Source organism: Haliotis rufescens, unplaced genomic scaffold, assembly GCF_023055435.1.
Source record: "Haliotis rufescens isolate VD_foot unplaced genomic scaffold, xgHalRufe1.0.p SCAF_5, whole genome shotgun sequence".
Lineage (NCBI taxonomy): Eukaryota > Metazoa > Mollusca > Gastropoda > Lepetellida > Haliotidae > Haliotis > Haliotis rufescens.
Window position 1 is genome coordinate 61,477,916 of NW_025964223.1, and position 109,237 is coordinate 61,587,152.

General features: G+C 41.8%; 2 protein-coding genes across 3 annotated transcripts; one reads left to right on the forward strand and one right to left on the reverse strand.

The window, feature by feature from the left end:
* Positions 1 to 33,069: 33,069 nt before the first annotated feature.
* Positions 33,070 to 86,834, reverse strand: LOC124143836 (guanine nucleotide exchange protein SMCR8-like). 2 transcript variants are annotated; one of them, XM_046512951.2, is made up of 27 exons: positions 86,499 to 86,834; positions 85,238 to 85,450; positions 83,684 to 83,772; positions 82,948 to 83,014; positions 82,028 to 82,110; positions 80,877 to 80,922; positions 78,720 to 78,804; positions 77,776 to 77,930; positions 75,969 to 75,986; positions 70,952 to 71,096; positions 69,992 to 70,056; positions 68,452 to 68,568; positions 67,108 to 67,165; positions 66,688 to 66,754; positions 62,836 to 62,902; positions 59,103 to 59,203; positions 56,590 to 57,653; positions 55,759 to 55,831; positions 53,756 to 53,820; positions 52,593 to 52,755; positions 50,534 to 50,663; positions 49,089 to 49,145; positions 46,138 to 46,214; positions 41,587 to 41,661; positions 40,454 to 40,553; positions 34,926 to 34,989; positions 33,070 to 34,164 (listed from the first exon to the last, which is right to left on the reverse strand). In XM_046512951.2, exons 2-27 carry the CDS (start codon positions 85,442 to 85,444, stop codon positions 34,100 to 34,102), a joined length of 3,303 nt encoding a protein of 1,100 aa, XP_046368907.2. In that variant the 5' UTR covers positions 85,445 to 85,450; positions 86,499 to 86,834; the 3' UTR covers positions 33,070 to 34,099. The 2 variants fall into 2 exon arrangements, with proteins under 2 accessions (XP_046368907.2, XP_046368908.2); XM_046512952.2 differs by lacking the exon at positions 75,969 to 75,986.
* Positions 86,835 to 87,095: 261 nt separating this feature from the next.
* LOC124143853 (putative L-cysteine desulfhydrase 1) lies at positions 87,096 to 108,140 on the forward strand. The gene is made up of 13 exons (XM_046513009.2): positions 87,096 to 87,141; positions 91,180 to 91,287; positions 91,594 to 91,701; positions 92,903 to 92,971; positions 94,767 to 94,866; positions 96,775 to 96,891; positions 98,082 to 98,176; positions 98,839 to 98,963; positions 100,153 to 100,376; positions 103,997 to 104,107; positions 105,270 to 105,326; positions 106,048 to 106,163; positions 106,669 to 108,140. Exons 2-13 carry the CDS (start codon positions 91,201 to 91,203, stop codon positions 106,792 to 106,794), a joined length of 1,335 nt encoding a protein of 444 aa, XP_046368965.2. The 5' UTR covers positions 87,096 to 87,141; positions 91,180 to 91,200; the 3' UTR covers positions 106,795 to 108,140.
* The last annotated feature ends 1,097 nt before the right edge of the window (positions 108,141 to 109,237 follow it).

Here is a 109,237-nt window from a genome sequence, read left to right on the forward strand (position 1 = left end):
ACTGTGTCTGTGCCAAAGCTGGGCATCAACTCACAATGTGTTGGACAGTCTCATTAAATTCATTACATAATCTACATTTCATATTCACATTTTGATGCAGAATCACACATTGACTGTATGGAGTTGGAAGTGACTGGTCCTGAGCAGCAAACAGAAAGCCTTCAGTTTCACTTTTCAGGCCAGACAACTTCATCTAAGTGAAGGACTCTGCAGGATTGCTGATCGTCTCAACACACTGCACATAAACTCGATACAATGGTCGTTCAAAAAGCCTCTCCTTGAAACACTGAGTCTGGGCCGATTTAATATGGCACTTCGCTTGGTTGACACTCATTTCTGTACCGTCCAGCAATACAGAACCATCAACAAAATCAACACCGACATTGATATTATGTCTCCCATCCTTGGCTCGTTGTAGAAAACTGTGGAATGCTTTCTTTTCATCATGAGTCTTGACATGCTTCACAAGAGGATCATCAGACAAATAAATGTGTGCAAAAGTGCACAAAACAGTTCTATCATGAAGAGCTTCCGCATTAATCAAACCACGCCCTCCCGTCATTATTGGTAAATATAAGCGGTTGAGGGAAGAGCGAGGGTGGTGGGATCTATTATCTGACATGATTCTTCGCGTGAGGGTGTCAATACCCTGAATTTCTTGTTTCGTCCAATCAACAACACCAAAAGAATACGGAAGGGCGGGCACAGCCTAAGTATTTGTGGCTTTTACTTTATTGCGAGCGTTTCAGCTCTGAACTCCAGATTTTCTTTAGTCTACATTTGTACTCTGCTCCTTGATGTGGGCATTCTGGAGTTTGTCCCTTTTCTGCATCCCTAAGTACGTATAGGCCTGAACTTCCACGAGATGGTCAATAACTCCTCCTCCATGTTAACTGACTGATCCTCCCTCTTCTACCTAGCCACGTTTCAACTGAAGAATGTTGCATTTGTCGAGTCCTAAGGATATGCCGATATCATTAGAAAAGGACTCGACAAGCAATCTGTCTTTTGGGTGTGGATCCTCCATTGGCAATAAGTTCAAGGTCATCAATGTCAAGGGGGTGTTGTGGGTCTGTGCTTAGGAGGTCCCGGCCGGTGATAACCTTCCTCTTTGCTGAACAAAAAGCTTAAAGGATTTAGTGACCAACAGAAAAGCAAAGGGCTAAAAGAACCGCCCTGAAATATTCCTCTTCTGATGGAAATGGGTTCCAAAGTCACCACCTGCCCCTGCAAACACGTCTCAAGTTGAGGTGACCAGCAATTCATTAAAGACTTGAGTAAAACAAGTAGTCGCTCGGGGAAGTCAATACATTCCAGTGACCTCAAAATCCTTTCGTGAGGTACAGAATCAAAAGCTTTTGCTGTAGTCTATCCAACACATTGAGAGGTTACGGTTCAGAAAATGATCATTGAAGAGGCTAACCTCTTCAAGGATCATTTTCTGAACAAGTAGTTGATCCTTACAACCCCAACATCCCTTTCTGGCTCCTTTCTGCTCCATGTAAATAATGTAATTGGATGCGCAGTATCATGACACATGTCTGTAAGACATCCTGTAAATATTTTGTATTATATATTCAGACAAGTAATAGGGCGGAAGTTTTGGGGATCAGTCAAATCACCTTTCTTTGGGAGAAGTATTGTTCGACCCTTGCACAACCAAGGTGGAACATCCCCTGTATCTACAAGAGAATTAAAACAGTGAAGTAATGGTGTTTGGACACAAGGAAACCGTTTCCAAAACCAGTGACGAATACCATCAGGTCCTGGCGCCGTATTAGATTTGGACTTTTTAATAACATTTTTCAGGCAATCAGGTGTAATGAAACACAACAATGGTGATTTTATTTTTTTCGTGTACACAATCATTATATTCCTCTACCCATGGTTCCTCGAGGTTACAGATGCCGGGTATAGACCACAACTGTTTCCAAAACCTTTCACTGGAATCCATGGTGGTTCTTTTTTCATCACTGCCATTGGATGTATTTAGTTGCCTGTAAAATTGTTTTTCATTAGATTTAAACAATTTGTTTTGTCTGATGAAATTATTTTTCTTGTCCCTCTTTCTTTTTCTTTCTGTCCAAACCTTTAATTTTGAATGTGATTAAGAATCTTCTCTTTTGTTGTCGTGTATTTTGTTTTTAAAGTTTTCCAAATTTATTTTGCCGTTTTGACATTGATTGCCCTGAGGAACGTAATTTTAGGCAAAGTTCTATCCAGGATATGTCTTTACTTGTTTCATTTAGTTTCATTTGGAAACGTTTTTTCTTGTGAAGATTTTGTTTATTACCCTTTTGTGGTTCATTGTCTTTCGAAACTGTATGGAGTTCCTCCAGTGTTCGAGTAGCAGCATACACGCAACAGTTAATGTCTTGCAGAGAACAGTCCGCATTGAGAGTGACAGTAATAATTTAATTTATCACTTTCATTCTGTGGAAATGATTTATTAAAATGTTTAATTGGCCTCCGTTTCTCAATCGGTAAATCAAAGATTTGATTATAGAATGACATAAACAAAATATACAAAGGATCATTAGTAAGATCATTGACAAAAGAGGGGTCGGAGGCGGGAGAAAACAAAATCTTCGAGGAAAATCAGGAATTTCATTTTGTGAGCCCATGTGTGGGTCATCAGTGACAATTTCATCAGGTAATTTAGGAAGAATAATGCGAACGTTCATTTGCAATTTCGGGTCTGCTACTGTTGGAACTGACGGTTCATGCAAAGACGCCTGACGAGTGTTGGCTATTAACCCACCAGGTTCACGGCGCAAGTATAATTTTAGTCGCCGAACCGGTCACGGGGGTTTTGTTCTGTGATAAGTGCATACATTGGGATGGCTTTGTCCCAATGCCGCTTCAACAATTTGCCATTTACTCGTGCTTTTTCTGGCCACCCTGCTGCTTTCGCACACTCAAAAAGTGTTGACTTCAGTTGTTGCGTCCAAGATGTTCTTGGGCGGGTTCTGTGCCTCCCCCTGGGACAAGTCCCATCTCCAGATTGGTTTGTTTGTATATCGGAGGGAGGCTGACTGTGCTGCAGAGTGGTAAATTGAATGTATTTTTTTTTTGCTTTCTGTAACCCAGTTTTGAACCAGTTTCGGTGGGTTAACCCTAACTGGGTGATGTAGGTTTAGTTCAGGGGAATAAATCCTCCCTATCTAGGCCACCAACAGAGAGGAGTTCATCATCAGGCCCTTATTATCATTATTATTATTATTATTATTTTAATTGTTAATTAATAATTCATAAACACTTCTAAGACTTAGTATAAGGATAAAATTCCCACAAAATCTAACATTAACAATCTAATTATTACACACAAAAATATGTTTTATGAATTTTTAGCATCATCCAAAAATGTGTAAAAAATGTCGCAAAAATGTCCTATGTGTGGTCACTGTTGTAAATACAAATCTATTTGTTGTCATCTGACACTGCAGACCGCCATACCAAGTCACGTAAGCTTGTGCAGTTTCTTTTGAAAGAATGCTCGGCGTGAGAACAATCAATACGTGTTCAGCTTCTAACCGTCTTCTGAATATATTTCAGTGACATGACGTCGACCTGTGGTATGCTTGAAATATAGCCTAGGGCTGCAGAGCCAGTGAACAAGTGTGGGGTCAACAAGCCGTGCCGTGGGGGTAAGATGACACACCGTTGCAACCAGGTCATGACGCCCTAACAGTCATAGCGTGCGTTAAGTAACTGTAGGGGTACAACAGATAACGCCTTGACAGATATGCCCTACTCCGGGTAACACACATACAGTCGCATCACGACAAAGTAGGTTCTAACAAATATACCCTGCTCTAGGTAATACACATGCAGTCTGGACACGAGAGTAGGCTTTTATTATATATTCGGTGTGGAAGACTGAGTTTTTCGAAGTTGAGAAAAGTAATATGTACATTGCAGTGAACGAAGATAACACTTGATATTTCACTGCAGTGAACATAACACTTGGACGGTACTGTTGTCATACAAGAGTTACCTCCCCACAAATTGTCTCCCTTTATCGTAAATATCAAGCCCTGACTTCTTTTGTAGGTTAGTTCCACATTGACAAGACAAAGTAATGACAGATGGTCATTTATGGAGTTAATGTCGCTTCTTGCCTTTTGTTATTCTCTTGAAAATGTTTCGTTATAAACTGTAAGTTTCTTATTTAACTCGTCAATCGAGACTCTTCGTTTCGCAAAGCGCCATTTTTCTTACTTGACCAGTGTGTATTCTTTCGCTTCCAACAGTTGTGTTTAGGTTGATTTTTTATGTAATCATATCAAAATGTATGATAAATATTTTTTGTTACCTTTGTTAGTATTTTGGGGGATTTTGCAGGCACGATACTACACGGAATTACAAGGAGTGGTGAAACGTCCCTGTGTGTTTGGCAGGGATAATTTATGTTACAAGGTTTTATATTTGTAATGAAATAACTACACAATAGTATATAATGAATAGGATAATCAATATCCTATATATATATATATGTCCTTACTCACGCTATAGACGGAGTCGTACCATCGTCTATGGAAAGGCTTGTATTTATATGATACTAGCTTACTTCATGTGACAAGGACCAGTGAAGATCCGAGGTAGAATAGGTTTTCAGGATCCCATGCTTGCCGTGAAAGGCGACTATGCTTGTCGTAAGAGGCGACTAACGGGATCGGGTGGTCAAGCTCGCTGACTTGGTTGATGCATGTCATCGTATCCCAATTACGTGGATCGATGCTCATGATGTCAATCACTGGATTGTCTGGTCCAGATTCGATTATTTACAGACCGCCGTCATACAGCTGGAATATTGCTGAGTGCGGCGTAAACAACAAACAAACAAAACAAAAAGCATAAAAGATCATGTATAAGATCCATTGCAGAATACACCACACATGGGTATATTATAGGACGCCGCAAAAAAATCAATCGATTTTCATAAAAAGAGTTTGTTGCCAAATGCCGCAGCCAATTCAAACAACAAACATCAACATCATGTCATAAGAGTGAACGCTATTGTTACTAATACAAGTGATTACTTTGTGTATTTGGGAACAACCTCACAGAATACAACTGCAGTTGTAGATCTGTACTGGACACAAAGACCTTACAAGGTTGGCGGCCTTCAGAGGCACAGTTTGTCGTGGGATCGCAGTGGCGCCCATGCTGATCATTGTGCCCGGAGTCTGCCCTGATAAACTGGTCCCAATTCCCAATAATTAAAAGGCTAAAGTCCTCAAGGAATAGTGTCTTCGATGGACAAGAGCACTTCAAATACTTCAGAAGCGGCGTGGGCGGTGTGTTTTTTTTTCAGCTTCAGGCTTCGTTTTTATATTACGTGGTTTAAAGTTGCGGAAATCAGATCAGATCAGATATTGGTAAAAATAATGTTTGTTATGTTTCTTACACTTGCACGTTTTGAACTTCTTTCGTGATTAAACACATTAATAATTATGGCTAAAATGAGTGAAAATCTGAGAAAGTCCGTGACTTAAGATGTTTTTCTTGTCATACATTTGAACTGTTTTTATCCACTAGGACTGTGAAAATCAGCTCATGTCAAAGATTTGCTCTTTTTTAAATTTCAGGAAACGCTTCCTGAAGACCATTTGGACATATCCTTGTCAATGCATTTTGTGCTCAAATAACCAAAGCCTTTCATATGAACATATCTGACAACTTTCATGACAGTTTGTAAATGTTTTGCTTCATTCTTAAATGATGCAAATCCCGCGAGCAGAAATGTACGCTTATCCTACCTCGTCATTAAAGAACACCTTGAATACCGTGATATTACTTTTTTATAATGAAAACAGATTAAAGGACATCAATATACTAAAGGGACTCTGATTTTTTTAGAAAATATCCAAGCAGCGCCATTGCTTCACGACATTTGCATTAATCCTAAAACATACGAGTAATTAAAACGAATTTATTTGATCATTCTGGAAGTATATCTACTAATACCTTTGATGTCAAATCAGTCACATGACTACTGATGTGGTTATATTGTTTTTATATGTATCACTGAGCATGCGCAAACATGGAGACGGCGGCATACGTTCTTTGTTTAAGTTAGTTTGAGTTAATTCGAGATTTTTTTGTATCGATGTGATACATTACAATGACAGCTGGGCCTGAAGGGGGAAATCAGCTGTATTTACAATTGCAAATGTCGATCACAACTATGGATGTAACGATTCACTCAAGGTTTCAGTTTCGCGATACTTTCTGGGTGAGTGAGTGACTCCATATTGTTTATACCCGCTTTGACAGAATTTCAGTTATATCACGGGGTTATGAGAACAAAGGTGTTACAAATTGAATCACAGGATATGGAGGAGGCAAACCTTGAAAGGTAATCAGAGAGAAGCTAGGATTCGAACCAACGATTATAGGTTTGCAAATCTGCACTGGGAGTCTCATTCGGTTGTGTCGAATATTACAATCCATATCGCCAGTCATAATCATTGATGACACTTCCAAATGCTTCTGGCCGCCTCCGTGGTCTAGTGGTAGAGCGTTCACCCGAAGAGCGGAAGGTCTGGGTTTGATACCCGACCGCGTCATAGCAAAAGGCGTTAAAAGATGGTACTTGTTGTTACTCTGCCTTGCGCTCGGCATAAGGGGGCTAAAACGAGGACTGGTCGGCTCGAAGTTAGTATATATTGTGTCTGGGTGGGGTATGTTAATCTGCCATATGGTGTCTCAGTGGGCTAGCACTATAAAATCGGCATCAGTCCGGACTAGTACAAGCAGCCACAGCATTAAGTGCAATAATTTTGGACGCGACGTTAAACCCAATTTTACCTCACCTCCAAATACTTCTATCCTTTGTAGATACCATATAAAACTGTATCTATTTAAAATTTAGAGCTTTGAAAGTAATACAATATTACCTATGGGATTATATAAATAAATATTTTGTCTAAAGGCCATTGATGTTCATTATAGGTAAGCCTCTTGAAGTTCTAGTTTCATGGTTATCCAGTGTACCAGTTTGTAGGGAATGTTATGTATTTCAATATGTACACATCATGGTGACATTTTTTTACAGAGACTCTTGTAACTACTATCCCAATAACAAGTGGCTTCATATATTCAAATACAGTAGGACCCCATTATCTCAACTTACATTACCTCGAATCTCACGATATGTCGAACCCCATTCTCCGGTCCCGACCTCCTCCCTATTTAAATACGTGTAAACTTGACCGAATCCCGAATTAAAGATGAAAATACTTTTTCGCCAACTTTTGACTTTACCATAGAACAATAATGTATATTGATGGAAAAATAGGGTCATACACTCCAACGCAACAAAACAACGTTCACTTGTGTGCTCAATGCAAAATTGTATATTTACAAAAGAAGGCGGAACTTTGCCGAATGTACGTTAGGTTCACGGGTCCAAGGCGTAGAAGGCGCCAGGATACGATGGACGAAGGTTCAAATCCATGATATGCCCTGAGTTTAATCACTTGCCTGTTAACATCATACCAATGCTCGTGTGTTTACCTGTCCAAAGCAGCGTTAAATACATCACAACATGAAGCCGTCTTCTCTTTGCTCATGTACCTCGATTTATTGCCATCAGTATATGGTAAAAATTAAAGGTCATAAATCCATTTATGTTATGAAGTTCATGACATACCTACGGGGAGTCCTATAAACTAAACGTGAGATGCCGCCAACATCAGGAGGAATGGGGAATGTTACATGTCTTAAGTAAGGTTAGGTGTCTGTGTTTGTGGGTGTGTGTTTGCGTGGGGGGTGATGAAAGGCTTAGACTGAACATTAACTATGTCGAATGGAGCCTGATGTATTTTAACGAAGTAAGTCACTGCGTGTGTGTGAGGGGGAAGGAGGGGGATGATGGTGGGGAGGGGGATGATGGCGGGAGGGGGAAAAGCTCATTTCAGCAAATGAAAGGCTTAGACTTTAAAGATTTTAATCTTTAAAAAGATGTCGAATGGAGCTTGATGTATTTTAACGAAGTAAGTCACCAAGCAGCATGTCAGCCGTCCAGAGCATGCTTCCAGGCGAGCTACTCGAAAAATCCTTATTTTGTATTAATATATAAAATTAGCATTATTACGTTTTGGACTAGGCCCAGAATTTTGATGGTGCCGAACATAAGAACAAAGATAGAATTAAGACGCGCTTTGTGTTTAGGCGATATGTGTGAAGGAATGGGAAAGGTGTTGGTGTTGGTGTGGGCGGGGATCATGGTGGTGTTGTCGGGGCTGTGGGTGCTCTATTTGCTACCAGTACTATTTCTGTGGAGCTATCTAACAAATCACGGCTTACAATTGATGACAACTGTCTTTACACAACAGTTACGCAAGTAACCACAACCGGCAGAAGGCTTAAGAAAATATACTTGTTTCCAGATGCCAACAAACATAGTAATCATGGGAGACTAGGCTCGGGAAAATTGGTCCAAGTCGTTGAAAAGACACTTTACAAAATCTGTCTCTGTTAACTCACTTATTATGTATGTATGTTCTATTACACAAGCTGCACAGTGCCAATGTCTCCGATTCAAAGAGCGCACCAAACATGATTGCTGAACGTAGTCCTGTGTTCAAAACACAGGTCACAAATCAGGTGATTTTGAACAATTTTGGTTGCGGAGAATAGTTCATTATGTAACGATATCATCGTCATCATCATCATCATCATCATCATCATCATCATCAACATCATCAACATCATCATACAAATTAAGATGAATAAATACAGCAAAGAGGGTTTGGGTGATCCTGGCACAGTCAGGCTCGTTAGGCTCATCATCAGGCCAGGGCCTTTGTCCACTCTACACGCAGCCCAGACAGCGAATGGAACTTCTCCCAGGAAGCGTTGCCTAGTCGAACTCACCCTGAACGTGAGAATGTGAAGACACCCTAACACTGACGGATTCTGCATTACCCAGAATGCCAGAAGGGCTGTATTCTTAGCAGCAAACCCGGGTACTCTCCCAATGTCACTCAACAGAAATCGTTGCCTTCAGAAAAGTCAGATTGAACAGCTTTACGTCGACGGTCGGGGATTCAAAGGTGCTTCACCATGACTCTGAAAAATATTCCAAACAGGATGTGGGCAAGCACAGAGTCCTGCTTTACACCACTGCCGATGTCGAAAGCCATCAAACTGCACGGCGCCAAGTGTGGAGTGAGAAGCCAATATTGGCACCAGTGTCTAACTTTCTTGTGAGGTGCTGCTTCTGCTACTCTCGTGGATCATTCTTTCCTGATTCCACACAGATTCGGGATGCACACTATCAGCAAATATCTGTAGTCTATCAGGACCACTCAAGCCAAGACCTTTCTTGCGATGCTAAGCAAAGAGAGGATTATTCGTCCCCCTCCTCCTACATTACTGGCAGACGCTAAATATGTATTCCATTCATCAGAGCCTCTCCATCTGCTTGCCTATGTCATTGATACTTCTGCTCATTGCAGATTTCAGGGGCACCATCTTGTTTTAAGTTGGACCGATGTCGTTCTTGTTGCTTGTTCAGCAACTGGTCATTCACTGTTATTGCTGTTTACTGTAATTTGCTTCCGTCTTTTCTGAGAGCTTGCTGGGTCTTTTGGTAGGGATAGCTTTTGAATTCTATTAGCGTTGTGCCCCTTTCCTCAGGGACAAGGATGATCCTTCAGGAGTGGGCTTTGAGCCAATCATTAGTTTTTCCCTGCTTCGAATTCTTCCCAAAGGTTTAGTGTGATGCAATGAGGAGAGTGTCTCTCAGATGGCCCAATCTTTGCTCTGCATCACCCTGTGGAGATACATACATGGAACCAGTCAAGAAGTCTATAGGTCTGTGAGGTCTTGCTGACATCCATACGAGTCATTCCCTCCAGTTTAGTGTGGTGTATCCTCTTTGGCCGCAAGCTGATCTTGCAGCAGACCAGGATTGATCGGCACTGAGGTACAAAAATGTGCTAAGCATGTTACTGAGCTGGTGCTGTCTTGTGATGATCAGATCCAGATGGTGCCAGTGCTTGGACCGTGGTGTCTCCAGGACATCTTGTGCCGATTCTTAGTCTGGAGGAAGGAATCGGTACTGCACAGGTACTGGCGTGAGCACAGCTCAAGCTGTCCATCTTCATCCATCTTGGCAATTCCATATTGTCCCTGACAGCAGGGCCATGGTGCGTGGCCAGTGCCCACTCATTGAAGTCGCCGAGCAGTAGCAGCTGTTCTTCATCATTGACAATAGTCTTGAGCTGGTCTACTCGTCCTTCGTGTTGGAAGGTTCACCCTAATGAGGCCCTTTGGATGTGACGGGTCAGAAGTCTTTTCATTCCATGTTCCCCAGGATCTACCTGAGCATGGAGTCTGTGCTAGCTGGTTTGCTCAGCTCCTGTAGCATGGTGATGGCCAATTGATGCCATCGCTGTTGATGACAGTGGTCTTGCGTACATCATTCATCTCCTGGTGGTCCACTGACAAACCGGTCGTCATGGTGCTAACATTCCAGCATCTTAACCTAAGAGCTGGATTCTTGAGTTTCTTTCTTCCTTCTTTGTTGTCTCATCTGGTGCAACATTTTCAGTTCGCGGATCAGGCTTGTCAGAGAACAATGCGGTCCCTTCCACCATCGGAAGCAGCCCCTGGTGCTAAAGTCTACGCCTATAAAGGTACACCTATCACAGGTAGACTCTTGCTTTCTGGGTTTTGCCGTCACTCTGAGGCGAAGGTGAAGTGCAGGGAGCAGACATGAGCAGCTTGATTACCATGCAACAGGTCCCCGATCTCCATGTATCACCGATAGATACAAGGGAAAGACAAAATCCAATAACACTTGGTATCAGGGGTATCAGAGACGTCGTAAGAAAGAACTGCCTGAAGGGTTTTGAAGACAACAGCATACTGCCTTAGGGACTCCCAACTCCCGAATTCCCTAAACCTTTCCCATAAATGGGAACAGCATAGCGGCGAGGGTTTGCAATGAGCGTGTTCCTTCTCGTAGAAGAACAACCAGCCGAAAATGCGAGACCCTTTTGCCCAAAGCATCTGGTTTTGAGGTGCCCGATTGCTGCTTGTGTCCAATGCCACCCCAGCTTTGACAGTCTTCGTCAGGTCACAGATTAATAAAAAGAAATTGTAACTTAAACTTTGACTTCGCAATATATGAATACGAACTGCAAGAAAAGGGTACATTATTTTTTACTAAAATGCGAAAAAATAAGGTAAAAAACAAGGGCTTAATTGTAGTTTATGAACCCAAGCCCCAACCCCTTCTGAAAATCAAATCGCCGCTCCCTAATGTTGCAAGTTATGAAGAACAATGACTGTATTTTTTGCAAGCAGGAACTGAAATAACTACAATCAAACTAATCTTACATGTGTTCACGTTCCGAGGTGAGCAGGAACAATCAATAAAGCAACAACCACAAAACGAGCAGAACTACACTTAAACCTTAGTCCATTCAGCTAAACACAGCTACACGCCATCGAAAGACATGCATGAGTATACTGGCACGAGCCTTTTCCTACGAAAACGTTATTAACATTTCCAGCATGATTCCCTCATTATACATACGGTAACTAACTCAGACAGTAACAGACTGCACACGAAACGTACACAACTATGCATGGAAGGCTAACTATCTGGCAACCACACTACATTCATCCCTTAATCCGTAATGTTTTCCAAAGTTCATTCCCCTTCTGAAGCTGCACGATGCCCCAGTTATGTCATGAGGATGCTTGTTAGTGGTTGTTTATTATCTGTGCGCCCTGATGCTGCAGTTTGTTAGATGTGACGGTTAGCCGACTGTTCGGAGCCTCGCGTTACTCAGTGTCAATTTACGAGTACCATCTCACGACGGCATGTATCGATACCAAACGCCACACATTAATGTTAGGTCCGCCTCCGTGGTCTAGTGGAAGAGCGTCCGCCCGGAGAGCGGAAGGTCCGGGGTTCGATCCCCGGCCGCGCCTTACATGGTATCTGTTGTTACCCTGCCTGGCGCTCAACATTAAGGAGCTAAAACAAGGACTGTACGGATCAGAGTCAGTATAATGTGTATGAGTGGGGTATTAGTGTTAAACTGCGGCATGGAATCTCAGTGAGCTAGCACTATATATTGGCATCAGCCCGGACTAGTACAAGCACACACACACACACACACACACACACTGTTCAGAGAGGCGTTAACCAAAGTCACTGACTTAGTGTTAGTCTGACGTGTAAAGGTGCATGAAAAGTGTCGGATTTCTGTCGGTATGTATAAAAGATCTCAAGCCGCAGTTTCTTTAATTTTACTCAACTCTTCTTAGTGTTTTGTTTCTTTTCATTCTCGGGGGCACGGCTGGCCCCGTCGTCTTAGACGCCGCGATTCGCTGTGCAGAGATGCGTCCCTTGGGCACGCCAGAAACCTATGATTGTGGGTTCGAATCCCGGTTCGCCCCGATTATGTTTCTAGGTTTGTAAGCACCATACCCCTGCTCGTGGGTTTCACCGAAGTGGTAAACGTCTGAGACCTGCATCACTTCAGGCTTTCCTCCCACATTAAGCTGACACGACGCGATATAACTGTAATACTGTTAAAAAGGGCGTTAAACCCAACTCACTCACTTTTCATTCTCAGGATTGAAAACTAGTTTATCTCCTAACATAGCATGTATCGAGTTTTCATAACGTACATTGTGTCGCGACCGTACTATGGGTATATGTTGCATATCGCGACATAGTGTACCGTACAATCCCTGCTTAAAGTAATATAGCTTATAATATTTTGCTTTGTTTTCATATGAGAAAACATTTTCCAAGAATGATTTCTATCATTCAACGCAGATATTGTTATCATCAATATGTGTTCGAGGTGTTGGAATAATTTTATTTTGATTATAATCATAAGATTGTTTGGGAGAAGTTAAGTGTTCTGCATAAAACCCGTCATGATAACACCTTGTAGAATTAAACGTCTGCAACAGATTTGTTTGAAAGACCGCTTATACGGTGTAGCTTCAAATTGGTTACAACATCGGCCTCGGTAGACACACACGACGTCAGTAAATCTGGAAGCTCTGACGTGAATAAATGTTTTGCATAATTTATAGGGTAATTAAAGGCGATAATTACAGGCAGGAATATCATGTATCACGTTTGTGATGACAATATTTCAGTTTAGAAGTTTCGCGAAATCCAATCCTCCCTTTTGTCCTATTCAGCGTAAATTAATGTCCAAATGACTTAGAATTACCTTAACATGCGGTTTATATTCACATGTGTCTCACCAGGACCATCCTACTATGTCAGAAGCCAGGCTTAAGGTTCAGCCCTTTGTATATGTCGTGTCGGGACTGCTGTTGAAATTGAATGTACCCTACTCATGCCATATGCATATCGAATAAGTATTTGCATAATACTTTGTTATCTCTGGAACCACTGCCTTTTATAAATTATTTAGTATTTAATCTCCTTTTTATGCCGACTTCATAAGAAGTTATATTCTTTTAAATTCAAATCATCAACGCAGGGGAATAATCAGTCTCGGTTATCTGCTGAAACAGGTTCCAGTGGGCGTAAAAGGCAAAACTCGGAATGGAGTTTGAATGGATCACTGAAAATCAATGAGGACACAAGGTAAAGGTAAGCATGTCCTTCTCTACCGGTAGCAACCGCCAATCACAATTAACATAGATAATTATATTTTTTTGGTCTGGATCACTGAAAATCAATGAGGACACCAGGTAAAGGTAAGCATGACCTTCTCTACCGGTAGCAACCGCCACTCATAATTAACATAAGAAATTATGTTTTTGTGGTCTATCGCCGTATCCAGCAATACTCCTTTCATACGATGGAGGCATTTACGATGTTTAAAGCATTTGAAATTTCCTTGTACAGCAGGGTTTTGGATGAATAATTCAAATTATATGTTTGCACTTGGTGGACAAAAGCTCGATTTAGAAACCTGGTTGTGAACACGTCTCGCAATCATGTAGTGCATGATCATCCAAGTTGTAATTTGTTATAGTTACTAGCATGAACAATTTACTATAAGGGCCCAGGATTTTATCGAAAAGAATAACCCCGAAAATTCTTGAAAAAAATATTATGCTTCAGACTGTTGTAAATTGAAATTGCCACCATAAAACCCCCAACCTAGAATATGACACGGCCTGCCCCCCCCCCCGAAAAAAAATTGGTTATAAATACATAATCCTTAGCCAAATTAAATATTAACCTACTAACCATTCGCCTTTCCTGATCTATTCACACATGAAACGTGAAAACAGGATGTGTGCCATAGTCTCATTGGTTGGAAAACGTTGTAAAGTGACATTCAAAGCAGGAAATTTTCCAGACTCAATGCTGCGTAAGAGTCCTTTCTGTACAAATATAACTTCCTGGATATTGCAGTTTGTTTTCATTCTATACTCCAGGTCATTAATATTTCACAACATTTCCTCAGTTGATTTTACTCAGCATTCTGTAAACCAGGCAGCTCGGTTAATATGACGTCACAGACTGTTTAATTTCCATTTCATTCCAGAGCGACATCATTTACGCATACGATAGTTGCCATGGTTATATAATTAACCCTTACAGACACATGGCGAGAGGTATAGGGCGTGGTGTGATAATAACATTACTTACAACAATAAGTACCAAAATAACAGTCAAAATATCAGTTAACTTGTTTTAAGAATAAATCTATTTTTTTATATTTTTTATCAATTCTAAATTATCCGTACATTTGCGTTGTCGCATTATGTGTATAATATCCTTGAGTTTCTTTACAAAATTATCAAAAATATATAAAATAGTAAATAAATAATAAGTAACTTTTATTACTCATGAGCGATAACTTTAGCTAATAATAATATGTAATTAAAGGTTTGAGATTGAGAAGTTTTCAGTTTGAACCCTGTGAAGACACACTGGCAATCATCCTGTATTACTAAATCTGAATAAGCATCTTTTAAAATATCAAGATATACATTCCAAAATATATTGACGTTATGACAGTAAAATAAATAGTGTTGGAGTGTAACCACTTGACCACATTCTCCACAGACTAGATCACAGACTAGATAACAGGTGACCGCCTCCGTGGTCTTGTGGTAGAGCGTCAGACCGGAGAGCGGAAGGTCCGGGTTCGATCCCGGGCCGCGTCATACAAAAAGACGTTAAAAGATTGTACTTGTTGTTACCCTGTCTGGCGCTCGGCATTAAGGGGCTAAAACAAGGACTGGTCGGCTCGGAGTCAGTATACTGTGTCTGAGTGGGGTATTCATGTTAAACTGCGGCATGGTATCTCAGTGAGCTAGCACTATAAATCGGCATCAGTCCGGACTAGTACAAGCAGCCATACACACACATACACGTGCATGCACGTCGCTATATAAGTGCAATAATCTTGGACGCGACGTTAAACCCAATTTCACCTCACCTCACCTAGATAACAGGTTGAAAGCGAATGCTGTGTATTAACAGTAGCTTATGCATTTCAAAATACCCATAAGGAATCTTCATGGTTTGTATCCCCTAAATGGTGTCAATATTTATCTTTTATGAGTTCTTCCTAAAGGCGGCACCAACCTTAGTCACTCAATCACTATCGCTAACTCTAAAGTAGTGAGAAAGCGGGCGTGACATTACTTCCAAGCTGCCATCAGTCGTTGAAGGTGAAATAGGTTTCTCTGTGACTATGGACACACGACTGCGTCAATGTGTCTAAGTGTTAAAGTGGGACCAAGCTGGCCAATTGCCTACTCCCACGCTATCCCTTATTCAGTACAGGACAGATGTGATGTGACTGGGAGATGAAAAAGGTTCATTACACTGACATGACCTTGTGGATTTTGAAAAAAAAGTTTTACGAAAACACATACATATAATGTGGGGGTCTCACATGCTCAATTATCCACTGTCATGTCTCCATTCTATTTTGATAATACCCTGGACCTATTTGTTCATATAGCTTCCTTTTTTGGCCAGATTCAGCAGCGCGACTCTTCAAATAGCCGACCAATCAAATTACTCACACGAGCGAGAGAAATGTTCTGCTAGGACCGATGGAGGTGGTGACGTCACTTCTGAAAAGAAGCCATGGGGGCGAACAGGTCACGGATATTTATCACAACTGTTTGGAGATGTAATACACTATAAAATCGAGGATATGGGTCTCAAGAAATGAGAAATATATCTTCCTTTTGAGAACAAAAATGATTGTCGACAGCGAAATGCTTAAATATTAGTTCGTATTTAACAAGAAAGTCTCGAATTGCCTCATATTTAAAGTACCGAAATGGAATATTCGTGCAAACTAATAAAGGAAGTCCCGTGAAAGGCCAGTTTAGAATTGATCTTCGGCAACACATGCTTGTCGTAAAAAGCGACTAACGGGGTCGCGTTGTCAAAGTCAAAAGTCAAAATTAGTTTATTTGTGTGTAGGCCTTTAGCCCAAATACAAGAAAATGCAGTGACAACAATACAATGTGCAGCACATTACATAGATTTTACGACTTCATGTCTTTGTTTATACGCATAATATACATAATATTGCAGACGTTTTAATAACTCATCCTGAGTCGCGTTGTCTGGCTTGTTGACTTGGTTGATGCATGTCATCGTATTCGAAATTCGTAGAACGATGCTCATGATATCAGTCACTTGATTGTCTGGTCCAGACTCGATTATTTACAGTCCGGAGCTGTATGATGCATGTTATCGTATCCGAATTGTGTGGATCGATGCTCATGATGTCAATCACTGGATTGTCTGGTCCTGACTCGATTATTTACAGACAGCCGTCATATAGCTGGAATATTGCTGAGTGCTGCGTTAAAAAACAAACAAACAAAAACATACCATAATTAAGTAAAGTTATTTGAGGTATTTTTCACCAACACTTGTTATCACCACAATTTCATGGTAATTCATAGACACATGCTTATGATATGGTCGGAATCGTGCAATGAACTCTGCTTTTAGCAGAGATGTCTTATGCTTCTGGATATAATTATTGTCACACGGAATGAAATGTTCGTTTCACTATTGTCATGAAGTTGATAATTACGTACGTCTACATTTGTATGCGACACTTTACATTTGTCACAAACGTAAAATACATAAACCATTTCTATAATAAAGTTGGGTATTAAATAGGACTAGTGTCTTCGTCTGTGATATACCTCAGATAAACTGTTTAAGTATGTTAAAAATGAACCATGTTACATAGTTTTTTCCGTTAAAATGAGTGAGTTGGGTTTAACGCCGCTTTTAACAGTTTTCCAGTTATATCGCGGCGTGTCAGCTTAATGTGGGAGGAAAGCCCGAAGGGATGCAGGTCTCAGACGTTTACCACTTCGCTGAAACCCACGAGCACGGGTATGGTGCTGACAAATCTAGAAACATAATCGGGACGAACCGGGATTCGAACCCACAATCATAGGTTTCTGGCGTTCCCAAGGGACGCAACTCTGCACAGCGAATCGCGGCGCCTTAGACAACTGGGCCACCCGTGCCCCCTTTGCCGTTAAAAAATAAATTGTGTTATTACACTGCGTATGAACCACATTCATATGACCCTTCAGTGTCAACACAAGCTATGTAGCCGTGAACGTGTGTTGCCAGGGGCTACATACATGAAATGAGAGCAGAATTATAGGGAAGGGAACCCAGCGATTCTGTGAATTGCAACATAAGTAAACGTATTCATTGAGTGTCATGATGATGGAAATTGTCTCTCTGAGTACCTGATTAAACGCTAACACTGATTGTAGGAGTCGGTGAAATTGGACCATGTGGGTACAAATTGCCCATCAGATAGTCAGTTAATCGCGTGACATTTCCCACCGCGCCAGAAGCACTACCTTGGAGGTAAAGGACGCCGTTTGAGTGGACCCTTGTCTTTCCTAGTCTACCAAATCACTAGCGTGATGGGGAACAAAACTATCCCCGATTAAGGTAGAAATGTTCAAAGCTGAGGTAAATGACAAAGTGTGTTCACTTTTTATTACAATCGATCTTTCTGTTTGAAGGTGACTGTAGGAATTGGCAGAATACAGGATGACTAACAATATGTCCATTACATGTTTATCGATTTGTAACTTAAAGTCTTTATGTTCATGTGTAGTCGTAAGCCATGCATGTCGAGCTGGTATCCGATGCTACTATTCAGTTGATTACATGGCCGTTATTGAGGCTGATAATAAAGTACAATACTCCCACACACATTTCACGATGTAGACCACATTAAAACTCTATATCCACCGCCTGACAAAAGAAACCGCCTCCGTGGTTTTCTGGTAGAGCGTCCGCCCGGAGAGGGGGGTCCGGGGTTCGATCCCCGGCTGCGTCATACCATAATACGTTAAAATATGGTACTTGTTGTTACCCTGTCTGGCCCTCGCTATTAAGGGGCTAAAACAAAGACTGGTCGACTCGGAGTCAGTATACTGTGTCTGAGTGGGGTATTCTTGTTAAACTGTGGCATTGTATCTCAGTGGGCTAGCACTATAAATCAGGGTGTGTACAGGCTGCATACGCATGGAATATAAATTATCAGAGATTTAAACTTTACAAGTTATGATGAAATAGTCTGATACTACTATTTGGGTGTTTCTGCCAAAATAATAATCATTATAATGATCGTCATCATCATCATCAAAACGAAGATTTCGTTCGTCTGTAGATGAGATATGTTTTGCTTAAAATATCGCAGATGGACAGCTCCTCATATTGAAAAGTCTCCGAATCCCTTGAGCTCTTTTTAGAGCAATACCTCGGTGTACAGGTCGCGAAGACAGTAGCCATATGTTATCGGAAATCGGATTAAAAGATTTCCCTGTTTGACAGAAACCTTTGTCAGCAGAAACCAAAAGAAGATTAACAGTTTGATTTGCTGGAGATGTGGCATATATACATTATTATCATTTTCTTCACCTCGTCTCAAATCAGATTAAAGCTCTTTTCAAAATTCAAAACGTTTTGGTGAATACAATAGCAAGTCTCTGATTCTATTTAAATGATTGGTATTAATCCCCGTGTCAAATATTTCCGTCAGGATATTAGAGGAAATTTGTTAATCAGGCTGATGCGTATTTTGTTTCAAATTACTGAATAGTGGGCAAAGGGAATTAGGTGATGAATTTAGATTTCTATCCTTGAGAGTTCGGTCAGTTGGTTCAGAAATTAATTGCCAAGAACAGACGCTGCTGATAATTGGTGTGTCATCTTCCCTGTTTCAACATTGGCTAACACTAATGCTTGATGGTCTAGAATAACCTCAGGAAGAATATGATTAATACAGAGATAAAGAAATGAACTTACAAAATGTTAATTTAAAGAATTAGAGAATACATTTACGAAAAAAACATTCTGTGAAATAAAAACGATAAAAAAATTCTATATTCATAAACAAATCTTTGCCCAAAACAGTCTATGGTACGATTCGGACTACATGTATATCATGAGCATGTGTCTATGAATCCCTATCGCACAGTGATGGTACCAGGTGTTCGCGAAAAGGTGAGCGTATCCTGCCTCACCGGTGGCACCGTCACAAACACATGCAAAGGCTAGTCAATTGTTCACCTGACACAAAACCATGGGGACATATGGTACAAGTCGATATAGAGAATTGCATTGGACATCATATTTGTTACTGATGCGTCAGATTTGGAAAGATTCTCCACATGCCAACCTTAAAACATTTTGAAAAACTTTACCGAGGCCTTGGATGGTGTAACCTTGGTGAAATTACTTCTGAGCAAGAGTTGGTAGAAAGAGCATGCTGGATTGTACCTCAAAGTTATGAAATGAAGATATCAAGGGCTGGAGATGCTGCAATATTGCTCGACATAAAGGGAAAGTTGACTATTGGAAAGTTGAAGTCATCCCATTGTCATAAGGTCTTGTGGAGAGTGTCTCGGCACTCTGACACTTTATGCACAGATCTAAATATGAAACACACGAAACAGTCTCACTGGTCTCCTTTACTTCTAGTTCAGGAAGGTAAATCGGTGGAAGGGAATTGTCTGCTTGATGGTTATTGAACGATATCAGATCATCGATATTAAGTAACAATTATTGGCCAAATTACCTTGTTTTGACTTTGCCAATCTGATGAGAAATTCTGATTCATATGTATAAGGAAAAGGATCAGAAAGAAGGGGAGCACAATTGGTGCCCATGGGGATGCCTACTTGTTCCATAAATATCCTACCTCCAAATTTTACATATACATGTATGTTATCAATGAGGAAGTCCAGCATTTCACATATTGTTTTCGCAGTTAACTTCAGATGGCATTTGCTTTCATTTTTGACAAATTGACCTGAACCTTTGAAAACAGATATGTAACTACATGTATGGTCACCACGTTTTGTAACAAAAGCCCCTTGGAACAAGGTTAGTTGGTTTGTTGTTTTACGCCGCACTCAGCAATATTCCAGCTATATGAATAATCGAGTCTGGGCCAGACAATCCAGTGATTAATATCATGAGCATCGATCCGCGCAATTGGGATCTATGACATGCATCAACCAAGTCAGCGAGCCTGACCACCCGATCCCGTTAGTCGCCTTTTACGACAAGCATAGTCGCCTTTAACGGCAAGCATGGGTTGCTGAAGAACTATTCTACCCCGGATCTTCACGGGTCCCATGGATCAAGGAATGAAGCTTTCCCTTAACATTGTCATGTGGGATAGTGGTGTACAGAGTTATCATAATATGTTTGTAATAATTCAAGCATATCCTTTAAGCTTTTGAGAATCCACATGGATTTAATTTCGCTTTTCTCAAATTCTTTCGTGAATTTAAAGATAGTCTTTCCTTGATTGCATTAAAATTATGGATAATCTTTGAGACAGGGATTTGGTGGTGCATTTGCAGGACCCAGCAGTATATCTTTCTTTGTACGGATGTTTATGGTACTGGGGAATCCAGTACAGAAGAGGAATGGACATGTCTTCAGGTTTTAGAGTCAAGTCAAACGTTGACAGTACTGATGCATGCTTTCGGCAGATTGCTAACTCATTTAACATACTTGTCTTATATGTAGCATTTATTTGATATGTCACTTGCACCAAGTTCTTTGATGAAACAATTAATGTAGCGGTGCTTACATATAAAGGAACCAGTTTCGTTGGAAGTCAGTCCATGTAAGTCATTATATCATGTGCTAGTAAGAACACAGACACATCTCGTCGCCATACGACCGATAACGTGGTCTAGTGGTAAAGCATCCGCCTGAAGAGCGGAAGGTCGGGGGTTCGATCCAAAAGACGACAACAGATGGTACTTGTTGTTACCCTGTCTGGCGCTCGGCATTAAGGGGTTAAAACAAAAACTGGTCGGCTCGGAGTCAGTATACTGTGTCTGAGTGGAGTATTCATGTTAAACTGCGGCATGGTATATCAGTGGGCTGGCACAATTAAATTGGCATTAGTCTGGACTAGTACAAGCACACACACACACACACACACACACACACACACACACACACACACACACACACACACACACACACACGTGTGTATGTCCAATCGTCTTGAACGCCAGGTTAAGCACCATGTGGCCTCGCCTCAGCCATTTAGACAATAACCTGTCTCATATTAGCAAATTTCTATAACGGAAGAACATCGTCGAGGACAAATTTAATATAACTAGATTTCGTATAACTGTGCCTATTTTTGATCACAATGGATTGATGTATTCTATTTGTGTGAAGATAAATGAATAATACTCCTCGCGCACTGATTAGTAATGTGACCACTGCTGACCTTTCATATAGATCCGAGAAATCAAACTTGTGGTGTAGTATTGCCTTGTGTGGTGCCAAGATTTAATCATGCCTAGACAACGACCTTGACATTCAATCTCAAATAATCATTCTGTATTTAGGATTTTGGAAGTAACTGTATATGATCCCAAATATGCGTAGTGAAGTGTGACAGTGAAAGGTTGTACATGCTGCAGATGTTGTTGTTTGTTGTTTAACGCCACCCTCAAAAATATTCCAGCTAAATGACGGCGGTCTGTAAATAATCGAGTCTGAACCAGACAATCCGGTGATTGACATCATGAACATCGATCCACGCATTTGGGATACGATGACATGCATCAACCAAGTCAGTGAGCCTGACCACTTGATCCTGTTAGTCGCCTCTTACGACAAGCATGTATTGTTGAAGACCACTTCTTACCCGGATCGTCATTATGGGTGCTGTTGAGGTTTAGTCAGATCATCTCTCAAACAACAACAGCATTTCCCTAAAGACAGCCCATGTCCGCAGTTGCTGATTATAAATACAAGCTTCATTAACCAGGTTTCTGCTGCGTATAAAACTTGAATTTCTGTTCCGAATGACCAAATGATGTAAATATACGTCTGAGTCGAGGTTCCCAGGGCTATTTCAAGTCTATTCACCCCGGTCATAGAGGGCAGATCCTGTTGGTTATCGCCATGCCACGACTGCGATGTTCAAGGCTAGAGCCGGTGGGCTTTATGTAACAGGTAATTGAGTGGGCGTGCAGTCTGCAGTATGATTAGCTAGTCACATGGTTCGTGGCAAGGTAATTGGGACAATTCCCACATCCAGGTTCCTAGGCTGGTCGTACGAAGAGGCCAAAGGATCCATTGTCAGTCTGTACCCCGACGACGTGGAATATTGCTCATAAAACCATTCACTGATTTGCCAGATCGACTCTGTTATTTATTGACCACTGTCATATAGCTGGTCCCAAACCAGCTGTTGGTCCCACATACTCCACAGATGGTTAGAATATGTCCCATATAGTCTGCAGTTGGTTAGAGTATGTCCCATATACTCTGCAGTTGGTTAGAGTATGTCCCATATACTCTGCAGTTGGTTAGAGTATGTCCCATATACTCTACAGTTGGTTAGAGTATGTCCCATATTCTCTACAGTTGGTTAGAGTATGTCCCATATACTCTACAGTTGGTTAGAGTATGTCCCATATACTCTGAAGTTGGTTAGAGTATGTCCCATATACTCTGCAGTTGGTTAGAGTATGTCCCATATACTCTACAGTTGGTTAGAGTATGTCCCATATACTCTACAGTTGGTTAGAGTATGTCCCATATACTCTGCAGTTGGTTAGAGTATGTCCCATATACTCTGCAGTTGGTTAGAGTATGTCCCATATACTCTACAGTTGGTTAGAGTATGTCCCATATTCTCTACAGTTGGTTAGAGTATGTCCCATATACTCTACAGTTGGTTAGAGTATGTCCCATATACTCTGAAGTTGGTAAGAGCATGTCCCATATACTCTGCAGTTGGTTAGAGTATGTCCCATATACTCTGCAGTTGGTTAGAGTATGTCCCATATTCTCTACAGTTAGTTAGAGTATGTCCCATATACTCTGCAGTTGGTTAGAGTATGTCCCATATACTCTACAGTTGGTTAGAGTATGTCCCATATTCTCTACAGTTGGTTAGAGTATGTCCCATATACTCTACAGTTGGTTAGAGTATGTCCCATATACTCTGAAGTTGGTAAGAGCATGTCCCATATTCTCTACAGTTGGTTAGAGAGGCACCTACTCATCATTCAGGGGATTGTGTTGAGGCACTCTTCTCTTCATTCAGGGGATTGTGTTGAGGCACCCTTCTCATCATTCGTGGGATTGTGTTGAGGCACTCTTCTCATCATTTAGGGGATGGTGTTGAGGCACTCTTCTCATCATTCAGGGGATTGTGTTTAGGCACTCTTCTCATCATTCGGGGGATTGTGTTGAGGCACTCTTCTCATCATTCAGGGGATTGTGTTGAGGCACTCTTCTCATCATTCGGGGGATTGTGTTGAGGCACTCTTCTCATCATTCAGGGGATTGTGTTGAGGCACGGTACTCATCATTTCAGGGGATTGTGTTAAGGCACCGTTTTCATCATTCAGGGGATTGTGTTGAGGCACTCTTCTCATCATTCAGAGGATTGTGTTGAGGCACTCTTCTCATCATTCAGGGGATTGTGTTGAGGCACTCTTCTCATCATTCAGGGGATTGTGTTAAGGCACCCGTCTCATCATTCAGGGGATTGTGTTGAGGCACTCTCTCATCATTCAGAGGATTGTGTTGAGGCACGGTAGTCATCATTTCAGGGATTGTGTTGAGGCACAGTACTCATCATTTCAGGGATTGTGTTAAGGCACCGTTCTCATCATTCAGGGGATTGTGTTGATGCACTCTTCTCATCATTCAGAGGATTGTGTTGAGGCACTCTTCTCATCAGTCGGGGGATTGTGTTGAGGCACGGTGCTCATCATTTCAGGGATTGTGTTAAGGCACCGTTTTCATCATTCAGGGGATTGTGTTAAGGCACCCCTCACGTCATTCAGGGGATTGTGTTGAGGCACCGTTCTCATCATTTCAGGGATTGTGTTGAGGCATGGTACTCATCATTCAGGGGATTGTGTTGAGGCACTCTTCTCATCATTCAGGGGATTGTGTTGAGGCACTCTTCTCATCATTCAGGGGATTGTTTTGAGGCACTCTTCTCATCATTCAGGGGATTGTGTTGAGGCACGGTACTCATCATTCAGGGGATTGTGTTGAGGCACTCTTCTCATCATTCAGGGGATTGTGTTGAGGCGCGGTACTCATCATTCAGGGGATTGTGTTAATGCACTCTTCTCATCATTCAGGGGATTGTGATGAGGCACGGTACTCATCATTCAGGGGATTGTGTTGAGGCACTCTTCTCATCATTCAGGGGATTGTGTTGAGGCATGGTACTCATCATTCGGGGGATTGTGTTGAGGAACCCTTCTCATCATTCAGGGTATTGTGTTGAGGAACCCGTTTCATCATTCAGGGGATTGTTTTGAGGCACCCTTCTCATCATTCAGGGGATTGTGTTGAGGCACGGTACTCATCATTCAGGGGATTGTGTAAAGGCACCCTTTTCATCATTCAGGGGATTGTCTTAAGGCACCCTTCTCATCATTCAGGGGATTGTGTTGAGGCACCATTCTCATCATTCAGGGGATTGTGTTGAGGCATGGTACTAATCATTTCAGGGATTGTGTTAAGGCACCGTTTTCATCATTCAGGGGATTGTGTTGAGGCACCCTTCTCATCATTCTGGGGATTGTGTTAAGGCACCCTTTTCATCATTCAGGGGAATGTGTTAAGGCACGGTACTCATCATTTGAGGGATTGTGTTAAGGCACCGTTTTCATCATTCAGGGGATTGTGTTGAGGCACCCTTCTCATCATTCAGGGGATTGTGTTGAGGCACCATTCTCATCATTCAGGGGATTGTGTTAAGGCACCCTTTTCATCATTCAGGGGATTGTGTTAAGGCACCCTTCTCATCATTCAGGGGATTGTGTTGAGGCACCCTTCTCATCATTCAGGGGATTGTGTTGAGGCACCATTCTCGTCATTCAGGGGATTGTGTTGAGGCACCCTTCTCATCATTCAGGGGATTGTGTTGAGGCACCATTCTCGTCATTCAGGGGATTGTGTTGAGGCACCCTTATCATCATTCAGGGGATTGTGTTGAGGCACCCTTCTCATCATTCAGGGGATTGTGTTGAGGCACCCTTCTCATCATTCAGGGGATTGTGTTGAGGCACCCTTCTCATCATTCAGGGGATTGTGTTGAGGCACGGTACTCATCATTCAGGGGATTGTGTTGAGGCACTCTTCTCATCATTCAGGGGATTGTGTTAAGGAACGGTACTCATCATTCAGGGGATTGTGTTGAGGCACTCTTCTCATCATTCAGGGGATTGTGTTAAGGAATGGTACTCATCATTCAGGGGATTGTGTTAAGGCACTCTTCTCTTCATTCAGGGGATTGTGTTGAGGCACTCTTCTCATCATTCAGGGGATTGTGTTAAGGCACCCTTTTCATCATTCAGGGGATTGTGTTAAGGCACCCTTCTCATCATTCAGGGGATTGTGTTGAGGCACCTTTCTCATCATTCAGGGGATTGTGTTGAGGCATGGTACTCATCATTTCAGGGATTGTGTTAAGGCACCCTTCTCATCATTCAGGGGATTGTGTTGAGGCACCCTTCTCATCATTCAGGGGATTGTGTTGAGGCATGGTACTCGTCATTTCAGGTTATGTTAAGGCACCGTTTTCATCATTCAGGGGATTGTGTTGAGGCACCCTTCTCATCATTCAGGGGATTGTGTTGAGGCACCCTTCTCATCATTCAGGGGATTGTGTTGAGGCACCCTTCTCATCATTCAGGGGATTGTGTTGAGGCATGGTACTCATCATTCAGGGGATTGTGTTAAGGCACGGTACTCATCATTTGAGGGATTGTGTTAAGGCACCCTTTTCATCATTCAGGGGATTGTGTTAAGGCACCCTTCTCATTATTTGGGTGATTGTGTTGGGGCACGCTACTCGTCATTCAGGATATTGTGTTAGTGCATCCTTGTCATCATTAGGGGATTGTGTAGGGGCACCCTAATTATCACACCCGGTTCCACCCCACAGGGGTACAGTGTGTGAAGCCCATCATCCCCTTCTGTGATGTGGCTGGCAAGTGCTAAAGCAGACGGAAAACTATTCTCACTCACTCTCTGATGGGACGTGGGGTAGCCTAGGACTTCAAGCATTGGCTCATCAGTAGAATGCTCAGTACAATATGTGGATCCTATTTCGGGCATCTCCACCATGCAATTGATGGAATATTGCTGAAGGGGGCATAAACAATACTCACTGACAGAGTGTAGAAATGTTTAAGCATGACATTATAGTGTACAATGGAGCATTTGTGGACAGAGTGAGTGAGTGAGTGAGTAAAGAAATGGCAAGTCAAATATCACTTCAAACTAATAGGTATCAACTTAAAAGATTGCAACATCCTGACAATATTGTCTGTAACTAGATATCCATATATGGCCATAAATCCCAACATCAATGCCACTCCCAATATCGTCCAGCTCATTAAATGTGATATACGATTCTATTGCTCTTTCCATATATACAATTCTATTGCTCCTTCCATAAATAAAAGCAATCTGAGGCCATGACTGATATATTTGAGAAACACAGGTCCTAGTGACCTCCTGAAGGTCGGACTTAAGGTGAGGAAATTAAGGTCAGATTGTTATGTTTTTGCTTTACAGTGTGAGTGAGTGAGTGAGTGAGTGAGTGAGTGAGTGAGTGAGTGAGTGAGTGAGTGAGTGAGTGATCGGTTTAGGTTTAAGACAGTTGTGAACATTATTTCAATTAAACACATATCACCATTTGTCAGCTTGATGTGGGAGGAAAGCCTGAAGTGATGAAAGTCACAGACATTACCACTTTGTCAAAACCCAAAGTGTAATTATGGTTCTGACAAGCCTAGCATCATCATCAGCTTAGGGCACGAGGTACCAATTCTGGTTAGGAATGGATGGATACGGGCACCTACTCATCATGCCAAAGACATGGTGGTCTCTGCTGGGATCATGTTGTATGTCCTATGAAATAAAAGTAAGAAAAACAAATGAAAATATTACATTTATTTCACGGCTGGTGATCTGCACAAATACATAACTTAACATCAAAATTGAAGATGACGAAAGTACAAAAATATTTGGCACAAAAGAAATTCAAGCAGTGAAAATTTCAAATACAATACATATTCTAGACATGTATGCTTAAACAGGATATATCAAGCATGTGAAAGAATATTAGCATGTTCAGTTGTCAATGAGTCAAATAGTTTATGAAATGCTTTGAAGTTGGTGTCGCCCTGTGAAGTTGGTGTCATCCTGTGATGCTGAGTGTTGTCCTGTGTCACTGGGTGTCATCCTGTGATATTGGGTGTCGTCCAGTGATGCTGAGTGTTGTCCTGTGTCACTGGTTGTTGTCCTGTGATATTGGGTGTTGTCCAGTGATGCTGAGTGTTGTCCTGTGTCACTGGGTGTCGTCCTGTGATATTGGGTGTCGTCCAGTGATGCTGAGTGTTGTCCTGTGTCACTGGGTGTCGTCCTGTGATATTGGGTGTCGTCCAGTGATACTGAGTGTCGTCCTGTGTCACTGGGTGTCATCCTGTGTCACTGGGTGTCATCCTGTGTCACTGGGTGTCGTCCTGTGATATTGGGTGTCGTCCAGTGATGCTAAGTGTTGTCCTGTGTCACTGGGTGTCGTCCTGTGATATTGGGTGTCGTCCAGTGATGCTGCGTGTCGTCCTGTGTCACTGGGTGTCATCCTGTGTCACTGGGTGTCATCCTGTGGTAGAGGGTGTCATAGTCCTCTGTGTGTGTGCTTGCACTAGTCAGGACTGATGACGATTTAGAGAAATTGATATTCCATGGTGATATATTGATACGGGTATCATAGTTGTGTTTTGATCTTAAGGTTGCAGTGTTTCGACGACTGTTTCCAGTCAGGTAATATTTTTTATAACATTAGTAAGTATTTGATCAAATCTGACTTTTATACGTTCTTTTGTCCGGTGAGGTCAGGTGAAATGGGGTTTAATGTCGCGTCCAAGATTATTGCACTTATAGAATTGCACTTATAGAGCTGTGTGTGTGTGTGTGTGTGTGTGTGTGTGTGTGTGTGTGTGTGTGTGTAAGCCCCTTAATGCCGAGCACCAGACAGGGTAACAACAAGTACCATCTTTTAACATATTTGGGTATGACGCTGCCGGGGATCAAACCCCGGACCTTCCACTCTCCGGACGGATGCTCTACCACGAGACCAAGTAGGCGGTCTCATCGTCCCGTGATACAATGTGACTGAACTGGATGTCAGCTTGATATGTGGGAAAGAGTGACTGCCGATCTTTGACACAACCACTTAGCTGAAGCCTATGACCACTCATGCTGATAAACATAGAAACGTATCAGTGCAAACTCTGCAACTCTGTACAGAAATTTCATTGCCTCAGGTGACTGGGCCACAATGAAAGAATAGAACAGTATGCATCTTCCTTAAATTACCTGTCGGTGTCCAATATATGATATAACAATTCAGCCATATTGAAATAAGACTATGTCACTCTACTTTCTACTTTCATAGTTTTCATTCCATATCAGTGAGTGAGTGAGTGAGTGAGTGAGTGAGTGAGTGAGTGAGTGAGTGAGTGAGTGAGTGAGTGAGTGAGTGAGTTGGGTTTAACACCGCTTTTAACAGTATTCCAGTTATATCACAGCGTGTCAGCTTAATGTGGGAGGAAAGCCCGAAGTGATGCAGGTCTCAGACGTTTACCACTTCGGTGAAACCCACGAGCATGGGTAAGGTGCTGACAAACCTAGAAACATAATCAGGGCAAACCGGGATTCGTACCCACAATCATAGGTTTCTGGCGTGCCCAAGGGACGCAACTCTGCACAGCGCCCTAGACGACTGGGCCACCCGTGCTCCTTTGTTCCAGATAACAACAGTGTCAATGATAAATTTTGAGTGAGTGAGTGTGAGTTTGTTTTGTTGCTGCTTTGAACAGTATTCCAGTTATATCACGTGTTAGCTTACTGTGGGAAGGACCAATGATTATAGGTTCCTGGACTGCCCAAGGGACACAACTCTGCACAGCAAATAGTGTCACCTTAGATGACTGTGCCATCAGTGCCCCCTGAAATATTTTGAACTGATGTTGCATCATGTTAGCTTGAATGCAATTTGTATTTTGAATTTCATAAATGGGTTTTCTACAAATGCCACATGGAGCAGATATCCTTAATACTGTCAAAGACTTGAAGAGCCATCATTTGTCATGACAGTTAAAAAATATTATGACAAAAATATTAAAATATTAATAAAAATCTGATACCCAAGTCACACAACTTACATTTATCAATTTGTAGAGTTTCTAACATCTCGCTTTCGGGTTAGTACTGGGATCTCATCGAGTATTATTTCAGATTTAGAAATGGATGATCATGAAAGAAAATAATTTAGGACCAACGTGAGCAGTTCTTCTGTGACAATCACTGTACCCTGACCCATGTAAGCTAATTAGCCCTAATTACAGTAAAAAAACATTGCTCCTTGGGAGGCTATTTGTTCTGTGGCACGAGTTACAGCTGCACCAGATCACCCCGTCATATCTTATACTTAAAACAAATAACAACCACTTTCATCCTAAGTTATTAAAGTGTCAGATAAATCAAACTGAAAAATAACCTTAATTATACAAATCTGAAAAATATGTTGAAGAAACAGACAGATTGTTGTTTTAAAAAAACCCAAAACAATCACAATTATAAAGAATTTCCTGTGACCTTTTCAAGGTTATAACAATGTCATTCTGTTGCTGTGATTGCTGCTGTAATATATATTGCAGCAGCAATATTCCTACAATATCATTATTTAGTGAGTGAGTGATAGACTAACATTTAGTCTCTGAAATCTTATATTACACAATATCCTTCTTGACACTAAAAATTCAAAAAAATTCCCTATGCTGATTGTGGAATAGAGCTAGCTTGAGCTGGCTAGACTTGCTTTTGCATGCATTTCTAGATTTATTTTTAATCATAAAATAAATATATTCCACGGTCATGGTGCAGGACTAAGTGGGTGAGTGAGTTGGGTTTAAAGCCGCTTTTAACAGTATTCCAGTTATATCACTGCATGTCAGCTTAATGTGGGAGGAAAGCCCCAAGTGATGCAGGTCTCAGTGAGTGAGTGAGTGAGTATGGTTTTACGCCGCTTTTAGCAATATTCCAGCAATATCACGGCGGGGGACACCAGAAATGGGCTTCACACATTGTACCCATGTCGGGAATCGAATGCAGGTCTCAGACGTTTACCACTTTGCATCTTCCTGATACTCTTTCATGATAGTATTTTTCTGATCGTGATCTGTCAGAAACGTTGCCTGAATGACGGTCTGATAGATTACAACTTTGGAAGTTGCCACGACTACAGCCATTGTTGTTATAAATGATTGGTATTATTGGTATATGCTGTACAATGCTTATAAACAAACTTCGGTTATAACAAACTAAACGTAGTGGTCCCTTTGAGTTCATTATAACCACAGTTTACTGTATGCAAGTATCAGAGTAAAACTTTATTGACTTATTGATAAGGATAAGAATTTATGGATGAACAACTTCTTTATTACAATTAAGAGCGACATTTCGGTGTAGGTTCTAACACCGTTATAAAGCAAGTGTTAGAACCTAACCAAAATGTTGCTCTTAATTGTAATAAAGTTGTTGTTCATCCATAAATTCTTATCCTTACTTAGTACTCCAACTTCTAAATGCCTATCAAAGAAGACTTATTGATATGTTTGATATTAAGACAGGTAAGCAAGCTTCTCGCTATATAACTTACATATACTGAACAAGAAAAGTTAGGGATCATGAATATGCTTAGGGATATCAGCGGGGGCACGGGTGGCCCATTCGTCTAAGGCGCCGCGATTCGCTGTGGAGAGTTGCGTCCCTTGGGCACGCAAGAAACCTACGATTGTGGGTTCGAATCCCTGTTCGCCCTGATTAAGTTTCTAGGTTTGTCAGCACCATACCCGTGCTCATGGGTTTCACCGAAGTGGTCAATGTCTGAGACCTGCATTACTTTGGGATTTCCTCCCATATTAAGCTGACACGTCGTGATATAACTGGAATACTGTTAAAAGCGGTGTTAAGCACAACTCACTCACTTAGGGATATCTTCTTGTAGTGAGGATTGAGCCCAAGATGATAAACATATCCCCAAAATATCCATGATCCCCAACTTTTCATGCGCAGTATATAGAAGAGAGGCCTGGCAACACTGATCAGTCATCTGAAGCATTGGGTAGAATGAGTAATTGAGTGAGTGAGTGTATATGGTTTTACGGCGCTTTTAGCAATATTCCAACAATATCACGGCGGGGGACACCAGAAATGGGTTTCACACGTTGTACCCATGTCGGGAATCAAACCCAGGACTTTGGTGTGACGAGCGAACACTTTAACCACTAGGCTACCCCACCGCTAGAGTACAGGGCTATATACGTCATAACAACTTCATAAATCTACCAGGAGGAAATATATATTTGTCTATATATTTAAGGAAACTAGGAATTTGTTCTTGAAATATGTATCGGGCTCTAAAATAATTCAATATGACAGTCCAAATTCAGTATAGCTGCAACCACAAAAAAAATCCAATCCTCAAAGACTGGTCATCAACTATGAAATAACAGGAATTGTAAATGTTGACCCAAAAATGGATCTAAAAGATTTCTTCCATGTCAGGAACTGACTGTATTTTCATGTCTGACAGAGACATGTAAGAATGCATGGTGTGTTTCACCATGTCAATATAATCCGTTATTTCACATCAGTGGCTCAGACTTTTTAGTCCATTAGCAGGGACAACGCTCTATGTGTCTATCCTGTGAAGTGTTTTTACAGAGACTACTACTAAACATGCAGCTCTTCATTTCTGCTTTTCATGAAGGCGACATGTTGGTGGGATTTTGTTCTTTCAAATTCAAGTTCCAAGGATTGCTAAATGAGGTGTCTGTTGTTGAACACTGCACTCTGCAATATTCAAGCTGTATGAAGGTGGCTTGTAAATAATCAAGCCCGAACCAGCCAATCCAGTGATCGATATTGTGAGCAACAATCCATGTCATCGGGGACAAGGACCAAGTGAGTGAGTTGGGTTTAATGCTGCTTTGAATAATATTTCATTCAATGTCAGCAAACAGCAAATGATGGAAAAAAGTGATGATGATGATGATGATGATGATGATGATGATGATGATAGCTTACACATATATATTCATCTGGTTTTACAAGTTCCCGACTGCATTATAGCAGCATGATAAAGCAGACCACACTTTGAACGGTGTCACCAATAATCAATAAATTGCAAGTGATTCCTGCCATTTGATTGCCCAGCTTAGCTTTTGGTTTTTGAACCCCCCAAATGCCTAACAGACTACTGTTTCCTGTTTGGATGATAATGAAATGGGTTCGGCTTGTGTTCCTCTCCCCCAACACCTCTATCCCTGCAGTTGTGATTTGATTCACTCTGAGAAGAAAGACCCGTTTTATTACAACATAGATCTTGATCAAGTTGATTATCGATCAGATTGTTTCACTGGGAGATGCCATATTATTTGAAGCAAATGCAATGATATGAGACATGGAATCTGATTGGTCAATAGGAAGGACATAAAAGGGACATAACTCATAATAGTCACTGGAGGCGCAACGATCGAACCCAGAAATTCCAGCCTAGTTAGGCAAGGGTGGCAACAGGACTTCCACAGTCAGTTAACTCCCTTGCCTCGTTAAGATGTCAACAGGTCAGTTCAGACTAGTGACATGTTTAACATAAGCACATTTCCATAGAAACAAAGTAGGCCTAGATTTGAACTAACCATGGTACAGACTTGATCCTGTCTAACGCTGTAAGTATATCATACTTGGCCTGAATAACCAACAAGATACAATTGCACAGAGACTTCCAGCATCTGAGATGACTGGGTCGTTATGCTTACTTCATCTGGCAGTTCATTCCTTACTGAATAATCTGTTTCTAGTGAGTCGAAAACAGGTTCTTTCTCGAGCACCTACTGAGATAGCTAGGTCTTTGCTGCTTCCACCAATCTGCATGGAACACTAATTGTGTTCATGATGTTCATGATGTTCATGATGTTCATGATGTTCACAAAAGCTGCGACACTGAAATCTCAGTACAATATTTATCACAATACTTTGTCTTTATGAGGATACGAAGGACTTTCATCCTACTTTGAACCCATGTTGGGATTCAAACCAAGACTGTGACACATTACCCACTGGGCTACTCGATGTTCAGTTAAGAGAGGAAGGATCCATTGTACACTGAGTCCATATTGCACTAAACGATGAACAAACTCCTGAGTCAGACGATGTGGCCATACTAAAGGAATCCTTCACACAAGAGTTCTCTCCCCTTCATGCATCTGAGCCTCCATTGTATGACCACAAATAAGTGCTTGTGGTCAAACTGTTGTTTGGCTATCCTCAGAATACTGTTGAGTTAGAGACTGCGTTGTATGCTGCAGTCATTGTGGAACGTATTTTTTATCTAACCCATGTGCACATATTTCTAGGCAGTGAAGGAGTAGCTCTGATGGTGGAATGGGGGATGCATCTGGAGGTTGGTGATGCATCTTGAAGTCAATGATGGACCTGATGGAGTAACCTCACTCAGAACCTCAGAGGCTGCATCTGACAAGGGAGGTAATTCAGTGTGATCGGTCTGGCAACACCACCTAAAATAAAAAGCAAATACATATTCTTTCAGAACTTTAATCTTATTGCGCCGGTTATTTCAAACATGATATTATTACTTGGGAAAAGGACTTCTATGAAGAAGCAGGATTGGACAGAAGCAGATCTGAAGTCAGCATTCTGTTACTGAATGAGATGCGTGAAATGCCCCTTCGGACAGTACTTCAGTACATCAAGGTGTGTCAGCTCACAGTGGGCGGGAAATCCTGATGCAAGCAGTACATGTTTAAAATGTCTGGTGAAATTCATGATCACAGGTAACTTACTGACAAACCAAGGATCATAACTATATAGGCATGGCCATTAATGGGATCTGGACCATCAGGATCCATCAATAATGGGATCTGGACCAACAGGATCCACCAATGGGATCTGTACTATCAGGATCCATCAATAATGGGATCTGTATTAACAGGATCCATCAAAAATGGGATTTGGACCAACAGGATCCATCAATAATGGGATCTGGACCATCAGGATCCATCAATAATGGGATCTGGATTAACAGGATCCATCAATGGGATCAGGATCCATCAATAAAGGGGTCCGGACCAACAGGATCCATCAATAATGGGATCCGGACCAACAGGATCCATCAAATAATGGGATCCGGACCAACAGGATCCATCAATAATGGGATCCGGACCAACAGGATCCATCAATAATGGGATACGGACCAAAAGGAGTCTGTGTAGTAAAACAGTTGCGGAGTAAAAATGTTTAAACTGTCTGTAGGGATTACCTCCAACTTGAGTTAGTCGTACGTGCGGCTCAATCTCTGACATCTTCACTATCTCAGCCAAATACTGCAAAGAGATCACAGTTAATGTAGTTCATCATACCCAAGCAGGAAGCAAAAGCTTCACACTTTCACCTCCATGAAAACCAGTTTGTGTTCATCTAGTCTTGAAAAACACAACAATCTCAAACATCAACAAACTGTTTGTGGCCCAATAACAGCAAGTCATTTATATCAATGCTTATCCGACCAATGCAGACAATTACGTCTTTAATGAAACTCACACCCACTCACATGACGCTAATAGGCCTGGGACCATAATCTGGGATCCAAGCCCACGATCAGTGGATACTCAACATCACAATTTTAATTATTTCATAACAACACTGCCAGATGAAATCTACTTCACATAACAGTACGTTACATCCCCACATCAGCAACTGTACTGATACAGAGAATGAGTTGTAAAATATGTACACAAGAATGGAATCAAAAGGACACAGAACTGCCTCACACATGACCATTCCAGTGACCCTGAATGAAGGTCACTCAAAATCTTACTAACTCAATACCTCACTCAAAGAAGCAGATATGCCAAATTTCAACCCACTACATAGAGGATATTTCATGTTTCATCCCCCCTCCCCCCCCCCCTTGTAATTGTGACTAAAAAAGTAATTCCGAGTTTGCAAAATCTTAAAAAATGTAAACAAAAGTAAAACAAAAATATTTGAGTTCAATAAGATTCTTTATCATAGATTTTAATATGATTATGTGAAAAATCAACTTAAACAAAAATCATTCTTGAAAGCTACAAGACCGTTGGAAGTGAAGGAATGCACGCTAGTCAAGTTGTTTGTTTATTTGTTTGTTTGATGTTTAACGCTGCACTCAGCAATATTCCAGCTATATGACGGCGGTCTGTAAATAATCGACTCTGGACCAGACAATCCAGTGATTGACATCATGAGCATTGATCCACGCAATTGGGATACGATGACATGTATCAACCAGGTCAGCGAGTCTGACCACCCGATCCCGTTAGTCTCCCATTACGACAAGCATAGTTGCCTTTTAGGGCAAGCATGGGTTGCTGAAAACCTATTCTACCCCGGATCTTCATGGCTAGTCAAGTAACAAATTTGCGATACAAAGAGTCTCAATTAATGAGTTAAATGAGAAATGTACAGTTCAGAACTAAGCATTTTCAAGAGAATGACAAACGACAAGAAGAGATATTAACTCCATAAATGACCAACTGTCTTAATTTTGCCATGTCAATGTGGAACTAACGTAAAAAGGAAGTCAACAGTTTGTGTATGGGCCAGACACTTATGATAAAGGGAGACAATTTGTGGGGAGGTAACCCTTATATGGCAATAGTTCCGTCCAAGTGTTATGTTCACTGCAGTGAAATATCAAGTGTTGTGTTCACTGCTAAAAAATATCACTTTTCTCAACTTAGTCTTTCACACTGAAGTATATAATATATTGAACACTTTGTGAGTTATCACGAACATGATACAATTTTTAATTTAGGACCCTGAAAGGGAATTTGACATTCAATATCAGTCAAGTGTAATTGAAGAACATTCCAAAGAGTTATCCACCATATAAACCAAATATCATGTCCCCTTGCGGAATTCAACGTAATACGAAAATGTTGGATATTCTTCCAACCGAAAGTAGGTAACGGTGACCAACCACTGATCAAAGATGATATCATAAGATTGTTATCAATTGTCATACATTAGTATTCAAATGATACAACATATACATACATTAGACTTTGAGGCATTTAGACAGCCGGAAAATGGATTTTAGTGAAAATAGCAAACATATTTTCTGATTGACCTTTGATGTGACCTTGACTTTGCACACTGGTCACCTTTTCAGAAATGGACCCGCCCTAAGGATGACGGATCAAGTTTTATTGACCCAAAGTACATCCTCATTGAGTTATTGTTGAAACAAACTTTTCTTCAGCTATGACCTTGACGATAACCTTGACCATTGACATGACCAGTCAACGTGTCAAAAACATTTCCAGGGCTACGAAGGAGATATACATGATAGATAGGATATCCTTGAGATGTCCAAGTGATGCATGGTTTTAAAAACGGTTTGGCCTTGGTCAAATTCAGATAAACCCTTATAGCATCGATCCCATGTACATGGTGCTTCGTAATGAATCAGATCGGTCACAAGAACCACGGTCATGGCACCACAGTATGACTACTATCAGAAATAAGGCCTGGCACCATTCAGCATATTTATCTTCACTACTTTGTAACAGTAGGGTCTGAAACCTATATTAAGGGTTGTTTCAATGGACTTATAGAGAAAGAAAATTAAAATGAAACAGAAGCCATGGACGATGCTCTACAAAGATATATTTGTCCTAGCGTGATTAAATTTTTTCAGTAACTTGAAAGGGCAGTGAATCAAAGGACATTTATAGGAAAGGGTCTTGTCACTTCATAATACTGCTGTTGACATATTCACATACAACTGCAGCAATTTGAAAGATGAACTTTGTATAAGGTATAAATAGTACCTTCTGTTTCTTGCGTTGCCCACACAATTCTGAACACTGTGCTCTGACAAATGTTATATTTGGGATAACACTTTCTCAGTAAAGCACAGATTCTAGTAAAGAACATATTCTATTGAGGCAGCACACAAAGTCAGTGTTACATGAGTTATATTTGACTGCTTTCCAAATGGCATTGTGTATTCATAGCTTTCGGCTGTGGGAGCTGTGCCAATTTATATTTGTCAGAGGGGTACACAAAGTCTTAATCTAGACTACCCCCATCCCCACCCCCACCCCAACACATCACCCCTACCCCCATCCACGCCCCTACACATCACCCCCACCAACACCCCTACACATCATCCCTACCCCCATCCACGCCCCTACACATCACCCCCACCAACACCCCTACACATCATCCCTACCCCCATCCACGCCCCTACACATCACCCCCACCAACACCCCTACACATCATCCCTACCTCCATCCACGCCCCTACACATCACCCCCACCAACACCCCTACACATCATCCCTACCTCCATCCACGCCCCTACACATCACCCCCACCAACACCCCTACACATCATCCCTACCTCCATCCACGCCCCTACACATCACCCCCACCAACACCCCTACACATCATCCCTACCCCCATCCACGCCCCTACACATCACCCCCACCAACACCCCTACACATCACCCCTACCCCCATCCATGCCCCTACACATCACCCCCACCAACACCTCTACACATCACCCCTACCCCCATCCACGCCCCTACACATCACCCCCACCAACACCCCTATACATCATCCCTACCCCCATCCACGCCCCTACACATCACCCCCACCAACACCCCTATACATCATCCCTACCCCCATCCACGCCCCTACACATCACCCCCACCAACACCCCTATACATCATCCCCATCCACACCCCCCCAACCCCCACCCACACCCCTACACATCACCCCCCTACACATCACCCCCATCCCCACCCACACCCCTACACATCACCCCCACCAACACCCCTATACATCATCCCTACCCCCATCCACGCCCCTACACATCACCCCCACCAACACCCCTATACATCATCCCCATCCACACACCCCCAACCCCCACCCACACCCCTACACATCACCCCCCTACACATCACCCCTACACATCACCCCCACCCCCATCCACACCCCTACACATCACTCCCACCCACACCCTTACCCCCATCCACACTCCTACAGATCACCCACACCCACACACATCACCCCCACCCACACCCCTACAGATCATCCACACCCACACCCCTACACATCATCCCCACCCACACCCCTACACATCACCCATATCCACACCCCTACACATCACCCCAATCCACACCCCTACACATCACCACCACCAACACCCCTACACACAACCCACACCCCTACACATCACCCCCATCCACACCCCTACACATCACCCACACCCCTACACACCACCCCCACCCACACCCCTACACACCACCCACACCCCTACACACCACCCACACCCCTAAACATCACCCCCACCCACACCCCTACACATCACCCATATCCACACCCCTACACATCACCCCAATCCACACCCCTACACATCACCGCCACCAACACCCCTACACACAACCCACACCCCTACACATCACCCCCATCCACACCCCTACACATCACCCACACCCACACCCCTACACACCACCCCCACCCACACCCCTGCACACCACCCACACCCCTAAACATCACCCCCACCCACACCGATACACATCACCCACACCAACACCCCTACACATCACCCCCACCCACACCCCTACACATCACCCCCACCACACACGCAAAAATATGCATACCGTTTATATGTACACACAGACACATATGCACACAAAGATTCAATATGACATACCGACAGAAGTAAATATTTTCCTCATTTGTACATTAACACACATTTACAAGCACTCAGATGTAAATACATATGTGATTACAAGTCATACATCATAGGTACCAGATTGTTGTCATTAAATAAAATATTCATATCAGTTGGTTTGATATGTGTTGATTTGGTTAAGTATGGTCGGTAATTCTGCAGAGTGGATGCCATCGTAAAAAAGCATAGTTGCTACGAGTGGATCCACTACACAGTCTCCAACCATTACAAAGATACATCTCACAAAAACTTTAGAACAATATATTTCTGGCAGTGAATAAATACACTTCTTGCTAAAATATGGTCCCATGTTCCAACAAGCTCCAATGACATCCACATTGCACATAAAACCATCAAATTCCAGTTGATGCATTGTGGTACATTTACCAGTACAACCTGGGTTTACACACTGACTTAACGCCTATTTTCCTCTTATGCTGTCTTGAAGTCTGTTAAATAATTAACCTAATTAATCCTAGTGTTTGGTATGATCAGTTTTCTTGTGTTACTAAACAACAATGAGAATCTACTCAGGAGATAGTGTAGTTTGTTTTATTAGTCTCTTATAACTATTTGTTGTTCTAGACCAGTTGCATTCTTTTACATCTTAATATTAATAACCGTGTCTAACTCAGTGTTAAGTAACAAAATATATCATTTTCTACTATTTATCACATTACAAAACACATCACTATTTCTGTAAAGTGACTGTAGGCAAAAGTAGATCTACCCATACTGAGCTTTAGACATGTGAGAAGAATCCAATTTTTTTTTTAATAATGACAAAAAAATTCAAGACACCACCAACTTCACATAATCTTGTTGGTGCTGAAACTCCCAGGATTGCTTCAGGTCTCATTCCCCACAACTCATGGCAAGACTTCTGCCCGTATCCCCCCTCAAAACTAAATTTTATTGAAAGGGTTAGGCGGCAATGCATACATATATAACTTTTTAAAGGGGATTACGGGCGGAAGTATTTCCCAACTCATAACCAACACGCTAAAATCACTTCTAATTATTGTCTACCATCATAAAGATTGACCCACATCTGTTGTCACCTACCTCTACTATATGAATATCATCATCAGTGACTCCCAGCTTGGCTATGAAGCTCCTCACAGTGCTCTGGTACTGTTCCTTCTGTCTCTGCAGGTTCTGGTCACTGTTGGGAGTATACAAGGGCCTTGTTATGCAAGTTGTATACATTCGTTCGTTTGTTGTTTAACGCCGCACTCAGCAATACAGCTATATGATGGCAGTCTGTAAATAAACAAGTCTCGACCAAAAATCCAATGATTGACAACATGAGCATTGATCCACACAATTGGGATACAATGACATGTATCAACCTAGTCAGCGAGACTGATGACCCGATCTTGCTAGTTGCCTCTTACAACAAGCATATTTGCCTCTTAAGACAAGCATGGTTTGCTGAAGATCTATTCTAACCCGGAACCTTCAAGAGCCACCAACAGCGTGTACCCAGGTAGGGTCGGGTAATAAGCGGTTGGGTATGTGGGTTCTAAAATTGGACCTGTCTCAGCCCCATGTCACAGTAATTTAAGATGACAGTCTGATTCATGGACATTCCGTAATTTTGTAAATTCCATGATTAAATAACGGTACGTTGCTGACAAACCAAGCATCAGAATCATGAACAACAAAACTGGAATGTGTAGCAGATAGCACAACTTCTGCCCAACTATTTGAACAGTACTTCCATCTCCGTGGTCTAGTGGTAGAGCATTCGCCCAGAGAGCGGAAGGTCCAGGGTTCGATCCCCGACTGGGTCATACCAAACGACGTTAAAAGATGGTACTTGTTGTTACCCTGTCTGGCTTTCAGCATTAAAACACACATGCTCGTAAGCATGCATGCACTCACTCACACGTCTCTATATAAGTGCATTAATCTTGGATGCGACAGTAAACCCAATTTCACCTCACCTCACCTCACCTCATTTGCATCAAGGCATGTCAGCTTCATTTGGGATCATGCCCTATGTGATTTAGGTCTGAGACATGTTCACCACTTCAGTGAAACCCACTGTCCTGACCAAACTTGACACATAATCAAATCTGGCATTTGAATCCACAATCATAGGTTCCTTGCATGCCTAGGGGATGCCACTCTGCACAGTGAGTCTTGGATGAACAGGGCCAACCGTTCCCCCTAATCATTGGAACAAGACTTACTACATGATGCCAGCAGTGCCCAGGCAGAAGGAGTGGTAGAAGATGAAGGCCTTGGACGACAACTCCATCAACCAGCTGCAGAGACAGTCAGAAACAGAGAGGATACAACGCAGTCAGACACATATATCAGGGCTGAGAGGATATAATATAGTCAGATATATATATCAGGGCTGAGAAGATACAACACAGTCAGACACATATATCAGGGCTGAGAAGATACAACAGTCAGACACATATATCAGGGCTGAGAGGATATAATACAGTCAGATATATATATCAGGGCTGAGAAGATACAACACAGTCAGACACATATATCAGGGCTGAGAGGATACAACACAGTCAGACACATATATCAGGACAGAGAGGATATAATACAGTCAGACACATATATCAGGACAAAGAGGATACAACACAGTCAGACACATATATCAGGGCTGAGAGGATATAATACAGTCAGACACATATATCAGGGCTGAGAGGATATAATACAGTCAGACACATATATCAGGGCTGAGAGGATACAACACAGTCAGACACATATATCAGGGCTGAGAGGATACAACACAGTCAGACACATATATCAGGGCTGAGAGGATATAATACAGTCAGACACATATATCAGGGCTGAGAGGATACAACACAGTCAGACACATATATCAGGGCTGAGAGGATACAACACAGTCAGAGACATATATCAGGGCTGAGAGGATACAACACAGTCAGACACATATATCAGGACAGAGAGGATATAATACAGTCAGACACATATATCAGGGCTGAGAGGATACAACACAGTCAGACACATATATCAGGGCTGAGAGGATATAATACAGTCAGACACATATATCAGGGCTGAGAGGATATAATACAGTCAGACACATATATCAGGGCTGAGAGGATACAACACAGTCAGACACATATATCAGGGCTGAGAGGATACAACACAGTCAGACACATATATCAGGGCTGAGAGGATATAATACAGTCAGACACATATATCAGGGCTGAGAGGATACAACACAGTCAGAGACATATATCAGAGCTGAGAGGATACAACACAGTCAGACACATATATCAGGGCTGAGAGGATACAACACAGTCAGACACATATATCAGGGCTGAGAGGATATAATACAGTCAGACACATATATCATGACAGAGAGGATATAATACAGTCAGACACATATATCAGGGCTGAGAGGATACAACACAGTCAGACACATATATCAGGGCTGAGAGGATATAATACAGTCAGACACATATATCAGGGCTGAGAGGATATAATACAGTCAGACACATACATCAGGGCTGAGAGGATACAACACAGTCAGACACATATATCAGGGCTGAGAGGATACAACACAGTCAGACACATATATCAGGGCTGAGAGGATATAATACAGTCAGACACATATATCAGGGCTGAGAGGATACAACACAGTCAGAGACATATATCAGGGCTGAGAGGATACAACACAGTCAGAGACATATATCAGGGCTGAGAGGATACAACACAGTTAGACACATATATCTGGGCTGAGAGGATATAATACAGTCAAACATATATCAGGACTGAGAGGATACAACACAGTCAGACACATATATCAGGACAGAGAGGATATAACACAGTCAGACACATATATCAGGGCTCAGAGGATATAACCCAGTCAGACACATATCAGGACAGAGAGGATATAACACAGTCAGACACATATATCAGGACTGAGAGGATATAATACAGTCAGACACATATATCAGGACAGAGAGGATACAACACAGTCAGACACATATATCAGGACAGAGAGGATATAATACAGTCAGACACATATATCAGGACAGAGAGGATACAACAGTCAGACACATATATCAGGACTGAGAGGATATAATACAGTCAGACACATATATCAGGACAGAGAGGATATAATACAGTCAGACACATATATCAGGACAGAGAGGATACAACACAGTCAGACACATATATCAGGACAAAGAGGATATAATACAGTCAGACACATACATCAGGACAGAGAGGATATAATACAATCAGATACATATATCAGGGCTGTGAGGATACAAGACAGTCAGACACATATATATCAGGATAGAGAGGATACAACACAGTCAGACACATATATCAGGACAGAGAGGATACAACACAGTCAGACACATATATCAGGACAGAGAGGATACAACACAGTCAGACACATATATCAGGACAGAGAGGATACAACACAGTCAGACACATATATCAGGGCTGAGAGGATACAACACAGTCAGACACATGTATCAGGACAGAGAGGATACAACACAGTCAGATACATGTATCAGGGCTGAGAGAATACAACACAGTCAGACACATATATCAGGGCTGAGAGGATACAACACAGTCAGACACATGTATCAGGACAGAGAGGATACAACACAGTCAGATACATGTATCAGGGCTGAGAGAATACAACACAGTCAGACACATATATCAGGGCTGAGAGGATACAATATAGTCGGAAACATACCTAATTTCGAAAAACATCTATTATCGAACAGGTTTCAAATTTTCAATTACTTTTTGAGTTTTAATGCCGACCTGCAAGAATTATGTTGAGAATTGTGAGCCAAGACATGTCTGTTCAGTCATGAAAACCCCGCTAAAGCACGAAACCAATCAGGTGTCCGACAATAGGCGACGCCACTCAAGTGCAGCGGAAGTTTACAGATGAGGTAATGGGAGTCATGCCTTTTCATTGAGGATTTTTATTCTATTGATGAAGACATTGCCTATTGTTATGAAGCAGAATTAGAATTTTTATTTTTATTCACTCATCCCTCAAAATATCAGCAATACCATCTTAACTGTTAGAAAATAAGGTATGTCGGGATACATATATTCAGGGCAGACAAAAAACACACAAACAAAGCCATATTAATTCATCAAAAGAGAATACTTTACAATTGCAATACTTTAGTCATGACAGATTATTCACTGGTCTACTGCAATCTCTTTGTTCAGATCTTTGTTCTCGATACCGCTAAACAAAGATCTGAGGACATCCCATTACGGGTGACGTCAGACCGACCTTGCGCGAACTTTGACCGACCAATGGAATGACTAACAAGAAGCCGCCATTAGCCAATCAGAAGGCAGCATCCTCATTCTTTACGGCATTAATTCCAAATTGGTGACTACGCTTCAATTAAAAATTTGAAACCTGAACGGAAGAACATTCTGGAATGGCTAATAGATGGTCTAGATTGTAGGGATTCAGTTGTTTAGCCCGTAACCTTCGTTCAGAATACCCCGTGTTAAAGTTTTTGAGGTTGCATGATTAGAATCACATTCTGACTGTCACTTTCATGAACTGGTAAGTGACGCTCTGATTGGCCGGATGAAAGGTCATTCTGACATGACTTCTTATGGGATGTCCTCAGATTGTTGTTTAGCAGTAGCGAGAACTAAGATCTGATTTAAATAAGATTGTGGTTTACTGTAAAATTCTTATTAAAAATTATTTTAAAAACCAATTCGACACCTGTCTCAGTCAATATTGGACATTCCTTCCATAGGATAATACAATAGAGAAATTCTTGAATACCTCGATATTTCACATACCACCCTATGTTACTTTACTGACTCATGTAATACAGAGGTAACCAAGGCAACAGCACGGGAATAAACATGGGAACTTAGGAACAACACTCCCTGTCATCTACGTGAATTCCTTCTAGTTTCTTGGTGTTGAACCATACCCGTGCTCATGGGTTTCACTGTTTCCGTTGGGCACGCCAGAAACCTATGATTGTGAGTGCGAATCCCGGTTTCGCCGCAATTATGTTTCTAGGTTTGTCAGCACCATACCCATGCTCGTGGGTTTCACCGAAGTGGTAAACGTCTGAGATCTCGTCACTTCGGGCTTCCCTCCCACATTAAGCTGACACGCCGTGATATAACTGGAATATTGTTAAAAGCGGCGCTAAACCCAACTCACTCACTCACTCTTGGTGCTGAAACTCACAAAATTGCTTTCTGGTGTCCTTTTCCACACAGCTCAGGAATGATTGACTTTGCACCTGCTTATATGTTGTATATGATGTATATCAGTGAGTGAGTGAGTATCGTTTTACGCCACTTTTAGCAATATTCCAACAATATCACAGCGTAGGACACCAGAAATGGGCTTCACACATTGTACCCATGTCCGGAATCGAACCCGGGTCTTCGGCGTGACACGGAACGCTTTAACCACTAGGCTACCCGACTGCCCCTGTATATCAATGAATGAGTTGAGTTTAACAGTATTCCACGGCGTGTCAGCTTAATGATGAAGGGAATCCTGAAGTGATGCAGGTCTTAGACATTTACACTTTGATGAAACCAACAAATAGGGGTATGGTGCTAACAAACCTAGAAACATAATCGGGGCAATCTGGGATTCGAACCACAATCATAGGTTTCCGTCTGCCCAAGGGTCCCCCTTAAACGATGAGGCTCCGCCCCAAATCATGTATATATCAGTACACAAGGGCAGAGCAGCAAGATGGGATGTTTCTACTCACCAGTGAATAAAGCCTACAAATTCTGTGTCTGTATTGAAGACCTTCTTCTTGCTTATCAATGCTGTCAGAAGATTACCCTGAAATGAAGGAAAACATTTCTCCTGAAACATTCAAGGTATATGCAAACATTTCAAAATGGATTTCATTCTAACATCTGGAGCATAATGACATAATTTCCTCAAAGCTCTTTAAAGCTCTTAACTATAACAATACAAAATGCTAGGGTCATCTTCATGAAGCAAGTGTGTCCTAACTATATCAAAGTCTAGTTTTCACCCATTCCATTGCTTGTCCAATTTGCGCTAAAAATATTCCAAAAAGTAAGTGAAGACCAATATTTTCGAAGTGGCCTAAGCTCTTTAAAGCTCTTAACTACAACAATACAAAATGCTAGGGTCATCTTCATGAAGCATGTGTGTCCTAACTATATCAAAGTCTAGTTTTCACCCATTCCATCGCTTGTCCAATTTGCGCTAAAAATATTCCAAAAAGTTAGCGCAGACAACTATTTTCGAAGTGGCCATTAATGTCAGTGGCTGAGATGCAGTGCTGTTTCTAGATGACCCTGCTGATAGTTGATACATGTTTCATGCTATCACTATGTGCAGTGTTACTTGATACTGTGCAGTCTGCAGTCTCTATTATTGTAAGAGCAACATGCAGCAGAACTAAGTATCATGCTGTCGTAATCTTTCATTTTGTTTGTCTGTCATGGATGCAATCTCAAATCTCTTCGTTATCTGATTGACCAGGTAGTCTGCTATGATAGTCATCTTTGTGAAGCTGTTAGAAATAAGAGTGAGTGAGTGAGTACGGTTTACATCGCTTTTAGCAACATTCCAGCAGTATCAAAGCGGGAACAACTGAAAAAGGGCTTCACACATTGTACTCATGTGGGGAATCGAATTGCATAGGCGGCAACTAGGCTTTGATATAGGCTAGTGGACACCCTTGCCTTGGAGAGATTGTCTAGTCAAGTCGTAGCAAGTTTGTTCAGACAAATTGGAAAAACACAAATCACTATTTTGCTCAAGATTTGGATTTTTTAATTTCCTATTGTCATAAATTCAAAGGCATTTTACCAATGCATTCTTATGCAAAAACTTCAAATTAATCATTAAGCCTATTCCTCTTTATGCTGATTATTTACCTTGTTATCACTGATGTACAAGTCTCCACAAGGCCACAACAACAAAATCAACATGCAAAGGCTTTTACTTCCAGTTTTTTATGGACACTTGCTGCGGATTAGAGGCTGAATATCGGCCCCTGGCAGGCCTATATAAATCACTGATGCACACATATATATAGCCACATCAACCTTCAATGTAATGACAAAGTCGAAGTTCCACACATAACATAGTTTACAAAAGACCTGTTTCAACTTTTCCTCGGATTGATCACATAAGTTTGTCCTCTACTGAAACTAAAGAACGGCGGTACTAAGAACGATCGCACAAGTTCGTCCTCTACTGATACTAAAGAATGATGGTGCTAGGATCGATCTCACAAGTTCGTCCTCTACTGATACCAAAGAACGACGGTGCTAGGATCGATCTCACAAGTTCGTCCTCTACTGATACCAAAGAACGATGGTGCTAGGATCGATCTCACAAGTTCGTCCTCTACTGATACCAAAGAATGACGGTGCTAGGATCGATCGCACAAGTTTGTCCTCTACTGATACTAAAGAACCATGGTGCTAGGATCGATCTCACAAGTTCATCCTCTACTGATACCAAAGAATGACGGTGCTAGGATCGATCGCACAAGTTCGTCCTCTACTGATACTAAAGAACAATGGTGCTAGGATCGATCTCACAAGTTCGTCCTCTACTGATACCAAAGAATGACGGTGCTAGGATCGATCGCACAAGTTTGTCCTCTACTGATACCAAAGAACGATGGTGCTAGGATCGATCTCACAAGTTCGTCCTCTACTGATACCAAAGAACGACGGTGCTAGGATCGATCTCACAAGTTCGTCCTCTACTGATTCTAAAGAACAATGGTGCTAGGATCGATCTCACAAGTTCGTCCTCTACTGATACCAAAGAATGACGGTGCTAGGATCGATCGCACAAGTTTGTCCTCTACTGATACTAAAGAACCATGGTGCTAGGATCGATCTCACAAGTTCATCCTCTACTGATACCAAAGAATGACGGTGCTAGGATCGATCGCACAAGTTCGTCCTCTACTGATACTAAAGAACGATGGTGCTAGGATCGATCTCACAAGTTCGTCCTCTACTGATACCAAAGAATGACGGTGCTAGGATCGATCGCACAAGTTCGTCCTCTACTGATACTAAAGAACGATGGTGCTAGGATCGATCTCACAAGTTCGTCCTCTACTGATACCAAAGAATGACGGTGCTAGGATCGATCTCACATCTCTGATGAGGGAAATGACATACACAGCTCGAAGAAGGATCTTGTTGGCACACTTAAATTCAAAATTGCACATGTGGGCCCTGTGGCACACATAATAAATTTCTTTCTCAGCTCTTGGGAGACATGCATTATGCCAAAAGAATATTCAGTGATCTCTCCAACAGAGGCAAAGCAGGTCGAGATGGGTAACTAAAACAGGAAACTACCAATACAGACATAAAACAGAAATAATAATAAAACAATAAATCATTCTACTCACATTAATGAACCATGTACAGAATACTGATAAATCACATTTAGTGAGTGAGTGAATATGGTTTTACGCCCCTTTTAGCAATATTCCAGCAATATCACGGCGGGGGACACCAGAAATGGCCTTCACACATTCTACCCATGTCGGGAATCGAACCCGGGTCTTTGGCATGACCAGCGAACGCTTTAACCACGAGGCTACCCGTCCGCCCCTTCTATTTATAACTGTACCAATCACAATGAATCGAAATACATAATATTCACACAGTAAACCTGCTATCAGCTTCATCGTCAGTGTATTACCTGGTATTTGGGAGCTAGGATGCCTTGTCTGTCAACATCAATTATGGAGGAATATTTCTGAAAACAGACAGTTTAGATTAAAAGGGAGGCAACAACATTGCATATAGGATCAGCTATGAAAAACACATGATAAATAACAGGTTAAGTCACTGGTGAACCACCTTCATTCTGTTGAATCACTTTTCTCAGTTTGCAGCTAAATCCAATGTCCCTTTGTGTTGGTCTCATGTCATTTTAATGTATCTCTTCACAATTAATGAAGGTCATACAGACAGGAGACCCTGCTGTCAGCGCTAATATCTATTTCATAAGGGACAGTGTGTTCTCACTGTCTTCATACCAAGGGAAATAACTCCAATCATGAGCAATTAATCTGCTATAGCGAAATTGTTATAAGGGACTGGTCATTTATTTGGGGTGATGGTAGGGGGAGGGGTAATTCTTGAGATTGGTCTTAGGACTGTATCATGTCTGTCCCATACCTCAAAATACATGTAACATTTTTTCATGACACCCCATCCCCCATTGTAATAAACATAAATGACCAGTCCTTAAATAATGTTCAAATTTATTATTTTTTCATTTGAAAAAATAGAACTGTCATCTTTCCATGTGTCCTCCTGTGTAACTTTTTCACTCGTATAAGCTCCGCCCACTAGAGTGCGGTAGATGCCCCTTTAATCACATAGAGTCAGGCTGATTAACCATACTCATATGAAAACATTAGGTGTCTTTAAATCTTTTAGCAGTAAAGCATGTGGCAGTTTCTCAACTTTATAGTATTTTATTTCATTTCTAAACATTTAGCAAACTTGTAATATGGGCAAGGTGTAAATAGGTCTCATTGACCTAACACCGAGAAAACCTTCAGAATCTGTAAATTCCTCAATCCACATGATTTCCACAGTTTTGTCCAGATTAAAGAGGTTCACATAGAGTCAGGCTGATTAACCATACTCATATGAAAACATTAGGTGTCTTTAAATCTTTTAGCAGTAAAGCATGTGGCAGTTTCTCAACTTTATAGTATTTTATTTCATTTCTAAACATTTAGCAAACTTGTAATATGGGCAAGGTGTAAATAGGTCTCATTGACCTAACACCGAGAAAACCTTCAGAATCTGTAAATTCCTCAATCCACATGATTTCCACAGTTTTGTCCAGATTAAAGAGGTTCACATAGAGTCAGGCTGATTAACCATACTCATATGAAAACATTAGGTGTCTTTAAATCTTTTAGCAGTAAAGCATGTGGCAGTTTCTCAACTTTATAGTATTTTATTTCATTTCTAAACATTTAGCAAACTTGTAATATGGGCAAGGTGTAAATAGGTCTCATTGACCTAACACCGAGAAAACCTTCAGAATCTGTAAATTCCTCAATCCACATGATTTCCACAGTTTTGTCCAGATTAAAGAGGTTCCACTGTAGAGTTGTGTGTTACCTTGACGACATTAGGAACCACAGACTCCAGTGATCGTTTCTCCGGCCGACACACACCAGCCAGCTTTGTACGGGCTAGATCTGTGAGTCTAAAGGGCTTGGATAGCCATTCTATCATAGATGGGTGTTTCCTGAAGCAACAACAGCACTTGTTACCATGGATACCGTATCTATTAACAAATGAAGAAAACTAAATAATATACCTATCGGACTGATAGATGAACGTATGGTCCCGAAGTAAAGCTATATACAGTTGAACCTTGTTGTTTTGACCCGAGCGGTACCATGTTGTAAATTTGAGATGCCTGACATGCAAGATAACGAGACAGGGTCATCCAGACAGATATCAACAACAGACATAAAATGGCACCCGGTCTTGGTATTAACAAAAACGTATCACCTATCTCTGACATATTGGAATAGTGTAATAACGTTATATATATATTTTTATTTAGTTTGCAAAGTTTCATTCCTGTAATGTCAATAGTTTCTGAGAAACCTTGTTCCCATTGAAGACACGATACATGAAGTAAAACAAGCGTATAGTTGACAAAGTCATCTATATCCCCCGCCCATTTTAACATGTTATGGTCCCAAACCAGGTAACTGACCCAACATTTCTCTTAGCCCATGTCAAAATTGCTGCAATGGAAATTCTAAAATAAACATTTCTAAAAACTCCTTAATCATGTTAATATCAAATGGCACTAGTTCAGTATGCGCTTTATATATCAGTGATATATAGACATGCAATGTTTGGCAAGGAAATATTTAACAGTTTATTTGTTATACTACTTAAGTAAACCAATCCTTTATTAAAACTTAAATCCAACTTGTTGTCATGGAAACATAAACAATAAAAATTTCTAAAAGTGCGATATATCAAAGGGCACCAGTTCAGTATATGCCTGGTAGACATGCAAAGTTTTGTAAGAAAGTATTTAACGTTTTTTGAGTTACACTCTGGAAACGAACACCACCCCTGTAGAACCTAAGTCCAACTTATTGCCATGGAAACGTGAAAAAAAAAAATTTCAAAAATTCCTAAATAGCAAGAGACACCAGTCCAGTATGTGTCTGGTAAACATGCACAGTTTTTTTTGGAAAGTATTGAATGGGTTTTGAGTTATGCTCCGGAAACAAACTCTACCCTATAGAACCTAAGTCCAACTTGTTGCAATGGAAACGTAAAAAATAAAAATTTATAAAATTCCTAAATAGCAAAAGGCACCAGTTCAGTATGTGCCTAGTGGACATGCAAAGTTTTGCACGCACGCACGCACGCACGCACGCACGCACGCACGCACGCACGCACGCACGCACGTCCGCACATAACTTTGTAAAAATGAATTTAAGACACCAATTTTAGAACACATTTGTGATCGTGACAAGTAACATCAGTGTGAAAGATTTCATTTTTCGAAATTTAATAGTTTTCGAGAAAACTTGTCCCCATTTCACGCAGTACGCAGTAAGTTGCAAAGCATGGAGCAAGGGGCATAACTCTGTAAAAAATGATTTTAAGACAGCAATTTTCAACTTAACTGAAAACGTGACCAGTAACATCAGTGGGTAAAATATCATTTTTCCATCTGTAATAGTTATTGAGAAAATTTGTCCCCATGAGAAGTGGACTGACAAAAGGAAGGATAGACGAACAAACTCGACTTCGTGGCGGGGCATAATAATGTGAACTTGTAGAACACCAAATCCTCCAACAAGCATGCTCTAAGAGCTAGTATTATTACCCCATGGATCAGTGTGCCCTCAGTTTTCATTCTCCGCTCCCTGGGGAGTGTACAGCTGCTGGAGCTGGGAATATATATATATATACCGTCCTCAGGTACATAAGAGGGGAATATCTATGTACCATTTTGACTGACACTTTTCTTAATTTTTCATATTCAAAGTATGTGACACATCGTGTGGTATAAACTTGATTAGAACCAAATATAAAACCCAGCTTCAGTGATTATGATGATTATCAGGTAAATAGTAAAGACTGAAAGGTCCATGCTTTATCACATACAAGTAACATGAACAAACAAACAGTCAGTCACCTCCGGTGGTCTGGCAGGAACAGAGCCAATGCTGTGACAATCCTGATTACCTCCCCTTCTAGTCTCGGCGAGCCGACAACAAGGACTGTTCGACCAATCAGCAAGCTGTAGAGTATGTGTTGTAGGTTGTTGCAGGAGAGTAGTACATTAACAATGCCATATCCTGAAATGGAGAGTTGTCCACTAGTACTGTTTTAGGTTGTTTTGTCTATTTGTTGTTTAATGCCACACTTAGTTATATTCCAGCTGTATGAAGGTGGGCAGCGAATTAATGATGGATATCATGCGCCATCCACGAGGTCACCTATCCTTTGGACACCAATCCTTTAGGACATCTCTTATGACTAGCATGGGCTCCTGGGAACCTATTCTAACCTGGAACCCCATGGAAGTAATGGTGAAGAATCACCAGGTTTCGGGAACATCAGCCTCAAAACTTGTGTTTCTCTGATTTTGTTTCACAATAGGAGACATAACATGGGAGGTATGACTCATTCCTTGACATGTCTGATCATGCTATCAGGATATGGTACAATGATAGACTGTCAGGTCAGTGAGAGTCAGGTGGAGAGGTACTACAGGTAGAGAGGGGTGCTGCAGGTGGAGAGAGGTACTACAGGTAGAGGGGTACTAAAGGTAGAGAGGTACTACAGGTAGAGAGAGGTACTACAGGTAGGGGGAGGTATTACAGGTAGAGAGGTACTACAGGTAGGGGGAGGTACTAAAGGTAGAGAGAGGTGCTGCAGGTAGAGGGGTACTACAGGTGGAGAGAGGTACTACAGGTAGAGAGAGGTACTACAGGTAGAGAGAGGTACTACAGGTAGAGTGGTACTACAGGAAGAGAGAGGTACTACAAGCAGAGAGGTAGTACAGGTAGAGAGGTACTACAGGTAGAGAGAGGTACTACAGGTAGAGAGAGGTACTACACGTAGAGAGGTAGTACAGGTAGAGAAGTACTACAGGTAGAGAGAGGTACTACAGGTAGAGAGAGGTACTACAGGTAGAGAGAGGTACTACAGGTAGAGAGGTAGTACAGGTAGAGAGGTACTACAGGTAGAGAGGTAGTACAGGTAGAGAGGTACTACAGGTAGAGAGGTAGTACAGGTAGAGAGGTACTACAGGTAGAGAGAGGTACTACAGGTAGGGGGAGGTCATCAACTCACCTGGCACCCCGGGTCCCAGCTTCTCCATCAGGTCCCCCAGACTGTACAACCCCGCCTTAGGTTTCCTGAGAATCAAACAAAAGCTGTTTGAGTATTTGGGATGAGGACTCCGCAGTAGGATCAGGAGCATGGAGGTCCATCAGGTCTACAGTGCTACAGCACCAGGTTACAACAAGAAACACATCAGAGAGGGAGTCCACCTGGAGGTCACCCTGCATAGGGTCTACAGTGCTACAGCACCAGGTTACAACAAGAAACACATCAGAGAGGGAGTCCACCTGGAGGTCACCCTGCATAGGGTCTACAGTGCTACAGCACCAGGTTACAACAAGAAACACATCAGAGAGGGAGTCCACCTGGAGGTCACCCTGCATAGGGTCTACAGTGCTACAGCACCAGGTTACAACAAGAAACACATCAGGGAGGGAGTCCACCTGGAGGTCACCCTGCATAGGGTCTACAGTGCTACAGCACCAGGTTACAACAAGAAACACATCAGAGAGGGAGTCCACCTGGAGGTCACCCTGCATAGGGTCTACAGTGCTACAGCACCAGGTTACAACAAGAAACACATCAGAGAGGGAGTCCACCTGGAGGTCACCCTGCATAGGGTCTACAGTGCTACAGCACCAGGTTACAACAAGAAACACATCAGGGAGGGAGTCCACCTGGAGGTCACCCTGCATAGGGTCTACAGTGCGACAACACCAGGTTACAACAAGAAACACATCAGAGAGGGAGTCCACCTGGAGGTCACCCTGCATAGGGTCTACAGTGCGACAACACCAGGTTACAACAAGAAACACATCAGAGAGGGAGTCCACCTGGAGGTCACCCTGCATAGGGTCTACAGTGCTACAACACCAGGTTACAACAAGAAACACATCAGGGAGGGAGTCCACCTGGAGGTCACCCTGCATAGGGTCTACAGTGCGACAACACCAGGTTACAACAAGAAACACATCAGGGAGGGAGTCCACCTGGAGGTCACCCTGCATAGGGTCTACAGTGCGACAACACCAGGTTACAACAAGAAACACATCAGGGAGGGAGTCCACCTGGAGGTCACCCTGCATAGGGTCTACAGTGCGACAACACCAGGTTACAACAAGAAACACATCAGAGAGGGAGTCCACCTGGAGGTCACCCTGCATAGGGTCTACAGTGCGACAACACCAGGTTACAACAAAAAACACATCAGGGAGGGAGTCCACCTGGAGGTCACCCTGCATGGACCACCATCACTCAACTCACACATCCTCACTTCCTGCAAACCGGACACAGGCGGCTTTTCCTCCCTGGAATAATGACATCCTCAGTGTCCGTACTGTCAGGCAATCTCATTAAAATCAAATCTAGGTTCTGGCTGCTGCTAAACAAAGATCTGAGGACACCCATTACGGGTCATGCCAGAACGACCTTTCGTGAACTGCTGACCACTGAAATAAGTAACAAGAAGTCAACATCAGCCAATTAGAAAGCAGCTTTCTCGAGCTTTACGGAACTGGCGACTTCCATTTCAGACCATGCTTGAAAAATATGATGACACAGTTCTCAATTAAAATTTTGAAAACTGAACAAACAAACATTCCGAAATGTCTGGTTGAGATTGTATGGCAGTGCTTCCCACATACTGTGCAATGTCTCCTTTGTTCAAATGTTTATTGCACGGAAGCGAGAGATAGGCGATAATTTTGATGGAATCAGTCGTACGGGCCCTTACTGTCGTTTGGAATACCCCGTGTTAACGTTTTCGAGGTTGCATGATTAGAAAACACATTCCGACTGTCCCTTTCACGATCTGGTAAGCGACGCTTTGATTGGTCGGGTGAAATGTCGTTCTGACGTGACCTGTAATCTGATCTGTAGTGCCTCAGATCTGATTTTAATGAGATTGTACCATCAGGTGGAATGACACAGGATCTGCTAGGTTGACCACCCAATCCTCTCATTTGGGCTTTGAACAGATTGAATGTTTTGCAGGAAGTACATGGACTACCCACCTGGACGGTGGCGTGGAGCAGGCCGATGTTGGTCCCGTGTCTTCTCCGCTGCTGGTGCTGGGCACAGTATCACCTGCAGACACACATCACAGTAACATATCACCCTCAGGGGGAGTAATATACAGAGATTATTATACGAGAACGTGTGTCATACTGATTTTACTAAATGAGTGTCAGAATTTTTATATTTCCCGAGCGACAGCAAGGGTAATACATGGATTCTTAAACAAGTTTCATAAAATCAGTATGAGACACATGTAAGTGTAATAATTTCTTTATTACCCATTATTTCTTAATCCTTTTGAGCTCTCTTTTAGAAACTGCAGTGATCACCACCGCGGCCTTAGAAAACCATAATTTGTCAAATCTTATGTCACAATAAGAGTTGCACAGGAGCAGAACGATCTCGATACCAGCTGTACGAGTTTGGTACGAGTTTGGTCCGACTTTAATACAAGGTGGCTACGAGCTGCTAAATAATTTGGCGGGAATTACACTTGTATAGTTCGTATTAGACTCGGTCAACTTGGCAATAAATTTTGCAGACGATCTTCATACGAGTTCTATACGAGCACCACAAGGTCGCCACGAGGGTACTACCAGTAGGACGAGTGTGTTACGAGTTTGTTACGAGTTTCTTAGGAGTTGGCTGGCGGCCCGACTGTTTTGAGCAGTTCCAAAACTTTCGTAGATCAGTAAAAGGTATCCCGAGTTACCCCGAGTTTAGTATGACCTCACTACGAGCTCCATACAGGTACCCCGAAGTCAGCTCAGGTCCATACTCGGGATGCAACTCGGCAAAGTATGAGAGCCCCTTTACACTGTACATACCCGAAGTGTCTTCCTGGCTGGAACCCATGTACTTGTTGGCTGACTGCAAGTCTGGCGTATTGTCCAGCGCTGAGAAACACTGCATCTCAGCCTGTTTATCTGTGTATTGCACGTACCGAGATGGAGAAATGGAACATTCGGAACACGAGGTGTCGGCACTCATTTGCCGCGACATCATCCGTTGTTGACCATAGCTTGCAGTTTGACCTTCGGTCACTGTCTCTCCGGAGTCTCCATGACCATGGTCACAACAGACACAACTCTGGTCCTTGTCCATGGCCTGGTCAGGTGGAGAAGTGACCGAGTCAGTCGGTGATAACCTCAGTGAGAGGTCAGCTGTGTCAGGTGTTGGCTCAGTGTGGGGTGGATTGGATGTGGGGGCAGGTGTCTGTGCCAAGTTGGTTGTCTGGGGAGCGGAGGCTGGGCAAGATGGGGATGCTGAGTTTGGTGTCTGAAGAGTGGCGGGCTTAGTTGGAGATGCTAGGCTTGGTGTTTGTGGAGCGGAGGGTTGAGTCGGGGATGCTGGGTTTGGTGTCTGGGGAGCGGAGGGTTGAGTTGGGGATGCTGGGTTTGGTGTCTGGGGAGCGGAGGGTTGAGTCGGGGATGCTGGGTTTGGTGTCTGAGGATAGGATGGTGGTTGGGTCGGGGATGCTAGGCTTGGTGTCTGGGGAGAGGATGGTGGTTGGGTCGGGGATGCTAGGCTTGGTGTCTGTGGAGCGGAGGGTTGAGTCGGGGAGGCTGGGTTTGGTGTCTGAGGATAGGATGGTGGTTGGGTCGGGGATGCTAGGCTTGGTGTCTGGGGAGAGGATGGTGGTTGGGTCGGGGATGCTAGGCTTGGTGTCTGTGGAGCGGATGGTGGTTGGGTCGGGGATGCTAGGCTTGGTGTCTGCGGAGCGGAGGGTGGTTGAGATGGGGATGCGGTGCTGGATGCTTCGTCTGTGTGGTAGATACTGCTGGTGGACTCGCTCTCACAACTGCTTCCTAGACGGTAGAAGGGGGACTTGGTTGGTGAGCTGATGGGGGAGGCAGGAACTGAGGGGGATTGAAATCCCTGGGAGTCAAAACTGCAATATAGAAGGCAAAGATAAGGTAATAATAACAATGATAATAACAATAATAATAATAATAATAGGATGTACCCTCTGTGCACAGGACACCATCTTAAACTACACAGTCACGTAGAAGCTGGTATGTCAACAACAAACAGTTGTAACATGCGACAGCTCCATCAGATAAAGCATGACTTCCAATTGCCCTGTGTCTTTGAACTTAGGGGCGGTCGGGTAGCCTAGTGGTTAAAGCGTTAGCTCGTCACGCCGAGGAGACCCGGGTTCAATTCCCGACGTGGGTACAATGTGTGAAGCCCATTTCTGGTGTCCCCCGCCGTGATATTGCTGGAATATTGCTAAAAGCGGCGTAAAACCATACTCACTCACTCACTCACTCTTTGAACTTAACAATCTTTAAAACCATAACACGTACATTTTTTTCCTTTTATCATGATAAAGTAATATGGATAAAACAATCTTTAAAGAATAAGAAAACATAATCATGAAAATCTTATCATCTAGTCTTTCAATCAAAAGTTTATCTCAGCATGACATAAACCACATGCAGTGATGTAAACGATTCTCCTCAGCAGGATGGAGACTTGACTTCCTCCAGCCTGTATAACCTGAGTGACAGGTCCACCACGGACCACACTGTGCAGGTCAAGCAGACGAGAGGCCCCGCTGACCACAAGATATACCAAATGTGTTGTACATCAGCAGACCACACTGACCACTAACCGTCTTGTCCATCTACAGACCACACTGTGTGGGCCAGGCAGGTGAGACATCATTGACCACTAGCTGACCACTGACAAGGTGTCCAGCAGTGTTGAGTTGAGTCAGTATCGGAACTGGTTGCAGTCTACTATACAGTGTAAGGATTAGTGGTAACGTCCAAGGGAGAAGAGGCACACACAAAACAGGTAGGGATTTCAACATTTCTGTTTTGTGGTGGAAGAAAATGGTAAATATATTTAAGGCTAAAAAAAAAGAGTATTAGTTCTCAAGCATTGGTTTTTGTGTGTGGGCAGGCGGTGTTTTTTATTTTTGGTTGTAACCAAATTTTGTTAGCAAAACTTTCGGCAAAATCATGTTGATCTTAAGTATTGTAGCATTTCACTGCCGGGGTCATGTGTTCGAGATGCGGAATATCTAAAGATTCATATATTTTTTTTTAAATGGAAATAAAAAAGAAACATGCAGAAAGCTTGATGTGTATTATTATATTAGCGCTGTAAGATGTACATTTTCAGCCCCATGCTCTCAGATTTAACATTCTAATGTGATGTTAAATTTTGACCATTAAGTAAACTTTACATAAAAAATTCTTACCTCTGAACAAGTATTGCTTGTACACAATTTGACGACCTAACTCATTCGTACATCTAATAATTCGAGTAAGTAATGATGTTTCTATGGCTCTGTAAAGATGTTAACATAAGATAGCTATGTAGCAATTACCTGACATGTCCATCAGCCGATCCCACAGACATGATATCACCATCTTCATCTTGAAGAGAGACAAAGGACCCGACTGACTTGAAGCTATCTAGTGTGTCACTCTGAAAGATAAAAGATACATCAGTTGGTGGAGATCTCAATTCATAAAGATAGGCATCTTCCTGAGGCAAGAGAGTTAACTGAATATAAAAGTCCTGTTTCCACCCTTGCCGATATAGGCTGGTTTTATGGAGTTACATTTTGGCTGGACTAATGACTCTATGCATAGTCCAATCAAAATCATGCAAAGAAATCAAAATCGTAAACTGTCATGCAGATTTCGGTCAATTGCAGGATTTGCAAAGCATGTGCATCCCCAACTTGTTGTCAACAGATGTTTTCCAAATCTTTTCATGTCCGTAATCAAGCTGCTCACGTGATTTGATGCACTTCGCGATGTAAGACTCGTTTTATCACAATATAGATCTTGATAATCTATCAGATCATCTTGACAGGGTGCCGCCATTTTGTTTGAAGCAAATGCAAGTGATATGAGAGGTGGAATCTGATTGGTCCATAGAAGAGGCTTAGAAGGGACAAAACTTGTAATAGCTACTGGTGGCGCTTCGATCAAGTCCAGGAATTTCAACCAAGTTCGACAAGGGTGGAAACTGGACTTTTAAAGTGAGTTAACTCCCTTGTTCGGGATGATACAGATAGGTGAGCCTGGAAGCTTCTAAATCCGGTCACATCTGGTAGAAGACATAATGTGTATGTGTGCACTCTGCGACTTTAGCCACTAGTCCAAAGCCACTAGTCCAAAGCCCTAGTCCAAAAACATTCTGTTTGGTCCAGTGAGCTCAGCTATTGATCATCCATTCAATCACACCGAAATCTAATGAAAATGACTAAATAGAGTCAAATGATTTTGACACAGACTGTGATATTCCAGCTATATGAAGGCAGTATGTAAATAATCAAACCTGGACCAGGCAATCCAGTGATTGATATTATGAGCATTGATCCACGCCATGGGGTACGAAGACACAGAAGCAACCAAGTCCCCGAGCCTGACCACCAATGCATTTGGTCGCCTCTTACAACCAGCATCAGTTGTTGGGACACATTCTAAGCGAGAATCCCCATCGGGGAAAAAACACATAATGTCAAAACATAATTCTGACCATGGACAGAGAGAGAGATGGTGCATCTGAAGTACACACTGTATCGTGTGGGATCCCAGGGCCAAACAAGGTTCTTTCACTTCCATGATTCCTACAATCACAGTTCCATATCTTACTTGTGCCAGGATCTGCTGATTGTGGGTTCGAATCCTAAAATCACCCTGACTTGGATCCTTGGTCTGTCAGCACCAGACCCATGTGGGTAGGCGCCACCAAAGAGGTAGATGCCTACAACTTCATCCTACAAGCGGACAAGCCAAGACAGCACCCAAATACTGTTCAAAGCAGCACCAAACCCATCTCACTCACTCAGTCCTGCTGACATTAGAGTGAGTGAGTGAGTTTGGTTTTACGCCGCTTTTAGCAATATTCCAGCAATATCACTGCGGGGGACACCAGAAATGGGCTTCACACATTGTACCCATGTCGGGAATCGAACCCGGGTCTTCGGCGTGACGAGCGAACGCTTTAACCACTAGGCTACCCGACCGCCCCTGCTGACATTAGAACTACTTTAGATGTAGATATGTTACCATAGTAACACTGTTACCATAGCAGCCATAGCAAATGCACTAAGTTGCTGCAATTGACAAAGCTGTTATGTAATAAAAGTATTAACCATAGTTACTAAGGGTTCAATCCCATTGTACCTACATCCCATTGTACCTACATCCCATCGTGCCTACATCCAAATGTGCCTACATCCCATGGTACCCACATACCATTGTGCCTACATCCCATTGTACCTACATCCCATTGTACCTACATACCATTGTACCCACAACCCATTGTACCTACATCCCATTGTACCTACATCCCATCGTGCCTACATCCCATTGTACCTACATCCAATTGTACCTACATCCCATTGTACCTACATACCATTGTACCTACATACCATTGTACCTACATCCCATTGTACCTACATCCCATTGTACCTACATCCCATTGTACCTACATCCCATCGTGCCTACATCCCATTGTACCTACATCCAATTGTACCCACATCCCATTGTACCTACATACCATTGTACCTACATCCCATTGTACCTACATCCCATTGTACCTACATCCCATTGTACCTACATACCATTGTACCTACATCCCATCGTGCCTACATACCATTGTACCTACATCCCATTGTACCTACATACCATTGTACCTACATCCCATTGTACCTACATCCCATTGTACCTACATCCCATTGTACCTACATCCCATTGTACCTACATCCCATTGTACCTACATACCATTGTACCTACATCCCATTGTACCTACATCCCATTGTACCTACATCCCTGTGTACCCACATACCATTGTGCCTGCATCCCATTGTACCCACATCCCATTGTACCAACAACCCATTGTACCCACATCCCATTGTACCCACATCCCAATGTACCTACATCCCATTGTACCCACAACCCATTGTACCTACATACCATTGTACCTACATACCATTGTACCTACATCCCATTGTACCTACATCCCATTGTACCTACATACCATTGTACCTACATCCCATTGTACCTACATACCATTGTACCTACATACCATTGTACCTACATCCCATTGTACCCACATCCCATTGTACCCATATCCCATTGTACCTACATCCCATTGTACCTACATACCATTGTACCTACATACCATTGTACCTACATCCCATTGTACCCACATCCCATTGTACCCATATCCCATTGTACCTACATCCAATTGTACCTACACTAACTAATGTAGGCACATTGGGAACTCAGGTTCATCCCTTTTTATGGCGGAACCATTATCATTTGACTTATTATTTTTTATAATTTCCCATTGTGCCTACATTGTCTCTTTGTCCCAGTATGGACGAGTTTATCTCATATCACAGGTGAAACAGGTCACAGTCATGTTCACTCGTGCTTCACTTTCTGAACATGAGACGTATCATTTCAGGATTTAGCTTTTGGCACATGAACATTCATCACCTCTGGCCCTTTTTTGTAACCTGCAAGAAGACTTATCTCCCTATCGATGAATGTTATGTGCGAAAATATGACAAACCAATCAGACGGTATGACTTCAAATACTGCATCCAAAGAATCCCTCAGGAATAATTTTTAAATTTACATATGTCTTGTGTAGCAGTGCGTGGTGTCCTAAGATGACATCCTTAACTTGTCAGCTTGCTGACGAGGTTAACCTCTTTGGTCATGTGGACAAGGTGTCCGACCTCAGATGAGAAGGTCCGTGGTTCAAATCCCATAACGGGACTCGGAAATTTTATGGCTGCATTTAAGTATACTCAACATACAGCTAAATGTGTTCAAACATGCTGTATAATACCGTAAGTCTAGATGTGTTTTAATCTGGAAAATATATATATGGGGAAAATATACCTGCATCATTATGCAACGGGTGGACAATTCTTTCAGCTATGCTCATTTGCGCTTAGACCGAACCCAGTAGCAAAAAATGGCCACGAGAGGGGCACGAGTCGATATTTGGCTTGTCCTGGTCACTTGGTCACGAATACACAATGGAACTGAAGGCACACTGGAAAGAAACCTTACTAAGTTCATACGTACCGAAGGCCACCTCTTCATGATGTCTGAGCCGGGAGTAGACAGACTGGACGACATGTCTAAACCACGCCTGAAACACAAACATGATAACTGTCATTGCCCTTATGAAACAAAACACAGTCATTTGAAGTTAAAGAAGAGTATATAAAATTTGAAAATTGAGACCATAGTAAAACATGCTCATCAAAGTGTTGAAACATCTTATATGTTTAGGCAGTCATGGATTAATGAACATTTGCTGCTACTCCACAGCAGTAGGAGAGAAACTAGTGCATGGTTGGTGACAGAACAGTTGGGAGCTGTAGATAGGTGGAGAGGCCAGTGTATGTTTGTAGTTGTAGGCACAATGGTTTAAAGAGATTGCTTTTCCACTTTGGTTGTAGACAGTGAATGTAAGCAGTCATCACAGATGGCTCAAAATATTGTCAGCTGCGGTAGATCTCCCAATAGTTATGCCTGGTTCTGGATCCCACACTATCTGTCTAGGGATGATAGGTTCGATCCCCGGACATCTAGGGATGATAGGTCCGATCCCCCGACATCTGGGGCTGATAGGTCGGATCCCCCGACATCAAGGGTCTGATAGGTCAGATCCCCCGACATCTTGGGCTGATAGGTTGGATCCCCCGTCATCTAGGGACAATAGGTAGGATCCCCCGACATCTAGGGATGATAGGTAGGATCCCCCGACATCTGGGACTGATAGGTCGGATTCACCGACATCTTGGGCTGACAGGTCAGAACCTTTGACATCTAGGGCTGACAGGTCAGAACCTTTGACATCTAGGGCTGATAGGTCGGATGCCCTGACATCAAGGGTCTGATAGGTCGGATGCCCTGACATCTAGGGCTGATAGGTCGGATCCCCCGACATCTAGGGCTGATAGGTCGGATCCCCTGACATCTAGGGCTGATAGGTCAGATCCCCCGACATCTAGGGCTGATAGGTCGGATCCCCCGACATCTAGGGCTGATAGGTCGGATCCCCCGACATCTAGGGCTGATAGGTCGGATCCCCCGACATCTAGGGCTGATAGGTCGGATCCCCCGACATCAAGGGTCTGATAGGTCGGATGCCCCGACATCTAGGGCTGATAGGTCGGATCCCCCGACATCTAGGGCTGATAGGTCGGATCCCCTGACATCAAGGGTCTGATAGGTCGGATGCCCTGACATCTAGGGCTGATAGGTCGGATCCCCTGACATCTAGGGCTGATAGGTCAGATCCCCAAACATCTAAGGTTGATAGGTCAGGTCCTCTGACATCTAGGGCTGATAGGTCGGATCCCCGGACATCTAGGGCTGATAGGTCGGATCCCCGGACATCTAGGGCTGATAGGTCGGATCCCCTGACATCTGGGGCTGATAGGTCGGATCCCCCGACATCTAGGGCTGATAGGTCGGATCCCCCGACATCAAGGGTCTGATAGGTCGGATGCCTTGACATCTAGGGCTGATAGGTCGGATCCCCGGACATCTAGGGCTGATAGGTCGGATCCCCTGACATCTAGGGCTGATAGGTCAGATCCCCCAACATCTAAGGTTGATAGGTCAGGTCCTCTGACATCTAGGGCTGATAGGTCGGATCCCCCGACATCTAGGGTTGATAGGTCCGATCCCCCGACATCTGGGGCTGATAGGTCGGATCCCCTGACATCTAGGGCTGACAGGTCAGAACCTTTGACATCTAGGGATGATAGGTCAGATCTCCCAACATCTAAGGTTGATAGGTCAGGTCCTCCGACATCTAGGGCTGATAGGTCGGATCCCCCGACATCAAGGGTCTGATAGGTCAGATCCCTCGACATCTAGGGCTGAAAGGTCGGATCCCCGACATCTAGGGCTGATAGGTCAGATCCCCCAACATCTAGGGATGATAGGTCAGATCCCTTGACATCTAGGGCTGATAGGTCGGATCCCCCGACATCTTGGGTGGATAGGTCAGATCCCCCGACAACTAGGGCTGATAGGTCGGATCTTCCGACATCTAGGGTTGATAGGTCAGATCCCCCGACATCTAAGGTTGATAGGTCAGGTCCTCCGACATCTAGGTCTGATAGGTCAGAATCCCCGACACCTAAGGTTGATAGGTCAGGTCCTCCGACATCTAGGACTGATAGGTCGGATCGACATCTAGGGCTAGTGCATGGTTGGTGACAGAACAGTTGGGAGCTGTGGATATGTGGAGAGGCCAGTGTATGTTTGTAGTTGTAGGCACAATGGTTTAAAGAGATTGCTTTTCCACTTTGGTTGTAGACAATGAATGTAAGCAGTCATCACAGATGGCTCAAAATATTGTCAGCTGCGGTAGATCTCCCAATAGTTATGCCTGGTTCTGGATCCCACACTATCTGTCTAGGGATGATAGGTTCGATCCCTGCACATCTAGGGATGATAGGTCAGATCCCCCAACATCTAAGGTTGATAGGTCAGGTCCTCGGACATCTAGGGCTGATAGGTCGGATCCCCCGACATCTAGGGCTGATAGGTCCGATCCCCCAACATCTAGGGATGATAGGTCAGATCCCTTGACATCTAGGGCTGATAGGTCGGATCCCCCGACATCTTGGGTGGATAGGTCAGATCCCCCGACAACTAGGTCTGATAGGTCGGATCTTCCGACATCTAGGGTTGATAGGTCAGATCCCCCAACATCTAAGGTTGATAGGTCAGGTCCTCTGACATCTAGGGCTGATAGGTCGGATCCCTCGACATCTAGGGCTGATAGGTCCGATCCCCCGACATCTGGGGCTGATAGGTCGGATCCCCCGACATCAAGGGTCTGATAGGTCAGATCCCCCGACATCTTGGGCTGATAGGTTGGATCCCCCGTCATCTAGGGACAATAGGTAGGATCCCCCGACATATAGGGATGATAGGTAGGATCCCCCGACATCTGGGACTGATAGGTCGGATTCACCGACATCTTGGGCTGACAGGTCGGAACCTTTGACATCTAGGGCTGACAGGTCAGAACCTTTGACATCTAGGGCTGATAGGTCGGATGCCCTGACATCAAGGGTCTGATAGGTCGGATGCCCTGACATCTAGGGCTGATAGGTCAGGTCCTCCGACATCTAGGGCTGATAGGTCAGAATCCCCGACACCTAAGGTTGATAGGTCAGGTCCTCAGACATCTAGGACTGATAGGTCTGATCGACATCTAGGACTGATAGGTCTGATCCCCCGACATCAAGGGTCTGATAGGTCAGATCCCTCGACATCTAGGGCTGAAAGGTCGGATCCCCGACATCTAGGGCTGATAGGTCAGATCCCCGGACATCTAGGGATGATAGGTCAGATCCCTTGACATCTAGGGCTGATAGGTCGGATCCCCCGACATCAAGGGTCTGATAGGTCAGATCCCCCGACATCTAGGGCTGATAGGTCGGATCTTCCGACATCTAGGGCTGATAGGTCAGATCCCCCGACATCTAGGGCTGATAGGTCAGAATCCCCGACATCTAAGGTTGATAAGTCAGGTCCTCCGACATCTAGGGCTGATAGGCCAGAATCCCCGACACCTAAGGTTGATAGGTCAGGTCCTCCGACATCTAGGGCTGATAGGTCAGAATCCCCGACACCTAAGGTTGATAGGTCAGGTCCTCCGACATCTAGGACTGATAGGTCAGATCGACATCTAGGGCTGATAGGTCGGATCCCTCGACAGTGGGTTGAGGTACAGATCAATTGACATCAATGGCAGGAGTCAGACCTGTGATGTCTATGGCTGAGGTACAGATCTCTTGACAATGGTAGAGGTGGAAACTCTCGACATCTGATTGAGGTCGGTCAGATTGTGTGACAGCTTTGGTTGAGGTCAGATGTATGGCAGATATACTTCTGTAGACTTACATGGAGATCCCTGTTAGAAAGTTGGAGGTCACACATCGTCCACAGGTCATCAGTGAGCCAGGTGGATCTGAAACAGTACAGACAGAGTTGTTTCCCCTTAGAATCTGGTCCTCGGACACAGGGCATGCAATGTCTTACTCTTCATAGAAGGCAAACTCAGGAACTACAGTCATCAATAAGGAAATGTTGGTATAAGGCTCTGTGACATGAAGACTAAATTCATTATAACACTACATCATAATATAATACCTAAGGTTTAAAAATAATCATGACAATATTTATCAGAACAAACACGTTTTGTGTTAAATTTTCACTTCACTCTGGTAACATGGATAACCAGTTTGTTCATTTGTCATGGAAGTATATGATGTCAAGGCAAGTTAATGGCCAGTGGGACTTTGTTTCCATGGTAACACTCACCTAGAAGGTTGGATTCGCTTCTCTCCAGTTCTAAAACCATTGTCTCTCTTTTATAGTGCTGAAAGAGCAAGAGAACTGACTGCTCATATATTTCTCAAGCTCATCAAATCAGGTGAGCACATTGATTAAAAACATGAAAAGATTTGGAAAATATCTGTTGACAACGAGTTGGCGGTGCACATGCTTTGCAAACCCTGCAATCGACCAAAATCTGCATTTCAGTTTACGAACCAGATTTCGATTTCATTTTGATTGGACTATACATAGACTTGTTAGTCCAGCCAAAATGTAACTCCATAATACCAGTCTAGTTCGGAAAGGGTGGAAACTGGGCTTTTAAAGTCAGTTAACTCTCTTGCCTCGGGAAGATGATTCAAGTAGGACTAGCTACAAACTCTGAGGACCAGCGAGATCAGGCTTCCACTAGCCCTCTGGACTAATCTTATACAAGAGTCATCAGGAGATGACTCGGAAATGGAGTTTGGCTACTTATACCCCACTTTTGGTTCAACGCCATTGGAGACCTTCAGTTCAGCGTAGAATAAAATTATGCTTCTCAGTATTTTTCAATATTCCAAATCACCTAAGGTACCAGTTCTCCACTAGACTGATCTGCATAGCAAGTTTCATCTAGAAATATTCAACGGTTTGGGAGTTCTGCTCAGGAAACAAGCACTACCCTCATTTTAAGTATAAGTCCAACGTGTCGTCATGAAAACAACAAAGAAATATTTTAAAAATCTGAAATCATCCGAAGGCACCAGTTTCATCTAGAATTATTCAACGGGTTTGGAGTTCTGCTCTGGAAATGGAAAATGGACGGCAGACGGAAGGATGGACATGCTGATCGCTATATACCCCCTTTTCAAACCAGGGGGATAAAAAAACCACCTGAATTTCAGACCACCAGATCCAACTCAGTAGCCTCTCCCTACAAACACTAGAATGCTGAGGACCTATTTAAATCCAGGTCTCCAGGGGTTACATAAAAACACAAGGACCTACTTGGGTAATCATTTATAAAATAACGTTGAAGTAGGCAGTGTGTTTGAAAGACTAGGTAATTTGCTGGGAGTGCCAATAGGCCAAAGACTTGTCCTCATTTTATGTGTCTGTGAACAGGTTGTTCAACATCAGTGTCAGTGGTCTATCACTGATAATCTAACACACACACACACAACCAACAGAGCCAGACCCCGATTCATTTTTCATTACATGATTCAAAAAGTAAAAATTGTAAAAATGTGCATTTTGTTTATATTGAAAAAAATTCACCAAACTGCATACCATTTTTATGCAAATAGTGCATGGAATTAACAGAAAGTACTCTTGGAGTTTTATTACCTCCTGGATGCATCTGAGTTTCTTCAGCCCCTCCTTCGCTCCCCAGGAACACAACTCATGGAGACCCCTCAGTGCGCTGTCAAACTTCTTTCTTCTGTTCGGAGGAACAATCTTCGGCTATAATCAATGTTTAACCTCAGTAAGCAGAAGTCATGGAGTGCAACTTCACAGACGTAAATCATTTTTTTTAAAAATGATGTATTTTGTAACCAATATTTTGAAATAATCAAGAATGTAATTGAGTAATCTTGACCTTGAGTACTATTTTTTACGTTTGTCATGACCTGTGTCCCCTTTTAGGAATGTTCTAAGATCACTGACCTATTTGCCCATGTGTAAGTATGTGTTCCTAGAGAGTAGGGCTGGGACGGGTACGGGTTTTCAAAGTGCTCTTGTCGTCATGGCGGAATGGATATAAACCTACAATGGTCTGAAATACGAGGTAGTCTAACTGCCGATTTGAAACCTCATATTTATACACTTGAAACCTTGCACTAAAGTATTCAGGCTGCTCCATATAAGGTGGGCATGATGTTGTGTGCGGTGACAAGGCTTTTCGTCCGAAGTCAGAGCTGACAGACAGCTTGTTACTCCACCATGCTGGACTGGAAATAGTAAAATCTTGAACTCATGAAAAGCTTGGGTTTTCCTCTTCTTGAGGCTTTTATATTTTCAACCAGGAGCCAGGTTTTATCCTTAACACAGCACATGGCAGGCTTGATTATTCTGGAAGTTTCTAGTTTCTAGTTTCTATAATGCTGACGGTACTAATGTACAAGTGACAAAAGGGCGATTCTAGACTTGTTTCTAATCTACTTGCTAAATGTGGACTGTAACTATTTGGAAACTCTGATTTCCTGCCAGCTGCCATCACTATTCTTGATTCAAGAAAAGAGACAGGCCTTTTTCAAGTCATTCAACAATGACAAAATTCTGGACACTTGTGAGTTCACAATCATAAATAATAGGGCTTATTACTTACTGCTACTACCATTTACTTGACCCATTGTACAGTCAAGTCTCATTAATCCAACAATCGGCTTTATCCGACACTAATGATGGGAACTGATTAAATCAGTGCTATTTAGACCTGTTAATCGGACAGTCTCGCACTCCGACTACGACACACCTAATTTGCAACGAATTACCGAAATCACTCATTAATCAGTCTCGTTAATCCGACACAGTGGTCATCTGCCTGCGAGTTCACAGCCAGTGTTTTGATGCAAGACGAATCGCCTGATAGCTGCATATTACAACCGCTGTAGAAATAAACTTGCTTTACAATAAACAATTAATGCTTTAAATAAACACTTGACTGTATTTCCTTTTGATTGTCAACCTACACCTGTGTGTGATAACATTATCTGTTGTTGTATTAAATCCATGTGAGTGTCTGTGAACCAGGGTGCCGCTGTACAAAACAACCTTAGCACTACGACTGTCGTAAGTCTGTTATAAGGTATGGGAGTTACATTCACCTTAGCGCTAAGATTGCGTTGTACAACAGCACCCAGGAGATTATTTCTAAGCTACTTACAGTGTAGGTGCGGTGCCCCTGGAATAATGACAACGTCGTGTCTGCTGCACCATTGAAGGATCCACCTTGAAACAAATGATTAAAAAATCTGTGAACAGATTGGCCTGCACCGCTACCATGGTTACTGAGAATGGCTTGCTCAATAGGTCATGCTTGAAGTGTATGACATTAACAGCCCTATCATCAGACCATTGTACAATCTAACTGCATTCTCAGCTCCCTGAGAAGTATACACACCAAGCTGCTTGAAGTGCATGACATTTTAACAGCCCTATCATCAGATCATTGTGCAATCAAACTGCATTCTCAGCTCCCTGAGAATTATACATCCAAAGCTGCTTGAAGTGCAAGACATTTTAACAGCCCTATCATCAGACCATTGTGAAATCAAACTGCATTCTCAGCTCCCTGAGAAGGATACACCAAAAGCAGTTTGTTAGGCACTAGAATGTTAACAAAGTCAAATTTGTAACAAAGCCACTTGCCTAATGAGACACCACATATTTCAGAACCTGTATGGGGTGAGACCCAAACCCTAGACACTGACAGACTGTGGCACAGTAGTTAATGCTCACACTTGTCACGATGTAGGCCTGATTTGATAAGTGAAGCCCATTTCTGATATTTCAAACATGATCTTGATGGAATATTGCCACACAAAGACAGGCAATCACCAAATCTGACCATGGTGAGTGAGTGAGTGAGTGCTTAACGCCGCTTTGAACAGTATTCCACTGATATCGCCGCGTCTAAGTTCTATGTGGGAGGGAAGCCTGAAGTGGTTCCCAAGGGACACAACTCTGCACAGCGGAATGCAGCGTCTTAGACGACCGGACCACCCATGTCCCTGCTGGGGATCAGTTGCAACCTTGAATTTCAATCACGGACAATGTGTTTACAAGGACCATCATGTGACACCTAGTCCAAATTGATAATGAGTCTTTAAAGTCACATGCTTACATCTGAAAGTAGCACTGGCTTTTCCCTCCGAGAAGAAGTTCTCCTCCAAACTTAGTGTGTCCACATTGGTTGTCTCAGCTTTTAACTTCTGGTGATAAGCACGGTCTTCCAGTGTTTGAAACCGACATTCAACTCGGCGGTCATTCTGCAATAAACAAACGACATTCTGACAAAATTTGAACAGAAAAACTATCAAACATAGTTAAGAAGATGCCGAAATTTACTGTTCGTTTGTTTGTTTGTTTGTTGTTTAACGCCGCACTCAGTAATATTCCAGCTATATGACGGAGATCTGTATATAATCGAGTCTAGACCAGACAGTCCAGTTATAGACATTATGAGCATCGATCCACGCAATCGGGATACAATGACATGCATCAACCAAGTCAGCGAGTCTGACCACCCGATCCTGTTAGTCGCCTTGTACAGCATGCATGGGTTGCTATTCTACCCCGGATCTTCAAGGGTCCATTCTGCATATCACATTTACAGATGATTATTCATTTATATGACATCACATTTAGAGATGATGTCCATGGACAGAATTAACATGAATAAATGGTTTCACTTGACAAGTCTTTGACTTCGAACCTTCACATATCTTTCAACTCAGAGGGGTCAGACAAACATATTTCTAGGTAAAACATTCATTTATATATATCACACATCTAGCTATTTCTATTCTAACCTTCACCCGAAACACACAACACACACAGTATGTAACAAACACACACATACACACACAGTGTGTAACAAACAAAGTGCATTAGAAAAAAATGCAGTGTTATCTTGAATAAACCTTTGGATGTTATTCCAAAATAATTACCATATCCATTATCATGATTATCAAACAGACACATCAGTATTAACACATATTGACAACTGTTACAGAACTTTGCAACCAACACATTGTCACTTCCTGCAATAGTTGTCATGTTCGAAGATTCATAGCTGACGCTGGTGACTGAAGTGAAAAGTTTCATAAAATATGGAGACAGATATCTATTTTGATATATTCCCCTAGGCAGTAAGATCATAAAAATGTACTATTCCTGAAAATGACTGGTATTTGTGGTCCAGCATATTTGTCAAACCTGCTGTCGGCAATCACATCAGAGAAATGAGCATCACCATAATCACACTGAGAGTCAGTTGTAGTCATATGCTGTGAGTAAATCTTGCCCCTTGGGAGGGAGTGAGTGAGTGAAAGTAGCCTTACACTGCAGTATTTGCATCTTCCCTAGGCAAGGGAGTTAACTGACTATAAAAGTCCACTTTCCACCCTTGCCGAACTAGGCTGGAATTCTAGAGTTACATTTTGGCTGGAATAACGAGTTTATGTATAGTCCAATCAAAATCGCCAAATTTCGGTCAACTACAGACTTTGCAAAGCATGTGTACCGCCAAATGGGCTTCAAGAGATATGTTGCAAATTGTTTCATGTTTTTAATCAAGGTGCTCAAGTGAATTGATGCACTTTGCAGCGTAAGAACTGTTTTATTACAATATAGTTCTTGATAATCGATCAGATCGTCTTGAGTGGGCGCCGCCATTTAGTTTGAAGCAAATGCAAGGGATGAGAGATGGAATCTGATTGGTCATGAGGAGGAGACATAGTAGGGAGATAACTCGTAAAAGCCACTGGTGGTGCTACGATTGAGCCTGGAAATTCCAGCCTAGTTCAGCAAGGGTGGAAACTATACTTTTATAGTCAGTTAAATACCTTGCCTCGGGAAGATGCAGTATTCAGGGAGGTGACAAAGAAGTCACACACTGTAACCAACTTATCCTAAACACATTCATGATTCCAAGATAGGACATGTCCCTAGCAACCTAAAGAGACAACAAACTGGATCAGGTCATCAGGTTCGGCGATTTGGTTGTGAGTTGTTGCTCACAATATCAGTCACTGGATTGTCTGGTCTAGACTTATTACTTACAGGCCACCATCATTGAGCTTGATTATTGCTGAGTGAGGGGTTAAACAGAAATCAAACCTAACCATTCGTTAGCCCTGATGACAAGCATGAGGTACTGGGATTCTGCCAGTGTCCGAAATAACTGCCTGACCACCTGCCAGTGTCCGAAATAACTGCCTGACCGCCTGCCAGTGTCCGAAATAACTGTCTGACCGCCTGCCAGTGTCCGAAATAACTGTCTGACCACCTGCCAGTGTCCGAAATAACTGCCTGACCGCCTGCCAGTGTCCAAAATAACTGCCTGACCGCCTGCCAGTGTCCGAAATAACTGCCTGACTGCCTGCCAGTGTCAGAAATAACTGCCTGACCGCCTGCCAGTGTCCTAAATAACTGCCTGACCGCCTGCCAGTGTCCGAAATAACTGCCTGACCACCTGCCAGTGTCCGAAATAACTGCCTGACCGCCTGCCAGTGTCCGAAATAACTGTCTGACCGCCTGCCAGTGTCCGAAATAACTGCCTGACCGCCTGCCAGTGTCCAAAATAACTGCCTGACCGCCTGCCAATGTCCTAAATAACTGCCTGACCGCCTGCCAGTGTCCGAAATAACTGCCTGACCACCTGCCAGTGTCCTAAATAACTGCCTGACCACCTGCCAGTGTCCAAAATAACTGTCTGACCGCCTGCCAGTGTCCCAAATAACTGTCTGACCGCCTGCCAGTGTCCCAAATAACTGCCTGACCGCCTGCCAGTGTCCTAAATAACTGCCTGACCTCCTACCAGTGTCCGAAATAACTGCCTGACCGCCTGCCAGTGCCCGAATTAACTGTCTGACCACCTGCCAGTGTCCGAAATAACTGCCTGACGGCCTGCCAGTGTCCGAAATAACTGCCTGACCGCCTGCCAGTGTCCGAAATAACTGCCTGACCACCTGCCAGTGTCCTAAATAACTGCCCGACCGCCTGCCAGTTTCCGAAATAACTGCCCGACCACCTGCCAGTGTCCGAAATAACTGCCTGACCACCTGCCAGTGTCCGAAATAACTGTCTGACCACCTGTCAGTGTCCGAAATAACTGTCTGACCACCTGCAAGTGTCTGAAATAACTGTCTGACCACCTGCAAGTGTCTGAAATAACTGTCTGACCACCTGCAAGTGTCTGAAATAACTGCCTGACCACCTGCCACCTGCCAGTGTCCGAAATAACTGCCTGACCACCTGCCAGTGTCCGAAATAACTGCCTGACCACCTGCCAGTGTCCGAAATAACTGCCTGACCACCTGCCACCTGCCAGTGTCCGAAATAACTGCCTGACCGCCTGCAAGTGTCCGAAATAACTGCCGGACCACCCCTACCGTGGCTGGTAACTTGAAATTTTCCTCTGACTGTCCATCAGATCATTTTAAGACTACAGTTTTAATATAGTTCCTTGTAGATTCCCAAGTAAGTGTTTGCATTATTTTAAATGAATCAAGACAAGATTTGTCGCTTACTTTTTGTTTTTGCGAGTTTTCAATAAATATAATGTCTTAAGGTGGGCAGGTAGCTTTGAAGATGAGCAGGCAACACTTATCGGTCACCTGCCCGACTGTCTTGTTGGGTATTAAACTTATTTCAAACACTGGATCCAGCAGAATCCTCTATTTGTCTGTAACAACATTGAATTGTTTTAACACTAAGATCCAAACTGGGGGTCATTAAAAAGTTAAACTGTAAACATAACGATAATCACTACCCTTAAAGACATGAAATCATGAATTCTGAGAAAATGATAATTTAGATACGGAGTTTCCAATGCATACATGTAACACAAGGATGGAGGAGGACACGCAATACATCATGTACATAATACCTGTAGATTTCATCATTGTTCATGAAAGCTTATTGTGCAAATTGTATTTTCATTTTGGTAGAATTATTGTGCAGGTATGAAAAGGCAGGGTTGCTAGGCAACATGCATATGGAGATGATCATGATACGAGCGTATCATGTGAACAGAGAGAACATTTTGAAGGATTAACTCAAGGAACGTTGCAGAGAAAATGAAGTTGAATACACTTGGGAAACTTTTCATTTTAGAGGTTTCAAATTATAATCAAGGTAATTCTACCATGACATTGAATGCTTGATTCTGATTGGTTAAAATAAGGTATCAAATTTCCATTTCATACTTCTGAATTAAACCTTTTCACACAAAAGAGTGCATATAAAGACCTTGATAGCTTCCATATCAATCCATAAATGTTAACCCATCAGAAGAACTATATGCATGATATCGGAACATTATAGGATGTTTTTGGCAACAATTATAACGTCCTAGATCAAACCCAGACTGTTTAATGATAACATTTAATGATTAAGTGTTTGATTCCAAACAAAAACTAATAGGTATTGATTCTACAGTGAGATGACTGCAAATTTCAAAACAAGCTTGACGCATCTCCTTGTGCAACACCTGTAAATTTTATTTGGAACCGAACATTTACCTAAATAACATTTACCTCAAAAAGCAAAATGACATCAAAACTTTTGTAATAACAGAAAGTAATGAATAATGTGGCATCTAGTTATTGCTGCCAAGCTGTGATATGTTACTGAATTTGAGAATATACTCAGTCGTTGTTCATTGAACTTTCCGACTAATAATATTGAACCACTCACATTAGTCTAGGAATCAAAACACATTATAATTATGAAGAAAGATCAGTATTTGAAATTGCCTTGGATGCAGGTTCTCGAAAAAAAAAAAATCTAAATAAATATCTTCTTTGGCAGAAATGCACTTGTCAGCAAAATCATGGTCGTTCTAGTAATTGTGATAAAGCTGGGAGACCAATCAGAATGCAGGATTCTAAACTGTCATGGTAGAATGTACTTTTGTTCTTTAGGACATGTATGGTTATGACAGAATCAGGGGTTAAAAAGTTATCGATGTATGGAAGTCAACATCAAATTTGAAATTTAAATGATAATGTGAATGGGCAATATATTGATGACAAAATCTAAACATTGACAAAGTTAATTTTTAACCCCTGACTGAATATAGAATAATAGAAGATTATACTTGTTGTTAGACAGACACATAAAGAGCGTGTACTAACTCGGTAAGGTGAACCATTCTGCAATGAAATATACGCACAAGATACATTAATTCTCAGCAAGAAGACAAACAATATAGGCATGCTGGACAAAGATAGAGGGTATGTAATATTGTCTGCTTTGATTTTCTGACACATTTAAATGCTGAAATAGATGCATTATTAGCTAAAGCAAATTTTTGCAAGAGCTAGTAAGACAGCAAGGGGTTTATATGCAATCTGTGAGGAAAGACTAGCTCATGCTGTCACAAGTGCTGCAGCCATTGTTTGTTTGAAATGGGTGTGTAATGAGCTGAAACTGTGACAAAATGTGGGAGGTCAATGTCTGATATTCACATTATGACTGTTTCACAAGAGAAACTGCAAACATTAGCTCCCTACATCGACTGTACTGAGTGTGGTGTAAGGAGTACAAGTATCATGTATCATGTATCATGTATCATGTACCCCTGGTGTTATCCATACATCGATGTATTGAATGTGGTGTAAGGAGTATCACAATACCCCTGGTGTTATTCCCTTTATGATGGGAAGCTCCATACATCGACTGCATTGAGTGTGGTGTTAGGAGTACATGTATCACAATACCCCTGATGTTATTCTCATTGTGATGGGAAGCTCCATACATAGACTGTATTGAGTGTGGTGTTAGGAGTACATGTATCACAATACCCCTGGTGTTATTCTCATTGTGATGGGAAGCTCCATTCATAGACTGTATTGAGTGTGGTGTAAGGAGTATCACAATACCCCTGGTGTTATTCCCATTGTGATGGGAAGCTCCATACATCGACTGTATTGAGTGTGGTGTTAGGAGTACATGTATCACAATACCCCTGGTGTTATTCTTATTGTGATGGGAAGCTCCATACATAGGCTGTATTGAGTGTGGTGTAAAGAGTATCACAATACCCCTGGTGTTATTCTCATTGAAATGGGAAGCTCCATACATTGACTGTATTGAGTGTGGTGTTAGGAGTAAACATTTCTGGCATTTGGATAAACTGTCAAACATTGCTCTGGAGACAGCTACAGTGTGCTGTGAAAACACACATCCACAATTCTTACAGTTGGCGCTTTGTTTCTGAAATAATGTTGGTATGTTTGGCTTGATTCCTGCAGGCTGCTAGTATGGCTGCAGCACTGTCGTACCATGAATGTTATAGAATCACAGAATGTGTCCCTCTCACAATTAGCCATAGCAGGTCGAGGCAAGGGAACAAAGGCCACAAACAAAAAATTGGTCAGTTAAAAATGATCAAATGAAAGTTAAAAGATTTGACAATGACAATGAAAATGATGTCAGCATGTTCGAAACAATAAGACAAGTGTTCTTTTTGGACATAACATGTTGATTATTCATTCCTGCTTTTAGTTTGGATGATTTCTTTATTGAAATGAAGCATAAAGAATAAACTAGGTAAAACAAGGAGGAGGTGGCACTTGTGTGAGTGAGTGAGTGAGTTGGGTTTAATGCGCTTTTAACAGTATTCCAGTTATATCGCGGCGTGTCAGCTTAACGTGGGTGGAAAGTCCGAAGTGATGAGATCTTAGACGGTTAAACCTACGAGCACGGGTATGGTGCTGACAAACCTAGAAACATAACCGGGGCAAAATGGGATTAGAACCCACAATCATAGGTTTCTGGCGTGCCCATGGGACGCAACTCAGCACAGCAAATCGCGGCGCCTTAGACGCCTGGGCCACCTGTGCCCCCAGGTGGCACTTGTAAGACAAAAATGGTAGCTATAGTACTTATGGTCCATCTTTTACTTTACAGTAGTATTTGAAAAACAAACAACTTTCTCACCAGTAGGGGCCGGAGCGTTGTGAGGATTTCCTTCACCTCGTCCATTGACGCTCGAATGTTCTGTAGGTCTCGGTACGTTTCTTCCTCTGCATGACGCCTCTCTTCCTCCCCAGACTCAGATTCTGGATGTGGTATTTTCTTCATCCTCAACTGCCCTGTACAAAGGATGATCTCATACATTCATTATCAATGCAAAAGATATACAGTACCATGTATGTACCCGTGAAGACCTGGGGTGGAATAGGTCTTCAGCAACCCATGCTTGCTGTGAAAGACGAGTATGGTTGTCGTATGAGGTGACTAACAGGATAGGGTGGGTGGTCAGGCTCAATTACTTGGCTGAAGCATGTCATCGTATTCCAATTGCGTGGATTGATGCTCATGATGTCAACCACTGGATTGTCGGGTCCAGGCTCAATAATTTACATACCGTCATCATATAGCTGGAATATTGTTATGTGCAACAATAAACAACAAACCAACAAACTTTATCATGACACATACAGAAAGTCCTTTATCATGGTACATACAAGGTCCTTTATCATGGTACATACAAGGTCCTTTATCAAGGTACTTAGGATGTTCTTTATCAAGGTACATAGGATGTTCTTTATCAAGGTACATAGGATGTTCTTTATCAGGGAACATACAACATGTACAAGGTCCTTTATCAAGGTACATAGGATGTTCTTTATCAAGGTACATAGGATGTTCTTTATCAAGGTACATAGGATGTTCTTTATCAGGGAACATACAACATGTACAAGGTCCTTTATCAAGGTACATAGGATTTTCTTTATCAGGGAACATACAACATGTACAAGGTCCTTTATCAAGGTACATAGGATTTTCTTTATCATGTAACATACAACAAGTACAAGGTTCTTTATCAAGCTACATCATATTTAACAATCATAATTTAAAGGATAAATACACAACATTACCTTTTGTAAAATCCAGGTCACTGAGGTATCGGTCAAGGTCACGGACAAAGACCATTCTATTTCCGTACTTCAGAAAGCGAGCTACCTACAATTGAGAATACAGTGTAGTACTATGTAATGCTACCAGTATGTGGCCTTAACCGTGACTAGTCCATAGGCTGCAGTGATCAAAATATGCAGGTTCATTTGTTGAAACAGGGATTAATCTGGAACTGCTCAGAGGCCGATATTTTGCCCCACGCAGCAAATTACAGTAAATAATTCCAATTTAAAACACAATAAATCCCCATTTCCTCAGAATTTTACAAAAATATAAACAGTAAAACAATTCAATATTGACAAAATCACACACTTTTCTCTAAAATATGCCTGCCTAGGGCATTTAGTTGATAAATCCCGGTAAAATATAACATCCATTGCGGCAAGAAAGTGAGTGAGTTTGGTTTAACACCACTTTGAACAATATTCCAGTTATATTATGGTGTTAAAGCCAGAAGTGATTCAGGTATCTGATGTTTACCACTTTGGTGAAACCCACAAGCACGAGTAGGGTGCTGACAAACCTAGAAACAACTGGGGAGAGCCGGGAATCAAACACGCAATCATAGGTTCCTGGCATGCCCAAGGGACGCAACTCTGCACAGTGAAGAGCGGCGCCTCAAACTAGGACTAGGACGGGTAACTCGGCTACTTGGATCGGGTGGGTACTGAGTAGGACCCGGGTGCCTACAGGACTACCCGGACCCATTGTTAGTCACGTGATACATTGAATTTTTGTCATGAAACAATATAACTACATGGTTACACAACATGTTTAAGTCAAATGTTCGCATTTCTTCATGACTATGAACGCATTCCTTCTGACTTAAACATTTTTTAACAAAGATTAAACTTCAGTCAACTTCGGTGTATGCATGACCAGATTGTTTCATATGTGTATCTAAATACAGTTCGCCAGGGCTACTGTCATTCACAATCAGACAGCGGGTACCCGGGTAGGGTCGGGTATTAGGGGTGTGGGTACCCGGGCAGTAAATTTGGACTCGTCTCAGCCCTACCTCAAACAACTGTTAATGTAAGGGAGCTACAACCATCTTAGTACCAAGATCAATAGAACATGCAGTTACCTCCCTTTACATGCGCACTGCTTTACTGCGTATCTTGTGTTATGGTGTATATGGTGACTATGTCTCGCAAAATAAGACTAAAATAGCAATCAGCTGTTCAGACATTTTCTCCCCGATCTATCAGGTCTATGGGTGATTTAGTTTTAGTTTTTCATTTAGTTAAAAAAATGTCATGGCCAATATCAAACATGGAAAGAAATTTCATAGGAATTGATAGGAATACCGAAGACTGTATCTCTTACAACTAATGTTCCTTTCAAGGTGAGTTCACGATGAGTTGATGTGATTTGCAGATCAGATCATACAAGATTTCACCAAAATTAATGTAAACAGAAATGAATGAAATCTTGGAGAAAGGTAACACAATAGATTACAAACGTAAGTCCAGATACACAATAAACACTTTTATAGCCAGACAGTGTTATCATGCGTCTTCCGGTGTTAGGTGCTCAAGATAAGGTTTCACATTGTAAAATCAAATCATAAGTTCATTGTATGTGTATATTATACACACACTGGTAGTCCACACATGAAGATTCACGGTAGGTCTTCTGCAACCCATGCTTGCCATAAAAGACAACTATGCTTGTCGCAAGAGGCGACTAACGGGATCGGGTGGTCAGGCTCGCTGACAAGGTTGATGCATGTCATCGTATCCCAATTGTGTGGATTGACGCTGAGGATGCCAATCACTGGATTGTCTGGTTTTTATTATTTACAGACCGACGTCATACAGATGGAATATTGCCGAGTGCGGCATTAAACAACAAACAAACAAAATATCAAGGAATACATTTATGTAGGGAGGCCCTTTCCCAGGTTGATTGTACACAACTGTTTATTAGGTTACATACTAGTTTGAACAACCAAAAAAAAGTCAGCCAGCCCATACTTTTTTTGCAAAAGCCATTGCCTGAGAACCATTTCTTTTATTTTTTTGAAGCCTTAGTGACTTGCAAGGGGGAAGAAACTTTAACTACCATGACTACCCAGGTACTATCACGTGAAAAATATAAAACATGACTCTCACCTTTCTGAACTGTGCCGAAAGCTCTTCATAGAAAGTCATAATTTTCCTGAAATCGATGGATTAAAAGGATAAATAAAGTGCCTAATATTCAGCAGAGTAGAGGTTTCACCCATCAATGTGAAAAATGATATATGAAGGAATATATTTTAATCTGGGACCTTCCCTTGTTACATACAATCAGTAGATGCCATGCCTTTCTGATATTTCTTGTCTGTTCTCTTGACATAACAAGCTGTAAAGGGAGGTAATGCACACACAAAAAAGCATTGAAAACACAACATTATCTCCCCTTGTCCATGAGTAAACCATTGCAATGTTTAGCTTTTGATATCACGGCAATAAACAGAAACAAAATCACAAACTTGATACCTGTGAAGATTTGTATTTTTAAAGGCAGTGAATGCAAATTTTCTGTCAATAAAGATGTCATAATATATGCTTACTTCAGCATCTGGCAATATTTAGTAACAGACTCCTCCAAGCATTTAGATTTTGGGTTGTTACTATGCTTGAATGCACAACAATGTAATCGTTCTATGATTTGAATGGAATTGGGCCAATTATAAGTGTAAACGTTTGAGGCAATCTCATAAAAATTAGATCTTTTACTCCGATATGATATCCCTGTGCATGATGATCTAACAAACCATCCATAGGCAGTCATGTCAGGTGAGCTTTCTAATTGGCGATTGAGCATGGAGGTTTCTAAATTCTAGGTACGAGTACAAGAAGCATTCAGACAAGCACTTCTGCTTTCTGTATACTGAAAATTAAAGTTAAACGGACAGTTCCAAATGTAATACATTGTGTAATAAAGTCCATAGCATTGTATTGTTGTTGATATTTTACACACCCTGCATTTCTGAGCGCTTTGGCAGCTAAACCCCAAAGAGGGTACCATTGAAGAATTATCTCTGTTCTGTCTTGGTGTTCTTTTGTTAAAATTAAAATTTCAAAACTGATGTGGAAAATTAATTAAGCTAATTTCATCTGATTGACTGATGAATGTTAACATCCTTTATTGAGAAAGGCCAGTCAAACTTCGCTCAGGATTCACATGATGAAACTTAGATGGGTTGTCTGATCTTCATGCCAAGAGGTATGGTAAAGGAGTATCAGAGATAAATGGAACTGTTTTGGGGAGACGCTACCTTCTCTCACTGGTGACATAGGCCATACAGAAAGGACGTACAAAGCCACGAGCTTCATTGTCATACAATACAAAATGGTGAACCTGAAACAAAAGGAAAATTAAACTGCATAAACCTAGTAAACCTTAAACATGTCGTTTAAATGTCATATTCGCAAGTAATTGTAAGAAAGACATATAAAAACATCATTATTGAATATGATATATATTACCATGTTTACCCAATGGTTAAAATTGGGCCAAATAATTTTCAATAAATTTCACTGAGAATGTTGGTCATTTTATATGGGTTATCTGCCTGCAACAAGAAAATGATGAAGATGTCCCTTGTCATGTATATTACCACCAGGTAAAAGATATAGGGGCATATAGTTTTCGATAATGATAAATTTCACTAAGAATTACGAATTATTCATTCTTGCATATTGTCCATCGTTTATTATCTGTTCTTTGTGAATGGAGGTTAAACATGTGAGGTGAGGTGAAATTGGGTTTAACGTTGCGTCCAATATTATTGCATTTATATAGTGACTTGCATGCACGTATGTGTATATGGCTGCTTGTGCTAGTCCAGTCTGATGCCTATTCATAGTGCTAGCCCACTGAGATACCATGCTGCAGTTTAACATGAATACCCCACTCAGACACAGTGTACCGACTCCGAGCCTACCAGTCCTTGTTTTACCCCCTTAATGCCGAGCGCCAGACAGGGTAACTACAAGTACCATCTTTTAACATCTTTTGGTATGATGCGGCCGTTGAACATGTCCCTCGACCTTACTCGACAGATATTCCATTCCATGATTGTCTGTAAGTTTTTCATGAAATATTCTATCCTTTCAATAACTGTCCTAATGATAACTTTTGAGAGCATCTGAAGTGTTCTAACATGTTTTGCAACTCCCAGTTGAAGACACTTACAAAGCTGTAGACTCCATCCCTGTCTTCTGATATAACAACCTGTGTATCCTCGGAAATGCTGAATCCTCTGAAAGAGAGAGAGAGAAAGAGAGATTACAAGTCAATGCCGGAGTTTCCGATGGACAGTAACAAAAAATACTGGTCATACTAACTTTTCAACAGACTAACTGGTGAATAAAAAACATCAAAAACCCTATTCACACCTTACCATTATCACTTGCTTCTGTTTTCACAAGCAAAGAGAGGAGAGTGCCGTCTGCTTGTATATGCACACAATTGCAAGATACTCTCAAACTCAAACAAAATAAAGATTAATAATTCAGGATAAGCCAAAATGAATCATCACCAGTATTCTTATTCCTGTTCTTTGTCAGTTATTTTTTGTCAAAAGTAATGATCTTCGATTTGAAATGGCAATAAATTCTACCAGAAAGATTGCTTCTTGTATCCATCTTATTCTTATTGTCCTCGACCATGCAGAATGCACCGAACATTTAATGCTTTGAAAACAAAACCACTTGGGTGTATTTTCCCTTTTTAGTGGTGTACCAGGGTTAGAAATTGGCACTAGTCCTGTAGTCCTTGCCAAACTGCCCAATAGTAAAGGTATAGTAAGGACTAGTAGAATTTTGACATTTTTAAAGGTTTTGCTATATGCTATCATTATAAGGACTAGTGGACTGAAACTGTTTGTTTCTACCGCTGTGTACATGGCTATGGTCATGATGATACTTACACAGAGTTCGTTTGGTGGTCAACCGCCATGATTTTCACAGAAAAAGTGTTTTGGTCAAAGTTTCCTCCACCGTTTTTGGGTATCAGCATCTGTCAAAAAAACATTGTGATTCATTATCTAATATATTCGCATAATTACATATGGTGGAATTTGCAGTGATTGTCCTTCAGATTTGCTATGATAGTATTGTAAATTTAAATTACATACATACATACATACATACATACATACATACATACATACATACATACATACATACATACATACATACATACATACATACATACATACATACATACATACATACATTATCCCATCTCACACTATGCATTTCTTCCTTCTTTACCTTATGTTGAAAAATACTTGAATAAAGTTTCCAGCTTCTAAAAACATTTCACCTGAACACATACGATGGGTGTTCATTAAAGATTTCCCCTGACCCACTTCCGATGGACCTAGTGGAATGAAACTTGGCATAGGTATTAGTCTTTCTCCACATAGGAACCACCAAGAGTTACACACTTCTCCCATCGTGTTATGCAACTATGGAGACCTCGCTTGGAAAAGCCCTCATTTTGCGTCTCAAATCAGGACTTGACTTCAGAAATCAGTGTTTCATCATCTGTGAAATGTTTCCCTTCAAAAATGATCATAACACCTGTAAAAGTGGTAAGATTAATAGTTCGGTGCTGCAAATTCAGACATAACCCATAGATACATGTATCATTACACATGTGAAATTTCAACCAAATATGATAACCCTAAGTGGTTTAGGGGAAATCTTTAATGAACACCCCTCGTACCAGCATCACCATGGTCACCACCCAAACAAATGGGTCACGCACTGTAATCCTCATTATAAGTAAGGGCAAACACTTTCTTAAAATTATTATCTTGCCTTGGCGAAATAACATTCACCAACTTAGATGATAGATAAAATTTATTCAGATCAATAACCAAAAAAATGGTGCTGTATATACTCAAGCAGTTTGTTTACACCGTAATACTTCACTCGAACATATGACAGGCATTGGAAGCATATAAGCACGGCAACTTGGTAAGCTAACATGAGGTGGGCATCCGTAAAGAAAACAAAGCAAGCTTTGCAAGGCTTTCGCTCTACATCGCACGTCACCATTATGACGTCATATCGGTCATTGTGACGCAAAAGATATGACGTCACTGTCGTATATAGAAACGCGCCAAAATTCTAAGCTCTCTGTTGTCTCCAAAACGTAAATACATTCCCTTTGTAGATATCTGTCATGTTTTCTGCACGAAATGTATTGCCACACATCCTTTGAAAATTGTAGTAACCGCATCTGTGCATTTTGTAGCCTGTAAGTGTAGATATAATTATTAAAATATGCCTACCGACAATGACTGAAAATAGTACTATTCTATGAATATTAGTTTCCGTGGTGATGCGGCCATCACACCAGCTGTTTCAACCAGAGGTTTTTTTTTGTGATTTAATAGCCTCTGATTGACTAATCAGAATCGTGTAAATTTCAAATTCATGGTAGAATATATAGTGTTACCATGGTTACATACCACTGGTTTGGGGCCCTCTATTTCTGAAAATTCGGCCACAATGATGAAATCCTCCTCAAAGCCCGCTCTGTTTGTCCTGCTTGTCCATGGCTGAGGGACATGAAATGTAGGCAGAAGATAGGACGGCAGGAACTTCTTGTCAGGATCCGACACCATGTTCTCACTCGGAATGTAGGAGGTGAACTGGGCATACTCGGCTCCAATCATAATTTTCTGAAACAACATATCATTAATTCATTGTGCAGGCATTTTTCACCTAACATGCACATCAAAGGGTGACCTATGACCAATGTCCTGTCAGTGTTGTCATGTGTGAATCTGACATATTGTCTGTGCATTATTAGGGTTTTCATTAAATTACCAATAATTAACTTGAAACGTCTATTTGCCTTAATAGTGATAACAATACATAATCACAAGGACACGCATCAAAAATCCTGAAATTCTACAAACTCTTAGTATACCTTTAACATAAGACAAACTGATTCTGGCTAACCATTTGCTAACCGGCTAGTGCGAATGGCTATCCCATAAATACACCATACACTTTATGTTAGCAAAGGAATAAAGTGAGTTTTGAATGACTTGTTTTAATCCTGCTCATTTTTTTGCTCATCATTTGGAATTGAGTCAAGTCTCCACAGAGTCTTTCTTCACTGTATGACATTACATTAACGAAAAATAGATTCATCACTATGAACACGAAAATAAAAGTATTCATAATGAGCCATGTTTAACTTTTGAAAAATCTTACTATTTTTCCGGGATTCTGTTTGGACATAGGCATCCTTACTGGTTATTATGATATTATACACAAGACTGAACATGCAGTATTCTGAAACAACGCGTGAGAATGAGGTTCAGCAAGAGGAAGCTACAAACATCTACGATGACGCAGGTTTGTAAATTAAAACCCATCATGACTTAGTAAATGTAGAAATGTGTGATCTGGATATGGAATGGATAAAATATCACCCACACAGACATGTCAATCCCCAAACAATGCATCTTGGTACATCTTCAGTATTGCATTTCTGTAAAGCTTGGGTCAAAGGTCGGTGGATGGGTGATGGTCCAAACACTATTATCTATAAGCTATAATCTCTTCTGGTCTATCTAGATCACCGAACTACATTATAAGTATCGCACTATGTTCCCTCGATACATGTTACTGATCCAGTTTTGCTGCTTGGCAGTCATTGAATGTTGGAATTTTTACGCAAGATAAAGAATATTGATGAAAATAAAAATAATTTGCTACCTTTTCTTTTTAGCAATAGTCAATCCAGCGCTGGAAACCTGAGCCAGTTATTTCCAACTCAGCGTCAAACGGTCATCACTAATCTAGTAGGCCAGCTGTCACGTTCAGCACTGCCAACAACATTTAACATTACTCTCAACGTCGTGCATCACTGAACATTTTGAGTGAAAAAAGAATCCACGTTTCATGCGAAAAATTGACAGTTTTGCATTTCAAGGGATAAATTCTCGACCGCACATTTACTGTCAATGAGCGCTAATCTGTCTCAAGGCATTTTAATTCTGGTTGGAAAAAAACAACGGTGCACTTGGCAACTTTAGCTGCACCGCCTCCATACGGGTCGAGTCCTCCATACAGCTGATATGCACAACTTCCGGGATTAGCTTTGCGCGACATATGATTAGTTAGATTCGTATTAATTATATGTTTTTGACATTAATGTGACACTGGTGCTATTATTTGAACGAAACTATATTTAAATATTTACTAAATAGATTCGCAAATAACATCATTGAATGCACAGCAGTTTTTGTATTTTACTTTTTGTACGAAAAGTTTTGTAAACAAAACATATCACCATGCTCTGTAAACAGTAAACACGTGTTCTTTCCCACGTTGTGACATTGCTGTTTACTGTTTACTGGTTAGTTCACTATATGTCGCCCGCCTAGTTCTGACAGGGCTAAGGGACTGGTTATTTGTTTTCGTTGGATTAAGTCAAAGTCACATATGGACAAAACTGTCTCGGGGGAAGACTTGTAAAAGAATGAGGTGAAATAGTTTTTGCTAAACTGACGTGACCGAGGACGGGTTTGCATCTGTGCATAGGGTATCTTTCAACAAAATGTCACAAAAAACGTCTTAGGCTATTTTTGTGACATGTTTGTAAATTGTACGGTACTTACTTGGCTGATGCTTGTCATCGTGACCCAATTGCGTAGATCGATGCTCATTATGTCAATCACTGGATTGCCTGTCAAGACTCGATTGTATTATTTTTACAGACCCCCCCCCCCCCCCCCCCCCCCCCCCCTCTCTCTCTCTCTCTCTCTAGCGGGAATATTGATGAGTGCGGCATTAAACAAACATTAATTGTATGTGAAAATCCCAGTCTACTATACTGTGTGTATGGTTCAAGAGTTCTATCATGATATAACATTATATGATAATTAGATCCACAGCAATGGCTGTTATAAGTTATCATTTTGTAACATTTATACAAAATTTCATATAATTATAGTTTAGCAAGTAATACATTAATCAAGGTAAAATGCAGATACAAAATATCAGTAGTTTCAGTTATTGCTTTTTAGATAGATGCTAGCCTAAGGTAAGGAAAACACATCTGACAGACATGCTATTCAATAAGACAAAAGTTATGTCTACATAGTTTAATAGATTGAAAGCTTTTAGATAAATACTAGCCTAAGGTTACAAGTTCCCATCTCCCTGATATAATATTGAATAGGACAAAAGATATGTCTACATAGTTTGATAGATTGCCTTGAACTATTTTATTTAGGTAAATCTGTCATCACCTATATTAGAATAACATTCAGCCGATAAGCTTGTCTATAGTGCATTAAGGATTAGCCCCAATTCAAGGTCGTCTATAAGTGATACCTTCATCTCTTTACAAGCACCCAGTAAATATGTCAACAAGATTAGTGTCAGTCCAACAGGATTAACAGGATTAAGTATTCCCCTCTGTCTAGCCATTCATTAACCATAGGGCACACCCCATCGTGTATCAACCAATAATATTCCTTTTATTGTTCTAATCTTTGTTAAATACATACAGAACCAAGATGTTAAGCAGAAGGGGTTTGACGCTCATACCAAGCCGACCTCTCTCCCACAGCCCAGAGGGTTGTACTGACTCTCTGTGGCACCCTCAGCTATAGTTAAGATATTGTAAATTATTCCTTGTTCTTGTAAATAAAGTTGTAATTAGTCTCCTGTGACTCCGGCGTTTTGCTGACTAATTCCCCCAAGAAAACCAGCATGCAAATTGGAAGGTTTTGTTCCTCAGAACAGAACCATAACAGTTCTTAACTTGGTGGGGGTGGCACCCCCATTATATGAACACTTCTAGACCTCCTGCACATATATCAATATTTATATGAATTACCTGCAAGATTATCTATCCAAAGGTTCTTTATGTAACCCTCAATTAAACAGTCTAGATACTGCACACATACTATATGCTGGCCCCGTGAAGATCCGAACTAGAATAGGTCTCCGGCAACCAATGCTTGCCGTGAAGGTGACTATGCTTGTCATAAGAGGGGACTAACGATATTGGGTGGTCAGGCTCGCTGACTTGGTTGATATATGTTTTTGATGCTGAGGATATCAGTCACTGCATGATTGCCTGTTCCAGACTTGATTATACACAGACTGTCGTCATATAGCTGGAATATTGCAGAGTGCGGTGTGAAACAAATAACAAACAAACTATATGCTGATGATCTTGTGTTGTTATCACATTTCTCGAAAAGTCTGCTAAATATAGTATTAACAAGCTTTCAATCTTCTGGGATGAATGGAAGCTGAAAATTAACCCCAGCAAAACTTAGATTGACGTATTAGGCAGTGGCACCAGGTGTCCATCAGCTCTACAGAAACAATAACACCATTGACATTTGTGACTCTTAGTCCCACTAGGGCTGGGATGAGTCCAAATTAACTACCCGGTTACCCACCCCGTTATTACCCGACCCTACCTGGGTACCCACTGTAGGTCTCAAGAGATTGGTACAAAATGTCTGATTGGGAATAGATTGACCGTAGTCTTGGCAAAATGTTTAGATACACAAATCTGGTCATGCATACACTGGAGTTTTATCTTTATTCAAACATGTAAAACTCAGAAGGAATGGGTTCATAGTCAGAAAGAAATGCGAACATTAGTCACTTGTAGTGTAACCATCTATGGTTACACTACAAGTGACTAATGTTCGCATTTCCAGATAATTTTTGTCATAAAACAACATATCATGTGACCTACCTAGTGTCCGGGTAGTCCTGTGGGTATCCGGGTCCTTCTCAGTACCCACCTGACCCGAGTACCAGAGTTACCCGTCCCAGTCCGAACTCCTACACATATTTAGGGGTGACAATGGATCCCTCAAACAGGCAGTGACTACCTTTCAGTAGGAACAGCGGGCCTTTGAAACGAAAAAATAAGAAAGGCATGGCCTAATGTATCAATATTATCATTGAATGAAACACCTTAATGATGCTGCTATGATGTGGGACATGTTGTTTCAAGGGTACAACTCAAAACTCTCATGGTTGCATAAAATTACAACACTTTTTGATAGTGTTCAGACTGACAAAACTGCCATAAATGAATTCCAGATATATTCACGGAATTATTGCACAACAAATTTATTGACATCTACAATAATGATTCAATCTACAGCAAAAGACAAAACACACAAGCTGAGAATTAATTACTGATAAATTTCAAATAAAATATTGTGTTAGTTCGGTCAGAAACGAGCCTTCGCCAAGCTCTGACCAACGTGCGTCACTGTGCACAGTAGCTGGTGGTATTTAGAGAGGGCGATCTTTAAACCAACTATTTTTATAAGTGAGCTATGATGATGTAAGCTGTACCCACAGCTCCAGATAACTTTTTGAGCAATTGAGTTTTTAACCAAGGGTTTCTATTTTTATTGGGTTATTACATTTTTCATTCATTAACCAATATTTTTTCACTCATCTATCATCTATTGGGTTTTTTCCCAAAATGAGTAAACATTTTGAGATTGAAAAAAATAATAATAATGTTTTAGATGTATTTAAGGGTTCTAACTATTGGCTTGACTCGGAAAGTAAATTAGCCTGTAATTGTGTTTCGGAAATAAGCTCCATTGTACGCATGCTCAAAAAGCTTCATTGGGTATTTATGCATGCTGTTTTTATAATTTGAGTTTTCCATTACATGCATGCGTTTCTGTACGCAAATTAATTGAAAGTACCTGGTAATTGGGTTTTCAATATGTACCACTTGGGAGAGGATGAAGATGAACCCCGCTTCCTCCTGAACATCTCTCTCTCTAATAGGCATTATCTTCCCCAGCCCATATCTTCAATGCCGATAATATCACTGCTATCTAATTCCTACTAAATCCATCCCCAGCATGTTTGAACTGCGACAGCGTGCCCTCTCAGTGTAGGTTTAGTTTTTTTAATCTGTTTCTGTGCCTGGAGTCAAGTGGGCATATGTACAATAAAATGTATATCTTATCTTATCAAAGTCCATAGTTTTACTATTTATTTTTATTTAAGGATAGAAATAATATATTGGGATCCCAAATTTGATTTTTTGATATAATTGCATGGCATTAAGGGTCAAGGTCACACAGAATGAACTTCCGGGTAGGCATGAAAAAGTGTGTGTACTGAATAACTTGAGTATTTATGTTTGTAATTTAAAGAAGTTTGTAAAAATCTCCTCAGTTATTGACAGGCAGGTGTGATAAAGCTGGAATGATGCAGACTCTGGGTAAAACAACAAACACATTCATGCAGTCAACCACTGATGTGTGTGCTCCGGACTTGATGACAGACAGACTGCCATTATATACGTGTATTCTTGCTGGCCACATAGTTAAAAGTGTCACTTGTTCAAGCATTACCAACTGATGTATGTTTCAATTAATTGTTTCAGTAACCTTTCATCCCCGAGGTCATGTCGGAACCCACTGAACAGAGAAACAAGCGAGACTTCGGCTCCTTCCATGCCTCCAATGTACAGGAGCTGATCAACATCCCCGAGGTGAGGATGTGATGTGTTCCATTGTATCCGTATTCAACGTTTTTGTGTATCTATGTTGTATATCGTGTACTAGTATCTTGTATAATGTATCTTATATACAGTGATCTTGTATATTGTAAATCTTGTATAGCATATCTTGTGTACCACAATCTTGTACATTGTGTTTCTTGTATATTGTATATCTTGTATATTGTATACTAGTATCTTGTAAGGTATATCTTATATACAGTGATCTTGTATGTTGTATATCTTGTATATTGTACATATGAAAATGTATATCGTGTAGTATATCTTGTTTGACCCCAGGAAGACTACAGTCCGCCAGAGCTTCCCATCAAGTCGCCAGCCTTCTTATTCCAGCAGGACGAGTTACAGTTTGGCAAGGAAGCCAGAGAGAAGCACTTCCTCCTGGAGGTAATCACGATTAGCAATGACCGGTGGTGTTCCGCTCAAGAAAATATATATACTCACCGCCAAAAGAAATCCGAACCATAGAAACATATAGAGAAGAATGAACGTTAGGAAAAGATGTTTCCAATGTTTATGCGGGTACCAATTAATGACAAAACTAACAATCAGTCAAGTGTTACCACAGAGTGTCATTATTCTTATCACAATATGCGGACGTGATTTCCAAACTTTACACGCTACAACGCTTTACACTTTACAATCCTGCAGGAGACAAATGGTGCATCTAGCCATGGATCTATCATGTCACGTGTGATGGGTTCATGAGCGTCGGTTCACACAACATGGCAGTGTGTTTGTTTGTGAATGAAACCTATATAATACCGGTTTCTCTTGAACATGAGTACTTCTTCATATATTAACCAACTTATATATATGGTATTTGTGTTTCTGTTGTTGGTGAGTATATACATATTTGCCCCATTTGCTCTGAGTCATGGTTATTATTCAAGGTTATGAATTCCCATAACTGCTGGGCCCCCACTTCTCTAAGCTGTGGTTATGCCCCATCCTAGACCAACATGAATTGAAATAGGAATTAAACTCATCTCACTCACGCACTCACTCACTCACTTGGGTGGTGATGGGAGTGGTGGTGTAATGTGTTGATGTGTTGGAGGATGTGGTTTGATTGTTATCCCAGATGGAGAGAAGTAGGAATGTGTGGTTGACTTGGGTTTGAAGCTGTTGAACAGTATTTCAGTCATATTACGACGTGACAGCTTGATGTGGGAGGTATTCCCAAAGTATTGCAGGTCTTAGATGTTTACCAATTTGGAAAAACACATGAACAGGGGGTGCTGACGAACCAAGGATGAGATCAGAGCAAATTGGGATTCAAACTCCTGATCATCAGATCCTGGCAAGCCAAAGGGACACAATTACGAATTATGAATTATGAATACCACCTTTTCCACTGAAAGTGGTATTGTAAGTAAGGATTATATCCTACCTAAATATTATCCCAGGGGAAGTTTTACTCTAGATTATAGTATAGGATGTGTTTGTTGTACATATTACATGAGCATCAAATTTTTTTGCAATAGGCAGAACTTGACATGTTTACTACTGCATGATAACAGTAGCTAATATTGTTGAGAACTGTTGTCGGATTGCTTGTTACTTATCATATGACTATTTCCTAAAGGGAAGCTGCACATTCCTGAATCATGGCGCGTTCGGAGGAGTGTTGAAGGAGGCTTTAGATGCAACCCAGGTAAACTGTTCTTTCTGGAAGATGGTGTGTTCTGTGGTGATCGGGTGGTTGACTGCATGGCATCGTACTCCTGAATCACAGATCGATATTCATATTATTTGTCACTTGATTGTCTGGTCAAGACGCTATTGTTTACAAGCTCTTGTCATATACAGTCAAACTCCATTGTGTTGAACTTTGATGTGTCGAAGGGGCGGTCGGGTAGCCTAGTAATGAAAGTGTTCGCTCGTCACGCCGAAGACCCGGGTTCGATTCCCGACATGGGTACAATGCGTGAAGCCCATTTCTGGTGTCCCCTGCCGTGATATTGCTGGAATCTTGCTAAAAGCGGCGTAAAATCAAACTCACTCACTCACTGATGTGTCGAACTTACATTTGTCTCAAAGTAAAAGCTTTGTCCCTGTGTATTCCTTATTTATCATTTTGGGTTGTGTCAATCCTCGGATAACTCGAAGTATGTAGGTAGGCCCCTTTAACTTCGACACAACGGTGTTTGACTGTAGCTGGAATATTGCTGAGTGCAGTATTAAACAACAAACAAACAAATGAAGGTGGTGTATAAAAAATAGACTATGGATAGGTAATAGTCAGCATATATCCATTGTCAGGAGAGTAATGTTGCCTTTGGTTAAGACAGTTTTATTCTTTTACTTGTAAGTTAACATTTTACATTATTTTGGCATTGTTTTAACCATATGGCAGACTTTTAACTTATTCTAAAGGAAAGTCATTGAGTCCTGTTAAAAAGCTGGAAGACCTAAACTTACACATGGCCTAAATCGAAAAAGAATTCCACAAACAAATAATATACTACTCAAAAGAAGTTAAAGAGCACCAAATTCTTTTATACTGCTATAGTTAATTTTTCATGGTGTTCTTTAACCTGTTTTGAGTGGTATATATTGAGTACACATTATCTCATTAATACAGATCTTAGTTTTTGCTACAGCTAAATAAAGACCTGAGGACATCCCATTATAGGTCACAGAACGACCTGTCACCAGATCTGGAAAGTGAAAGTCGGAATATGTTTTCTAATCATGCAACCTCGAATAGGTTAACACTGGGTATTCCGAACGACAGTAACAGGGTGTACACCTGATTCCATTAATATCATTGTCTATCTCTGGGGTGGTCGGGTAGCCTAGTGGTTAAAGCGTTCGCTCGTCATGCCGAAGACCTGGGTTCGATTCCCAACATGGGTACAATGTGTGAAGCCCATTTCTGGTGTCCCCCGACGTGATATTGCTGGAATATTGCTCAAAGCGGCGTAAAACCATACTCACTCACTCACTCACTCACTCATTGTCTATCTCTCACTTCAATGGGATAAACATTTGGAATGGAAGATACTTTCCACAGCAGAAGTACTGCCTACAATCTTGGCCATTTATTAGACATTCCAGAAACTTCTTTTGCTCAGTTTTTATATTTTTCATCAATATTTTTCAAAGCTTGAGAAAGCTGCTTTCTGATTGGCTCATGTGAACTTCTTGTTAGTCATTTCATTGGTCGGTCAAAGTTTGCGAAAGGTCATTTAGACATGACCTGTCGTGTGATGTCCTCAGATCTTTGTTTAGTGGTAGCGAGAACTGAGAGCTGATATGGATGAGATTGTCGAGTACCCTGAGCTTTTGTAGCTCCCAAATGGTTTGTAATATGGGTACTCTGTGGTACCCTCAAGTTGGGTTATGTTATGTTAATAAGTTAATAGACAGGGTCTACTTCATAAACACATTGTATTTGTCTTAAAAGTATCACCATTCTGTCTAATCTGGGTATTTTCTCCCTCCAGCAATGGCAGAGATACACTGAGTCACAGCCATTGAGGTTCTACGACAGGGAGTTGCTCCCCCATCTTGTGTATGTCACAAGAAGGCTTGCCAAGTTTGTGGGTCGGTATTGAACTTGTTAAACCATTTGTCTCCTAATTTCATAATCCAAAGTCTTGCAATCAGACTAAAAATTGTTTGTCATTTTCTCTTCAGATTTCACATGAGCTTAATTTGATGGGACAGTTATTTTTCGTGTAGTGTCATTCAAACTTAATGAAGCTATGGTAGCAAATTGATTCATGGTATTTATGTCAATAGAATGGAGATATTATGCACTGGATAATCGAGGATGGCAACTCATGAAAGAGACATTGCCACTCAATGAATGAGACATTGCCACTCAATGAATGAGACATTGGCACTTATTGAATGAGACATTGCAACTCAATGAAAGAGACATTGCCACTCAATGAATGAGACATTGCCATTCAATGAATGAGACATTGCTACTCAATGAATGAGACATTGCCACTCAATGAATGAGGCATTGCCACTCACTGAATGAGACATTGCCACTCAATGAATGAGGCATTGTCACTCAATGAATGAGACATTGTCACTCAATGAATGAGACATTGGCACTCAATGAATGAGACATTGCCACTCAATGAATGAGGCATTGTCACTCACTGAATGAGACATTGCCACTCAATGAATGAGGCATTGTCACTCAATGAATGAGACATTGCCACTCAATGAATGAGACATTGCCACTCAATGAATGAGACATTGCCACTCAATGAATGAGGCATTGTCACTCAATGAATGAGACATTGGCACTCAATGAATGAGACATTGCTACTCAATGAATGAGACATTGGCACTCAATGAATGAGGCATTGCCACTCAATGAATGAGACATTGCCACTCAATGAATGAGGCATTGTCACTCAATGAATGAGACATTGGCACTCAATGAATGAGACATTGGCACTCAATGAATGAGACATTGTCACTCAATGAATGAGACATTGGCACTCAATGAATGAGACATTGGCACTCAATGAATGAGACATTGGCACTCAATGAATGAGACATTGCCACTCAGTGAAGGAGACATTGCCACTCAATGAATAAGACATTGCCAATTATTGAATGAGACATTGCCACTCAGTGAAGGAGACATTGCCACTCAATGAATGGGGGCGGTGTGGTAGCCCAATGGTTAAAGTGTTTGTTTGTCACCATGAAGGCTCGGGTTCGATTCCCGACATGGGTACAATGTGTGAAGCCTATTTCTGGTGTCCCCCACTGTGATATTGTGGGAATATTGCTAAAAGCGGCGTAAGACCATACTCACTCACTCAATAAATGAGACATTGCCACTTAATGAATGAGACATTGCCACTTAATGAGTGAGACAGTGCCATTCAATGAATGAGACATTGCCACTCAATGAATGAGACAGTGCCATTCAATGAATGAGACATTGCCACTCAATGAATGAGACAGTGCCATTCAATGAATGAGACATTGACATCCAATGATGCAAAGTGGTTATAGCGTTTCTTCGTCACGACAAAGGCCCAGGTTCGATTCCCCACATGGCTACAATGTGTGAAGCCTATTTGTGGTGTCCCCCACCGTGATATTGCTGGAATATTGCTAAAAGCGTCGTAGACCATACTCACTCACTCACTCAATGAACGAGACATTGCTGCTCAATGAATGAGACATTGCCACTCAATGAATGAGACATTGCCACTCAATGAATGAGACATTGCTGCCGGTGGTTATGAAAATAACAGTGAAAGTAACAGTCCCTTAACATCCCTTAACATATATGGCTGTCGTGTCAAGTACAGAAAGTGATACAAAAGAGTTGTTTTTATGAGTTATTCCATATTGTGAAATGTTTGGTCACTGGATCCGTGAACAAAATTTCTTGTTTTCATAATGCTGAATGGAATGTGTGTATGTTTAATGATGACAATGACGGTTTCTCCTGAAGCTGACTGTTTCTCCTAGACTGTGACCCAAGAGATCTGGTGTTGATGACAAATGCTACGACTGGCATCAACAGTGTCATCAGGAGCTTCGACTTCAAGCCTGGTGACGTCATCTTCATGTTTTCCAACACCTATGGTGAGGCAATGTACAAGCCCTGTGATCATTCCTTGTAATGATGATGATGATGATGATCATGATGATGATCATGATGATAATTACATTTAAGATACCAAGTGAATGTTCATGGCGCTACATTATTATTACCCCGGTCACTGGATCAGTGTGCAGTTTAATTCTCAGCTTTCTCAGTTTATCATGTGTCATAGATCACTGATGATGCTTTCAGTCACTGGTTTGTCTGGTCCAGACTCGATTATTTACTGGCCTTAATGACAGTGCTTGATTGTTTATGACTGTGATGCTGAACATCATTCACTCACTCACCCATTCTTAAAAGTAGAGAAAAAATATATGTAATATAGATATATACTGTAAATCTTGAAATTAACGCGAGGATGAATTAAATGCGAAAAATGCGAGTGGACTTTGTTCGCATTATTAAACATCGCGTTTATATCACCAATAAGACATTTAGGACAGGAGAATTACCAACTTAGACATACGCTGAAAACAAACAAACAGCTATGTATTCCACAACACTGATTTTTTTAGCAGCACTTGTAGTACTTATATAAACATTGTCATTCAAACACAAATTACATCCTGTGAATTGTCACTGCTGGGGTCAAGACAAGTGTTCTACTCACTTATGTCATCACTGATCACACCTGCAAGTCCAGACAGACGCCACCCAACACGGTGTCTTTGCTCTTTGCGACTGCGTAAAAGGCCGACATGAGCCAGCGCGCATGTATTGTTTTAGCGGAAGTACTCTACTTAGCGCTAATAAGCGGTGCTATTTGGTGTGTGATTGGATTAATGTAAGGTTGAATTAAGGTGAGGATTCTCCTGTAAACCCGACAGAGGACATTTTCTTTAGATATAAATCCACTGATGCTTGACAGGAGGTGGTGTCGGATTCATATTGAGTCGCATTTTTGGCTAGGGGCCAGTGGTCGCATTCTTTTGGAGACGCATTAGTTTCACGATTTACAGTATATAAGATCTGGTTTTCTGGGTACATATGTTTCTAGATTTGACAGCACTTTACACTTGCTCTTTCAGTTGATAACATATTATGACATGCATGTTTTTGTTAACTCACTCACTCACTCACTCACTCACTCTGGGGACACAGGACATTTCCTGTTGTATGTGTTCCCTTATTTCTGCCAATAAGTATATTTAAACTCTAAACTCTGTAGGAGCTGTGAAGAAGCTGATGCGGCAAGTATGTGTGGATACAGGGGCCGTGGTGTCCGAGGTCAAGGTCAACTTCCCTCTCGAAGGACCCCAGCAGGTAACATTATATCAGAATGTGAAAGTCTTTGACATGCTTGTTTGGTTTAATAAAGTGTAGAAAACAAGAAAGACTAAAAACTAGGTATATACTTTTTGTTATATGGCATGATTGCAATCAGTGAAAGACATGCATTGTTTGAGTTTCATAAAAGATAAAACATGTCCAATTCTACAAACTAAACTAAAAACAGATTTGATGTGGTGCAGATAAATTCAGGTTACAAATGTACAAACACAGACGATACCTGTCACTTGACTTTTTTCTTTGTTTCTCTTATCTTTGAAAAAGAACATGTCATATTGGCCATCTAACATTTCTCAATGGTGGTGATTATCCTTGAAGATTAGGTCTACAGCAACCCATGCTTGCTGTGAAAGGCGACTATGCTTGTCGCAAGATACGACTAACGGGATTGGTTGGATAAGCTTGCTTGCTCAGTTAATGCATGTCATCATATCCTATTTACTTAGATCGATGCTCATGATGTCAATCACTGGATTGTCTGATCCAGTATAGATTATTTACAGACTGCTGTCATGTAGCATGAATATTGCTGAGTGCAGCGTTAAACAACAAACAAACAATGGTAGAGATACTTTTTTTTTCTAGTTACCAATGTATCTATTAGTTATTGCTAATCTTATGTATATTGTTTGCAGCTCATAGACTTGGTAAAGGACAACTTAGATGGGAGCAAGACAAAGTTGGCTATATTTGACCACATCCCCAGCAACACGCCGTACATCACCCCACTGTCAGACATCATACAGATCTGTCACCAGAGGTGGGTTAAAACAGCCCAAACTTTTATATGTGTATTTAACTATTCCAGATATACGTTCATGTTCTATGTATGTAGAGGTACTATGGTAGTGTCCCCCCACCATGGAAATCTTAGTGGTACATAAACCAAATGTTATAGTTAATGCAGTTAACATCTGAGGTTTTTTGCCTCTTCCAGAGGCAAGGGAGTTAACAAACTGTAAAGTCCAGTTTCCATCCTTGCCGAACCATGTTTGAATTTCGGGGCTCGATTGTAGTGGCTCTTACAAGTTATGTCCCTTCTATGTCCCTCCTATTGACCAATCAAGACGATCTGATCTATATTCAAGATCTATACTGTAAGGGGTCTTTCTTTGCGAAGGGCATCAAATCATGTGAGCACCTTGATCAAAAACATGATTTTTTTTGGAAATTTCCCATGACCTCATGTTGATGGTACACATGCTTTGTAAATCCTGTAATCGACAGATATCTGCATGGCAGTTGAGGAACCTGATGCCGATTTTGTTACACGATTTTGATCGGACTGTGCACAGACTCTTTAGTCTGGCTAAAATATACCTCCGTAATTCCAGCCTAGTTTGGCAAGGGTGGAAACTGGACTTACATAGTCACTTAACTCCCTTGCCTCGGGAAGATGAGGTTTTGATGGAAAATGTAAAACTTGGACTTTGTGCTTGCTATTTTAGATTTTCAACCTAGACCGAGGAGTGTCTTAAATAACTAAGTGCAAGAATTACCTGTAAGAATAAAAGACATTGGATACTTTATCGTAAAACATTACAATATAAAACGATTTTGATGACAGTTGGTGTGACAAGGCCATGTGCAGCATGCAGACAACTGAAGTCAGTGATATGTTAGATTGAACACCCGTTCATCACCTGCCCTGGTGGATGCATGGGAAAACAGTTGGTTACAATACCAAACATGATGTGTGTGGTTGCACCTTCAATTCACATGGAATTTCCATGTAGACAGATTGTGACGCTTGACCTGTGAAAAGTCATCATAAGATGCATATTAAAGGTTACTTATAAATATTTGCTGATGTATCACTGTTCAGTACAGTTAGAAAGTCACGATTGCGGGCTTTCCACTATTTGAATTTTTTTTTAAAAAAACAACAGGATGGCGTCACTATAGGTTTATAAAGCGGGTTCTATACATTGTAGTGGGCTCTGTTACAGAAATGTTCCGGTGCTGGTAGATGGCGCTCATGCTCTGGGGTCCATCCCTCTCAGTCTCCGGACCCTGCAGCCTGACTTCTACGTCTCCAATGCCCACAAGTGGCTGTGTAGCCCCAAGGGGGCTGCATTACTCTATGTCGCCAAGCAGTTCCAGGAGTCTACTCGGCCCCTCGTCATCTCACACGGATTTGGATCCGGCTTCAACTCAGAGTTCATATGGGCAGGTAGGGGACTGATGACACCTTGCAGATGGGTGTCCTCTAGTTCTACATCATCTTCATCAGTATCCCTGACGTGATATTGCTTGAATATTGCTAAAAGTGGCATAAAACCATCTCACTCAGTTCATCAGTATTGGGAATACTCGTTGGGATTCTGGGTAAGAATATAGATCCCCAGCAATCTATGCTTGTCGTAAGAGTTGACCGAATGGATTTAGTGTTCAGGCTCAGTGACTTTGTTGATATTCATGTCATTGATTTGCGTGGAATGATGCTCATGATGTTAGTCCCTTAATTGTCTGGTCCAGGTTTAATTATTGACAGACCGCTGTCATATAGCTGGAATATTGCTGGGTGTGTCGTTAAACAACTTACAAACACATAAACAAAAATATTAGGTGGTGAGGTTGGCGTGTGATCTGGGTTCACTACCCCAAAAGGTGTGAAGCCCTTTTCTGGTGTCCCAAGCTGTGTTATTAGAATAGTAGAGATAAGTGAAACCCACCCACCCACTCATCCACCCACTCATCCACCCACTCCTCCACCCACCTGCCCATCCTTCCACTCATCCACCCACCTGCCAATCCTTCCACTCATCCACCGACCCATCTCCCCACTCCTCTACCCACTCATCCACCCACTCATCCACCCACTCATACACCCACCTGCCCATCTTTCCACTCATCCATCACCTGCCCATCCTTCCACTCATCCACCGACCCATCTCCCCACTCCTCTACCCACTCATCCACCCACTCATCCACCCACTCCTCCACCCACCTGCCCATCCTTCCACTCATCCACCAACCCATCTCCCCACTCCTCTACCCACTCATCCACCCACTCATCCACCCACTCCTCCACCCACCTGCCCATCCTTCCACTCATCCACCAACCCATCTCCCCACTCCTCTACCCACTCATCCACCCACTCATCCACCCACCTGCCCATCCTTCCACTCATCCACCCACCTGCCCATCCTTCCACTCATCCACCGACCAACTCCCCACTCCTCTACCCACTCATCCACCCACTCATCCACCCACTCCTCCACCCACTCCTCCACCCACCTGCCCATCCTTCCACTCATCCACCAACCCATCTCCCCACTCCTCTACCCACTCATCCACCCACTCATCCACCAACCCATCTCCCCACTCCTCTACCCACTCATCCACCCACTCATCCACCAACCCATCTCCCCACTCCTCTACCCACTCATCCACCCACTCATCCACCCACTCCTCCACCCACCTGCCCATCCTTCCACTCATCCACCAACCCATCTCCCCACTCCTCTACCCACTCATCCACCCACTCATCCACCAACCCATCTCCCCACTCCTCTACCCACTCATCCACCCACTCATCCACCCACTCCTCCACCCACCTGCCTATCCTTCCACTCATCCACCCAATCCTCCACCCACCTGCCTATCCACCCACTCATCCACCCACTCATCCATCCACTCATCCACCCACTCACCCACCCACTCACCCACCCACTCATCCATCCACTGATCCATCCACTCATCCATCCACTCACCCACCCATTCCTCCACCAACTCATCCATCCACTCATCCACCCACTCATCTACCAACCTGCCCATCCACCAACTCACCCACCCACTCATCCATCCACTCATCCACCCACTCACCCACCCACTCATCCATCCACTCATCCACCCACTCACCCACCCACTCATCCATCCACTCATCCACGGACCCATCTCCCCACTCCTCTACCCACTCATCCACCCACTCCTCCACCCAATCCTCTACCCACCTGCCTATCCACCAACTCTCCCACCTACTCACCCACCCACTCATCCATCCACTCATCCTTTCACTCATCCACCAACTCTCCCATCCACTCATCCATCCACTCATCCACCCACTCACCCATCCACTTGCCCATCCATCAACTTATCAATCCACCCCTCATCAATCCACTCATCCACCCACCCACCCACCCATCCACCAACCCATCCACCCACCTGTCCATCCATCCACCCATTCATCAATCCACTCATCCACCCACCCACCCACTCATTTTCCACCCACCCATCCATCCACTCATCCACCCACCCACCCATCCCTCCACTCATCCACCCACCTGCCCATCCATCCACTTATCCACCCACCCACCCACTCATTATCACTTCTAGCCCGGACATGGAGAGGACATAGGGAGACTTTATTGCACTTCAAGCAGTATTTCAGCCATGACTTGTTTGCCCAAGTGGTCTAAGGCTGTGCAGTTACCTATCTTACTCATGCCAGGATCTGCTAATAATGTGTTTGAATCCTAAAATTATGTTAATTATGATTCGTGGTCTGTCAGCACTATATCAATGCCGAGGACCCTCGTCGCTCTCCTCCAACATTTAGCTTATATGCGATAATATAAAGGATACACTGTTCAAAGCAGCTTTAAGACTCTCTCACTCCTTCTAGAAATCGTGTAAATGTGAAACATTTAAAGGAGGAGAAGCAGATCTACTGTTTGTTAACATTTGATACCTGGCAAGTGGATATCTTTAAATATATTTGAGTAAGTTAATGAAATCATTCAGATGTGAGTGGATATTTCAGTTTATGATCAGTATGAAAAAACAAGAACCTGTTTTTTCAAACACTGGTCAAAATAATTAATAACACAAGTGGTAGCGAGTTGAGAAGCATGAGCTTCTCTTCATGCAATGTGTAGGGCGCAAATCCCAGCAGCGGAAATATTTTATGAGTTATATATAGAGAATCTCACCCTCGTGTCTTTTGATATCATATATATCAACACGAGTTGATAAAAGTGGGAAAACTCCGAGGCTTGCCGACGATTTTTTTCCACTTTTATCAACGAGTGTTGATATATTTGATATCAAAAGACACTCGGGTGAGATTTTATTTATCATCCAACATCATTCTTCCAACTTTTTCAGTTTGTAGAAAGTAATATGCAGTGTCTTAAGTGTAAAATGAACTGCTAACAGCTTCAGTAGCAGAGCCATTAGTGATGTCATTTGACATCAATGACGTCACAATGGTCTGCAAAGCATTGGGGTGCAATTTCATTGCAGCGATATCTACAGTATAGATATCGCTTGATCTCACCCAAGCAATATCTCCTGTGGGAGCCAGTTTTGGATGATAAATTACATGTATCAGTAACCCATGTTTGCCGTAAGAGGCGACTAACAAGATCGGGTGATCAGACTCACTGACTTGGTTGATGCATGTCATCGTATCCCAATTGCGTAGATCGATGCTCATGATGTCAATGGATTGTCTGGTCCAGATTTGATTATTTACAGACCGCCATCGTATAGCTGGAATAATGTTGAGTGTGTGTTAAACAACAAACAAACAAACAAACAAACAGGTGTCAGGAGTGGGGTTTACAGAATTTTGTCTGTCCATGACCTCTAGTCACATATCCTGTACACCCTGTTTATATGACACATGTGACAAAGTTAGCATTGCTAGTTTCTTCAAAGTGTGACGTCAGTTTGTCACATTATGTCACACGTCATACCTAAACTGGTCAATCTTGTATGGGATTGTACAAGAGGACGACTCGCCAGTCAGATTGCTGTAGAGTTTGTAAGAGTAATATATTTTTCAGGGCTACATGACTACAGCCCCTTCCTGTCTCTTCACACCCTGCTGGACTTCTGGCTGTCTGTAGGTGTGAACAGAATACAGCACTACATCCGTAGGCTGGTCACAGATGCAGGTACGTTTGTAGTAGACACATTATAGTCACAGATGCAGGTACGTTTGTAGGAGACACATTATAGTCACAGATGCAGGTACGTTTGTAGTAGACACCATATAGTCACAGATGCAGGTACATTTGTAGTAGACACCATATAGTCACAGATGCAGGTACATTTGTAGGAGACACCATATAGTCACAGAGTCAGGTACGTTTGTAGTAGACACCATATAGTCACAGAGTCAGGTATGTTTGTAGTTGACACCATATAGTCACAGATGCAGGTACATTTGTAGGAGACACCATATAGTCACAGAGTCAGGTACGTTTGTAGTAGACACCATATAGTCACAGATGCAGGTACGTTTGTAGTAGACACCATATAGTCACAGATGCAGGTACGTTTGTAGTAGACACCATATAGTCACAGATGCAGGTACATTTGTAGGAGACACCATATAGTCACAGAGTCAGGTACGTTTGTAGTAGACACCATATAGTCACAGAGTCAGGTACGTTTGTAGTAGAAACTATATAGTCACAGATGCAGGTACGTTTGTAGTAGACACCATATAGTCACAGATGCAGGTACGTTTGTAGTAGACACCATATAGTCACAGATGCAGGTACGTTTGTAGTAGACACCATATAGTCACAGATGCAGGTACGTTTGTAGTAGACACCATATAGTCACGGATGCAGGTACATTTGTAGTAGACACCATATAGTCACAGATGCAGGTACATTTGTAGTAGACACCATATAGTCACAGATGCAGGTACGTTTGTAGGAGACACCATATAGTCACAGAGTCAGGTACGTTTGTAGTAGACACCATATAGTCACAGATGCAGGTACGTTTGTAGTAGACACCATATAGTCACAGATGCAGGTACGTTTGTAGTAGACACCATATAGTCACAGATGCAGTATAGTTACAGATGCATCTATTGATCCACGCCATTGGGATACGATGACGTGCATCAACCAAGTCAGCAAACCTGACCACCCAATTCCCTTTAGTCGCATCTTACGACAAGCATAGTCACCTTTTACTGCAAGCACGGGTTGCTGAAGACCTATTCTACCCTGGATCTTCACCGGTCCTGGTTGAACTGGTCATCATTGACAGCTGTACATCAGTTTGACCTTTTGTTCTGATGACCTGCTGTTTTTTCAGCTAACCTGTTGACAACCTCCTGGGACACAGGTCTTGCAGCACCTCTCGCAATGTTCGGTGAGAATAAAACGTTTTGCTTGGTTTGAAAAAGGATTTACAGTGCTATTATACTAAAGCATTTAAATGATTTTGTCTCACGACTGAGTCTTTGAATTCAGAAATCAAGTTTGATATACGAGACCACTTGGTGACATCTAAAATTGATTAGAATTTGGCAGACATCCAACCAAGGATCACGTCAATGCTGAAAAATTAAATCTTTAAATTTTGCTATCAGTAATGAAAAATAGAAAGTATTATCAAAACCTGAAAGGTCTCATGGTCATGTCAACTTTCAAGGTTACTTAAAGGTCATTCGCTTGTTTGAGCAGCATAATTATCAAAATATGGTTTTCGGATAAAATATAGTTTTTTTAGACATCGTCACCACTCAGTTCTTCTGTTACTTCATAAAGATGATTGGTTGTTTGTTTGTTGTTTAACGGCGCACTCAGCAATATTCCAGATATATGACAGCGGTCTGTAAATGATCGGGTCTGGACCAAACAATCTAATAATTGACATCATGAGCATCGATCCACTCAATTGGGATACAATGACATGCATCAATCAAGTCAGCGTGCCTGACCACCCGATCCCATTAGTCGCCTCTTAAGACAAGCATTGTTGCCTTTTACGGCAAGTATGGGTTGCTAAAGACCTATTCTACCCCGGATCTTCACGCGTCTTGAGCCCCTGTAGCTCTGGTTGTTTCTTCAAGGTGTTGTTTTTGTCCTAGGTTCCATGGCCCTCATACAGCTCCCTCATCTGCAGCTCTTCAAGGATTGCGACACTCTTACCTACTGTCATGCAGAGCAGGTGCAGAACATGCTCTACCAAGAACACGGCATAGAGGTATGTTTGTTTATTTGTTATTTAACTCCGTTCTCAGCAATATGCAAGTTGAATGACGGCAGTCTGTAAATAATTGAGTCGGAACCAGACAATCTATGCATCAACCAAGTCAGTGAGCCAGACCGCCCGATCCCTACCACCAGACGCCATCTTGTTTTCTGGCAGACAATCAATATTCATCACGTGACAGGTCAATACTGATCATGAATCAATGTCAGCTTCAGTCACATGATTTTTTGGTATAAATTGGAATGTATTATATCATGCAGTATGGATTAACCAATGGAATAGCCAGATTCTTAATAGAGGTATAACAAACGTATAGCTCTGTTCTCATTTAAACTTCAATCTTCTCAGTATCGTGGTTAAAAGTGGGAGCATTAGCTGTAAGTCTCATGGGTCAGCAACTACTGGTAGGCAAGGGGAGGCCACTCCGCTATATACATGTATCATGTTGCTCTCCTTCAACCCAGTCAAGACTCATTTAAATGTGTGGCTATTTCAGGTGCCGATCAAGGCAATCCAAAATCGTCTGTATGTTAGGATATCTGCCCACATCTACAACAGTCTGGAGGAGTATGAGAAACTGGCTGCTGCTGTCTTGCAATTATCGGACATCGCTGCGAGCTGATTTGTCATTTCTACTTGTCTTCCAGCTCTAGTGGATTTTCTTTGTCTTGATTGGCAATGGAAACTGGTGACCTCTATGGAAATACTGTCACGTGTTGTCTCGTATTCACCTCTGTTTGATTAGCTCACATCCCGAGTTGAATGATTTTGATTGTTTGGTTTGGCGACATTCTTTACTTTATTTCCTTTGATGAATGGTTAACAGGTTGTTTATCTTGAGATGTTTACATATCTTTACTTGAGTAAATTAATCCTTTCACAGTTGACCGCTTGTAGGTGCAGCACTTTACCTCTTCAGGCAATACATTAATGCTGAAAGGGCTCGCCTATAAAAGGATTAATTTACTCCAAGTTTTTATTTTTATCTGTATACTGCCTGAGAGTTGAATTTTAAAACCATTAAATGAACTTGTTTATGAAGGAAGAAATTAAATACGGTATTGAGATCGTCATTTAGCAAAACCATCTATCTTTTTCAAAGAGAAATTTAACAGCTTAGCCAAAGTCTGTTAAATTCCGGAAATATGATTTTGAGGTTTTGAGTTTGAGCAGCATTTAAAAAATGTGTATAAGATTAGCATATTATTTCTTTGGTGGGGAGGGGGGAATAAAAAGCCTAGTCATTTCAGCTGCTGCAATTCACTGTGCAGAGTTGCCTCCCTTAGGCATGCCAGAAACCTGTGATCTTGGGTTTGTATCCCAGATCTGCCTTGATTGTTTCTAAGTATTTCAGTATGGTCATGAGAAAGTGGTAAACATCAAAGACTGGATCACTTCAGGTTTTCCTTCCACATGAAGCTGACAACCCCAAGAGAAAACTGGAGTACTGTTAAAAGCAACGTTAAACCAAATTCACTCACTCCCTCACTGCTACCTTTTTTTAGATAGGTCAGGTTTTAGCTGTACAACAACACAAATAGTTGACTGGGCTTCCTTGCTGATTAAACATAAGATGACATTTATTATCTAGTGAGACTATTGCTGTGAGGAATGTTCTCGATAACGTCCACTCATTCTTTAAAGAAGAGGCGATGATAAGGTTTATAAACTGTGACAGGTCACACTCAAGATGCACGACTACGTAGATATTTGGACTGCAGGCACACCTGCACTGATTTACTCTACTGTCCTCGCCATGCAGGACTCGGTGGGCCACGCTCTTTTTATCCCCCGCTGCGAAGTCGGGCAGAGGATACAGGAATGGAGTTTGCCAGTCCGCTTCTCAAAGGGGACAATTTTTTCTCAAAAAAGAGTCAAGAGAAATGAAATTTTACTAACTGATGTTACTAATCATGATCTTAAAAGAGTTCGAAATCTGTTGTTGTAACTTATTTTATTTTTAGGGGGCACGGGTGGCCCAGCCGCGATTCGCTGTGCAGAGTTGCGTCCCTTGAAACCTATGATTGTGGGTTCAAATCCTGGTTCGCCCCGAATATGTTTCTAGGTTTGTCAGCACAATACCAGTGCTCGTGGGTTTCACCGAAGTGGTGAACATCTGAGACCTGCATCACTTCAGACTTTCCTCCCACATTAAGCTGACACGCCGTGATGTAACTGGAATACTGTTAAAAGTGGCATTAAGTCCAACTCACTCACTCACTCACTAACTTATTTTTACAGAGTTATGTCCCTTACTCTTGGCTCTTCAACTTAGTGATCTGTGTGAAATGGGGACAAGTTTTCTGAGAAACTACTGAAGTTACATGAATGAAATTTTGCCAGCTGATCTAAGAGATACTTATCAAGACTGAGTTTGACAATAAGATTTTCTCATGTCATAAAGCCACCTTATGACTTCTTAAAGATATATTAGAAATTATTTTTATTGTTAACATTAACTTCCATGTTATTTATATGTGAATAAACAACATTCTAATGTTCCCCATGGTGGGGATAGTGATAATGACATTTTCTTGTTTTACTTGTTACTATTGTACTATGGATCCGCGAACTGTAAATCTTTGGAGAAAACAATTTCAAAATTTGCTCTCTTTTTCACCCCTATCCCACCTGATGCACCCAAAAAACATTTTCTAAATTTTTACTGAAATAGACAGGATGCATAGGTGAACAACAGTATTCCTGCCTGATTCATCAGGTTTGCATGGCTTAGAGCAACAGGCTCTCCTCACACATTCATCCATTTATATTTTTATACCAACTGACTTAAAATGGAGCAGAAAACTAAAAACAATTGATTTTTTTGCTTTAGTTTGTTTTTTCCCACCTACCGATAGGTATTTCCCTGTAAAACGTATGTAAAGCAAGTAAAAAGTGTGGCCTAAGGGTGAAATGATTTGGAAAATCTTGACATCATTTATTGATTAAGTACTACACTTATTATACCGGTACAAGTGATTACTGTCGGGGAGGTCATAATGAGAAACAAGTTCCTGATGACCCCAGCCCTGAGGTGGTCTGGCCGGACAGTCAATATGTTGGGG

Coding starts and splice junctions, on each gene's coding strand:
- LOC124143853 (XM_046513009.2), top strand. CDS start 91,201: ATGTCGGAACCCACTGAACAGAGAAACAAGCGAGACTTCGGCTCCTTC. Junction 91,702..92,902: donor AGAAGCACTTCCTCCTGGAG/GTAATCACGATT, acceptor TATTTCCTAAAG/GGAAGCTGCACATTCCTGAA. Junction 105,327..106,047: donor AGCACCTCTCGCAATGTTCG/GTGAGAATAAAA, acceptor TTTTTGTCCTAG/GTTCCATGGCCCTCATACAG.
- LOC124143836 (XM_046512951.2), bottom strand. CDS start 85,444: ATGATTGGAGCCGAGTATGCCCAGTTCACCTCCTACATTCCGAGTGAG. Junction 55,832..56,589: donor CAGCCAGGAAGACACTTCGG/GTATGTACAGTG, acceptor GTGTGTCTGCAG/GTGATACTGTGCCCAGCACC. Junction 49,146..50,533: donor TGGTTCCTAATGTCGTCAAG/GTAACACACAAC, acceptor GTCTGTTTTCAG/AAATATTCCTCCATAATTGA.